We start from the raw sequence: 144,179 nt of genomic DNA, 5'->3' as shown, positions 1-144,179 counted from the left end.
TGGAATACCGGCGGAACTATATAAAGAACAACAAAGTGCACTCAGTCAATACCTACTAGAAGTTTTCAACGCTGTATTAACCAATGCTAAAATACTTAACTCCTGGTCAGAGGCAAATATAATATTGATTCCAAAAGAAGAAGCGGAAAAAACACGGATACAAAATTATAGACCTATATCATTATTGAATTCTGACTATAAAATTTTTGCCTCAATAATGGCGGAGAGATTCAAAAAGTACCTAATTGATTTCATACATTTGGATCAAAATGGGTTTTTACTAAACAGACAGACTAAGCGGAATATAAGAACAATCTTAGACATTCTCGAATTTTATGAATCGCATAGTGATCATCAAGTGGCACTTCTGTTCCTTGATGCACAGAAGGCTTTTGACAATGTCAATTGGCAATTTATGATCCAACAACTAAAACTAATGGATGTTGGGGAAAAAAATTTTAAACATGATAACCGCAATATATTCCCAACAAAAGACCCAGATCATAATAAACGGTGAGGCCACTGATAAATTCAACATACAGAAAGGAATAAGACAAGGATGTCCTCTCTCGCCATTGTTATTTATATATACATTAGAAATTCTTGCTAGAGTAGTAAGACAAGAAGAGCAGATTAAAGGATTTAAGATTAAGAAAGAAACATACAAACTTCAAGCTTATGCAGATGACTTAGCATTTATATTAGAAGACCCAGAACAATCAGGGCAGAAACTATTCAAAATATTGGAAGAGTATGGGGATCTGGCAGGTTTGAAAATAAATAGAAACAAAACAAAGATTATAACAAAAAACATGACTAACATACAAAAAGGAAACCTTGAGGCAAAATTAGGTATACAAGTAGTTTCCAAATTAAAATATCTAGGGATAGTTATTTCAGCACGCTGCTCATCAATTAAAGAAGACAATTATGGCAAATTGGTAAAGAATATAAAAGTAGATTTAAACCGTTGGAAAAATTTGCATCTTTCATTACTTGGGAGAATTGCTGCAGCGAAAATGAACATCTTATCTAAAATGATATTCCTGTTTCAGAATATCCCAATTCAATCAGACAAGAAATTTTTCAAGGAGCTGAATAAATTAACCTTAGAATTTGTGTGGTCCGGTAAGAAGGCAAGAATAAAATTAAAGGCATTACAGGATGCCAAAGAAAGGGGAGGTTTAGGTTTCTCAGATTGGGAGCTATATTACCAAGCAGCGGCCCTAACATGGATTAGAGACTGGATAACCTTAGAAAATAAAAGATATTTGCATTTAGAGGGTTATGACCTCCAGCAGGGTTGGCATGCTCACATATGGATGGAGCAAAGCAGAAACCACCAATATTTTTTAAGACATAAGGTTTGGCAAGAATTAATAAAAAGCTGGAATATAGTTAAACGTCAATATTACACAAAGATTCCAGCTTGGCTATCGCCATTGGAGGCAGTCACATATCCCAATCTGTATAGGAAAGACAAGGCTATTATATATAAAGACATCTTGACAGAAGAAGGTTATTTAAAACAAAAACAAGAGCTAAAACAACAAGGAATAGACATAGAGTGGTGGTCTTATCTCCAGATACAAGCAAGATACGTGAAGGATAAGCAAGAATGGGGTATTAACAGACAAGATACGGGGTTAGATAAAATATTGCTAGGCCCGGAGAAAAAACAAATAAAGAAGATTTATAAACACCTGTTGGAACATAAACTATATGAGGAGCAGGTTAAAGAAACAATGGTGACGTGGGCAATAGATCTAGGATATAATATAAATATGGATCAATGGCAGCAAGTATAGGAGTGAAATAACAAAATCACATTGGCAACATCATATAAAGAAAACCTGTATAAGATGATTTACAGATGGCATCTCCCTCCGGCCAGATTAGCCAAAATATATAACGGATATTAATCTATGTGTTGGAAATGTAAAAAAGAAAAGGGCACCTTTTTATGTATGGTGGACATGTAGAGAAGCACAAGTGTATTGGCGTATGGTCTGGGAATGGGCAATAGAAATGACTAGGCAAAACATTCTATACAAACCTGAGGCATTACTATTAGGAATATTAGAGAAAAAAATGTAAATAAAGAGGACACATATTTAATTATTCACGTGGTTGTGGCGGCAAGGATACTATTTGCTCAAAAGTGGAAAGCAATGGAAGTACCGAATGGGAAGTACTAATAAAGAAAATTATGTATTGCGCAGAACTAGATAGGATAACTAAAAGATTAAAAAATCAGGAAGAAACAGAACTTTATCGAATATGGAATAAATTTTATAGATGGAGGGAAAAAATGATCACAAATAAAGAGATAAGTTAAGATAGAGACCAGAAATGTATAGTTTGTATATAGATATATTATATGTAATTAATGTACAATATGGACTGAGATGTCAGTCAAAGACAATTTACCATGTTCAATGTTTTTAATCCTTTTTTTCTTTGTACTCAATAAAAACTTTTTTTTTAAAAAAGAAAAATTTGGAGAAGTGGCAGGTCTGAGAATAAATAGAGAAAAGACTAAAGCGTTGACAAAGAATTTAACAGAAAAACAGAAAAACCATCTTACAAAAAAAAACAAATCTTCAAATAGTCAAAAAAGTTAAGTACTTGGGAATCTACTTAACAGCAAGATGTGTAACAGTAAAAGAAGATAACTATACACAATTGTTATAACCAGTGCTATTTTTCTAAAAAAAAAAAAAAAAGGTGCCGGAACTCACACACATCATACAACCTACCTTGTCTACCCTACAAGGTTCCATCCAAAAATGGTGCTGGAACTCCGTTCTGGGCGTTCTATGAGAAAAAAAGCCCTGGTTATAACAAATAAAATTGGATTTAGAAAAGTGGAAAAATCTTCAATAGTCAATGTTGGGGAGAATAGCTACAATGAAAATAAATATTTTACTGAAAATACTCTTCTTATTTCAAACAATTCCTGTAAGACTGGGAAAAGCCTTTTTTGACGAATTGATTCCAATAATATTGAAATTTATCTGGCAAGGAAAAAAAGCATGAATTAAATTGAAAATGCTACAAGAAGCTAAAGATAGTGGAGGATTTGAACTCCCAGACTGGAGGTTGTACTATCAAGCAACTATTTTAACATGGCTCAAAGAATGGATATTGTTTAATAATAAAAGACTACTGTACTTGGAAGGGCACGACCCACAGATCAGTTGGCATGCTTTTCTGTGGTAGAGAAAAAATAAAATACATAGATACTTTCAAAACCATTTTATAAGGAATGCACTTCTCTTAGAATGGGAAAAAATAAAAGAAAAAATATGGCTCTCAACAATGGAAGCTTTTGCCTATCCAAATTTAATTAATTGTGATAAAGTTGTAACTTATAAAGATATTCTGGATAATGAAGGGAAACTGAAACATAGACAAGATCTCAGCAACAAGGTATTGATTTAGCATGGTGGCCATACTTGCAAATCCAAACAAAATATGAAAAAGACGTGAAAACAATGGGACTTTATAAAGAGCTGACGGAATTTGATCAAATATTGTTAAAGACAGATGATAAGTTGATTAAGAAACTTTATAGATTTCTGCTAAACCTAAGGATGGAAAAAGAACAAGTAAAAGAAACCATAATAATATGGGCAAAGAACTTTGTATACACTATAGAGTTAGAAGACTGGCAAAAACTATGGGATAGAAATATCAGACTAACTAAAGCTGTGCCATATAAAGAAAACTTGTATAAAATGTTTTACAGATAGCATATGACACCAGTGAGATTAGTGAAAATGTTTAAAAATACCTCAAATAATTGTTGGAAATGTAAACAAAGGTCAGGTACTTATTACCATATCTGGTGGACATGTCCCAAAGCAAAAAGGGTTTGGGTCAAAATACATTCATGGTTGGAGCAGATGTCTAAAAAACAAATAGACTTGAAACCAGAACTGTTTTTGTTAGGAATAATAGGAGCTAATTACAAGAAGGAGAATGGATATCTAATATTATATGTATTAACAGTAGCAACAATTGTGTTTGCCCAATATTGTAAAAATGAAAACTTACCAACTGAAGAAATATTAATTAAATTTTTTTTAGAGTGTGCAGAAATGGATAGATTGACTTTAGAGATTAAAGAGAAAGAAAATTCAGATTATTTTAGAACATGGGATAATTTTTATCAATGGCTAGAAAAACGACTCAGAGACAAAGGAGTGTGATATGTAACTTCGAATACATACTAGTAAGGATGACATGGAGTGATTAACTAATATTGTTTAAGATAATTAACTATACTTATTGTTATCATCTAGTATTATATCTATTATTGCTGTTTAAATATATGTAACCAGACAATATGCTGTTTGCTAAATATTGAAAATGTTACCAGGGGAAACCCCAGTCCTAACCCCAACCCTGACCCCAACCCTAATCCAGACTCCAACCCCAACCCTGACCCCATTTTATCCTTAACCTCATAAAAAGTAATAAAACTTTTCAAAAAAAAAAAACCCAGATCATACCAAATGAATCTTATTTCATTCTTTGATAAAGTGACTAAATTAGTAGACTGGCGAAACGCTGTGGGCATAGTATACTTAGACTTCAGTAAGGCATTTGAAAAAGTAGACCACAACCTGCTTCTTAGTAAGCTAGAAAAAGGTGGGATAGAAAACAATATCATCAGATGGATCTGTAGCTGGCTGAGAGTGGTCCTCAATGGTACTGCATCTACATGGAGAGAAGAAAGCAGTGGGGTGCCAAAAGGCTTCATCTTAGGCCCAGTACTCTTCAATATCTTAATTAATGACTTAGATGAGGGACTAGAAGGGGAACTCATCAAATTTGCAGATCACACTAAACTGGCAGGAATAGCCAACACCCCAGAAGACAAGCTCAGGATCCAAAAAGATCTTGACAAATTTGAACAATGGGCCCTATCCAACAAAATGACTTTTAATGTGGAGAAAAGCAAGAAAAGATGGGCAGGAAAAACCAAACATACAAACAAAACGTGGCTCAAAAACAGTAACTGTGAGAGGGACTTTGGAGTCCTAGTGGATGATCACTTAAACATGAGCCAGATTATGCTTAAGGATGAACAGACTGTAATTATAGCACAGGTGACTAGATTCTGCATAGCAGGACTGGGGCTTCATTGGAAACATGTGATTAATCCACCATGGCTATTTTACACAACTAATTCAGCAAACCCTTTTGCATCACTACTCTTACATTTTAGTATTTAATGACTATGGGCCTCACAGTTTAAAGATTGATATTATAGTATAGTTAGGCCATGCTGTGTTTTGCTCATGTATAACTGACAGACTGGTGATTTTATTATAGATTTTATCTGTTACTTATTATTTTATTCTAGAATTTTTAATGGGAAATTCCTTGAATGTTTTTAATTTGTTCTGGTCCTTGATCTTTGACTGTAATAAATTTATTTGACTTAAATATGAGCCTGCAGTGTGCAGGAGTAGCCAAAAAAGCTAATACAATCCTTGGTTGCACAAACCGAAGCATAGAATCAAAATCATGTGAAGTATTAGTACCGCTTTATAAATCCTTAGTAAGACCATCCCTAGAATACTGCATTCAGTTTTGGTCCCCACATTACAAGAAAGATGTTGAGACTTTGGAAAAAGTGTAAAGAAGAGCAACTAAGATGATTAAGGGTCTGAGATAAAAACATATGAGGGAATTTGGTATGGTCAATCTAGAGAAAAGAAGGTAAAAAAGTAAGGTTCTACATTTAGGTAAGAAAAACCAAATGCACAGGTATAGTATAGGTGGTACCTTGCTCAATAGTAGCAACTGTGAGAGGGATCTTGGAGTCTAGTGGACAATCACTCAAATATGAGCCAGCAGTGTGCTGCAACTGCTAAAAAAGTCAACACAATGCTAGGCTGCATTAAGAGAGGGGTAGAATCAAGATCATGTGAAGTATTAATACCACTTTACAATGCTTTGGTAAGGCCACACTTGGAATACTGCATCCAGTTTTGGTCACCATAATGTAAAAAAGATGTTGAGACTCTAGAAAGAGTACAGAGAAGCACAAAAAGGATGATTAGGGGGCTGGAGGATAAAACATATAAGGAACGGTTGCTGGAATTGGGTATGTCTAGTTTAACAAAGAGAAGGACGAGGGGGGACATAATAGCAGTGTTCCAATATCTCAGGGGCTGCCACAAAGAAGAGGGAGTGAAGCTATTCTGCAAAGCACCTGAAGGCAGGACAAGAAGCAATGGATAGAAACTAACCAAAGAGAGAAGCAATCTAGAACTAAGGAGAAATTTCCTGACAGTTAGAACAATTAATCAGTTGACAAAACTACCTTCTGAAGCTGTGAATGCTCCAACGCTGGAAGTTTTTAAGAAGAGACGGGACAGTCGCTTATGGGTTAAAGTTCAAAAAGATTTAAATGATTGGCAAAAGCTACAATTATCGTTATTGGGGAGAATTTCAGTAGTGAAGATGAATGTTCTACCAAAGTTTCTTTTTTTGTTTCAGATGATATCCATTTTAAAGAAGGATGCTAGTTTGGATGAGTGACAGAAGGGTATTAATAAATTTATTTGGGGCGGGAAGAAATCAAGGGTAAAGTTTAAGATTTTACAAGATGCTCGAGAAAGAGGTGGACTTAAAGCACCAAATTTGAAATTATATTATGATGTGGCCACTTTAACTTTAGTAAGTGACTGGCTCAATTTAACAAATAGAGATATTCTTGTTCTTGAAGGGTGGGATTTATTATATGGTTGGCATGCATATTTAATTTTTGATAAGAAAGTAGATTTGGTCTTTAAGTCACCTATTTTAAGATATGCTTTACTTCGAGTTTGGAAAAAATATTATTATAAGTTAAATTATAAAATACCTATTTGGGGAATCCCTGGACAAGCAATCCAGGGGGTTTCCAAGGGGGTGAATTTTGACAACATTTCGTATAAAGAGTTACTTACTTGGTCAGATACTGATTGGCAATTAAAGTCTTCTGATGTATTAAGGCAAGAAAACATTTTACAATCGTGGTTTCAATATTTGCAAATTGTGCAGAGATGGACTTTGGATAAGAAAGTGGGAATTACTTTAGTAGATGAAAATTTGGTAATTCAGATCAAGGATCAGAAATGTGCTCATATTAAAAGAATTTATAATGAGTTAATAAAATTGGATTCAGAAATAGAGTTAGTTAAAGATTGCATGATTAAATGGGCCCAGAATATTCAAGAACCGATCTCGTTGGACTTATGGGAGGTAATTTGGACTAGAAATGTTAAATTTACGCAGGCCCAGAATTTGAGGGAAAATTTTTACAAAATGTTTTATAGATGGCATCTGGATCCTAAAAAGCTGTCCTGTATGTACCCGAACCTGCAACCTAAATGTTGGAGATGTGGTTGCTTGGATGCAACCTATTTTCATGTTTGGTGGACTTGTAAAGTTATTAAAGCCTTCTGGATTATGATTTGGTGGAACATTCAAAAGATTTTTAAAAGGGAGATTAAGTTTACTCCCCAACTGTTTCTTTTGGGAATTTTTGTGGACTTTAATGTTAAAGAAACTATTTTAATGTTGAATTTAATAACAGCAGCAAGATTACTGGTGGGTCAATATTGGAAGAAGGATACTCTGCCTTCTTTAGAAGAATGGGTATTTAAGGTTTCTAATTTAGCAGAAATGGCTAAAATTTCTGCTTATTTAAAGGACCATTCACAAGAGAGATATTTTAACGTATGGAGAAGATGGATAGAATATGTTCAGAAGAAATATGGAACTACAAAGTTTCACTTATTCTATGAGTAATGATTTTGTTTATAAACTTATGATGTCAAAGTTTGAAGAGAGTTAAGGGTTTTTATGATTTTGTTCATTGTATAATTAGTAAACTTAAATAGATTATGTTTAATATGTTTGCATAATCCTGTATTTTGCTCTGGGAAGTTGGGGGGAGGGGGGTGGGGGGAGGGGGGTGGGGGTGGATGGGTTGAAGTTTAAGTAGTTCAGATAAAATAGAAATAGTCTTATTGTATATAATATTAATGTTTTAATTTTGAGGGAGGAACTGCTCGGGCATTTCCCCTGGACCGCATCAAGAGGGAGGAGAAGAAGGTGAGAAGTAAGTAGGAAAGTTGAGATGGAGGAGGAGAGGGGGTGAGTGAAGAAAAAGAGGGAAAGAAGTAAGTTGGTTTGAGGTGGGATGCGGTTTGGGGGGAAATGGGTGGGCAAGACCGAATGTGGTGTGTATCAATTTGTTTTATTTTTTATCTGAAGTATTTGTAAGATTGTTATGTATTGTAAAGTTGAAAATAAAAATTTTTACAAAAAAAAAAGAAGAAGAAGAGACGGGACAGTCATTTGTTTGAAATGGTATAGGGTTTCCTGCCTGAGCAGGGGGTTGGACTAGATGACCTCCAAGATCCCTTCCAACTTGATGATGATGACGACGACTATTACTAGGGATGATATGATAGCAGTATTAGAGGGGCTGCCACAAAGAAGAGGGGATCAACTTATTTTCCAAAGCATCAGAAAGCAAGACAAGAAACAATGGATGGAAACTAATGAAGGAGAGAAGCAAGTTGGAATTAAGGAGAAACTTCCTATCAGTGAGGACAATGAACCAATGGAACAGCTTGGCTTCAGAGGTTGTAGGTGCTTTATTATTGGAGATTTTTAAGAAAAGACTGGACAGCCACCTGTCTAAAATGGTATAGAGTCTGCTCAGTGGTGGGATTCAAATATGCGAACAACTGGTTCTCTGTGTGGATGACATTTCTGGAAGTCCATTCTGGGCCTGGGCAACAAAAAATTAGCTACCAGTTCTGCCGAAGGGTCTGCTGCTTGAACAAGGGTTTGGACTAGAAGATCTCGAAAGTCCCTTCCACTATTCTGTTTGAAATCACCTTTTCATTGCTGTTGTAACTTTGAACAGTCACTAAATGAATTGTTATAAGTATAGAATTAGCTGTAAACAATAACATACGTTCAACATATACAACATAGGTTTATTTGTGGTTATAGTGAAACATTTTCAGAGATACTCAGGGTGTTGCAGAGTTCTGCACATAGCTATGCGACTCCCGGATTCAAACCCTTAATCCATGGCTTTTCAACTAGTGGTACACGTACCACCTGTGGTACTTTGGCATCTGGCAGGTGATACGCGACCATCCTAGCGGGGGAGGGAAATGAGCTGAACCGGCGGCAGCACTGCACAAGCCTGAGTGAGAGACGGCTGGAGCTGCAGGGCTGTCAGGGCTCAACAGAAGTGCCAGGATCAGCACCGGGCTCCAGCTGATCGGTACTTTTTCTGATTGGTGCTTCTTCAGGGCTCAGCAGAAGCACCAGGATCAGTGCCAGATTCCAGCCTTTTCCTTCACAGGGAAGGGGACGAGAGGGGGAATGAGGCTTCCACATTTCTCAAATCTGGGGCAAAGCAAAGCAACAGGACCCGGAAGTTGCCAATCATCTGGATGAAAGGGGCAGGCTCAGCTGTGCTGTGTTGGAAACACAAGGCAGAGTTATCCTGAAAACGGACCGAAGGGAAAGTAGAGCAGAAGAGAAATCTGAACCTCCCCCCAAAAAACCTCACCTCCAGACAACCTTTTCCCCTCATTTCTGAATGCCCTGATGGTCCCCTGTGATGGGCGAGGGGGGCAGCGAAAGGAGGAGGGCACTGCCTGCTACGGGGGCTTCGACCTGTATTTCATTTTGGACAAGTAAGTGGGGGGGGGGTGTCGCAGCAGCTGTGCAGTATGAGACTGGGCTGTGTGGGGTGCTTTCTTTTGGGAAGGGGCGCAACGGCCCTGGCAGTTTTTCAAAACTCTGCAGCAGTTTTTTTTTTCCTTTGCTTTGGGTGCCCAATTTGGAAAAAAAATGCCTGGCGGATGCCATGTTTCTCTTTCTTCCAGAAAAGGTTGAAGGAAAAAGTTTGGCTCCTTCAATGGTTTCTCTTTTTGCAATGTTGCTATGGGGGGGGAGTTTAGCAAAGGGCAGTTGTCAACTTTAGCTTGTTTGGTTAGACTTACAAACGCTCCCTGGGCTTCCCTCATGGGGTGCAATTCCTGCGGAGCAGCCATTTAAGACATGGGCAGGGAACCTTGGCTCTTTTGTGACTTGTGGACTTCAACTCCCAGAATTCCTGAGCCAGCCATGCTCAGGGGAAAGGGAGAGGTTTCCAAGCTGAGCCATGCTGAGTCAGGAATTCTGAGAGTTGAAGTCCACAAGTCATAAAAGAGCCAAGGTTCCCCACCCCTGGTTTAAGATCTCTGAACTCTGGAGTCAATTTGAAACTTGCTCCGTGGCTGTGATGGATTATTGATTCAATCAATAATTAGAAGTTAGCATCCACATACCCATGAAAAAGAAATATGTTTGGGAAATATCAAATAGGCAGGAACAATAGGAAAAGAGGTAGAAAACCTAGCCCCAGAAACCAACTATTACAAATACGAAAGGCTGCTCCAAAAGAAACATCCATTTCCCTTCTCTTAGAAAAGTCAAGCTGAAGAGGGTTTTTTTTTCTGTCTCTCTCTCCTCTCTCTTCCTCCTCCACCCAGCTCAGTTAATAGCCTCTGACAGACAGCCAAGAAACACGGAGTAAAAGAAACAATGTAATGATAAGCACAAGCCTTGAACAAATTAAAAGAAAGCTGTTGGTCAAGTTTTTTACACCTTGCTAGGCGACTGGTGGTATTCGGATATTGCCATATTCTAAAAGTGGTACAAAGGGTAGAAAGATTGAAAAGCCCTGCCTTAATCAATGCTAAGATGCAGTCTGATGTCTGACTTCACATCATTCTTGTTCAGCCCAACTTTCTTTTCTGGGATGGATCTAGAGCAGTGGTGTCAAACTGCCGACCCATGGACTGGATGTACCATGGGAAAACTGTGCCCACCCCATTGCCGGCAATGGAAAAAAGTCGCAATATGTTGCAACACGTCATGTGACATTGTGAGTTTGACACCCCTGATCTAGAGTAAAACAGTAGCTCTGATATTCCTCCCAGATTTTATATCAATTTAAACTGATACTTTACCATATGAAAACCAAATATCATTGCTTCTATATTTTACAGTTCATTCAAATTTTAAAATACCAAAACCCAGATGAAAAGCTTTCTATTGTTCCAGTCTCAAGTAATATTTGTAAATACCTTTAAATAATATTTTTTACACATTGTCTACTGATTACTTGGTGTCATCTATTTTTCCCAAAATGCATTTTTGCATTACAAACTAATGATCGCTTTCTTTGTTTTTGCAGAGGATTAGTCCAATTGATTGGAGATAACGGGTAAGAGCTAGCTACTTCAAACAGGTATTCATCCCTCACATATACCTGGCATGAGTTCCAGTTGGTATTGATAGGAGCTGACAGATCTAATCCAAGGACTCTTTTCTGGGGTATCCTTCAGTTCTGCTTTCTCCTGCTCCTGTTTAATATCCACACATCTTCTAGAATGGGTTGTGTTGATGACTACTGTACATTTCTACTTCAGACTAACAAAATGATGCTATCTAAACTCTTTCTTGGTGTCGGGAGCTGTGCGAGTCTGGTTGGGAAATAATAGCTTTAGGTTTTAAGGTACCCAGAATTTGGAGATCTTTCATCTTTAGTTCTTAAGGGATTGCACTACCTCAGAGATACCTGGTGCCTAGTTTTGGGTAATGGTGGTGGTGGTGGTGATTCTAGATTTGATGCTTTTGTTAAAAAAATGGATGACAGCCATTGCAAGGAGAGCCTTTGCATAGATTCTTCTTGTATGTCAATTGTGCCTTTTCTTGGACCAGGAGGCATTATTAATTGTCATTCATGCATTATTTACCTCACAAAAAGACTATAATGCATTCTACACATGGCTACCCTTGAAGATACACTTGGAAACTGTATCTGGTCTAGAATGTGGTAGCATTTATTTATTTATTGCCACCCATCTTATATAATAGAAGCCTGGGCGCCTCACAGACAGTGATAAAAGAATAAAAACAATAAAATGCATAAAACAAACAAAACACAATCTTCTTGGTACTTTAGTACACACAGTACACATTCAATTATGTATAAGAAAGTGTAGAGCAGACATGTCAAACACAAGGGCCGGGGACTGGATGCAGCCAGTGAAGTGGTTTCATGTGGCCCAAGAAGCCATCCTGGAAACCGTGAGGGAACGGCCCCTGCTGCCTTGGCCCAGGCCCAGGCTGGCCGGGAGCCAATGTACAATTTTGTGGTGGCAATCTATGCTGAAACACATTCAGTCTTAGCTCCACAAGGTTGTCTGGAAACTGTGAGGAACCAGCCCCTGCCACGTCAGCCCCACCCCTGGGTACATGCTGGGGAGGTGTCACCCTTTGTGAGGAATGAAGAAATGCACCATCACTTGGAAGTGGCCAGTAAATGGCCCTCTCCTACTTCACATATCTGGCTTGATGGGCTCTGGGGGAGGGGTTTCGGCAGGCAGTGGGGCGCTTTCCTCACAGAGCTGAGAGGCTGAGCCCGGCAGCGCAAATCCAAAAAGAAACGGGAGGCCGCCCAGCTCCCAGCCTGCCTGGTTTCAGCCGGCAGCGGAGTGCTCTCTTCACAGCGCCAAGAGCTGAGCTGGGTGGTATGAATCTGATAAGAAGTGCAATGCTGCCTAGCCCCCAGCCTGCCCAATTTCAGCAGGCAGCAAGGTGCAAAGTTGACGAGCTTTGCACCGCCCAGCTCAACCTCTCGGTGCTGTGAGGAAAGTGCCTCACTGCCTGCCGAAACCATGCCCACCCAATAGGCCACACCCACCCGGTAGGCCACACCCACCCTGACCACACCCATCCGGCCTCCCGAGGGCAACCGCAATGCTGATGTGGCCCTCAATGAAATTGAGTTTGACACCCCTGGTGTAGAGTATCCAAGGCCTCCTGACTCACATCACGCCAAAGCTTCTGGAAAAGCTATATCTCTACAGCTTTTTGGAAGGCAAAGAGCATGGGGAAGCAGCTGGACCTTAGGGAGAATGGTGTTGCAATGGACAGGGGCTGCTGCCAAGAAGACCACGCTACCAAGAAGGTACATTACCTACTGTAGGTCTTGCTAAGTGGCAACATTTGAGGAAAAGGAGTGTATCCGGACTGTCAGGTCTAAAGGAGTGGATGGATATTCTTGGCGACAGATGGTCCCACAATGTTCCTGGTCATGTACTATTTAGGGCTTTAAAGATGGAAACCAGGTAAGCAGCACCTTGAACTGCAATCAGAGAGAGATAGAAAACCATTGCAGCCCCCACAGCAGCAATAACTTGAGAAAATCATGTGACCCCAAAATGGTGTGTTGCTGTAATCTAGACCAGTAGTAATATCTGGATGGTCTTCTTGGCATCCTTGTAGCAATCCACCTGGATAGTGATGAAGGTATGAGTGACCACACAAACACAATACAGAATACAGAATAATACAGTTTGAAGGGACCTTGGAGGTCTTCTAGTCCAATCTCCTCCCCAAGCAGGAGACCTTATGCCATTTCAGACAAATGACTATTCAATCTCTTTTTGAAAATCTCCACTGATGGAGCACCCACAACTTATGAAGGTAAGCAATTCTACTGATCAATTGTTCTCACTGTTAGGAAATTGCTCTTTAGCTCTAGGTTGGACCTGTCTTTGATAAGTTACTTTTTGTCTTGCCCTCAGGTGCTCTGAAGTCTATTCTTTGTGACAACCTCTCAATATTGGAAGATTGTTATCATGTCACTCTAGTCTTTCTCTTTGTTAGACTAGACATACCCAATCACTGCAACCATTCATCATATGTTTTAGCCTCCAGACCCATAATCATTTTGTTGCTGTTCTCTGTAGTCTTTCTAGAATCTCAACATCTTTTTTGTACTGTGGCAACTTCCTGGAATTTAAGCAAGAGCCATGAATCCAAGAGGATCCTGAAACTGTACTCCAGCTCCATTTGGGGGACTATGTCAAAGATGGGATCTTGTCCAGCTGGAGAGTTCAAAAAGCAAGAGCCATTCCATCATGCTAAGGTTGAGTAGAAGCCAATTTTTCTCCATCCTTACAGCCTCCCAGCACTGGCCAGCACCAGGACAACATTGCTTGGTTGATAAGGTGTGAAGATGTAGAACTAAGTATCTGTCTGCTGCCACCTTATGCTTACACTTGTGTTTTACTACTATGTAATGACAAACTACCATGAACTATGAGGAGGGGAAAATGAAGAGGAGAATGCTTCGGAAAATGAAAGTAAATGCTGTATCTCCTTGAGACATTGCCTCAAGGTCACCTAGTTGGAAGGAGGGGGCCGCATACCAAACTACACTTGGACTATCCATTAGGAAAACATCTTGCCTGAATCAAATTGATTACACTGGGGAAATAATGAGAGACAGTTAAGGGAGGGAAAAGTAGAACTTAGTGATTTTGATACACAATTTTCAGTTCTACCTTTGTTTTACTGCAATACACTTGACCTCTAATAAATTATATCTTTCTCAATAAATGAGGTGAAGGATCATTTCTAATTAGGGGTTTAAGCTGTGGCAGATCTGATATTGAGCCAGAACTATTTAATCCACCCAGAGGAATAACCTACCATGGGGATTTTGCAACCTTTAGAAAATATAGCTAGCTCCAGTGAAGACCAAGCAAAGCTGGAAGGTGGCGAAAAGTTCACAATAGGACAAGGAAAGCAACTACGAAAGTCCTGACTTGGGAGGGAAGCTGGAGGCTCCTCCAACCCAGAGGAGAAACCAGTGAATTGTGGCTGAACCCAGTGTTCTGTTTCTTGCGTTGGTAGACATTGAAAAGGCAGGACTCACAAACAGGTACTTCTTTATTTGCAGCTAAAGAGAACTCAGAACAAAATGGCTCTCCCCTTTTTATACACTCACCCTAGGACATTGTCAGCCAATGAATGCAACATATTTCCCCACTCAAATGCATTCTAGTCAGCCCTTGCAGACAGAAAGTCTGGCCCAGCACACCACATGGTCTGCTGACTGTTCCAGGGCAGCTCCCTGCACCTGTTCCCAATTAAGCTCCATTCATAACACCCAGCACCTGCCCTAAGACAGCACCTGCCTCGATCCCCTGAGAAACAGAGAGAGTCTCCAATGGTGAGGAACTGGCCCTGATGGTTGCTTGGCATTGGAAAATCAAAGGACCATCAGGAGAGATGACCATCACCAGAGGATCTGGAGGCACCCAGGATAGTGGCACAAGCTATGGCAAGTCCAGAGAGGAGCTCCCAACATGACTATCAACTAGAGGGATGAAGAAGAAATGAAGAAATGCTTGGGGAGCTCTTGGCCCATTCCCCCATGAAGCAGCCTGCTCCTGTGCCTGGACTGGCACTAGCAGCTCAGCACATCACCTCAGCAATCCTTGATCCTTGTGGAGTCAAGCGAGGCAAGATGAGTGTCAGATCCCAGAACTGAAAGTAAAATTCAATAGACAGACAGGACAGCTGGGGTACTTCCTTGCTCAGGTTTGGAACTTCATGGCACTCCATGGACTGGTCTTCCTGGACAACAAAACTAAAGTGAACTTCATCACCAAGGCTCTGGAGGGGGAGGCAGCCAACTGGGTATTTTGCTTCATGATGCTGATGCCAAACACCTGTATGATTTTGACTACTTCATGACTGCTCTGAAATGACAGTTTGTGGACTCTTTAGCATACCAGGAAGTGAAGAGAAGGGTCAAGACCATCTGGTAAGGCAGACAATTGATTGAGGCCTACATCTAAGAATTCCAAGGTTTGGTTAGCTAACTCCTGGACTGGCCACAAGACATACTACTGAAATACTTCCAACAAGGCCTCAACCGGAGGTCCTGTCTGTCCCAGGGGTCATCCAGAATCCTGGGGGGAGTGGTACATTCTGGCCAGTGAGATAGAAATTGATCTTGCCATTATCAATGAGACTTTAGAGTGAGGACCGTGAGTGGCTAGAGCATTAGAGAAGAGGGTCCCCCTGAAGTTGAGCAAGGGAGAGTCTAATCCAAAGCAGTGCCCAAGGGTCTGCTCCTGTTGTGGCAGAGAAGGTCATTGGGCAGCCAATTTCTCAAGCCCACATCTGGGGCCTGTGAACAAACATTCCCCAGCAAAAAGAGGGAAAGATATGGCCAAACCCAAAACCACTGCCAGAAAAGGCGATCAAGTTAAAGCTCTCTTTATCCTCCAGTGAGGAGGAGGAAGACACCCTGGTAAAAAGCAGTAAAAAAACTGGTTGGAGAGGACGGCAGCAGTGATGACGATACATTGGTGAGTTGGGACTCAAAACCAATGGTGGCAAGGGTGCAACTAAGAGTAACCTCTTCAGGCAGAAAGTGGAATTAGTGGCTTTACTAGATTCTGGGTGTACCCAATGTCTTCCAGGGCCAGCTGTATTGGAGACGCTGGGAATGTAACTCCATAAACTAAAAGTGCTGGTGGCATTTCAACAGTTGAATAGCTCCTTAGCAGGAGGGTGTTAGATTTGTGACAGAATCCACTAGCATAATACTGATGGAACATTTTTCATGTATTTGCATTATCTGTTATTGCAGAATCTATTTCTTGTATCTTTAATATCTCTTCCCCCCCCTTTTTTTTGCAACTTGTATGCTATCTATTGTTGAAAGGAAAATCTTCAGGTCCAATCCAAGCTGGGTATAAACAAAATGGAGACTGCTTTAGAAAGAAGGTTCTTATTTATTTAGTTGCCAGAAACTTCAGTGACAGCAGCATGTTTCTGGGGTAGCTGACAAAATGGAGCTGGGATTGGTGGGTTTTTATACCTTCTTGGGTTTTGTCTTTGGAATTGTTCCTGTTCCTGTGGGATTGTATTTAAGGCTCTTCCTGTTCCTATGCAATGAACTTTAAGCTAAGGTCCAGTGTGTCATTTTGGTGGGTTAATGGTGGTGGGTTAATCCTATTGTGTTGTAAAGGTCATGTCTTTAGATTTTGGGTGGGAGAGGTAGATTTTAGGGATCTTTGTCTTTCTAATCCCATCAGCTCCAAGGTTCCTGGTCCCAGTCTCCCTGAATGAATCACCAAATCTGCATTTCTAAAAGCTGGTTTCTGCTTGGAGTTATTATGAAAAACTGGGCCTGCTTTTCTGCCTTTGAGATCTTTTCGGGAAATATAATATTCTGCTTTTTTAATATCCCCCCCAAATATTTCCTTTTGGGGGGGGCAGGGGGAGATGACTTCCCACAATCCCCCCTTTGTGCCATATAAGTGTGGGTGACACACTTTTACTGGCACAAGATTAAGAATTGAAGTGATCAGGGAGACTTGAGTGCTTCTATAGGGAATTCCAGGATGTGGGGATGATGACTTCTGGTGGTGCTGGCCGCGCCAATGGCGGCTCTCCTCTAGCTGTCCATCTGAGAAGGTGTCAAAATTGCGGAGGCAGCAGACAACAGCTGATCCGCGGTTCGGAACTTCTCTCCCCGGGCGTAGGGGAGGAGGTGAGCTTTCCTTGGATAGTGGTAGAGCTCCCCAAGACCCTCAAAAATTCTTTTTGGGGGGTCAGAGGGTGAGCTCCCACGGAATCCGAGGCTTCTCCACATCTCAGATGTCTTTGTTCTATTTTTTTGGACAAAGCAAGACACTGCTTCCACATCTGCGTTTAAAGTGAACGTTTAAAGTAAATTTCAAAGCAGACAGAGCTGACCAGGAGAATTTATAATTGTGATTATTTTGGAACTTTAACTCTGGAAAAGAATTAATCTTCTCCTTTGAACTATAAAAGAAGTTAAAATGGCGATGGGATGTTTCTTTTTTTGTGAGCGAAAGGGAAGAAAGAACTTTCACTTGGCTTCATTTGGATACAAAGTTTGAATAATGTAACAGATTTTGGTTACTGAGTTAAAAGATAATTTCTACCTTTAGATTTCTCTTTTTTGTATATTGAGGGCTTTTTTCTCCCCCCTTTGTTTTTGAGATACTAAGAAGTAATTTTTTTAAAAAATTAAAATGGCTTTGAAGCGTCTCGCAACTTCTGCTGTGCCTAAAGCTTTGATCTCTTCTCTGGTTATACAGACTGTTCAACAAGCTAAGCCCAGGTCACCACCACCTTCTCCACCACCACCAGCACTCATGGTAAAAGATTTACCAGATGCTTTGGAAAAAGCAGTTTGTCAGATTAGAGATGAAATTGTCGAACTATTAGAGGACAGAAATAGAGTAATGAGGGAGGATATAGTACTTGCTTTGCAAGGACTTGCCTCCCATGTTGAGAGGCTGGATGACCGTATTGATGATGCTGTGGAGAAAGTTGAAGAGTTGGAAGATCGGGTTGGTTAAGTGGAAAATAAGGTGGAAATGTCACAGGATGAAATTATTATGTCTCAATATAAAGAAATGGAATTTGCTTTAAGAATTAGAGGCTTGAAGGAAAATATGCAAGAATATTTGAGAGAGTTGGTGGCAAAGGATATAGCTTTGATTTTGGGGTGTGAACCTGAAGAAATACTGAAAGATATAGAAAAAATATTTAGACTTAATTCATGGATTGCAAAACAGAGAAATTTACCAAGAGACATGGTGATTTATTTTGCAAGGAGATCTCTACGTAATGAAATAATACAAGCATTTTATAAGCAGAGGTTTCAGATTGCTTCTCAAGATGTTATAATTTTAAAAGAAATTCTTCCAAAAATTTTAAGAAGAAGAAAGGATTTTGCCTTCTTGGCTGATGAGCTTAAAAAATGACAGCTTCCGTTTAGATGGGAAATCCTGATCGGAATAGTGGTGAGCTATTCGAGGACACGTTACAGACTCAATACAATCTCAAAGGCGAAAGAGTTTTATATCTCTGTCCTGGGAGCAAGCTCACCACCACATCCACGATCTAAAATTGCAGAGATGAAGTCGGGAGAACAGCCAATTGAAGGTGCCATTTCACTGGGGGTTGGAGAAATACAGGCTGAATTTTTACAGCAGCCTTTTGAGATAAGAGAAACTTCAAATGAACAGAGAGTGACTCGAGCAGCCCATAGACGCAAGGAGAAGGAGCAACGGAAGATGGAGGCAAAAGTATCAACACAAGAATCCACTACTTCTGAGCCTGTGGGAGGAGCAAGACCGAAGAGATCTTCAACAGCAGATCTTCATGCAGTCTTTTCCAGGCTTCGGACCGGTAGGGATGGCAAAGTTCCTGACTTGGAATGTTAATGGCTTGAATTCTCCACAGAAAAGAAGGAAAGTATTTCACTATTTGAAGCAATACAATAATGATGTTGTATGCTTGCAGGAAACTCATATTGCTTTAAAGGATCTGAAGTATTTGATTAACTCCCGGCTGGGTTCACATTTCATATCCTCTGCTCCAGGAAAAAAAAGGGGGTGTTGTTATTTATGTTAAGAAAAACCTGTCATCTAAATTAATAGACTCTGACTCTCAAGGAAGATATGTTTTTATTGAATTGGAGTTGTATAGTAAGAAACTTCTTATAGTGGGCTTGTATGCTCCTAATCAACAACAAAAACAGTTTTATGAATCATTACATCAAAAATTAATATCATTGGATTATAAATCTGTTATTTTGATGGGAGATTGGAATGGTGTTTTAGGAACAAATAAGGACAAGAACGGACTCTCCATGCTCTCCAATCAAGCTAAATTACCTAAGGCTTTTTTTTTATTTGAAAGATGATTTGGAATTGAGAGACATTTGGCAGGAAAGAAATATGGAAGAGAGGGACTTCACTTTTTTTCTGACAGGCATCAATCATTTTCAAGAATTGATTTCTTCTTAATTACTACTGATTTATATTTTAGTGTTAAGAATGTTAAAATTTTTCCCAGGACATTGACGGATCATAGTCCTGTATGGTTGGAATTATTTGCTGAGAATGGGAATAGAAGATCTTGGAGGCTGAATGAGAATTTATTTAGATATGAGGTGAATTCACAGAAGTGTAGAGAACACTTGAAAGAATTCTTTACTTTAAATATGTATAAGGGTACTTCAATGGTGATGGTGTGGGATGCTAGCAAAGCTTATATGCGAGGAGTTTTGATTCAAATGAATAACGCCCATAGGCGTAAACAATTGCAGAAATGCAAAGAGTTGGAAGAGGAGATTAAATTGAAAGAGAGAGCATTAATTTTGAATCCTCTGGATAATAATTTAAAGGCCTATATAAATATGCTTAAAGAACAATTTAATATGTTAATGGCCGATCAGGTTGCAACCAACCTCCGTTATATGAAACATAATATTTTTTGTAATGCAAATAAGCCCGGTAGGTGGTTGGCTTATCAATTACGGAAGAAACAGAGGTTTAGGATTATAGATAGAATAAATTACAAAGGTAAAGTGGTTTCTCAGCAAGGGTTGATTAAGAAATCTTTTTTAGATTTTTATACAAAATTATACACTGGTGAAAAGGTACAGAGTTTGGACATAGATAAGTATTTACAAGAAGCTCATTTTCCTAAGCTTACAAATGATCAATGAGATGAGATTAATGGTTTAATTACTTCAGAGGAAATTATTATGGTTATTAAACAATTAAAGGTTGGTAAAGCACCTGGTACAGATGGATTGACAGCAATTTATTATAAAACGTTATCTGAAGAGATGATAGAACCATTACACGAACTTTTTAATAGTATATTATTGGGTGCAGAGATACCTCCATCTTGGAAAAGGGCATTTATATCGCTGATTCCAAAAGAAGATCAAGATCTTACTCAGCCTAAAAATTATAGACCTATATCTCTTTTGAATATAGATTCTAAATTTTTTTCTAAAATATTGGCGAATAGATTAATGTTTGTTCTGAAACAAGTGATTCATACTGATCAATCTGGTTTTATAACTGGAAGATATATGAAAAATAATGTTAGACAAATTGTTAACTTAATTGAGTACTTGGATAAAAATAACCAGATTCCTGCTGCCTTGATTTTTTTAGATGCTGAAAAACCTTTTGATCAGTTAAATTGGCAATTTTTCTTAAGAGTAGTAGAGGAGATGAATTTTGGAGATAAATTTTTGCAAACCCTTAGGGGCATTTATCAACAACAATCAGCTCAAATTATAATTAATGGAGGATTAACAGAGGTTTTTCAAATCGGAAAAGGTACAAGACAGGGATGTCCGTTATCTCCTTTATTGTTTGTTTTAACACTAGAAATTTTGTTAATAAAAATTCATGAGTCAACTACAATAAAGGGAATAATGGTAAATAAGAAGGATTATAGGTTAAGAGCTTTTGCTGATGATTTGGTAATTACTTTATCTCAACTGACTCATTCGGTTTTAGACTTGTTACAAATTATAACTCAGTATGGGCAAGTTTCTGGTTTTAAGGTTAATAATAATAAGACTAAAATATTATCTAAAAATATAACTACTAAGGATAAGGAAATGTTAGTTAATTTGACAGGTTTTGAAATTGTAAAAAAGGTTAACTATTTGGGGGTGTATGTAACTGTTTCTAATGCAAAATTGTATAAAAATAATTATGAAACATTATGGATTAAAGAGCAGAAGGATTTAAATGATTGGAAAAAATTACAATTATCTTTGTTAGGGAGAATTTCTGCTGTTAAAATGAATGTTCTACCAAAATTTCTTTTTTTATTCCAAATGATACCTATTTTGAAGAAAGATGTTAATTTAGATGAGTAGCAGAAGGGTATTAATAAATTTATTTGGGCAGGGAAAAAACCAAGAGTTAAGCTCAAGATTATACAGGATGTACGTGAAAGAGGAGGACTTAAGATGCCTAATTTGAAATTGTATTATGATGCTGCGGCTTTAACACTGATTAGTGATTGGATTAATTTAACAAATCAAAATATACTTTCTTTGGAGGGTTGGGATTTATTATATGGATGGCATGCTTATTTAATTTATAACAAGAAAGTAGATAGGGCTTTTAAGTCTCATATTTTAAGAACTGCTCTATTGCGTGTCTGGAAGAAATATTATTATAGATTAAATTAAAAAACGCCAATTTGAGGGATTCCTGGACACGCAGTAGAGGGGATATTGAGAGGTGTGAGGTTGGATAGGATTTCTTATAATCAACTGCTTAAATTTGAAGGGAAGGATTGGCAATTAAAATCATTAGATGAATTAAGGCAAGAAAATATTGTTTACTCTTGGTTTCAGCATAGGCAATTGCTAGACAGATGGAGTTTAGACCAAAAGGTTGGTTTTACTTTAGAAGATGAGAATTTGATAAAACAAATTAGAGATCAAAATCGAGCTCATATAAAGAGAGTTTATAATGTTTTAGTGGAATTGGATTCAGAGACGGAATTAGTCAAAGATTGTATGATAAAATGGGCTCAAAATTTTCAAGAGCCGATTTTATTAGATACATGGGAGGCAATTTGGGTTGGGAATGTGAAGTTTATTCAGGCTTAAAATTTACGAGAAAATTTTTATAAAATGTTTTATAGGTGGCATTTGGATCCACAAAAGTTGTCTCGCATGTATCCCAATTTACAGCCTAAGTGTTGGAGATATGGATGCTTGGATGCAACTTATTATCATATTTGGTGGACGTGTAGAAATATAAAAGCCTTTTGGATTAAGTTTGGTGGAACATTCAGAAAATTTTTAATAGAAAGATAAAATTTTCATCACAATTATTTTTGTTAGGTATTATTGTAGATTGTGATGTTAAAGAAACTATTTTAATGTTGAATCTTATTACGGCGGCAAGGTTATTGGTTGGGCAATATTGGAAGAAAGACTCCTTGCCTACTATAGAAGATTGGTTGCTTAAAGTTTCTAATTTAACAGAAATGGCTAAAATTTCTGCTTATTTGAAGGATCATTCACAAGAAAGATACATCTTGGTGTGGAGAAGATGGATAAATTTTGTACAGAACAAATATGGGATTAGAAAGTATCATTTAGTTTTTGAATAATTTAAAGTTTAAAGTTAAAATTATTTATATTGTTATTTATGTTTCTGCTTGGAATTTTTTTTCTTTTTGTATTAGAGTTAAAGTATTTTAGGGATTTTATTATTTGTATAGTTGGATAAGTTTAGTTAGAATTTGTTTGTTTATTTTTTTAACCCTGTAATCAGCTCTGGGAAGTGAAGAGGGGAGGGTTGGGGTGGGGGTGGGTGGGATGGGGGGGATATTGTATTAAAAAACTTGTATAAAACCTTTCAATAAAAAAAAGAATTGATGTGATCAGGGAGACTTGAGTGCGTCTATGGGGGATTCCAGGATGTGGGGAAACAAGCGTTTAAACTGTTAATGCAAAGGGGAAGATATTGATAGAGGCAGTAGAAAATGATCCCTGCAGTGGCTCACAAAAGGGGAGCTTTCAATTCATAAAGATCTAAAAGTCAGAGCAGAAGTTCTGTTATGTGGAAAAGAAATTTATAATGCCCAATATTCTGTGCCAATTCCTTTCAGATGTTTAATGTCACTTCCTGTGAGCTCTCAGTCAGGTCTGCACATGCCCCAAAATTACTCATGGTCAAGTTTTGCCTTACTTCATAACCACTGGCTACCCATTTTCAAGGATTGCTTATTGAACCTGCCTTAGCTCTTACTTTAGTGCATCCAGGGTTTGTGATGTCCCATTGAGGCTAGCCAATGTGCAAGCCAGGCTATTAATATTTGTTATATTGCACACAATGAGCCCTAGGACTCCTACTAATCAGTCCATCAGTGCAACATGTTCAGGACTTCAGTTTGGATATCTGTTTCCTGCTACTTCCTCCATGAGGGCATATGAATTATAAATCCCCTGACAGGGCATGGTTCCCTCCCCCCATGGAATTTGCAGGAAGGGATGCATGCAAAGGTTTTAGTGCCACAGAGCAAGAACTAACCTGGGGAGCTTTACATGGATGTGGGAGGAGGGGATAACCTTAGTGTGATTCTGAATGGTGTGTGTGTGTGTGTGTGTGTGTGTGTGTGTGTGTGTGTAGCTACTTCTACAGGCAATACAAACATCTTAGACAAATTTCCCTCCCACCAGACAGAGGTCCAAGATGTTCAGGACTTGCTGTACCAACCATTCTCAAATGCCATTCCTCCATGAATCCATTCAACTGGCTTATTACAAAATAAATGAGGCAAGAAAGAAAACCTTACAATGAGTTTCTGCCCTCCCCCCATAGTCTTTCTAGTAGTCTTCTGAGGCTTCACATGGGGGCCAATGGATCCAGGAATTCTTCCTTTCTCTGCAGCTTTCACAGGTGTCTGGTTGATGTAAGACCTGGGAAGATCTGTTCCACTCTGGTTGTAAGGTAGAATAATATAGAATAATGTGAAATAATAATAATGATGATGAAAAATCATTATAACAATGATGTGTCTGCATAATTCTGGAATAAAGCTGTGTTAGCAGTCTGTGACTAACCAAATGCGCATTGCACTTGGAAACAATATATGTAGCATAATCGACTATTGTATGCCTGTGAGAAACTAACCTAAAGAAATACAATGTGTATCACTAATGTGTGTCTCTTGGTTCCTGAGAAAAGAAATGTATAAAACTGTAGTTTGAACCCTCCCTCAGTGTTCAGAATTGCTTGTCTTCACTGCTTCTGAACCTTATGCGATAAATCTCTCTGCTAAACCCACTGGAATTCGTAAAAGTCTCTTTCATTTTCCACAAGAATTCTGGCATTCCAGACGGGACTTTTAGGAAGAAGCCATTGACGTTCCAGACGGACTCCCCTGGTGGACAGCCCCTCCCCTAATGACGATGACTCCAAGCCAGCTCCATGGCCTTTGTCTACAGGGAGACCTCGACGGGAAGGGAGGGGAACTCACCTACCAGTGAAACATTTTCTTTTGTAAAAATTTTTATTTTCAATTTTACAATACATAACAATCTTACAAATACTTCAGATAAAAAATAAAACAAATTGATACACACCACATTCGGTCTTGCCCGCCCATTTCCCCCCAAACCGCATCCCATCTCAAACCAACTTACTTTTTTCCCTCTTTTGCTTCACTCACCCCCTCTCCTCCTTCACCTCCATCTTCCTACTTACTTCTCACCTTCTTCTTCTCCCTCTTGATGCGGTCCAGGGGAAATGCCTGAGAAGTTCCTCTCTCAAAATTAAAACATTAATATTATATACAATAAGACTATTTCTACTTTATCTGAACTACTTAAACTTCAACCCATCCACCCCACCCCCCTCACCCTGACTTCCCAGAGCAAAATACAGGATTATGCAAACATATTAAACATAATCTATTTAAGTTTATTAATTATACAATGAACAAAATCACAAAAACCCTTAACTCTCTTCAAACTTTAACATCATAAGTTTATAAACAAAATCATAGAATAAGTGAAACTTTGTAGTTCCATATTTCTTCTGAACATATTATATCCATTTTCTCCATACGTTAAAATATCTCTCTTGTGAATGGTTCTTTAAATAAGCAGAAATTTTTAGCCATTTCTGCTAAATTAGAACCCTTAAATACCCATTCTTCTAAAGAAGGCAGAGTATCCTTCTTCCAATATTGACCCACCAGTAATCTTGCTGCTGTTATTAAATTCAACATTAAAATAGTTTCTTTAACATTAAAGTCCACAAAAATTCCCAGTTGGGGAGTAAACTTAATCTTCCTTTTAAAAACCTTTTGAATGTTCCACCAAATTATAATCCAGAAGGCTTTAATAACTTTACAAGTCCACCAACCATGAAAATAGGTTGCATCCAAGCAACCACATCTCCAACATTTAGGTTGCAGGTTTGGGTACATACAGGACAGCTTTTTAGGATCCAGATGCCATCTATAAAATATTTTATAAAAATTTTCCCTCAAATTCTGGGCCTGTGTAAATTTAACATTTCTAGTCCAAATTACCTCCCATAAGTCCAACGAGATCGGTTCTTGAATATTCTGGACCCATTTAATCTACAATCTTTAACTAACTCTATTTCTGAATCCAATTTTATTAACTCATTATAAATTCTTTTAATATGGGCACATTTCTGATCCTTGATCTGAATTACTAAATTTTCATCTACTAAAGTAATTCCCACTTTCTTATCCAAAGTCCATCTCTGCACAATTTGCAAATATTGAAACCACGATTGTAAAATGTTTTCTTGCCTTAACACATCAGGAGACTTTAATTGCCAATCAGTATCCGACCAAATAAGTAACTCTTTATACGAAATGTTGTCAAAATTCACCCTCTTGGAAACCCCCTGGATTGCTTGTCCAGGGATCCTCCAAATAGGTATTTTATAATTTAACTTATAATAATATTTTTTTCCAAACTCAAAGTAAAGCATATCTTAAAATATGTGACTTAAAGACCGAATATACTTTCTTATCAAAAATTAAATATGCATGCCAACCATATAATAAATCCCACCCTTCAAGAACAAGAATATCTCTATTTGTTAAATTGAGCTAGTCACTTACTAAAGTTAAAGTGGCCGCATCATAATATAATTTCAAATTTGGTGCTTTAAGTCCACGTCTTTCTCAAGCATCTTGTAAAATCTTAAACTTTACCCTTGATTTCTTCCCACCCCAAATAAATTTATTAATACCCTTCTGCCACTCATCCAAATTAGCATCCTTCTTTAAAATGGGTATCATCTGAAACAAAAAAAGAAACTTTGGTAGAACGTTCATCTTCACTACTGAAATTCTCCCCAATAACGATAGTTGTAGCTTTTGCCAATCATTTAAATCTTTTTGAACTTTAACCCATAAGCATTCATAATTATTCTTATACAATTTTCCATTAGATGTTGTAATATAAACTCCTAAATACTTAACCTTATTAACTATTTCATAACCGGTTGTTTCAGCTATAAAATCTTTTCCCTTCCTAGACATATTTTTTAATAATATTTTAGTTTTATTTTTGTTTTTCTTAAAACCAGAGACCTGTCCATACTGTGCTAAAATTTCAACTAAATCTTTGACCGAATCTCTTGGATGGGATAATGTCACAACCAAATCATCAGCAAAAGCTCTCAGCCTATAATCAATCTTACTTGTTTTTATTCCTTTTAATCTAGATGAGTCTCGAATTCTAATAAGTAAAATCTCCATTGTTATTACAAATAGCAAGGGGGATAAAGGACAACCCTGTATTGTACCTTTTTCTATTTTAAATACGTCTGTTAATCCCCCATTAACTATAATTTGTGCCGATTGTTGTTGATAAATGGCCTTGAGAACAGACAAGAATTTATCTCCAAAATTCATTTCCTCTACAACTTTCAATAGAAAATTCCAATCTAATTGATCAAAAGCTTTCTCAGCACCAGTGAAACATTTCAGTCAAGGATCCACCGAGGGTAGCAGATGGGTCTTTAATCCTGGGAAGGGTAAAAGGGGATACCTGATCCCTTTTGGATCAGAAGAGGGGAGTGACCACCCCTAGAAGACCAGGCGGCATCCTTAAGTATTCAAAAGGTAGGATTGTGTGGGTGGTTAAACCATCACATTTCCTGCAGAGTGACTGTTGGAACGTCCGACACTTCAGGTCAGTGGTGGTGAGTTAGGGAGAAATGGGGGGAAACCAGACAAAGAACGGCGTTGGTCAGACGCCGCTTCAGTGCATGTTAGGAAATTTTCAAAAGGGTTTTTCTAGGGATTATGGGGACCCAAGACCAAATCCAGCCATGTTAAAAAGATTCTGTGAATCTGAATGGACCACCTTTGGCCTAGGGTGGCCCAAAGAGGGATCGACGAATCCCAAACTCATGGCACGGGTTCATCAAATTGTGACTGGAAGTGGTCATTGGGACCAATATCCCTATATAGACCAATGGCAGATTAATATTGCAGAAAAGCCTCGGTGGTTAGCAAAGTGTCAGATAGAATGTTGTAAAATATATTTGGCAAGCCAAAAAGCCAAGCCTCAGACAAAAGCTAAGATTTTGAGCCAGGAAGACAGGGAGGAAATTGCCAGACCCCCTCCCTATGTTCCTAGAAGAGAAGAAGGGAGAATACATCAGCAAATTCCACCCCCTTCGGTTGAAATTAGAACCGCCCAGTCGCTTATCTGTCAAAACAACTAGATATGGCCTCGCAGGGTTGGCCACAATGTTTAAAAATTCTAGCATCAGTTATACTGTTACTACAGGAGACAAATAAGTTAACCTTTTCAGCTCCAGTGGCTGTTTGTACTAGTCATGCCCTGCAAACAATTATTGACAATAAGGGACATTTATGGATCAGCAATCAGAGGATGCATAAGATACAGGCCCTTTTATTAAAAAATCCACAAGTTACACTGCAACAGTGCTCAACTCTCAATCCAGCCACTCTCATGCCAATACCAGATTCAACTATGCCCGTGCATAACTGCATGCAAACAATAGAACTACAATATTCTTGCAGACCTGACCTTAGGGACCAACCCTTGCATAATCCAGACTATCAGTGGTTTACTGATGGACCTAGCTTTATGGATCAAAGAATTAGATACTCTGGTTATGCGATTGTTTCTCAAACTGCAGCTCTAGAGTCAGCACAGTTACCTAGCCAAGCAAGTGCACAATTTGCAGAATTATATGCCCTGACCTGAGCATTAGAAATAGCTGCAGGAATGACTTTAAATGTATATACAGACAGTAAATATGCATTTTTGACAACTCACGCACATGCTGCAATCTACAAAGAGAGAAGATATTTGGACTCCACAGGCAAGATCATCCAATAGACAACTTTGATTAAAAGACTTATTAAGGCAGCACAGTTACCGTCTAAAGTTGCAATCATCCATTTTCCTGGACATCAAAAAGACTCAAGCCTTATTACCCAAGGCAACAGGAAGGCAGACAAAGAAGCTGAAAGATCTGCATTGGAAGCCCCCCCCCACTCCAGTCGGATGTCACCATGTTCATGTATCTAGACACTTACTTAAAACAATTTGGTCCTACATATACGAAAGAGGAAAGCCAAAAGTTGAAGCAGGATGTACAAGCTGAACTAGTTAAAGCAGCAGTTCTCAACCTGTGGGTCGCGACCCCATTGGGGGTCGAACGACCATTTCACGGGAGTCGCCAAACAATGCAGTCCGCCATTTTTTCCCTTTTCCTTAGCTGTGCTACTCCCTCTTATTCTATTGGCTTTTGAAAGCCAGTATTCTATTCAAGAGACTCTATTCTATTGGCGTTTGAAAGCCAATAGAATCTATTGACTTTTGAAAGCCAATAGAATAGACTCTCTTGAATAGAGTCTAATTCTATTGGCTTTCAAAAGCCAATAGGAATTGTCCAGGCTGTCTCTGCCCTGCTGAGCCCGCCAAAAGTCCCAGTCTGCAAATGGTGCTGCAAGTTGTCTGCAGCTAAGGCAAGCTTTCTGGACATTTCCACCCCTCCCTGCTGAGCAACTACTAAATGTAAGTAAAAGAGGGCCAGGGATGGGAGGTGGGAGGCCAGCGGGCGCAGGGAGGGTTGCTGGTGTGCGTGGGACTCGGTGGGTGCCTTATCTTCCTTGGGCTGGGCAGCTGGTGGCCCAGCTGTTGGTTGCCCTGCACCTTTGCTGCCGCATGCCTGGGCCACCCAGGAGCGTCTGGGCCTGCCTGCTGCCATAACGAACTAGTGGTGGCCAAGGTAAGGCTAATGTGGCAGAAGCAGGTGCAGGGAGGGTAGCTGGCACGCGTGGGGCCCGGCAGGTGCCTTACCTCCCTTGGGCTGGTCTAGCTGGTGGCCCAGCTGGTGGTCACCCTGTGCTCTCGCTGCCATGTGCCATGCCCGCCCAGGAGCACCTGGGCCTGCCTGCCACCGCACTGAACCTGCGATGGCCAAGGTAAGGCTAGCAGGGCAGCGCCGGGTGCAGGGAGGGTTGCTGGCACATGTGGGGCCCAGTGGTGCCTTACCTCCCTTGGGCTCGGCCAGCTGGTGGCCCAGCCGGTGGTTGGCCTGTGCCGTCGCTGCCTCTTTCCAGCTATGCCTCGGCCAGCGCAGGGGGTGGCACCACGCATGTGCGGTGCTCCTGGGTCGAGACGGTTACTGGGCAATGGCCTGTGTGCACCCTCGTCCTGCCCAACGTGCGCTCCAGCCGCAGGAGAAGAGGCGGAGCATGCAGGCCTCCTCCTACCCCACCTGCAGGGAAATACAGGTAGTCCTCAACTTACGACCACATGGTTGGGGGTTGCAGCATTAGGAAGGTTGAGAACCACTGAGTTAAAGGCTGGTACACCCTTCCCGATGGACGCATTGTTGTTCCTCTGGCGCTTGCCCGCCTTATTTTTCAAGCCCATAAGCAACATCATCTGGGAAAAATTGCATTATTACAACAGCTTGAACGATTTTTCTATCTTCCCTTTGCTTCTTTGCTAACAGCTCAAGTATGTTTTCAATATTCCATTTGTGCCCAAACCAATGCACGCCAAGGACCGATAGTACCACCTGGTCGACAACCAATCATTTATTTTTCAATGGACTATATCGTTGTTGATTTTACTGATATGCCTAAGAGTAAGAAATATGTAGCCCTGTTAGTTATAATCAATACCTATTCAGGGTGGATTGAGGCCTTTCCAACTGTAAATAAGAAAGCTATACAGGTTGCCAGAATATTTCTAAAAGAAATTATTCCTAGATTTGACTGCCCTTCTAGGATTTCATCAGATAATGGCCTTAAGTTTGTACAACAAATTAACAAGGCTTTAGCCCAGGCATTAGGAATTAAGTGGAGATTTCACTGTAGCTTTCACCCCCAATTGGCTGGAAGGGTGGAACGTGCTAATCGCACAATTAAAACCCTCATCTCCATTGGCCAGATGTTTTGCCTATGGTTTTGTATGCAATCAGACTGGCCCCCGCACTAAATTACAACTTAGTCCTTATGAGCTCATGTTTAGCCGTTCCCCTTGTCTATTTAAACCTGACAGTCAGGGCTGGCCAGACTTGGCTCATAAGGGGGGAATAGACCAACAGAAATTGTTACATCAGTTACAGTTTCATAATTTAGCTGTTTCAAATTTGTGCCATTATATGATGGAACAACAACCCCCTCCAGTGGTCATGGCAACACATGGGTTCAAACCAGAAAATCACTGGAAATCAGAACCCTTGAGCCCAAGATGGAAAGGACCATGTACTGTTGTTATGTGTTCTCCTTTGGCAGTGAAAACCTTGGAGGGAGAGTCCTGGATCCACTGGAGTAGATTGAAAGCAGCTGCACCTGTCGATCCAGTAACTTACAAGGTGGATAAAACTGACAAACCTTTGATGTTGAAATTTACAAGAAATATACCCTGTCGAACCCTACCGGCAATGGGTTCTCAATATACAGTGTGAACAACGAACCCTGCTGAGGCACCCCGGAAGCTGTCTCTCTATGCACGGTGGAAGATATGAGGATTCTACAGCTCGTAATATCTGTTAGTTATTTAATATGGGGAACATACACACAAAGAAAGAACAAAAAAACAGGGGAACCAGGGTTGTCAAAACTGCATCAAGATTACAAAACAAGGAAACCAGATAACTAAAATTTTGATTTATTATACAATGAAACCAGAAGGGTGCCAAGACAGTTCCCCTAGCTCCTGTACATACAATAGAACTACATAAAAAGTTTGTAGAAAAGGGGTCCAAGATCAATATTATAACCCAAAGTCTGATCCTGACAGCTGCGCCTTGCAGATCCGAACACATAGAACAAGAAGTAGCTCTCGGGACCAGGCACTATTAGGGATCTCCCAATGGAAATCCAACCCACACTCCAGTTTTAGTGTCACCTTTGATATTTGTAAAGCAGCTAATTATTGGGCTGCAATATATGATTGCGGAGGGATCAATTATATCCACAGCGATATCCCAAACCATAAGTACTTGTGCCCACCGGATGGATGTGCAGTCTCCATGGTCAAATGTAAGTGGTGATCATGGATTAAGTGGCATACCCAAGACCCGAAGGAGATGGAACACATCTTGTTTGAAAAGAATAATACAAAAGCAGACTCCTGTGGAAGGGACAACTGTAATTTGGTGACTCTCACAGTCAAGAATGGCAGTTGGTTCCTGGAATAAAATAAATGGGAAAATAAAAACTGGATGTTTGGGGTAGGAATAGATGCCAACAGCTATGACCCAATATCAGAGGTAGAAATCAAAATTATAACTGCAACCAAAAGATCAGAACAAAAATCATTATTCTGGTCATAATATGAGGAAATTGAGAAAATAAATATTCCTGAAATACCTAGACATGTAGTCAATACCTTTGTTAAGTTAGCTGAAGATATTGCCCATACTTTAGACGTGTCTAACTGTTTTGTGTGTGGTGGAACAAATATGGGAGAAAAATGGCCATGGGAGGCATAAGAGTTTAATTATACCAAGGTACAAGAAATGTCTGAGAATAATAGTTTAATCTATACAAGCGGGAAAGATGGTGATTGGACTCACACTTTCAACTTGGTAGGACATGTATGTTACTCAAGGAACAAAACAAAATCTTGCGTAGCAGTAGGTGACCTCCTATGCACAGGGACTTGGGAAAACAATAAGTGGTGGTCTGGAACCAACAAAACCACTACTATGGATTGTTATGTCCTTACTAACGTAACTGGGATGCCATATCTAAAAGACCCCACAAATACCAGTCTCCTTTGGCTAGCCCCAGATGGAATGTACTGGATTTGCGGAAAAATGGCATACGGACAACTACCTAAGGACTGGTGTGGATCTTGTGTATTGGGAATAATCTGACCAGGATTTTTCTTGTTACCATTAAAAGCTAAGCAAATTCTTGGAGTTCCCATCTATGATGAAGTTGGTAATATAAGACAAAGAAGGGAACCAAATACATACACCCAATGTGCAGGAGTCACTTGGCAAGAATATGAATGGCCACCTTACTGCATTCTCCTAGTTTAATGCCCAGCTACTTGGGCTGAGGATGGAATGTATGGATACCGTACCCCTATTTATATGCTCAACAGACTCATTAGGTTACAAGCGGTGGTAGAGTTAATCACTAATGAGACTGTGAAGGGATTAACTGAATTGGCCAAAGAAAATGTGAAATCAAGGACATATATTATGCAAAATAGGTTAGCCTTGGACTATCTGTTGGCCAAAGAAGGAGGGATATGTGGGAAATTCAACCTAACAAACTGTTGCATCGAAGTAGATGAAAGTGGAAAAGTGTTGAAGGACATAACAGGCAGAATGGTCAAACTAGCTCATGTTCCGGTGCAAACCTGGAAAGGATTTAATCTGGAAGACATATTTTCAGGATGGTGGCCAAAGTTACCAGGCCTACAAACCATCATAGTTATAGCAGTATTGCTAATTCTAGGATGTATTTTGATTCCCTGCTTACTCCCTTGTGTTATAACGATGATTCGAAGAATCTCAGAAAGTACAGCCCAATTAACTGCAAAACATGAAACAATGTTAGCTTTTGGGAATACAAAATGGTGCCCACTAAAGATCCTGAATCAGAGGTAGGATGATGAAGTTTAAGCAAGAAAACTTCCAAAGGGGGGAATAAGGTAGAATAATATAGAATAATGTGAAATAATAATAATAATAATGAAAAATCATTATAACAATGATGTGTCTGCATAATTACTGGAATAAAGCTGTATTAGCAATCTGTGACTAACCAAATGCACATTGCACTTGGAAACAATGTATGTAGCATAACCAACCACTGTATGCCTGTGAGAAACTAACCTAAAGAAATACAATGTGTATCACTAATGTGTGTCCTTTTGTTCCTGAGAAAAGAAATGTATAAAACTGTAGTTTGAACCCTCCCTCAGTGTTCAGAATTGCTTGTCTTCACTGCTTCTGAACCTTGCACAATAAATCTCTCTGCTAAACCCTTTAGAATTCGTAAAAGTCTCTTTCGTTTTCCACAAGAGTTGCATGGTGACTTTCTAGTGGATGGTTGGATTCAAACCCGATTCCCTGGCTCAAATAAATGGAGGCAGTATCTGGGTCAGCATGCTCTGATTCCAAAGGTTGTGGGGGTCATCTGTGCAGGGCTAAATGATATGAGAATAGAGTCCCCTCTTCCCTTTTTGAGTGATTTTCCCAGGAGAGGCATTGCTGGTTAGACATAGGCACGGAGAACAGAGGATTAAAAAATTTAGAAGTGGAATGGGGGGGATAGCTTGCAGGTAGGGTTTGAAAGGACCTTAAGGGTAAATTTGCAGATATTCAAAACTCATTTGAACACATACAGTAAACTTTAGGCTATTCTAAAAGTACAGAGGAAGAGAGAGAGAGAAAGAGGAGAGAAGAAAATAGAACACAGTTCTCTTCATCATGTTTTGCTGGCCAGACAAACTAGGGTGAAGATATTTTCTTTTGGTGTCTTATTTTAACAGAATTTATAGAAGAATTTTAAAATTCTTGTCTCTAGGGCAACGATGGTGAATCTTTTAGAGACTGAGTGCCCAAACTACAACCCAAACCCCACTTATTTATCAGTGGGTGCCGGGTGAGCGTGGACCACTGGGTGGATGTGGTCACTGGTGAGCGTGGCCACTGGGTGGGCGTGGATGCAGTTGTCATGGCAGACTGGGTGGGCATGGCCACCTCAATGTTGTTCATGGGGAGAGATGCCTGTGGGGGCTGGGCAGGGTTGGGGGAGATCTAGGGGATCTCTGGTGGGTGGGACTGTGGGCAGGAGGCTCATCCTGCAGGGTGAGGTGAGGCAGGGGGCAGAGCAGGTTTGCCATTGCCAACCCCATGCCACTTCTCCTTTGCGATCCACCGCCGCCACGTGCAAGGTAACAAAGGACGTTTTTTGGGGGGGGGGGAAAGGTCAATCAATTATTTCCAACTTTGCGATCTTTCACAAGAAGTTGGAGTTGATTGATTGACCTTCCCCCCCCCCAAAAAAAACTTCGTTTGTTTCCTTGCATGTGGTGGTGGCAGTGGATTGCAAAGGAGAAACAGCACAGGGCTGGGAGTCAGGTAAGGAAAGAAAGGAAATTTCTGGGGGGAGTGGGGATTTCTTTCCTTACCTGCCCTGCTTGTCCTGAGTCTGCTTTCCATTCAACCGCATTGCTCTTGCCAATGGCCCGACCACCCACTTCAGCACCCTCCCTTCCTGAGCCTCCGGCGCTCCATCTGCTGCTTTGGTTGGCCTGCCAGCCCCCACCTCAACGTCCTTCCCACCACCGCCTAGCACAGCTGCCCTGGGGCTGCAGGGGCTGGCCTGATATGGGAAGAGCATGTGCCCCAACCTCCTGCCACCATGCAGGGGAAGGTTGCCATGCCCGCCCCTGCCCAGATGCCCCCACCTCCCCCAATCTCCCACTATCTCTCCCTTTCAGCTGCATTCACTTCTCAGCCTTCGCTGCATGTTTGTGGGATTATCAGTAAAAAAAAGTTCCATCAGACTTCCTAACTTCTTGAGATCATGTGAGAAGTTAGAAAGTCTAATGAAACTCTTTTTTTTACTGATAGTCCCACAAATACATGGCAAAGGCTGAGAAGCGAACGGAGAAATGGAATGCAACTGAAAGGCAGGTTAGTAAAAAAAAATACTTGGGAGAGGTGAGGGCATCTTGGTGGGGATAGGTGCGGCAACCTTACCCTGCGTGGCTTCGGTAGGTGTCTGGCGGGGAGGGAAGCAACTGGTCTACAACTATGCTAGCGCCACGCATTGCTTCTCTACCCCATGCACAGGCCCTGCCTCACCCCTTGCATGGAGCGCTCTGCTCCCACCACTCTCCCCACCCCTATGCGGCACCTTCTTTACAGCTCCAACGCATCACTTCCTCCGCCGCTGTGTGGAACTAAAAATAAAGTTCAATCAATTCCAACTTGTGAGATTTTTTTTTCCCGCAAGAAGTTGAAATTGATTGATTGAACTTTTTTTTTTTTTGCACATGGTGACAGAGGCCTAAAGCAAAAAGGTTTTATAAAACCCAGCTTAAAAAGCCACTTGCCCGGGGAGATTTTGATGCCGGTTGCTCATAGATGGGACTGAAGGCCTAGGACTGGGGCAAAAGCACGCATGCCCATAAAGGCGGCTCTGTGTGCCACCTCTGGCATGTGTGCCATAGGTTCGCCACCATGGCTCTAGGGATTAGAGACATTTAAGAGTTACATTTAGCTAACACACAAAGAATTTGATACACATGCACACACAAAGACAAGGAAAAAAGGAAAGGAAAGGGAAACAGAACTCTTAGTTTTACATATCCTGGTCATTCCTATCATAAATCTCAGTTAACTCAAATTAGGAAAGGCACAAATCTTAACAAACATATCATGTGGTTGCACAGAAAGAGAGATAGAAATCACTATTCCTATATATTTCCTTTTTTTTAAAATACCTTTATTTAGCCAAATTGATTTTTCCTGCTTCATCCCTGAGCAAAGTCCACTCTTGCATAACTTGCACATGCACTTCTTACTCATTCCAATCTGGACAGTCAATTTGTCCCTGCCCCAGGCTTTCATCCATCCCTAGAGAAGACTCCAGTGGGATCCTAGATCCTTCAGCTTCCCATGCTCTTTCCCATCATGAGACTCCAAGTTTTCTCCATGGTCCCTTGCAATTTGCAGAATACACCGCCTGCAGAACTACACCACTCCCAACAGGTGGAGGTAGCTGAGCCTTGAGCTGCAAGCCATGAACCTCTCATCAGTGCTAGGTGAGCTGCAAGCTGTGAGTCTCTTGCTGGAACTAATTGAGCCGTGAGCTGCAAGCCATGAACCTCTCATCAGTGCTAGCTGAGCCACAAGATGTGAGCCTCTCTCTGGCACTAGGTGAGCAGCGAGCTGCAAGCCTCTCGATGGTGCTAGGTGAGCCATGAGCCTCACACAGGAGCTAGGTGAGCCGTGAGCCTCGCACTGGGGCTAGGTGAGCTGTGAGCCTTGCACTGGGGCTAGGTGAGCTGTGAGCCTCGCGCTGGTGCTTGGCAAGCTGCACACTGCATGCTGGTGCTACCAGCCCCATTTGCAGAGTGCGCATGCTCATGGTCTTGTTCACGGGCATGCCCACACAGCCACATTTGCGTGAGTGTGCATGTGCGTATAAAGGTGCCTGTCCCTCCCTTTCCCACCAGACCGCCAACCCAGAAAGGTTGGCAACTCCTGGTTTAGAGAATTCACTATCTGCCCAACATCAAATCCCCTTCAGTGAGTTGAATCTGTTGTAACATTTGTTTTGTCTTATCTTATCGCTATTATCATTATGATATTGTCATTTCCATTTGTATTTCCTCTAGTTTTTTTTTTCTAAAAAATATCTTGCTTTCTGCATAGGTTCATTTTGATTCTCTAGTGTTTAAAGGTAAAAAGTATTCTGTCCAACCTATCCCATCTAAATGGAATTTTCTTCTCTTTAAGTTTGTCAGGAAAAAAATACTCATTTCTTTTGTGTAGTATTCTAATTCAGAGTTCCCTAACCTTTCTGGGTTGGCAGCCCAGATGAAGGGAGGGGGAAAAGAGGGGATAGTTTTGTGGGAGGGGCAGGCATGCATACATGCACCAGCATCCATGGCTCATGTGAATGAAGCTGAGAACAACCATGACATTCGCATGAGTGGGGGCACAACCTTTCCCACAAGTGAGGCTGTGAGCACTCACGCAAGTGTGGCCCAAAAAGTCCGCAATGCTCTTGGCAATGCTCATGTGAGTGGGGCTGCAAATGCCCATGATGCTTGCAGCAATGCTTGTGTAAGAGGGACTATGAACACCTGCAACATTCATGGTGATGCTTGCATGAGTGGGGCCACAAACACCAATAATGCTCATGGTGACACCTTTGTGAGTGGGGCTGTGTGCGTGTGTGCACATGTGTGCACCTGCCAGCCACTCATGTGGTCCAGTGGCCAATAGGTTGTGGCCTGGTAGTGGGCTGCAGCCTATAGGTTGGAGACTTCTGTTCTAATAGGAATATCTTTAAATATAATTATATCTGTATTATCAAACTTCAATCTATGGTTAAAATACTGCTATAAAACTTGGTCTCTTCTTCCTGACAAAATGCACAAGAAAGTTCCATACATTTCTTATTTACCGGTCAAATGTGAATTAAGAATAGCATTGGAATGGGAAGTTTGACTTTGTAATGTTAACTCTTTGGAAGGTATTTCACTTTTGGTTTTACTTTTGACCGTGCTGATATTTTGTATCCAATAAACATGTTCTTTGAAGAAGCTTCTAGCCTTGGAATTCTAATTTATTTGGTTCTATCTATTGAAACTATGACATTAAACCAAGTCTCCTAAAGACTTCATTTTCCTTGGGGTGCTGAGCTCTGGCCACCTATCCACCACCTTTGGGAGGATGGCAAAGACTCAGCAAAAATTTTGAGATGGAGAAGAAAGATGAATCTGCCACTGGTCACAATGGGGTTTCAGCAGTCAGAGCACAGGTGGCTGCTCCGGCTACTGAAGAAGCGCTACTGGCCTGGGCTTGGCCAAAGAACCGAGTAATACAAACCTCGAAAGTTGGTACCACTGGAGGGGCCTACACTCTTGGCAGATCTCTGTCAGGCAGAGGCAGCCCTTCAGCACCAAAGCATCCCTAACACTGCTGAAGAGGAGTTCTTGTTTATTCCAGTTGATGGTCCTTCATCCGCAGTACAAAAGAAGGGGAAGGGGTTGACTGAATGGAACGACTCCATGAAGTGGAAGTTCCAGATGGCAGTTCACAACCCCTTTGACTGGAAGTCAAAGAAGTTGGGGGTGCCAAACTCCCAAAGCCCAAGATGTATTCTATGACACCCAAGGAAATGAAGGAACTGAGAGAATGCATTGACAAGAACCTGGTCAGAAGGTTTATTCAGCCCACTAAATCATGCCCCAGTGTTATTCAAAGAGAAGAAAGATGGGTCTTTGAGATTGTGCATGAACTTTAAAGGGTTAAATGCTGTCAGTGTGGAAAATATGTACCCCTGGATTAAGGAGGGAGATGAATGGAAGACAGTCTTCAATTGCCCCTTGAAAAGTTTCCAGTTCAAAGTGATGCCTTTGGACCTCCAAGTGGCTACTGCTGTGTTTATGCAGTTGATTAATCAGGCGCTACATGATCACCTATACAAGGAATTTTAGTTTACCTTGACAATATCTTCATGTACCCTGAGACCATGCGAAATATCTTTACTGAAACTATTATTGGTGTAAGGACCCACCCCACTTTGCATCTTAAGAAGACAGAACTCTTGGAATATTTCTTCCAACAGGCATCCTTTATTAAGAGAAAATGGTTGCAGGTGTTCTAGACAGGATCTGGAGCCCAAGCCCTACGGTTCAAGGTTTTAAGGGGTCCCCAGCAGCCCCACCCCACCCCACCATTTTTCCAGCGACAATCCCAGGCATTACATTTCCACCCCCTTTTTCCTCACTGCTGGTGGAAAGGAGACTTCAGAGAGGAATAGTTGAAAGCTGATGGCCCCATTGTTACGATTAGTCCCTTTGGTGGTATCCACATTCAGTCCATTTGAAGTTATACCAAAGGAAGTGAGGGCCATAAAACCCCTTTATTCACCCCCCTTTCCTTCATTGTATGACAGAATCCAAAGAAAGCAGAAATGGGGTTTTCCATAGTCGATAACTAGAGATGAAATATAATTGGATTCTGATATCCTGCCCCCTTAAAAATAAGATAGATCCACCTGAAAGAAAACAAGACAGGTATAAAAGTTAGTCAAGCTTGTTAGGATACTCTGTGTGAAACTTCTTTAATAGCTTCGGGGCTCTGACATGACGCAGGGAGGTGTTTCCAGGCAACTAGGTACTGAGTCGCTCCATGATATCTCCTAGAGTCTAGGATTTCCTTTATTTCAAAGTGTTGTTCACCCTCCACCATGATAGGAGGTGGGGGGGGATTTTGGGCTGTAATGATGACTGATGCTCTCTTTTCAGCAAGCTGCAATGAAAAATTGGGTGTATTTGCCTGAGATTTTTGGGTAATTCTAATTCTACTGTCACTGGGTTTATGATTCTTTTAATTGGAAAAGGCCCTATATATTTTGGTCCAAGTTTTTTACAGGGTTGTAGGGATTTTAGGTATTTTGTAGATAAGTACACCATTTCTCCTATAATGAATGATGTAGGCTCAACCCTTTTTTTATCGGCTTGCGCTTTGTATGCCTGCCTAGCTTCATCTAGTGCTTTTCTAACTGTTGGCCAGGTGTTTTGTAATTGTTCCATCCATTCTTTCAGTGATGGGATCACCGGTTCATTTGGGGTTAATTCTGGCATGCGGTTGAAACTTTGGCCGGTGGCTATTTGAAAAGGAGTGTGGCCTGTGCTGGAGTGGACTGCATTATTGTAGGCAACTTCTGCGAAAGGGAGTAGGTCCGTCCAATTGGACTACTGGAAACTAAGGAAGCATCTTAAATATTGCTCAAGTACTGAGTTCAATTTTTTCAATTGACCATTCGACTGAGTGTGATGGCTAGATGTCAGTCCCTGAGTGGTCCCTAAGAGGGATAAAAATTCCTTCCAAAATGCAGGTGTAAATTGCACTCCCCTATCAGAGATGATGTGTTGGGGTGCCCCGTGCAATCTGTAAATATGCTGGACGAAAAGTTTCGCTAAGGCTTTTGCAGTGGGAATCTTTTGGCAAGGGATAAAGTGCATCTGTTTGGAAAACAAGTCTGTGACAAGCCATACAATAGTATTCCCATTGCTTTCTGGTAATTCCACTATAAAATCCATGGCTATTTCCCTCCAGGGGGCTGAGGGATTTGCCACTGTTTGTAACAGTCCAGGCAATTTCCCTTGCAACCTCTTTGCAGTTGCACACTTTGGGCAGCTGGCCATGTAACTTTCTATGTCCTTTTTAATGGATGGCCACCAAAATTGCCATTTAATTAAGTGTAATGTTTTTACAAATCCAAAATGCCCTGCTGATTTTGTGTCGTGGCAAAGCTGCATGAAAGTGACTCTTTGGGTTGTTGGTATATATAACTTTTCCCCCACCCAAGGCAGCCCGTCTTTTATTGTGCACATATTTTTATTTTTCTGGAACCATTCATCTGTTTCCAAACTTTTCCAGAATTCAATTCCAGCTGTGCTTTTAATTTAGCTTGGGCTCTGGTGGTTACTGGCACTGCCAGTTGTGATTCTACCATCATCGGTTTAGAGTCGGTGGCTCGCATGCTGTTATATTGGGGCATGCGAGATAGTGCATCTGCCAGGAAGTTCTTTCCCCCCGGCAAATGCTTGAGCATAAAGTGGAATTGGTGAAAATGCTGGGACCAGCCGGCTTGCTTGGGGTTGAGCTTCCTGGGTGTTTTCAAGGCTTCCAAATTTTTGTGGTCTGTCCACACCTGGAAAGGGATTTTGTTGCCTTCAAGGAACTGGTGCCATGTGAGTAATGACCAACGTATCCCGTATGCCTCTTTCTCCCACATGGGCCAGCACTGTTCGTTTCCATGAGTTTCTTGGATGTATACGCACAGGTTGCAATACCCCTTCATCGTTTTCTTGTAATAGTACAGCCCCCACTGCCACATCACTTGCATCCGCCTGTATTACGAAGGGCTTATCCATGTCTGGGTGCCTCAGTACTGGTTCAGCAGAGAAAAGTCTCTTTAATCTCTCAAACGCTGCTTGGCACTCCATTGTCCATGTTAGTGGCTGGCTAGGTTTTACTGAGGATGCTCCCTTCATTTTTAGTAAGTTCGTGAGGGGCAGGGCTATCTGGGCAAATGAGGGGATGAATTGCGGTAAAAGTTTGCAAAGCCAGGAAACTTTGCAGTTGCTTTCTTGTGCGGGGTGGTGCCCAATCTAATACTGCTCTGACCTTCTCTGGGTCCATTTCAATGCCCTGGGGGGATATGCGATAACCTAGGTAGTCTATCCTTTCCTGGTGGAATTCGCATTTCGAGAGTTTGGCATATAGGTGGGCGGCTCGCAGTTTCTTTAAAACCGCTCTGACTAGGTTGACATGTTCCTCTTTTGTTTCGGTGAAGATAAGAATGTCGTCTAAGTAAACAAGGACCCCCTTAAATAGGTGCTCCCTTAGAACGTCATTGATTAATTGCATAAATACTGCAGGGCCCCCTTGTAATCCAAATGGCAAGACTTTGAATTGTAGCACCCATGGGGCAGTTAAATGCGGTCTTCCATTCATCCCCTTCCTTAATTCTCATGCGATAGTAAGCTTCCCTTAGGTCTAGTTTAGAAAAAAATTTCCCTTTCGAGAGGTGTGACAACATGTCCTTCATGAGGGGCAGAGGGTATAGGTTGCTTTCACTGATTGTATTCAGGGCCCTATAATCCATGCATAAGCGTAAAGAGCCATCCTTCTTCTCTCTAAAGAGGACCGGGCAGCCACTTTAGGCTTGGCTGGCTCAATGAACCCCTTCTAGGTTTTTCTTTATGAATCTTTCCATTTCCTCCTTCTCCTTTGGGCTCATGGAGTATAATCTGGGCTTCGGGAGTTTTGCCCCAGGCTTGAATTCAATGGCACAGTCTGTGGGTTGGGGGGGGAGCTCATCCGCCCTCTCCTCACTGAAAACTTCAGCAAGGTCTCTGTATTTCACTGGTATTTCTGGTAGTCCCTTTTCCTCTCCCATGGATGCTTTTTCTGTTCTTGATTCTGGTAGCCCCCCTTGGGATTTTAAGTCCATAGGGTCCCCCTTCGGGAATTTGATTTCTGCTGTCCTCCAATTCACCCAGCGGTTCCATTTTTTTAACCATTCAATCCCTAGGATCATCGGGCATTCCATGCCTGGGTTCACTACAAACATTATGTCTTCCTCATGTTTCCCCGGGAAAGATGTACTGGTAAAGTGGCTAGGGTAGCTGCCCCCCCTGCTATGGACCCATCTAACTGGCCAAATGAGATTGGTTGTTCCAGTCTCCTCGATGGAATGCCCAGATTCCCCACTAGCATCGGGCTAATGAGGCAGCGGGTGCAGCCAGAGTCTATTAAGGCTTTCACCTTCACGGCTTCGGACATGGGGGGAATTAATATAGTCACTGTCTTGAGGATGGGTGCGATGCATCCACTTACCAGGGGTTCGCCCTCCGAGCTGTCGTCTGAGGCATCCACCAGCCCTGCAGTGTAGGCTGGAGTTCTTTCCCCCTGGCAGGTTCTTTTGGCTTAGCTGGAGACTTTCTAGATTTGCTGGCCGGTGATCTGTCTGAGTTGTGCTGGGGGGCTCTTGAGTGGCATTCTATATCCTGATGCCCTTCTCTCCTGCACTTGAAACACCCCATTTGCTTCTTGGCTGTAGCCGATGGTTTCACTGATTCACGTGTCAACTCAAGCGGTGAGCGGCTCCATTGTTTTCCTCGGCAATGCCTCTTTAGTAGGCTGATCTCTGCTTCCTCTGCCAGGAAGTACCATTCATCAAGTTGGTGTGGGTCCCCTCGGGGCAGACAAGTGTCAGATAGGTCATAATTTAGTCCGTCTTTGAAATGGTTAAGGAGGATGTCTTCCGGCCAGTTCAGTTTGCTGGCAATGGCCCGGAATTCTTGCGTATATTCGGCTACCGGGCGTTTGCCTTGCCTCATTGTTTTTATCCTTTTGTGGGTTTTGCGATCGGCCTCAAATCACCTTCTTAGAGAGGACATGAAATGGTTGAAGTCGTTGAGCTCTGGCGCATTGGAGTCGTACAAGTTCACCACCCAATCTGCAGCCGGCCCGTCCAGGGCAGATTGCACGATCCGGATGCGGACTTTGTCGCTGGGGATGTCCCGCCCATATTCCTCCATGTAGTTGAGGACTTGGGTTAGGAAAAACCCCAAGCATGTTGGCTCCCCCTTGAATCTCACGTCCAGTGGCAGGAGTCTTTGAATGGATCAGTGCCTTTGTTGTCGGTGGTAGTGTCTTCCATCCAGATCGCCATCTGCGGATCGGCAGGGAGTGGAGACTACTAGATCAGCAGATGTCCCCAGGGCTGCAGGTTCCACTTCCCCCTCAGTGTCTCTCCCTTTGCGGCTCCAGGAGCTGGGGCGGCCGTAGGGCTCAGAATTCTCCTTTCCTAGGGAGCTGAGAGTTCTCTTATTCAGGTCGATAGCTTTCTCTAGGATCCAGCCCGATGCAGTACAGTACCCAGCCCGATGCAGTACAGTGCCCAGCTCCTCTTCACTTACATGCAAGGATTTCTCCATCTCCTGCTTCCATTCTGGTTGGTTGGCCCCCTGTCTCGGGGTCACCTTTCTTGATTTCTTTTCCCACTCGCCTTTCTTTCCAACGCCCATTGACCACCAAGGTTTGTGGTCCCGTGTCTCCACCACATCTTCTCCTGAGGAATCTGACCTCTCAGATCTCGACATCTGGCAGGGTTTCAGTCGGGGCAGCGGCTCCCTTTCCGGGGAGTTTTCTCCCCTCCTTGCTCCATTGTCTGACATGGTAATTTTTGCAAAGTCCCCCGGCAAGGTTCTCCATTCCAGGTGGACTGATTCTACAGGTCCTGTAAGGACCCACCCCACTTTGCATCTTAAGAAGACAGAACCCTTGGAATATTTCTTCCAACAAGCATCCTTTATTAAGAGAAAATGGTTGCAGGCATTCTAGACAGGACCTGGGGCCCAAGCCCTATGGTTCAAGGTTTTAAGGGGTCCCCAGCAGCCCCACCCCACCCCACCATCTTTCCAGCGACAATCCCAGGCATTACATTTCCACCCCCTTTTTTCTCACTGCCGGTGGAAAGGAGACTTCAGAGAGGAGTAGATGAAAGCTGATGGCCCCATTGTTATGATTATTCCTTTTGGTGGTATCCACATTCAGTCCCTTTGAAGTTGTATCGAAGGAAATGAGGGCCATAAAACCCCTTTGTTCACCCCCCCTTCCCTTCAGCATACGACAGAATCCAGAGAGGGTAGAAATGGGGTTTTCCATAGTAGATAACTAGAGATGAAATATAATTGGATTCTGACAATTGGACTGTGTCCAAAGTCAATTTATCTATTTACTTTCTTGTTGAGAAACAGGCAGGTTTTAGAGGGAACCATTCAACCTCATAAACTGTTATCTAGTCTTGAACCATTTAGCTGAAATATATATCTTGCCACCCAAAGATATCTGTTTTGCAATATTTATGGATTTCAGATCAGCTTTTGATTTGATTTCAAGGCAAAAATTGCAAGGATGGTCAATGCGTAATTGATAGCATCTTCTTATGCATATGCTTATTCTAACATCTCATTGAGAGACTGATGTTTCCCTGCAGCATCTTTTGGGAACTATTTTTGCCAAAAGAAGTGCAAGGCTAAGATATATTCTATCTTCCTTATTTTCAGTCTATACATTAATTTAATAATTTGAGCCCTTTCATCTTCTAATCATCACTTTCTAATGTTGGCAAATTGTGTGGTTCCAGCCTTGTTGTAAGCAGATAATGTAGTAATTTTCTCTATCTCCCAGGTCAGAATAAATAGGACATTCAGGGTATTGTATTTTTTTTTTTTTTGCTTAAAAAATTTGTAGTAAATTACCAAGAAAGGAGGAGGAAGCAGGTCACCGCATTTCTACCCCAAGACTTGTTGAAAAAGCTATATTCTGATTGCATTCTAAGTTATTTATATATCTCTGTTATATAAATCTCTGTATATTGTATATTAACTTTATTTAAAAAATAAGGGTTTGGCAGCACAAGGAAACAATAGCCAATTGCCAGCCATCAACACACCAAGTAACCAATAGGAAGGCACCATATAAATACGGCTCACAGAATAATCTAAAGCACATATTCCAGTAGGGAGAAGTTCTCTGAGGATGGGCTCCAGAATGAGTCTGAAAGCTCAGAAAAATAAACCTCTGGTCCCGGTTACTGGCCCAGATTCAAGCTTGTAAAACTATCCTGGGACACGTATATTTGCCTTTATTCATGAGAAAAGTAAGATTTAGGCAAGAAAAATAAAATGTACAGGTACAAATTTGGTGAAGCCTGACTCAATAGCAGTAATTGATGGACAATCACTTAAATATGAGCCAGCAATGTGCAGCAGCAACCAAAAAAGCCAATGCAATCCTAGGTTGCACTAATAAAGGGATAGAATCAATATAATGTGAATTATTAGTACTGCTTTATAAAGCCTTAGTAAGACCATACTTAGAATACTGCAACCAGTTTTGGTCACCACATTACAAAAAGATCTTGAGAGTATAGAAAGATTGCTGAGAATAGCAATAAAAATGATTAGGATCCTGGAGACTGAAATTGCTTAATATGCAGAATGGTTGCAGGAATTGAGTTTGTCTAGTCTAGTGAAAAGAAGGATTAAGGATGACAAGATAGCAGTGTTCCAGTATTTGAGGGACTGCCACAAAGAAAAGGGGATCAACCTATTTTACAAAGTACCAGAAGGCAAAACAAGAAACAATAGATGGAAACTAATCAAGGAGAGAAGCAATCTAAAATAAAGGAGAAATTTTCTGATAGTGAGAATAATTAATCTGTAAAACTGTTAGCCTTCAAACATTGTGGGTGATCCATCACTGGAGGCTTTTATGAAGAAACAGGACAGCCACTTGTCTAGAATGGTATAGGGTCTCCTGCTTGAGCAGGGGGCTGGACTAGAAAACCTCCAAGGTCCCTTCAAATTCTGACATCTCTGTTCTGTTCTGTTTTGTTCTGATGAGATAACCTTGGTTTAGTACGTGATATTTTGGTACATGTTTGTATTCTGGGTGGGACCTTGCACATTGTCTCCCCATATTTCACACCTTGCTCAGAATTTTAATTCCTAGATCCTTTTGTTTCTACCATGAGCTGAATTGTGCCACTAGGCGCCCTGCCCAGTTTTAGACAGGCTGAAACAGCAATACTACCCCACCTTGAGAGAGCTCAGTCAGGAATTCTGCTGTAGGGTGTTCCTCCTTAGGCTATTTGACAAAAGAAACCTACTTCTACCTGGACCTAATATACTCCCAATTGGAGAGCAGAGCTATAGCTAGGAAAGTGACAAATTGGGAGAGACCTTTTTTGAGCTACAGACAATGTCAGTGTCTGTTCCATCCCATAGAGAAGATATCTGAGACTCAACTTATAATGCTACCTAAGCTTACTCAAAGGTGCTTTTTTCTTCAAAAGGCAACTGGACCTTGAAGAAGAAGAAGAATACATTTCGCTTCTCATCCAATAGTCTGTCCCCACCACCATCAGAATTGATGAAGCTTTTTGGATGAGAAGCAAAACATTTTCTTCTTCCTCAAGAAAAAAAACTAGTCCAGTTATCTTTTGAAGAAAAAAGCACATTTGAGACAACTATGACCTGGACAACTGAATTTTTCTCCATAGGAACCTGGAATGTAAGATCCATGAATAAAGGCAAGCTAGACATAGTCAAAAAAGAGATGACAAGACTGAACATCGACATCTTAGGAATCAGCGAACTAAAATGGACAGGAATTGGTGAATTTAACTCAGATGACCATCAGGTATACTACTGTGGGCAAGAATCCCTCAGAAGAAATGGAGTAGCCTTCATAATCAATAAAAGAATAGGAAAAGCAATACTGGGATACAATCCCCAAAATGACAGAATGATCTCAATTCGAATCCAAGGCAAACCATTCAATATCACAGTAGTCCAAATCTATGCCCCAACCACTAGTGCTGAAGAGGATGAAATTGACCGGTTCTATGAAGCCCTACAGCACCTTATAGAATTAACACCAAAAAATGATGTCCTTATCATCATGGGGGATTGGAATGCTAAGGTAGGAAGCCAAAAGATAACCGGAATAACAGGCAAGTTTGGCCTTGGAGTACAAAATGAAGCAGGGCACAGGCTGATAGAATTTTGTCAAGAGAATACGATGGTCATAACAAACACTCTTTTCCAACAACCCAAGAGACGGCTCTACACATGGACATCACCAGACAGTCAACATAGAAATCAGATTGACTATGTGCTCTGCAGCCAAAGATGGAGAAGCTCTATACAGTCAGTAAAAACAAGACCAGGAGCTGACTGTGGCTCAGATCATGAGCTTCTCGTTGCAAAATTTAGGCTTAAATTGAAAAAAGTAGGGAAAAGCACTAGGCCACTCAGGTATGAACTAAATCATATTCCTGATGAATATACAGTAGAGGTGACAAATAGATTTAAGGAATTAGATCTGATAGACAGAGTGCCTGAAGAACTATGGATGGAAGTTCGCAACATTGTACAAGAGGTAGCAACTAAAACCATCCCAAAGAAAAAGAAATGCAAGAAAGCAAAATGGCTGTCTGAGGAAGCTTTGCAAATAGCTGAGGAAAGAAGGGAAGTGAAAGGCAAAGGAGAAAGGAGAAAGATACACCCAATTGAATGCAGAATTCCAGAGAATAGCTAGAAGAGATAAGAATGCCTTCTTAAATGAACAGTGCAAAGAAATAGAAGAAAACAACAGAATAGGGAGGACCAGAGATCTCTTCAAGAAAATTGGAGATATGAAGGGAACGTTTCATGCAAAGATGGGCATGATAAAGGACCAAAATGGCAGAGACCTAACAGAGGCAGAAGAGATTAAGAAGAGATGGCAAAACTACACAGAAGAACTATACAAGAATGAGCTTAACATCCCAGATAACCACAATGAGATGGTCACTGACCTCGAACCAGACATCCTAGAATGTGAAGTGAAATGGGCCTTAGAAAATCTGAGCAACAACAAAGCTAGTGGAGGTGACAGTATTCCAGCTGAGCTATTCAAAATCTTAAAAGACGATGCAGTAAAAGTGCTACACTCAATTTGCCAGCAAATTTGGAAAACTCAACAGTGGCCACAGGATTGGAAAAGGTCAGTTTACATTCCAATTCCAAAGAAAGGCAATGCCAAAGAATGTTCAAACTATCGCACCATTGCACTCATTTCACATGCTAGTAAAGTTATGCTTAAAATCCTACAAGCTAGACTCCAGCAGTATGTGGATCGAGAACTACCAGAAGTACAGGCAGGATTTCGAAGAGGCAGAGGAACTAGAGATCAAATTGCCAACATACGCTGGATCATGGAGAAAGCTAGGGAGTTCCAGAAAAACATCTACTTCTGCTTCATTGACTATGCTAAAGCCTTTGATTGTGTGGATCACAACAAATTGTGGCAAGTTCTTAAAGAGATGGGAATACCAGACCATCTCATTTGTCTCTTGAGAAACCTATATGCGGGTCAAGAAGCAACAGTGAGAACTGGACACGGAACCACTGATTGGTTCAAAATTGGAAAAGGAGTCCGGCAAGGCTGTATACTGTCGCCCTGCCTATTTAACTTATATGCAGAGCACATCATGAGAAAGGCAGGGCTAGATGAATCAAAAGTTGGAATTAAGATTGCCGGGAAAAATATCAACAACCTAAGATATGCAGATGATACCACTCTAATGGCAGAAAGTGAAGAGGAACTAAAGAGCCTCTTGATGCGGGTGAAGAAGGAGAGTGCAAAAGTTGGCTTGAAACTCAACATTAAGAAAACCAAAATCATGGCATCCGGCCCTCTCAATTCCTGGCAAATAGATGGGGAAGAAATGGAGGTAGTGACAGATTTTATTTTTCTGGGCTCAAAGATCACCTCAGATGGGGACTGCAGCCAAGAAATTAAAAGACGCTTGCTCCTGGGGAGGAAAGCTATGGCAAATCTAGACAGCATTCTAAAAAGCAGAGACATCACCCTGCCAACAAAAGTGCGTATAGTCCAGGCCATGGTTTTCCCAGTTGCAATGTATGGCTGTGAAAGTTGGACCATAAGAAAGGCTGAGCGCCAAAGAATTGAGGCCTTTGAACTATGGTGCTGGAGAAGACTCCTGCGAGTCCCTTGGACTGCAAGGCGTTCAAACCGGTCAGTCCTAGAAGAGATCAACCCCGACTGCTCTTTAGAAGGCCAGATCCTGAAGTTGAAACTCAAATACTTTGGCCACCTAATGAGAAGGAAGGACTCACTGGAGAAGGGCCTAATGCTGGGAAAGATTGAGGGCAATAGAAGAAGGGGACGACAGAGAATGAGATGGCTGGATGGAGTCACTGAAGTAGTAGGTGTGAACTTAAATGGTCTCCAGAAGATGGTAGAGGACAGGAAGAACTGGAGGAACGTTGTCTCTGGGGTTGCGATGGGTCGGACATGACTTCGCAATTAACAACATAAATGAAAGGAGGAATATTTCAAATGTTGCTAAATAACAAATCACAAATTCCTTCACCTTTGGCCAGTCTGGTTATGAATTAAATGTTTAAACATACATTCTGGGGCAATTCTAAAGGATCCTCTGTTGTATGTCAATATACATGTATTTACAAGATTTATATGACTATCTATTTCATACAATGATTCTAGGTACCTCACAAAAATCCATAAAATATATTAAAAACACACCCTTCCACCCAAATATCCTCCTACTAAACCCTGCTTGGGGGAAAGAATCAGGTCTTTGCAGCCTCAAGGAAGGCTAAAAGGGTAGGGATCCTTCTGATCTCTGTTCTGAAGGAGTGGGGTGGCCATTGAGAAGGCATACCTCTGAGATCCTGTCAGTTGGCCACATTTAAGGGAGGGGACCTGGAGTACACCCATCCTATATCACCTAGTAGAGCAGGCAAATACCTTCAGACAGAGGTGGACCTACAAATAACCTAACTTTGCATCATGTAGGGCTTGAAAGGTGATAATGAGCACCTGAATTGCATCCAGAGAATGAGAATGAGAATAAACCTTTATTATCAAAGTATAACATGTATACAATGAAATTGGCTGAGCCTCTCTCCGTTCCCCCCCCCCCCACAACTCACAGTGACTACAAACCCCCAACTTATTACATCACGTGAGCTAATTGCACAGCACACCAGTCTCAAAATTCTGTCATGCATAAAGTTATGTCCCATTCATAAGCCTGACAGCCCATGGATAAAAGCTGTTCTTCAGCCTGTTGGTATGGCTGGCTATATTTCTGTATCTCCTACCCAATGGTAGGAGAGTAAAGACGTACCAACCAGGGTGTGAGTCATCCCTGAGAATTTTCCTCACTCTGCCAAGACAACGGGCCCTGGCGATGTCATCCAGTGGTGTCAGGAAACAGCCCACAATGTCTTGTGCCGTGCTCACCACCCTCTGTAATACCTTCCTATCTGCGGCTGTCAAGCCAGCATACCAAATCGCAATACAGTATGTGAGAACGCTTTAAATAGTAGACCGGTAGAAAAAGGTCATGAGTCATTGTTCTACCCTGTTCTTCCACAAGACCCTGAGGAAGTGGAATCTTTGTTGGGCCAACTGGGCTGTATTAATTTTCCAGGTAAGATCTTCACAGAGGTAGACTCCCAGGAATTTAAAGGAGGAAATTCTCTCAACACGGCCCCCTTCGATGTAAAGTGGGGCAGGTTCCTCTATTTTCCTCCGGAAGTCTAACACCATCTCCTTTGTCTTGCTGATGTTCAGGTACAAATTGTTCTCTAGACACCATGAGAATAGTTTTTGTACCTCCTCCCTGTACGCTGTCTCATCTCCACCTGTAATAAGACCCACTACAGTGGTGTCATCCGCGAACCAGTACAAAGCTTCAGGGAGGTGGATAAAGTAGCTGAAAGCCATTGCAGCTCATACAACGATGGTGTTACTTGGATGAACAATGGGAAACCCAAAATAGCATATGCCATTGCATTTTGGACCGGTTGCAACTTCCAGATGGTCTTCAAAGGAAACCCAATGTAGAATGTAATGTACTAACCCAAACTGGAGGTGACTAAGACATGGGTGAGTGTGAGCAAGACCCCTCAGTCTAGAAATAATGGTTGATGCTCAAGATGGATTTGTACAAAGGACCCCATGGGAACAATTGCCACCTACTCTTGTGTACTAGGTCTGTATGAAAAAGTGCTACTTTGTACAGGGTCAAAGATGTCAATTCATTTGACCTGGGGGAGTTTACTCACAACCACTAATCTTGCTATAGTTGTTATAGTTATTATTTCCCCATCCAGGCCTTTATGAACTCCATGTGCTGAGCTAGCACCTGAACAGCATCATTTGCCTGGCATGAAGTAGAGATATCGTCAGTGTACTGATGATACTGAACTCCATTCTGCAAAATAACCTCCCCCAGAAGCTTCATGTAGATTTAAATAGGAGGCAAGAAAGATTTGAGCCTTGAGGCTCCTTACATAATGGCTTAGGACCTCTCTTCCCCCATCAACATTGTCTGGAACTAGCCAGAGAGAAAGGAGAATCACCACAAAACAGTGTCCTCTATTCCCAGTCCTTGAAGCTGGTCCACAAGATAACATGATTGATGATATCAGAAACCACTGAGAGATCTAGAATAGCCCTATCCTTAGTCCCCCCTCCAAAAGTTATTTACAAGTGAGACTAATGTTATTTTAGTAATTATAGCCTGACCTGAATCCTGGCTGTAAGGATCCAGGCAATCTGCGTTGTTGAGTCCCTCGCGAAATGGCAAGACACGAGAAGCAGTTGTAGTTCTCAGATTGCTTTATTCTTCATTTAGCTTACAGATTGAACGCTCCGGCAATGCCCAAAACTCCCGGCCTCTTATATAGGCCTTTCCCGGGTCAATGTGTTACTTTTCGCGCGCCAGCACCCGCGCATGCGCACAGGCGCTGACGACAGCCTGTCTGGTCCCGGGCAGCTTGCACTTGCCCGGGACTGCCTGCAAACGCCCCGAGCCCGTTTGCAAAGCTCAGGACATAACACCCCTTTCCCCCAGGCTAAAACTACTACCAACATACAACCCATTTTCTTGATGCAGTTTTCTACTCCCCAGTGTTCCTACCCTTCTACTGGCTCTGTTTAGACAGCAATGTTATGTAATCCTCTAAGTATTTAGGTGATTTCCTTGCTCTCTGTGACCTCCTAGGCTCTGGGTCTCTGGCAGGTGTCCCCGGACTGAGGGGTGACGTGTGCCTGTTCCCCTTATCATGCCTTGGTGCCTTCCAAGGACTGTGCCCCAATGCCTGGCCTGCTTGCTTGCCCACTGGGCTCGTCAGGCCAGGGCTTCTGTCACTTTGTGACCTGGTTGTCCTGCCTAGCTGTAGGCTCTCTGGCCCTTCTAAATGATAGCCACTGTTGGGCGTCTCTGTAGAACCTCCTAGGTCCGTCCAAGACCTGTCAGGAGGCTGTCCATCCCCTGATTCCCGTTCTGTGTCTGGGCTTGTGTGGGTTTCTGTGCCTTCCCAAAACTCAGTTACTCCCTGATTTGGGCTGGAGGTGTTGTAGTCGGGACTTGGTTCCTCGACCACCTCCCTGTATGTTTGTCCCCTTGTAGGACTTGGGGTAAGGTCAGGCCAACTCTGGGAATTATGTGCCAGCTCTCTTGCGGGGTATGATTTATTTGGATGCTCCCGGGTATCCTCCCTGACTGGAGTACTGTGTTGTGCAGGTGAATAGTGATTGTGCCCCCGGAGCGACTCTCTAGCTGGAGTAGGCGTGAATGCCTGGTGGTTGGATAAACCCCTAGAATTCCTGTTTGGGGCACTCGCGGAATCTTGGAATGTGCCGTTTGTGGCTCCATCATTGGTGATGGGCAGCAGCTCGTGCCCTTCCCTTTGCTCAAAGGGGTCCCCCTCCCCCCCTGGAAAGGACCCAGGAGACTCAGCAGGAAGGTCCCGCCTAGGGCGGAGTTGGTCAATGTGCCGATGCAGGACACGACCGTCGTCCAGGGAGACCTCGTAGGACAAAGGACCTGTGACCCTGGAAATAGAAGCGGGGACCCATGTATGACCAGGCCCATAATTACGAGTCCACACCGGGGCACCCACAAGTAGTTGTCTAGGTGTCCTAGGGTGTGAGGTAGATAAAGGCAGTCTGTCCGGATGCAACCGGTCAAGCTTCGTAGTCAGTTTGCGCCCCCAGCGAAGTTCAGCTGGGCTTCTCCCTGTAGAAGTGGATGGTGTGGTGCGATAAGAAAGGAGAAAGTCAGCCAACCTGTGATGCCAGTCCCCATAGGTGAGTTTCTTCAAGGCGTCCTTGGTGATGCGAACCATGAGTTCAGCCATACCGTTGGTGGACGGGTGGAAGGGTGCAGAAGTGGCATGACGAATCATGTTGGCCTGCAAGAAAGCTTGGAATTCGGAGGAAGTAAATTGAGGGCCGTTGTCAGACACAATGACATCTGGGAGCCCGTGTGCAGCAAAAATCCCCCTCAGTACCTGAATAGTCTTTGCAGTGGTGGTGGATGAGACAGGTACAACCTCAAGCCATTTTGAATGGCTGTCAACGAGGACCAAGAAGAATTGGCCCTGAAAGGGCCCAGCGTAGTCAATGTGCACCCTAGACCATGGGGACTGTGTTTCCTCCCATCTATGCACAGGAGCTTGGGGCATCTCTGGGCGAGAGCGTTGGCACAGGTGGCATGCATGCACCTTAGCCTCAATGTCCTTGTCTAGGCCAGGCCACCACAAGTGGCTGCGCGCAAGGGCCTTCATTCCAACAATGCCAGGATGACCCTCGTGGAGGGACCCTAAGACCCTAGTCCTCATTGAGGTGGGGATGACAACTCTGCTTCCCCACAGCAGACAACCCTGAGAGGTGGAGAACTCGTTCCTTTTAGACCAGAAACTCTGAAACTCAGGACTAGGACAGTGCTCAGGCCATCCAGACAAAAACCAAGAAAGGACACGTGAAAGTGTGTGATCTGTGCCCGATTCAGCGGCTACATCCCTGGCGTTCAGAGGGGACTCTGGCAAGGCTTGGATGGATAGAATGTTAACAGCTGGCGCAGGGTCAGCTTCTATTACTGGCAGGGGCAATCTACTGAGGCCATCAGCATGGCCCATCTCTTTCCCAGGCTTGTGAAGTAAGGAAAAATCATATGCAGACAAAAAAAATAGACCACCTGAGCATTCTAGGTGAAATGATTTGGGGAGTTTGCTTACGTGTGGTAAACAGTCCCAGCAGAGGCTTATGGTCAGTGAAGACTGTGAAATGCCTGCCATATAAAAAATCATGGAATTTTTTAATTCCAGCAACAACAGCTAAGGCTTCCCTGTCTATTTGAGCGTAGTTGCGCTCAGCAGAAGACAATGTTCTAGAGTAATATGCAATAGGAACCTGAGTTCCATCAGACCTGAGGTGGCTCAGGACAGCTCCAACCCCGTAAGGGGAAGCATCACAAGCGATGCACACAGGAAGGGACTCATTGAAGTGTGCAAGTACGCTGTTAGAAGTGAGCAAGGCCTTGACCTCATTGAAACTAGTCTCATGTGTTTGTGACCACTGCCATACTGCTTGTTTATCTAATAGCCTGTGAAGAAGCTCAGCTACACTAGCTTTATATGGAAGAAAAGAATTGTAAAAATTCAGGAGGCCCAGGAAGGCCTGAAGTTCGGCCTTAGACTTTGGCCTAGGTGCTTCTAAAATGGCAGTTAGTTTGGATTCAGCAGGGTGAATCCCAGCAGCATCAATTTTGAACCCCAAAAATTCAGTAGAAGGCACCCCTATTTTGCATTTGTCCTTCTTAAGCTTGAGGCCTGTCTTCCTGAATCTTAACAGAACAGCCCTTAGCCTTTCAGCTAGAATGTGTGTGGAGTCTCCTGCAATTAAGACATCATCAAAATAGGGGCAAACCCCCGGTATACCCCGTAGTGTGTTTTCCATTACGCTTTGGAAAATCCCAGGAGCGACATTCACTCCGAACTGTAGCCTTTTTACCTTAAAGGCCCCTCTGTGGGTCACAATAGTCTGAGCTATAGTAGCATCATCATCAACAGGCAGCTGTTGATACGCTTGAGTTAGGTCAAGCTTTGCAAAAACATGCCCCCCCTTGAGAGAGGCCAGGATATGACTGACCACAGGAACAGGATAGGCATGTTGCTGCAATGCCTTATTCAGAGTGCATTTGTAATCGGCACAAATGCGAATGTCCCCATTTGCCTTTAGAGGCGTGACAATGGGGGTCTCCCAAGGACTGGAGTCAACAGATTCTAGAATTCCCTGTTGGATCAGTTTGTCCAACTCAGTGTCAATTTTACTCTTTAAAGCAAAAGGGACCCTTCTTGCTTTAATTCTAATGGGAGTGACAGTGGGGTCTAGTTTTAAGGACACAGGGGGTCCTTTGAATGTGCCCAGCTGGGGGCTGAAAACATCTGCGAATTCTTTGCAGACTTCCTGCAGGTCGAGTGTTTGTAAGCTGTTGAGCCCCGTGACGTGTATCCCCAAGGCCTCAAACCAATCGAGTCCTATGAGACTCGTTCGTTCACCCCCTACTACTAATATGTCTAGTGGACCTTCAAAATTCTTATACTGTATGTTAAGGGTGGCCTCCCCCTTAACACACACTTTCGAATTCTGAAAGTCTGTTAGCACAATGTCAGAAGGCCTTAACTTGGCCTGAGTTCCACTGCCGGAACAAATCTTCCTAAATGTATGTAAGGAGATGATTGAAAGTGCAGACCCCGTGTCTAGTTCCATAGTTAATGGAACCCCTTGTAGCTTCACCTTGAGTGACAGCTTTTTCTTAATGGGCTTGTGTGTGCCTGTCCTAAAGATGCTCCTTCGCGAAGCGCAAAACCCCACCCTATTCTGGCTGGGGACCCTGGTACCTTTCAGGCGCAATTCTTCCTGAGGTTGTACCTTTCGTCGGCCCAGACACACAGCTGCAATATGTCTTTGTTTTCCGCACGCCCAGCAGATAGTGGAGCGGAACTTGCAGTCGGTTCTCCTGTGGCGACCTCCACAGCCGATGCACTTGAGGGGAGCTGAAGAGCTTCCTTTCTGGTTCCCTTCCTTCGTGGGATGGAGACGGTCGACTTCCTCATCCGGATCCTCCTCGGAGTTCCCTTGGACTTCTTCTTGGTGCACGGATGCAACATCTGGACTGTTCTTGATCGGCCGCATGTTCTTGATGGCGCCGCCTGCTGCTTCTTCTGCGGTGACCTCTCTCAAGGCATCTTGGAAGGACAAGTCCTCTTTGGCGAAAAGCCTCTGTTGTAACTCTCGATGCCTTAGCCCGCACACGAATCGGTCCCTCAGTCGTTCTTCGAGGTCCTTGAATTCGCAGTGCTTGGTGGCCTTTCTCAATGCGGCGATGTATTTTTTGGCCGATTCTCCGGATGGTTGATCCCTCTGCTCGAAGGTGTGGCGCCATGTGATGACGGACATCTTAGGCTGGAAGTGCTCCTTCAGTAGCTTCTTTAGATCTGCGTAGCTGACAGACTCTAATGGGACAGGTGCTGCAAGGTTCTCCGCGATTTCGAAGGCGTCTTGACCGCAGACACACAGCAGGGTGGCAGCCTTCAAGCTCTCTTCCCTCACTTGGTTCACCTTGAGGTAGTTTTCCACCCTGGCTATGTAGGACTCCCACCTCTCTGGATGTGAGACGTCGAACTCCGAAAGCCTTCCAATTTTTGCCATCTTCAGGAGACGGGTCTATCAGCCAGCCTACCCCCGAATGTGCACTGGATTGGCGGGTAGCTGCCGAGTCAACGCCGTTCCGCCGCTCAGGACTCACTTGGGTAAGCTTACACCTTTTCCTTTTCAGTCGATGCAAGGCAATCCCATCCTCGTCGCCAGTGTTGAGTCCCTCGTGAAATGGCAAGACACGAGAAGCAGTTGTAGTTCTCAGATTGCTTTATTCTTCATTTAGCTTACAGATTGAATGCTCCGGCAACGCCCAAAACTCCCGGCCTCTTATATAGGCCTTTCCCGGGTCAATGTGTTACTTTTCGCGCGCCAGCACCCGCGCATGCGCACAGGCGCTGGCGACAGCCTGTCTGGTCCCGGGCAGCTTGCACCTGCCTGGGACCGCCTGCAAATGCCCCAAGCCCGTTTGCAAAGCTCGGGACATAACATGCGTCATCAAGGCTCTCTGTTGCTGGGAGCTCATCCCCTCTCAACAACTTCCCTATGAAGGGAAGGTTGGACACTGGACAGAAGTTATCCAAAACCATAGGGTTCAAGGATGGCCTCTTTAAGAGCAGATGAACCATTATTTCTTTTAGGGCTGAATGAGCCACCCCCGTCTCACACTGGGACCCACTGCTTGGACCCAAATGTATGCCACCTCACAGGAGGCCTTAACCACCCAGGAGGGGTATGAGTTCAGACTAAAGGTAGAAGAGCAGAAAACAGTATGGATCCTGTCTACATCCTTAGCATTAGCCAGTTCAAACTCTTCCCAAATATTCAGGTTAGAATAAGCCTCAAGCGTATCTTGGACTCTACTCAGCAGAGTCCATCTCCATACAAAATTGAATACCAGATGCCTAGAATAGTCTCACAGTGACCCTATATGATAAACTTCCTGCCCCCCCCCCGCAAAACAGCTGCTGGCTAGCTATCAGTGGATGCAATAAGAATGGAGAAGCAAGTATGCTTTGCCACTCTTACTGCCACAAGATATGTCCTAACAAAGGTTTGTACCAGCGTTCAGTTGGCTTCATCCCACATCTTCCTCCAGCTGGGCTCTAGGCATCTCTTGAGTCATTTCATTTCCCTGAACATGTCCACAAACCAAAGGACCCCATGGCATCTGGGTTTGCAAAGCCCAAGGCCTTTGTTTCAGTTTTGCTAGGGCAGGGCCACAGTTTACTAGAAGAACTGTTCATGCCTTTCCACAGAAAATTCCATTTAAGTCTTTGGCATCCCTGGAAAAATTCATAGAATTTAGAGGAGGTTTTTTTTAAGATCACCCTAAAAGCTAAAGCCAATCAGACAAAACAATACTGAGCTAGATGGACCAATACTATGACTCAGTAGATTATTATATTTTTATAGAGAACCTCACCTGTTCAGAAATGTGACTTTACCACATACCAAGTTGTTGGGGCCATTGTTGCCTGGAAAATGCTATTTCCTTTATGATATCACATAATTTTACCTTTGAATTGCTGTGTATATGGTATACAGTCCTATGGATATTTCTGGATTTCTCTCATCAAAATCCTTATTGTATGTTGTCCCACTTTTTCCTAACGTCATTTTGCAAATGGGTTGAAAGTTTCATTTTTAATTTATGTTTGAACTGTTTAGATATTTTGAATACAATGCAAAAGCCAACAATCATTGGATAGAATCTGATACCTAAAAAAATAAACAGCAATTGAAAAAGAGGTGAATACCAGATAAAGGAGTTAGATACTATTGCTAATGACATAAGCACATATTTACATGAGCTTGAAGAAACAGTTACTGATATATAAACCTGGTAAAATTATGTACTGTACATTGTGACACAAGAATCAAAAGAAACTGAATAACCACAAAAAGCTAATGTTTATGTAAAATGAGCTTCTATTCAATAGAGTGCTTTATTGTTTTTATTATTACTATTTTATCCTTTAAAAATAGATCTAATACTCTAATATTTCCTGCCCCATTTGTCTGAAGACAAAACCACAATAGGCTGGCATATTTACATACCTATATTTTCGTTATACTATTACCATTTGGGATAAGCAATGTTATGTAAAGTTTAGAAAGGGTAAACTGAAGAAAATTAAAGGCCAAGTTAAGAAGGGAAAGCAAATAGAGCTAAATCTAATTTACATCAATACAATTCACTGTGACTCTGTATATCTTTTTATTGCTCCAAACCAATCTTGCTTTCATCCATATATCAATTCATAAATTGCTTTTGTCAGTGCTTTTTTCGTTAAAAAAAAAGGTGCTGGAACTCACACACGTCATACAATCCACCTTGCCTATCCTACAAAGTTTACCTTTGTAGTTGGAAAAAAAACCCTTCAATTTTTAATGTATTTAAAAGACTAGGATTTTGTTCAAGGTAAGTTAATTCTATTAGTGTTACCATGCACTGTGTGGCTTTAAATTACAAGCAGGCATTTTATTCATCTTTTGGAACATTTACCACTGGCATACCTATTTAGTTTAATTAGAAATGTCAGTTTTCTATATGGAATGAAATTGGCCCAATAAAACAAAATTTGGTTGCTTGTAAAAGATTGAATTATTTTTAAGAAGTTGTCAAACAAGTGGAAAAAGTTACATTTGGAGTTTAATATGGATATTGACTTGAAACAAATTAAAGTTGAACCTTTGTCATGAACAATTACTTTTAATTTACCTTTAAGTTAAACCCAATTTAATAAATAGATCTGATTAAACATCATACTATAGGTCTACCTTTACATCTGATCAATACATAATTAATATATATTATTAATGATAATAATACATCCAAATCATAAGACATTGGCTTTATTCTTATTCTTCCCCTCTGCAGTTTGAATATAAAGTATAAAAGACTAAAAAGAGATTTTTGTAGACATCCTAACTTTTGAACTACCCAAAGTTTCGCTGTCAGGCAAGCTTCCATGCCAGATGCCTTTCTTTCCTCTCACTTTGCCTCTTTTCAACCTCACCCCCCCCATCTTCTGTAAGGGAAGGCAAAAGGCTTGCTCACCCTCTCGTAAAAGATGGCCTCCATGTTTATGTGTCTCCCACTGCCACCATCGGCTTCCACACCACATAGTTCAACCCAGCTAATCAAGCCACACTCTGGCTGTGGTGCTCCAGTGCCTCATGGCTCCTCCTAGAGGAGGCAGACAGCACCAGAGGGGACCCCTCTTGCACCGTACCGCCAGTGGGACATTTTCAAAAACAAACGAGGATAGAAAGAGAAACCAAAGGAAAAGAACATAACTCTGGGAAATCCATCTAAAGAAGGTGCCAGAACAAAAGCCCTGGCTTTTGTTGCTTACATTTTTTACCTTTTTCTTTTGAAAGATCTCCATCAACCCCTCTTTAACTCCTTTTTCTCAGTCTTCTCTTTCCTCCTGACTTTTTTTTTGTTTCATTAGCAATTTGATACTCATTTATTCTTTCTATTTGAGTAATGTCATCTTTCATATTCAACTCCAGCTCTAGGCTAAGGCTGAGTAATAATGACCTAGAATTGCCAAATTTTAGGGTACTGCAAATTGAAAGTACTGCTGAAAAATAAAAAAGTGAAAAGTACTAATGGTGCATTCCCTGTGTTAGCTTGCCCACAGGAGGGTTAAATATAATTTGGCAGAATTGACCCCTATGACAACAATGGTTGCTGATGTAATTAAAATTATTTACTTTGAAAACAGGGTGAAAACGCTCCACAGAGCTGAAAAGCAAGTGTAAATCTCACAGATTCAGAAAAAGAAGATAGGCAAACAGAAGGAAAAAAGGAAGAGGGTGCTTTTTTAAAATTCCTAACAAAATTGGAAGATGAGCTAAACCATATAGGACTATAACTTTGGTAGGGTGCCAAATGTTTAAATCTGGCCCTGTTCACACATACCTATTCATGCAACTTCTATTCATTCTAAACCAATTTCTGTTTGCTTTATTACATATAGTACTTCTTAAATCACTCATTTCCATGCCATTTAACTTATTTTTATGTTTTCCCTGACATATCTTATAAATAAATGAATTAAGGAACACTCTTCTACAGCCATTTATACAATTTTCAACATTCCTCATCATTAAGTTGCATAATGGCTGGATGGGCAGTCAGACATACAAATTGAAATAAACAACAAAAATGGAGCATATACTTCCCATGGCCCTTATGTTTGCACTTGCATATTTTAAAATTGTTTGATAAAGTTCTCCATATTTAGTAAACATTCTACCAAGATATACACATTCTTATCTTATTTTATCAATACTTATGCATAACTGCAATTGTTTGCTCAATTTAAAAACTTATGTCAAGCAGAAGTACTTTGATACATCTATCCTCCTTGTTGTATTATAAAAAATTTTAACATTTGCCATAGATCATTTGAATTGTCATCTGGCAAGATATTATTTGCCTATAAAAGAAGACATATATTCATAGTTCCAAACAATATACATCTTCCAAACAACACTACAAATACATCAAACAATCAAGGGTATACCAACCATCCTTGTCTTACTTCATACTCACCGCTGAATCATTCACTAAGCACTCAGTTTATTATCACATATCCTTTTCTTCCATCATAAACTGTTCTTATTGCATTCAGCAATCAGATATTATTCATGTAAAAACATTTCATAATTGAAGTCTATTCATTCAACATATATTTTCTCCAAAACAACAAATGCATAACCATGTTCTTCCTTGTGTTAATGTAGTTCTCTCTTACTTCTGAAAGGCAAAAATCTGACTCACACCCCATGTCTTATATAAGCCTACACTGCTTCTCCTTGATTGTACTTATTATTTCTTGTACCCTTTTCAGTCAGATATATGCCAAACAACTTCCCAGAGACACCCAACAAGTTAGTCCCCCTCTAGGTTTGCATTTACTCTTGCTACTTTTCCCTTCTGAAGGGGGGTTGTAATAGCATTCTTTCAATTATTGAGTACAGAGTCAGTTTTAGCATATGCTTTAAGTAAACTGGACAATCCTCATGTACAAATGCAACCATATTTGACCTTTTCTCCATTAACAGTTGCAGTATTGTTATTTTTCATCATTCTGATAACACCCATGACTCCTTTTTCATCATTTTTTTTCTTGGACATGAATATTTACAGTACTTGCTTCAGTCTTACTCTTTAATATATTGTTATCATTTCCATAACTAGCTTTAAAATATCCTTTCCAACATTTCCTCACTCCAGTTCTGTGCCACCTTCAATTCCTTACTTTTATTCTTAATCCTGTTAACTCCTTTGGAAGGTCCTTTAGCTCTCCTTACTGATTTCCAAAACAAAATTTTATTTCTGTCAAAATTTCCTCTTTCAGTTGTAATTGTTTCTTATTCTCTTTGATTACATTCCTTGCAAATATTCTTCTTCTTTAGATACATTATACAGTATTTTTTCATAGTTATTTTTCTTTGCATTCAACTTGTCTCACTCACAGATTCTTTCACCTTATTATTCCACCTAGTATCCTTTTTATAATTTAATTAACATAATTTTACAGTGTTCTGCAATATATTGTAATTCTTTTCAATTTACTCCAGGAAATTTCTGTATCCCTTTTAATTTATGTCCATTTTCCATTCATTTCATTAAGATTAATCTGTCTTCTGATACCTTTTAATAGAGATTTCTTAAATTTTTTTGTGGTTGCTCTATCTTTATTTTAGATTCTTTCTCTTTTTTCAGTGCCCTCTTTCCCCAATCTTTTTTAAATTTATTCTTTTATTGCTTTTAAAATAATGATTTTATTTTAAAAAAGTGGAAAAAGTACAGCAAAGGGGAAAAGGAGTATGATATATCATTCTAGCAGTAAATAATTATAATTCTATATATAGTTATCTAGTGTAATTATTATTCAAATACATATATGTTTCTAATACTGTAAAACAATCTTTTTAACCTACTGTATTTTCTAAAAATTGGTCCTGTATTTCATTATATTTGTCTATACAAAATTTATATCTACAGCAGCGTTTCTCAGCTTTAGCAATTTTCAGATGTGTGGACTTGAACTAGCAAAATTCCCCAGACAGCATGGTTGGATAAACAGCTGGTTGCGGAATAGCTTATTGGCTTTAAAGGGCTGGCAGGTGCATGCTGAAAGTAGCTGAGGCTGAGAAACATTGGTCTATAGGTAAATCCATTCATAGGTAGTGGCAAGTATAATTAGGTCTTTGGTCAATTTGAGTGAAGGGGGCCACAATATCTCTCCATTGCTGCAATATTAGTATTTTGACCATGATAAGGCACATAGAATCCATTTACGTTATCCAGTTGTCAAATTCCAAATTCAAGAGAATATTATCATTTGAAAAAAAATGCTTTTGTTACACAATTATATTTATATAAAGGTAGTCCTCAACTGACAATCACAATCAGCCCAAAATTTCTATAGCTAAGTATTAAATGAATGTTACCCCATCTTACAACATAACAGAGTCCAATAAATTGTAAATAATATTTTTTGCTTATGTTATAATTTGAAGTCCATTGACACTCTTGGTAGAGAAGTTAAAACATTCTCCCATCTTGACTTCCGGTGGTTAAGGCGGTGGAGATGGCGGCTACTTTGTAGCCGTCCTCCTGAGATGGTGTTAGATCCGCGGAGCACAGCGTTCATCAGCTGGCCCGCGGCTCGCAATCCTCTTCCCGGGCGAAGGGAAGGGGTAGAGATCGCATGAATAGAGGTAGAACCTCTTAACCTTCCCTGGATTTTTATTTTAGGGGGGTAGAAAGAGTGCTCCCTCGGAGTTCATTGCCTTCTCCGCCTCTCAGCTGTCTTTGTTTCTTCGGAAACAAAGCGAAACGCCGCTACCATCTCCGTATTTAAAGTAACCGTGAGTAATTTTAAACCGGACAGAACTGTTTAAAGGACTTTATTTATAGTTTAGCTTCATTTTATTTTTTTTTTAGTTTACTTAGTTTATTTAGTATGTGCTGATTTTTTTTTATTTTTTGAGCTTTCTTTTCTTTTCTCGCGGGCGGAAAAGTGAGAGTGAAAGTAAAATGGCGTTTTGAAAGTTTTTCTTTTGAATTATTGTTTAATACTGTTTTCTTTTTTAAGTTTTTTTTTTTATCTTCTGGGAGTTTTCTAAATTGATTCTATTTTATTCTATTTTATTTTATTTTTAATCTTTTGCATTTTTTATTTTTTACTGGTATTTTTATGAAGAAAGGAAGATAAATTAAAATGGCTTCAAAACGACAACCAGCCACTACAGCTCCTAAGGTAATCTCTTCTCCTGTTACTTCTACTGGGCAACAACAACTTAAAATAATACCCTCAGTGCAGCAACCTAAAACTACTCCACCTTCACCTCCCCCATCTGGTACATCAGCACAAGACATTAAAGAAATAATGGTAAATGCTGTGTCACAGTTTAGGGAGGAAATGAAGCAATTGTTGGAACAGAATAAATCTGAAAGTAAGGAAGAAATGAAGCAAGAGATGAAGGAACTTTTAGAACAGAATAATACTATTTTGAGGGATGATATACTTTTAGCTTTATCTGGAGTGGCCTCAGTGGTCGTGAAGCTGGACTCTAGAGTGGAGGAAATTGAAGAAACAGTAGAACTTTTGGATTATAAATTCCAAGATATGGAGAAAAAAGTGGAAGCTTCACAAGATGATATTCTTATGTTCCAGTATAGACAGATGGAATATGCTTTGAGAATAAGAGGCCTGAAAGAAGATAAAACCCAAGACTTGATGGAAATGGTGATTAATGACTTGGCTGTTATTTTGAACATAGATAAAGATGAGTTACGTGGGGAAGTGGAAAGAATTTATAGAGTTAATTCTTGGATTGCAAAACAGAAGAATCTGCCTAGAGATGTGGTGATATATTTTGCTAAGAAGTCTTTGCGAAACCAGATTTTGCAAATTTTCTACAACAAAAGATTCCAGATTGCTGCCCAAGATATTATTATATTAAAGGAAATTCCACCTAAAATTTTAAGAAGCAGAAAAGATTTTGCTTTTTTAGCAAATGAACTTAAAGCAAGACTGATGCCATTTAGATGGGAGATTCCGATGGGTATTGTCCTGAGCCATGCGGGGACACGTTACAGACTTAATACAGTTGCTAAAGCTAAGGATTTTTACAAAACGGTCCTGGGTGCAGGCTCACCTCCGCCCATGATGCACAAAGTCTTGAGTGATAAAGAGATGGAACAGAAACCTGAAGGCACAGGTGTGATGACTGCTGGACAGGTGGTATGGATGTCCCAAGCAGAGGTTAAAGAACAGAGAATGACCCATGCAGCACATAAACGCAAAGAAAAAGAACAACAGAAAAAAGAAAAAGAAATTAAAGAATCTACTCAGCAAATTGTCTCAATGCCGGTGGGAGGAGCAAGACCCAAAAGCTCTGCAACATACTCTTCAGTAGCAGAATTTGAGGGGATCTTCTCCAGGCTCAAGGCCAAGGGAGATGGCAAAGCTCCTGACCTGGAATGTTAATGGATTAAATATTCCTCAAAAGAGAAAAAAAATCTACCATTATTTAAAGCAACACAACAATGATATTATCTGTTTGCAAGAAACTCATATTACATCTAAAGACCAAAAATATTTAAACAATCCTCGTTTGGGATCTCATTTTGTATCTCCCGCCCCTGGGAAAAAAGGGGGTGTGGTAATCTATGTTAAGAAGAATTTATCTGCTATCCTGTTAGAATCAGATCCTCATGGAAGATATGTTATGCTTGAACTTGGTTTATATGGCAAGAAAATTCTTATCGTGGGGCTGTATGCACCAAACCAGCAACAGGAGCAATTCTACAGGTTGCTACATCAGAAAATAACCTTGTTGGACTATAGATCTGTGATTTTAATGGGAGACTGGAATGGTGTCTTAGATATACAAAAGGATAAAAAAGGCTCTTCTACTTTTTTTAAACAGGCTAAGCTACCTAAAGCCTTCTTTGACATGAAAGAAGATTGGGAATTGAGAGACTATTGGCGTGAACGTAACCAGGAAGAAAGGGACTTTACCTTCTTCTCAGATAGACACCAATCTTTCTCAAGAATTGATTTTTTTTTTATTACAACAGATTTATACAACAGGGTGAAGAATGTAAAAATTTTTCCTAGGACATTGTCTGATCATAGTCCAGTTTGGATGGAACTGTTTGCCGAGAAAGAAGACAGGAGATCCTGGAGGGTGAATGAGAATTTATTTAAACAAGAAAAAAATGTCCATAAACTAAAGGAATGTTTAAAGGAATATTTTGCTTTAAATATGAATAAGGGAACATCAATGTCAATGGTGTGGGATGCAAGTAAAGCTTTTATGCGTGGTATTTTGATAAAAATGAATAACTTGCATAGACAGAAACAGATTCAGAAACGTAAAGATTTAGAAGAGGAGATTAAATTAAAAGAGAAACTCCTAATTTCAAATCCTTTAGATGAAAAGGTGAAAGGAGCTATAAAACTGTTAAAAACACAATTTAACATGTTGATGGCTGATCAAGCTGCAACCAATTTACTATTTATGAAACAAAATACATTTTGTAATGCTAATAAACCAGGGAGATGGTTGGCTTATCAGTTAAGAAAGAAACAGAAACAGAGGAATATAGATAAAATAAATTATAATGGTAAATTGGTTTATCAGAAAGAATTGATTAAGAAATCTTTTTTAGAATACTACCAAAAATTATACAAGAGTACTAATATTCAAACTACAGATATAAACAATTATTTAGGTAAAGTTAATTTTCCTAAATTAACAGAAGATCAGGAAAAAGAGATTAATGGTTTAATTACTAAGGAAGAAATTGTTACAGCTATTAAACAATTGAAATTGGGCAAAGCGCCGGGTACGGATGGGTTGACATCTATTTATTATAAAACTCTAGTAGAAGAGATGACTCAACCGTTGTGTGAATTGTTTAATAACTTATTACAGGGGTTAGAGATCCCTCCATCTTGGCGTAATGCATTTATATCACTGATTCCAAAAGACAATCAAGATCTTACATTGCCTAAAAATTATAGGCCTATATCTCTTTTAAATGTGGATTATAAAATTTTTGCAAAAATTTTAGCTAATAGGTTTATGGGGATTTTGCAGCAGATTATACATAAGGATCAATCGGGTTTTATAACTGGAAGGTATATGAAAAATAATGTTAGACAAATTATTAACTTATTAGAGTATTTAGAAAAGAATAACCAAGTCTCTGCAGGCTTGATATTTTTGGATGCTGAAAAAGCCTTTGACCAAGTGAACTGGCAGTTTATGTTATGTTTAATTAAGGAGATGAATTTTGGACAAAATATATTACAAGTACTATCTAATATATATCAAAAACAGACTGCTCAACTTATTGTAAATGGGGGTTTGTCAGAGGCTTTTGTAATAGAAAAAGGTACAAGACAGGGATGCCCGTTATCCCCGTTATTGTTTGTTTTAACATTGGAAATATTGTTGATTAAAATTCGGGAGTCTCAAGAAATAAAAGGAATAGAAATTAATAAAAAAGAATATAAATTAAGAGCCTTTGCAGATGACTTGGTTGTTACTTTGTCTCAACCTATTTGTTCGGTGGTAAAATTATTACAATTGATCCAACAATATGGACGTGTTTCTGGTTTTAAAATTAATAATAATAAGACCAAAATATTAGCTAAAAATATGACTAATGGTGATAAACAGGTTTTAGTTAAGTTAACAGACTTTGAAATTGTTGATAAGGTAAAATATTTGGGGGTTACATTATCTGCTTCCAATGCAAAACTGTATAAAAATAATTATGAAAAGTTGTGGACGGAGATACAGAAGGATTTAAAAAATTGGAACAATTTACAGTTATCCCTTATGGGTAGAATTGCAGTTATTAAAATGAATGTCCTGCCAAAGTTTATTTTTCTGTTTCAAATGTTACCTATTTTAAAGAGTGATCGTAATTTAGATGAATGGCAAAAAGGTATTAATAAATTTGTTTGGGCAGGGAAAAAACCAAGGGTGAAACTTAAAATAATGCAAGATTTTCGTGAGAGAGGTGGACTCAAGGTACCAAATATGAAATTGTATTATGATGCTGTAGTACTAACATTGATCAGCGATTGGGTGAATTTAACAAATATAGAAATACTTCATTTGGAAGGTTGGGATTTACTTTTTGGATGGCATGCCTATTTAATATTTAATAAAAAAGTGGATTGGGTTTTTAAGTCTCATATTATAAGAATCTCTTTGCTTAGAGTGTGGAGGAAGTATTATAAATTTGATTTTAAAATACCATTATGGGCTATACCTCGGCATGCCATAGAAGGTATAAGGAAAGGGGTTAATATGGATATGGTTTCTTATGCACAGTTACTTAGATGGGATGGCCAAGACTGGCAGTTAAAATCTTTGGAAGAACTAATACATGAAAATCTAACTTATTCATGGTTTCAATATAGACAAATAGTGGACAGATGGAAGATGGATTGTAAAATGGGCTGGCTTAGAGAAGATGAAACTCTTCTAAAACAAGTAAGAGATCAAAGGCCAACCCATATTAAGAGAGTTTATGGGGTTTTAGTGGAATTGGACTCAGAATCTGAATTAGTTAAAGATTGTATGATTAAATGGGCACAGAATATTGGTGAATCGATTTCAATGGATACTTGGGAACTTATTTGGACAAGAAATGTTAAATTCACACAAGCGCAAAATTTAAGAGAGAATTTTTATAAGATGTTTTATAGATGGCACCTTGATCCAAAGAAAATGTCCATTATGTACTCTAATTTACAGCCGAAATGCTGGAGATGTGGACACTTGGATGCTACTTATTATCATATCTGGTGGACGTGTAAGCATATAAAAGCTTTTTGGATTAAGATATGGTGGAATATTCAGAGAATTTTTAGAAGGAGGGTAAAATTTACTCCGCAATTATTTTTATTAGGTATTGTTACTGATTGTGATGCTAGGGAGGTTATATTGATGCTAAATTTGATTACAGCCGCTAGGCTGTTAATAGGACAATATTGGAAGAAGGAATCCTTGCCTATTTTACAAGAGTGGTTTTATAAAGTTTCGTATTTGGCAGAAATGGCAAAGATTTCGGCTTTTTTAAAGGAGCAATCTCAAGAGAAATTTTTTGCGGTATGGGAAAAATGGATAAATTTTATACAACATAATTTAGATATGGAAAAATATTATTTAGCTTTTTTATAACTTGTAATGATTGTTTTTTTCTTTCTTTCTTTCTTCTTCTGTATTATTATTTATATACTTTTCTATATATGTTTTATTTTTCGCCTACCTCTTTCTTTTTTCTTTCTCTCTCTCTTTTCTTTTTCCCTTTTTTCTTCTTCCTTTTTTTTACGTATATTATTATTATATATATTATTATTATGATTTTTATTATTATTATTAATTATCTTATAAATTGTATACGTTATTTTTTAAAATTTGTTAAATAATCCTATATTCAGTTCTGGGAAGTCGGGGGGGGAGGGTGGGGTGGTTTGGGGGGGGGGGTGGTGGATGTTTATTTGTAAAATTTTTGAAAAAAATTCAATAAAAAAAAAAAAACATTCTCCCATCTTCTTAGCAATATAGGGACCTCTAATTCTTTATTCCACTTGTTTCTTAGAATCTGCATGTCAAATCAATTTATTTATAACAGATACCTATAAAAACTAATACAGCTAGTCCTGTAAGGATCCACCTCAGCTAACCACCCAAGAAAGCAGAACTCTTGAAATAGGCATTGTCTCAAAAGGAAACTTTTATTAGGGATTAGTGACAATAGGGAAGTCAAGGTGAGATCTGGGTAAAATCCCGCTTAAACGGTATACTTAAACCAGCAATATTCCTCCTCCTACTAAAGTCATAATGTCCATTTGAAATCCAGCCAATCCACAGGTGGCACAATTGGCATGCATCTCAAGGTCTTCTCCAGCTTTTGTTTCTCTGTAACTGTCTTCCTGATAAGGGAGACACATTCCTTTCTCAAGTGGATAGAGGCGAAAGAAGGAAAGCAGAAAGCGAAAATTATGCCAAGGGAAAGCAAATATCCCCACTCCCCCCAGCAGAATGGCAGGCCCCAAAACAAAAACACAAGAGTGTATATACAAGGAAGACAATAAAGATTTTGGGACCTGACAAGTCCTCAACTTACAATACTTCAATTAGTGACTGTTCAAAGTTACATCAGTACTGAAAAAATTACTTATGACTGTTTTTCACACTTATGACCATTGTAGCATTCCCATGGTCACGTGATCAAAATTCAGACGCTTGGCAAATGACTCCTATTTATGAAGGTTGCAGTGTCCCGGGATTACGTGATCACCTTTTGCAAACTTCTGGCAAGCAAAGTCAATGGGTAGCCAGATTCACTTAACAACCGTGTCATTAGCTCAATGACTACAATGATTCACTTAACAACTACAGCAAGAAAGATTGTAAAATGGGGCAAAACTCAACAAATGTTTCACTTAACAACAGGAATTTTGGGCTTAATTGTGGTTGTAAGTTGAGAAGTACCTGTAGTAAGGTTTTTGGGTTTTTTTAGGTTTAAGGAATTTAATAAGTTGTTCTAGAATCTCAGGTCTCTTAGAAGCTGGAAATGTTTCTGGTTCATTTGTTAATAAATTTTGTAGCTGTAAATATTATCATTACATTTGATAGAAGATATTTATCTTTCTTAACATAACATATGTTAAAAAATCATCTGTTCAAATAATCTCATCCCTCCAGATGGTTTGTCCTGCATTCATATGCTCTCATTACCTTTGCATTCTTATTTATTTCATTTTTCTCAATATTAAACAGTCAAATGAGCCGCACCTTTAGAATTATATTCATTACTAAGCAAATGAATGTACTTATGTTTATATAATGTACACTATTCTAAAGGAAAGACTTTTTTTTAAAGTAAATCGTCTACCATCACCATTCCCTTTTTCAAGGGGGTTGGGAGGGTATCTCTAAATAGTCTCTTGTCTTGCTCCTACTCCCTCATTCTACTGAACGGAATCATATTTGTGTTCATTTAAAATGTTGCACAATTTCTCAGGTTCTTCTTTACTGGAGTGTGATATGCAAGCATTAACAATGCATAGACTCTATGCAGACAAAAGAATCTGTATGCTACCACTCCATAAATTCCATCACACACTTTAGTTCTTTCAATTCATAATTAAACCTAAACCTTCATTCTTTACATGCATTTATCAATTCTACAAGAATCAGACTACTTTTGTTCACATCTTAGTTTTAGAGAAAGAAAACACATTTTTTTCTTTCTCTCATTTAATTTCTTCTTTATTACTCTTTACCAATACTTTTCTTGCATTCCAAGTTGTAATTTTCCCTATGGAAAATGTGAACATTACCAGCCCTTAGATATTGAACAGTGCTGCCCATTGTGGCTTTGGTCAATAGAGACTTTCCAATAATTTTTGTAGTGAGATAGAGAAGGTGTAGACTAGGTGCTCAACCTTAATTACACCTGTACTGCATGCAACATTTCCTGCTAATGGTAATTGTAGTATTGCTAGGTTGGATACATTCTTGCCAATATGTCGCAGTGCAAGCAAGAGCCAGTTTCATTTCATGTATGACCATGCTATTCAATGCAAGCAAAGATATCAAATGTAGAAATCATCTTTAAGTCAAAATACCAAGACACTATGGTATATGCACTATTGTAGATTGACAGACACTCAGGGGGAAGGACGGATGATTTTCTATTACTATTTCAAGAGTGGGAGGGAGATTTTTTTTCCCCATGACTTGTTTCTTGATTTCATTTTGGATAGAACAGAGCAGAACAAAATAGAATAGAGCTGGAAAGGACGTTGGCGGTCTTCTAGTCCAGCCTCCAGCTCAAAGAGGAGAACCTATACCATTTCAGACAAGTGACTGTCCAGTCTCTTCTTTACAATCTCCAGTGATGGAGTGCCCACAATTTCTGAGGGCAAGCTGTTCCACTGGTTATTGTCCTCATTGTCAGGAAGTTTCTCCTTAATTCTAGGTTGCTTCTCTCTTTGGTCAGTTTCCAACCATTGTTTCTTGTCCTGCCCTCTCTGCTTTGGGTAAGGATGTGGCTTACATTCATGTGGCTTTAGTCATTTTTTCCAAGGAGGTTATGGATTTTAAATGTGAAATGTCTATTTAATTTCCATGTATTTCTCACCTCAAAATGGCAGACAACTGTGATGTTTTGATAATCATGGTCAAAGAGGGCTCTAAGGTTTGTAAAAAAAAGGAACTGCTGCAGAATTCCATACTGTTGGATTAATTGCTAATAGAACATTCAAAGTAATTATGAAAGCTAAAAGGGGAAGTTACTTATTTATGTATTGTCTCAACTATGTATTTTTCTCTAATACAAAATTCTTTTTAGATCCTTATGCTTTCTACTAAGGAAAGGGGTGGTTATGTTAATGTAAACAGAGATTTAAGACTTCAGAAACCTCCTCATTAAACTCTGCCAGTGTCAACAATTAAACAAGGAATGAAATAGGTATTGTAAATTTAAAGCTTTTCAGTTAAGTGCCAATTATACAGTCAACTACTACTCATCAAGGGTTACATATATAATATATTTAATACATATTATAATCTTAACTGGGCATATAAGACTTACATCATTTTTTTTCTTCTCATATAATTGCAAATTTATTCAATGGAACTGGAGAATTAATGTAATCTGATTTTGGAAGGCTGTCACATATGCTTATATAGCAATGAGTTTTTAAAACAATGGTCGATCAAAGAAACTGTAATGGACTGATGGGGGTATAGTAGTAAATTGTTTTCACACATCCTTCTGAACTAAATATCAATAATATCTTTTTCATTGTTGTTAATCTTTAATACATTTCTACATACTGTTGAAGCAACTCCAGATAAATTTTCAATAGACACCATATATGACTTGTTCCTCTGAAGGACAACTCACAAATATATTAATTTACATAATGTCTGTCATTTTTAATACCAACCTCATATCAAGTTCCTTGTCTTGTTCTGCCAAATACTTTTTCACTTGATTATAAACATAAGCTTTGTTCTTCCTTTTTACTGTTCTTTTGATTTATATTTACTTACCTTGCTGAAATTGTGTTGCAAGGACCAATTAATTATTGCTTGTAAAGTCACAGAGATTCTTGGATGAATGTATTATGAATTAAGAGTATAAGGCACTGTTATGGTTATGATTCCTCCCTGGAAATCATACTACATAATGAAACTTTTGTCACCAAGACTCGTCCAACTTGTTTTTATTTATCTCATTGGTAGCTTCTTTTTTTAACCTAATACAGCTCATAAAGAATCTAGTCCTTGCAGTGATGCCACACTACCTACTGTGGACGCAGACCAGCACAGAAGGAGCTGCTCGGCTACAGCTGGCACCAACAGGTAAGCATTCTTCTCCTTTTTCAAAAGGCAAGACAAAAAGCTGCCACAGTAACAAAGGGCATTGTATTATTTAACTTCCATGCCATACTTCTTAGATGTGGCAGACTACCTTTCCCAGCTGGCTATGGCTTTCTGGTCAGAATTTTGACCAAAAGTCTGTTTTTCCTCCTAGAACTACTTTTCCACGTTGATTATGGGAGGCAGCTGAAAGGACAAGAAGCACTATTGCCCCAAGCAGCTTAAACAATCACCCCAGAGAGATATCCAGGGAACATTATTACTGATTTCTCTCAGGCTGCACTTGAACAGAAGTATGGAAAAGTTACCACAAAATGAGAATTTAATGCCTTATCTTCTCTCCATAGATTTTCAGATAGGTATAGAGCAAGAGAAAAAACAAGAGAGTTCAAACTCTTATTCCACTTGGAAATCAGTTTCATTGAATTTAATGTGAAAATTTAGTAGGAAAATTTTGCCTTTTATTAAATAAAAAAACATATAATCCTCTGCAGAATTTTTTTTTGTTTAAGTCAGTTTTATCCCCTTCTCCCTTCCTCTCTCTATTTTAATAGTGCAGACGTTGTACAGGGTGACTGTATTTGGATCTGAACACTCTCATCATTTTTCATTTGTAAACTTGTTGCATTTTCCACTTCATTCTTTTTCTTATAACTGAAAATTAATTAAGGAGTTAATTAATTAACTATTAATTAATTGTTACCATTATGGTTTTTTTTACTTCTAAGATCTGTTCTTTTCTTTTCTCTGAAAAGATGAAATTATTGTTTATGACAATTTACTTCTTGAGACAAAACTATGAAGGGGTTATTTATTTCAGAGATTTATAAGTGGTTTTCAGTAAAATGTCCTGGGAAATTTGCAAAAAAGTAGGCTACTTATCTATAAACTTTGAAAACTTTTTGGGTTACATGATATCCTGAAAATGTTCCACGCCTGCTGCTATTGTGCTGACACTATTGAACAATGATTGTATTGTATTTGTTTGTATTACGTTGTGAAGTCTGAAGATGAGTTTCTGTAAACTCTGAAAAGAGGAGTTTTCAATGTTTTATGCCAAGAAATCTGGATGATGGGTGTTGAAAACGGCATAGTAAACTAGATACAGACTTTGGGTTCATGCAAGGAAAGCAGTTAGTTAACAATTGCTGTTTTGTCCAGAGGTCTTCTGTCAAGGAAATTGTTTACTATAGGAATAACACATTCCAAAGCTTAAATATTTTGTTTTGCAGGGGAAAAAACACATTTCTCTTCCTTTTTCCAAAAAGTATCCCTATGAGTTTATTTTTTTCTGAATTGGGCACTTGCCCTTTGAACAGCCTATTCTGAAGGAATACTGGTCTTGGAGATAGAGAAGGAATGAGTGAATGGGGGGAGGGGGCTTCCAGAAAAGGTTACATAATCCTAGAAAGAGGCAAGATAAGGGAGGGAAATCCCCCCCCCAATAATCTGCCCTTATTTTCTTTAGTATAAGAAAACCCTGACTGTTTTTCAAATTATGTTTCTGTACCTAACTTGAAGATTTTGTTGCTCTACTTACCTAAAGAACTGACACCTAGAAGGGGAGACACATTCCCCAAAAGTATAGATTGGGCTAAGACATAAAGTAAACCTGATATCAATTCATCTGCATTTCATTCTTCTTCTTCTTGTTGTGCCATATCCATTATCGGATGTTGGCAATCATGTTGGTGATCCTGCATTTCATTAATTAATTATAATTTAAAATTTTATAATTCCATCCTTTCCTGGATGGTGCTGGATAGCAGAGCATCCCTCATTTAAGCCATAATCTTTTATCTGGGTAAGGCAATGAGAACAGAACACTGTTCTGGATACCTGAACTTTTTACTTAGAATTTCTCTCCTTTGGAAAAAAACAACATTTTTCATCAAACTGCAAATGTTAAAAAAGCAGAAAGAAATTTCAGCAGTTCTGTTTGCTTTAGTGTTCATCATCTAAAAGAATCTCCTTACAGTACATAGCCTTCTTTTATGAACGAATAACTTGACCAGGATTGTTTTCTTTTCCAGTCTTGATGCCCTACCTGATTTACAAGTAAACTGCTCAAGATTAGGGTTGTAGAGTCCCACAAAAAAAGAGAACACATTTGCCATTTGTCAAAATGTCTTACCCTTTCTTCCAGCAATTCATACATTTTGAAAGAGAGCACCTACCCTTCTTGATGGTAGCCTGTTGATTGGCTTTAATCCCTGTTTGCCACTTGAATGGTAAAATGAACAGAGACTACTTCCTCCACCTCTGCAACAGCCACTCTGAGTCAATTCCTCCTAGAAAATAACCCAGGCTGAGTTACTGCCAGAGAATTCTTACTTTCAAAATAGTGCTGAAATAGGATTAGCAAACTTATTGGACAATGTGTGCCCAAGAGATGTTCTTAAAATCATTTTTTAAATGATTTTTGTATTGCTTCTTCTTTTTAAAATTGATATTAACATTAAGGAATTTTAAAAAGCTATTAGAAATAAATACACTGCAATGAACTGAACAAATATTTTTAGGAAGAGTTTGGGTTTCCTTTAATGAAGATTAGTAAATCATAGAGAACTAATTATCAAGATCTCTCTACTTTCTGTTCTGGCATTTGTGTTTCCTCTTTATTCAGTTGCATTCTTGCTTTTCTATTTCTGTGAATTAAAAAGTAGTAGAAAGGAATTTAGAAACAGTGCAGATGAATTAAAAGAGAGAATGAACAGATATAATATTTATGTGAATTGTACTACTTTAGAAAACAGTGTCTGTGTACAAAAGTAGTTTCATGTTACTTTGTAGTGTCAGATTTATAAGTGGATAAAATTAAGGCTCCATATATTGTCTATTGTCCCCTCCCATTTCTTTATTTTTAAATTTTAATTTATTTATGAAAATCTTTGTATGTCATATATCTCATTATATTTCAGTGGAGACTTTTACTACCACAATTTTAGTCTGACTATGTGTAATGAATGGGGGAGGTAGTGTGGTGGACTATAGCAAGCGGCAATTTCACAGGAAGAAGGGAGTACATTTCAGTTGGGGGGGGGGAGAGGAGGTGAGACAAGAAGCAACATAGCCTGTGCTGGATCAAGAGTGGAGAAAGAGTTAGGAAAGCCACTCCCTAGAATCTCCCAGGAAATATCCTTTAGGGAGAGAATAGTACTGGTTTAGTCTGGCAAGATTCTTTCTTTCTTTCTTTCTTTCTTTCTTTCTTTCTTTCTTTCTTTCTTTCTTTCCTTCTTTCTTTCTTTCTTTCTTTCTTTCTTTCTCTCTCTCTCTCTCTCTCTCTCTTTCTCTCTCTTTCTTTCTTTTTATCATCCATCCATCTATCTATCTATCTATCTATCTATCTATCTATCTATCTATCTATCTATCTATCTATCTATCTATCTATCTCAGCAAATAAAGAGCTAAATTTTGGCTGGATTGTTCTAGGTAATTTTTCAGCTGGGCCTGACACTCTGCTGGCTGGCAATTACTGGAATTTCTCCAGCTGTTTGGATGGTATCAGTTAAGGAAAACTGATACAACACAAAACAGAAATAAAATGCTAAGGACTCCCCAAATTTACTTCTTCAGATGTCCTAAATGAATGTATAGAAATTGGAGAAGTACAGGAGAGGCCAGCATATGTGGTGAGCCGAGGTGGCGCAGCAGTTAGAGTGCAGTACTGCAGGCCACTTTAGCTGACTGTGTTCAGCACGTCAGCAGTTCAAATCTTACCGGCTCAAGGTTGACTCAGCCTTCCATCCTTCCGGGGTAGGTAAAATGAGGACCCAGATTGTTGGGGGCAATGTAAATATATATATACATTGCTTACTGGTGTACACCGCTTAGAGAGTGCTTGCACTTAAAGCGGTATATAAGTCTCATAAATAAATAAATAAATAAATAAATGTGACCTACTTTCTTCTGATTTTCAAACTCTTGTATTTTCAGGCAAATGAGGGGGTTATTCTTTAAATTCTTAAAGAGTTATGCTTGAAGTGGATTTGGATCAAAATATGATTTCCATTCCTGGCCTAAATAATTTTGAAAAAAGAAACAATATACTACCTGAGGAGTTAAATAATTTTAATATGGCCAAAGGCAAGCAAGGTAGCAGTGCCTATTAACCTTGGCTGAATTGGAAAAAAAAAGAGTCAAATCTGATTATATTTGGATGGGAGATCACCATGAAATGTCAATCCCGTACATATATTGGGAAACTGAAAAAATATCTAAAGGCATAACTTCCATATTTTTGCTTAGCAAACTAAAAGGACACATAGCCATCCAAAAACAGAGTTAGAAGCAGGGAAAAGTGATAAAATGCACAGTGTGGATTTGCAGGACAAACTCTGCCTCTTACATTATTGTAAGAGCAGGGACAAAAATGAGGCAGTCAAGAAGAACATTTTGAGACTTTGATCTGTTGGCTAACATCAAATGTAGTATTGCACCTATTATAATTGCAACCATAGTGGAAAGAGTAAATGTAGACAATAAATTGTGTAGCTGCTTGCTAAATTCTATTAAGGCCACATTTCTGATTAAACTTAAATAGAGGAGCAAGAACTTTTTCACGGTTTTTACATTAAGAAAAGTCTGTCCAGAAAGCTATTAAAACTCCAGTTGTTTCCTACCATTATCCTAAAGTGCATAGCTAAATGTCTCTAGAGATTCTCAGTCATCCAGATCATGGTTGTCCCAAAGGTGCTTTTTAAAGAGAAAACTGAACTTTCTTGTTGTTGTTTTTTTGAAGATGTTTTGTTTCTCATTCAAGAAGCTTCCAAGAAGACTCCCATTTGCATTACTCAGGTGACATTGACGACACAGATTAAACCTCCAAGTTGCCTCAACAATTCTATAAAAGAATGCAAATGACCAGCTGTCTGCAATGAATATAAATCCTTCCATTCCCCACCATCCAGTCAGAGCTGAAGAAGCTTCTTGGATAAGAAGCGAAATTTCTTCAAAGAAAACAAAGTCCAGTTGCCACTTGAAAAAACACCTTTGAGTTTCCTACCATTACTTTTCTTACTTGCTGACTTAATCAATTATGTGCTAATCTATTTAACCATTTCCCCTTAGGAAGAGCTAAAATGGTATGAGCAAAATGATCTTGCTATCAGCAACAATAGTGAAAGAAGAATGGAATTCCAACCCCAAAATATGTGGATGTCCCCATAAAAAGAATATATATCCTGATGAATCTTGAAAGAACAGAAGAGTATAAAAAAAAATAGAGAATATTCCTATGCCCTAATCAATATGGTTCTTTCAATATAGTCATCAGGAGCTGATATGCTTTTATAGGTAACTGCGCCTCCCTTTTATCACCAATGTTGGATTAGCTTTGGAGGGATCAATTACTTCCTTAGATAATAAGATATAGTAGTAGTATTCACCCAAGAAGCCAATCTACTGTAAAAAACACTACTGTGTTTATGTAGCAAACATATGGAACCAATACGTTCTGAGTTAGACATTTTATACAAATAATACATTCTGTTACAGTACAATTTGGGTTTCTACAGCACACCAGTGTTTGCTATCACTTCCCAATTCTGACTTATCTAGGTTAGAATTCAAGATTTTATAACATTGTCAGCAAACTATGCAAGGGTGTCCAGATTCCTTAGCTGTACTTGATGTCGAGAAAAGCTAATGAAGCAGATGCAATATTTCTATTGAGTCCAACTCTACTGATTCAGTAAAGTTACAGATTCAAGTAAAAACTCTTAACTTACTGGGTTGTACTAAACTAGGTCATTTCTGATCTACACCATCACATATAAAGATATTCCTAAGAACAAGTAGCAAACCAGATAGGACTGGAGTTGTTTTGTATGGGAAACAAGGTCCTTGGTGTAATAGGAGAGCTGAGAATTCTGCCTTATTTCTATAAAAAGTTGAAATAAAAGAGGTTGGCTTGAATTCGTTTTACATTTCACCCTTACTGTGCTTTTCACATAGATATCATATTTTTTTTTTCAAAATCTTCAAGGGAAGATCTCTTTCTTTGTATCATTGTAGCAAACTTTGTGAAGTTGGCTGGCAGGTAAAAACTTGCCTAGAGCCACTCTCTTAGACACACAAATGAGCAATTCTAAATCCACATCTTGTTCTTCTGAATCTCACATAAAATTACTCTGTGCTATTTGGCTTGGCACTGTGGCATTAAGGATTGGTGGGAGGGGAAAAATAAATTTCTCTTTCCCCCTATAGGTGAATACGCTTTAGCCTGTTGATAAATAAACAGTCCTAGTTTTTCTTCTCTTTTGCCACATCTAGGTTCTCTGCAAATTGAACTCCTGTATCTTAAATTATGTTAAAGATCTGCTGTCATTTTAAACTGTGAAATATTGTACATCTTTACACTGAGAATGAAAATGAATAATGGTTGAAGCTTTTTTATTTTTAATTGCATCTGAATTGACTTGGATTCAAGGATGGAACTTGAAAAATTCTTTCTCTTTCTTATAATGAACCATTATGACAGGTTTTGACAAAGGAAACAGAATTCCATTGAATACACAAAACTTAAATTGTACAAAAAAAACTATATTCTGAGTAGAAAAGTAACAAAAATATCTTTTTCATCTACAATTTCCCTTTTAGCCTCCAAAAATGACTATAAAACTGAATGTAATATATAGTTTACAAGTTGTTTGAAAGAAATCTCACTAGATTTTAGTTTTATTCAACCTGAAATTTCAGATACGTTATTTGGAGGTATAAAATTGCCCAAAAATGAAATTGGAATCTGGCTAACCAGAATGTGGAAATTATTAAGGTTGATTAAAAGGCAGGATTTCTATGCATATCAGAGAATGGATCTGGTTCACTCCTGGTTCTGTGTATTTCAGGAGTACAATTTAGGGCAGTAAGAAAAGTAGTTTGTTCCTGCTTTTTGTTTGACAGTTGGAAGATTGAATGATTGCTAATCTACAGTATTGCATATCTCTCAGAAATTACCCATAGAGCGAAACATATATTCTGTGAATTTAGAAAAATGTAGAGAAAGGATATAGCAACATTCCCTGAATTCAGCAATAGGGGGCCTTCCTAATAATTAAAATCGTGCTTTTATGATATAGTACAGATATTCCCGTATTCCTACCTCATGGCTAAGGTTGGCTAACTTGGGGTATTTCTGATCTAGTGTGAAAATAGTGTTTCCATCTTCTGTCTATCCATAACTTGCTCTATGTTCCATATATAGTCTTTCTGAGTGAGCTGGTGATGAGTTGGAAGGACTGTGATCTACCCTGTTCCTCTTGTCACTTTAGGCAGGATAGCAATTAGGGTGGTGCAGGAAGTCTCTATTTCCCTAAAGAATTGTTGTTGTTTTTTTTGCTTTCATTTTAATCTCAGTTACTAATATATGACTAACTTGAACCAACTGATGTTGGTATACTTCATGGCATTCAGGGAGGAAAGGAAAGCAAGTTAAACCAACTTTCTGGATGTGCTTAAAGACTGACCCATCCTCAGAGGAGCCATTGTCAAAATGTCTGGAAGAACTGTTCTTCTGGATATATCACTTGATTCTGGAGGGAGTTGAATCCATTTCAGAGCAGTCATTAATGAAGATAGTTTGCAAATTCTTATAAGGAAGCTGAAAAATTCTAAACAGATGTATATAGGTCAATTATTGATATGAATAGCAACTTGCCAATCTTTATAGCTAAATAAATTGGTAAGTCATGTCTTTCTCTCCATAGAGATGAACTATAATTCATGTATGATTTATGGTATTCAGAAGATGAAGCGCATAAAACCATATGGTACAAAATGTTTCCAGTGCACATATGGAAATTTAGTAATTACCATAATTTATTTAGTGTTTATAAAAAAATAACTTCAGAAAAGTAATGTTCCAGCCAAATCATACCAAACTTTTGTAAAATAATTTCCACTCCATTTTAGATTTCCCAAATTGATAATTTCTTTTTTATTAAAAATATTTTTAACAAAATCCAAAAAAGAAGTCATTTATGAAAGAGGATTTGTAAGAAACCCAAGTTGCACAATTTTGATAAAAGAATAAATACAAGAGCAACATAAAAAGATTAAATTAGAGATAGAGTCCTGCAAGGAGACAGTATTTTCGAAGATCTCCTTTGGCTCTTTCAGCTAAAACCAGTCAGACATATAGATAGATGTAGTTCCATTAAGAGTAGAACTCAAATTAGGAATTAATTAATTAAGGACTAGAACCCAAATTAGGAAGAACCCAAGACACAGTGTTGAAATGGGTAAACGTGTGATATAAATCATATATTTTTAATAGCCTTATTCACAATGAAGAAAATGAGCATCTATGTTGGAATAGCTTTAGGCATAAGCAACTTTGCTTTGATTTTGCTCATTAGTTTACCCATTAATTTGTGGTTTGCCTTTGCAATCTTTTGAATTTCATAGATTATTTGAAGCAGCACAAAGGGACAAAGTGTCTGTTTTATGACATTTGAATAACAGTTTACGGCAGTATAGATTCTCTTTTTTAGCAGGTAAGTGGAAGGAATATGCAGATTATAGATAATACAGTGATTTAAACCTATTTATTTGCTGTCATCTAATCAAATTCATAATTGAGGATTTGAAGTTGGTTATTTTTGGTTTTTAAGTGGTCCCTATGGCTCAGCTGTTAAAGATGCTGAGCTGGTCAGCTGGAAAGGTGGAAAGCCTGGGTTTGAGATATGAGTGCTGTGTGACAGGGTGAGCTATCATTACTTGCCCCTGCTCCTGCCCACCTAGCAGTTCAAAAGCATACAAACGTGAATAGATAAATAGGTTCCACCTCGGGGGGGGGGGAAGTAACAACATTCCATGCACCTCGGCATACAGTCAGGCTGGCCAATGGATATGTCTTCAGACAACACTGACTTCCTTGGCTAAGAAATGGAGATGAGCACTGTCTTCTAGAGTTTATTGATTTATAAAATTTATTGATCGCCCATTTTACCATAGGATAGCTCTGGGCAGCTTACATTTACATCTAAGTTAAAACATAAAAAAGTTAAAATAAAACTTTAAAACAAAAGACACACAGAGAGGGTTGGGGATGGAGTGGGGGGAGGTTGGATCTGCTGTTACTTGATCAACCATCTCCATTGTGCTGTTCCCCACTGGGGTCCCAAGCCAACTGGAAGAATCACATCTTTAGGCCCTTACAAAAAGATACGAGGGTTGGGGCCAACCTCACATGGGGGAAGCAAGATGTTCCAGAGAGCAGGAGCAACAGCAGAGAAGGCCCTCCTCCTGGATCTGACCACCCAGAATAATCGAGCTGATAGGACCCACAGCATGCCTCCTTTGCTGGTATGAGTGGCACGGGCCCATCCCAGTGGGGTGAGATATTAATGAACCTTTATAATCAAAGTACAGCATGTATATAATGAGATTGGCTGAGGCTCCCTCCATGCCCCCCCAACTCACAGTGACTACAAACCCACCAACTTATTACATCATGTGAGCTAATTGCACAGTGCGCCGGCCTCACAAGTCTATCATGCATAAAGTTATGTCCCGTTCAAGAGCCTGACAGCCAATGGATAGAAGTTGTTCTTCAACCTGTTAGTATGGCTGGTAGGAGAGTAAAGAGGTACCAACCAGGGTGTGAGTCATCCCTGAGAATTTTCCTCATTCTTCCAAGGCAACAGGCCATGGTGATGTCATCCATGGTGTCAGGGAACAGCCCACGATGTTTTGTGCCATGCTCACCACCCTCTGTAATACCTTCCTATCTGTGGCTGTCAAGCCAGCATACCAAATCACGATACAGTATGTAAGGACGCTTTCAATAGTAGACCGGTAGAAGAAGGTCATGAGTCATTGTTCTACCCTGTTCTTCCACAAGACCCTGAGGAAGTGGAATCTCTATTGGGCCTTTCTGGCCAACTGGGCTGTATTAATTTTCCAGGTAAGATCTTCACCGAGGTAGATTCCCAGGAATTTAAAGGAGGAAATTCTCTCCACACGGCCCCCTTCGATGTAAAGTGGGGCAGGTTCCTCTATTTTCCTCCGGAAGTCTAACACCATCTCCTTTGTCTTGCTGATGTTCAGATACAAATTGTTCTCTAGACACCATGAGGATAGCTTTTGTACCTCCCCCCTGTATGCTGTCTCATCTCCACCTGTAATAAGACCCACCATGGTGGTATCATCTGCGAACTTGATGATCTCAGTGAACGGTTCATATGATACACAATCATATGTGTACAATGAATACAGATAGGGGCTAAGCACGCAGCCCTGAGGTGAGCCAATGCAAAGCTTCAGGGAGGTGGATAAAACAGACCCAACCCTCACTGTTTGTAGTTAGTCCCTCAGAAAGTCTTTAATCCAATCACAGGTGGAGGGGGGAAAATTCAGCTTTTCAATAAGGATACTTGGCAGAATAGTGTTGAAAGCCAAGCTATAGTCAATGAAAAGCATCCTGACATAGCTTCCAGGTTTCTCCAGATGGCTTGCTACAGAATGTAAAGCAGTAGCTATGGCATCGTCTGTCGACCTATTTCCCCTGTAGGCAAACTAATGTTTATCAAAGTCCAGTGGGAGGCATGTCCTAAAATGTTGGAGGACCAGTCTTTCAAAGCATTTCACCACTACAGATGTTAATGCAATGAGTCTGTAGTCGTTTAGGCAACTGATTGCTGTTTTCTTTGGAACTGGGACAGTGGTATCTGCTTTCAAGCATGATGGTACACAGGCCGTTTATAAGGAGATGTTAAAAATCCTTGTCAGGAACCCTGCTAATTGATCGGCGCTGCACAATTGATGGTCCCTCAAATAGCCTGGCCCCATGCCATGAAGGACTTTAAGGTGATCACCAACACCTTGAATTGCACCCAGAAGCAGATTAGCAACCAATGCAGATCACAAAGTAGCGGTGCTACAGGGACCGTTCTTGGGGCCCCCAGAATTACCTGTGCTGCCATGTTGTGCATTAGCTGCAACTTCTGAATGCTCTTCAAGGGTAGCCCCGTGTAAAGCACATTTCAATAGTCCAGCCATGGACTGAATGACTGAGTTGGAAATGATTGGAGACCTTTACTTTTATTTTTGGTTTTATTCCAAAATCACATTGATTATGTGCCATTGCAACCACACAGACAAATTTTCTCTATGATAATCTGTCCCTAACCTTAACGTCTTCCAATAGTGCACTCATCACTACTGCATTTAAATCCACCCACCTTGATTCCAACTGCCCTCTTCTTTGCTTTCCTCCCACTATTCCCAGTACTATAGCCTCCTCCAGATTTCTGAGTCTTTGCATAATAGACCCAAAGTGGAATAATTTGAGTCTGGGCATTTGTGCCTCAAGTGAGAATTCTGGGTTGAACTCTACAGTACTCTTAAGCACCTGATGAATTATTGCCAATTTTTTAAATTTGGAAATATGAGCCACTAGAATCAATAATGGAAACAGTTTTGCGAAACTGCTGTTTCTTCATGACTTACACTTGGTGGTGTAAAGAGTCGTGATTTTTGCCCATCCTAATATATAATTTTATAATGCATTAAAGCTGCCAGTTGGTGACGTTCTGGTCTTAAATTTACTGCTGTGCAACCAAGGCTAAAAGATAAAAGAAATTCTGTGTATGATTTTGAGGATATATTTGAATTACAGTTTTATTGTTTTGCCTTTAAAAATGCAGTATGATGTTTCGGTGGAGACATATATAGCCTATATTTATGTTCTTGGTCAAGAAAATATATTATGTGACTTATAAATATTTTGCAAAGCAAACCATTTTGCTTAGTTTATCACTTTTTCATCTCTGCATAATTTATTTTGTTTCTAATTATCAAGAGGAGAAGCAATAAATTTTGCAGCCATGGGGAGGGGATGAGATGGGGACAAAGAAATATGCTTTTGAATTCCCTTCCCTCCCCCCTTCTTTTTCCATCTAGCATCTCAAAACCACTCCTGAAAGTTCTCCTGCAGTCAGCAAAATGGAACTCTTTTTTTCTAGTGACAACTGCCCTGGAAAGTTCCTCATCTCTCTCTCCCCCCAACCCCCACTCTTAGTCCTATCCAATTTGCTCAAGTGTATTTCAATGGATGAACAGAGCATTTATCTCTCACGGATTGAAAAAGTAGGAATTATAAAATGCTTGGGAAGGGTTGTGCTGGAGAAGGAAGGATTAATTTCTAATGTATACTGCAGCCCTGTCCACCAGGCTGCCATGAGGCATTTTGTTTAAAACTTGTTTGTTCTATAGAATGTGGCTGGTTACAAAATGGCTGTTTACAAAATGCACTGGAAATTAAGTTCTATAGAGCAAACAATCCTCTCACAAAGTGTGGATTTACCAGAAAGCACATTGGCAAGATGGTTCCCTGTGATCCTTAGACATCCATAAAGCTTTCTACTTGGGGGCTATTAGAGCTGAAGTGGAACAATCCCAATCAACAGATAGCAGCAAAGAGCTAGAGATTACTGTATCTCTTTGCTGAAATCTAGGGGTGATCTGGATTTTTGCAGGCCAGATCTGCTAGCTCATATAGTCTGGAGCAACCCATCAGGTCAATATATTTCCTATTTACTTTACATAAAAATCAATCCCGGTGCAGTTTATGAAATAATTTTTTTAAAAAGTAATCAAGAGAACAACCAAATATTTTAGTCTTTTGAAAAGCTAACAAGGATGGAGCTCAGCAAACTAGAGAGGAATGTGGTTCCAGAGGGCAGGTGTCACTAGTGAAAAAGGCTTATCTTCTAAGTCTTGCTAGATGATTGTTTCACAGAAGGATTTCAAGCATGCCCATTCGTTGGATCTGGTAAGATGAGCAGAAATAATCAGAGGGAAGCAATCCTACAGATAACCAAGTCTTGTTTTGCCATGTAGGACTTTATAAATAATAACCAGCATCTTGAATTGTACCTAGAAGTAGTGCAAGTTAGGAAGCAATAATATTATGTGGGCACACCTGCTGTCATATTCTGAACCAATTACAGTTTCCAAATTCTTTTCAAGGGCACAATTGCAGTGGTCCAAGTAAGGAGTGTATAAAGCATCAGTGACTGTGAATGTGGCCTCTTTATCTCAGAATAGGTTGATATGGCACACAAGATTGGTTCTTCTATTCACCACTGCCACCTGTTCCATGAGTAAGAGCTGTGTTTCTAAGAAGACTGCCAAATTGTACACGAAATATTTTTAAGAGAGTATGTTATCTTTCAGAGTTAAATACAGAGCCTCTCCATACCAGGAGGCCCTAAGACCCACACCCTTTCAATCTTGGTAGGATTGAAATGAAATCTTCTTTTTCCCATCCAGACCCCAACAGACTCCAAACACTGGAAAAGAACCTTGCTATCATCACTTGATTGATCCAAGATGGAAATATATAATTGTGTATAATCAGCTTACTGCTGATATTTCATCCCATGTTGACAAATAACCCAACACAGCAGTTTATTGTAGATGTTAAATGGGAGTGGGAGACATAGGAGTAGTCTCCCCTCCCCCATCACAACTCTGTATGGAAGCAGCCTTGAACAAAGGAGAAAAATTAGTATAGAACAATGTCCACATTCCAAACTCTCTAAGCCAATCCAGAAGGATATCATGACAAATGATACTGAAGATTGCTGAGATCAGCACAGAAGTACCATCCCTATCCTGTGCCCACCAGAGATTATGAAGAAGTTTGATTGATCAGTGTTGTCTCACTGCTATAGTTATGTCTCAAACCTGAAGGGAATAATTTGTTGCCTCCAATACCTTCTGATCCTGCAAGCTAAACTGCATATCTGAATTAAAGCCTTTCTTCCCTTGTTATTCATCCTCATGCTTGTGAAAATGTGCACAATGTGAGCAATCAAGCTAGGACTAATAGTGGACATAATTAACCCAGTACATAAAAGAAAAATCAATTTCTTTTCTATTGAGCCAAAAAGGCATTAAAGAATTTCATTCCTTACTTAGATTACTGTTAGAATATGAAGAAGGGGGAAACACAAGAAAGCTTATTTTAAAGGTGAAAATTAGTATTAAAATTAATAATTAATAACAAGAGAAAAGTAGTTTTAGCTGAATAACATGTATGCAGACTTACATACCTAATACATACCTAATCTCGTCAGAGCCCAAGTAGAGTATACAAGGCAACAGGAAAGATTGACATATTGTAGTTGATTCCAATGTACATTCAGGATATGTGCTCAGGATATGTAATCTGACCACAAGAATAAGAACAGTTGAGTCTTGATCATGAGGCCAATGGACCATAGCTGTTAACATTTGGGATTCCAAATCATATTGAAAAACATAATGGAAAACAAAACTCTTTGGATTCTTAAATTGCTCCCCCCCCCCCCCGCCCCAAGAATAGAAACTTTGACATTGCCAAATCTCAAGCAAGCAAAGCAAAGGAAGGAGACAACAAATGGATAGTCCTGGGGGAATCAAGGCAGAGATGAAGGCCTCAAGGCAGAAAGAAGATTTAGAGGGTAGTACCTACTCAGTCTGCACCAGGATTGCCTGAAGTTTGAGTAGAAACTATTTTGCAAAATGAGTTTAGCTCTGAGGCAAACTAACAAATATATCCCCATGCATCAGCAAGTGAACCATAATGAAGATTTAAAGCCAGGAATTCCTACAATGGTCTATGTACTCTGAATATTTAGTTCTTTTTTAGTTCTGTGGTAGATTGCTTCTATCAGGAGTTAACAAAGGAGCGAATAAAAGGAAAGTGAAGAAAGATGATACTGCACTTGATATTGGGCTTGGAACAACAATAAATAATTTATAGGTTTGTTTCTTAATTAACACCACATTTATAACATTGAATGAGCTGATTTCTCACAAAAAATACTACACTTTAGGTTTAAAATCTGAGAAATATTATATGTTGCACTAGCTTCATAGTTTTTAGTTAACAGGCAATTTTCTCTGGAAGTCTAATGTTAAACATATGCCATTATTATTTTCAAAAATTGATTTAAAGTGATATGTGCAGGCCCTTCATACCAATAAGTATAAATTGGAGGGAGTTAATCGGGAGATTATGTAACTTAACTAAGGCCACGTATCTTGAATTAATTTTTAAAAATACGATAAGCAGAGCATTGTTTGCTTTGTGCCCAGTAGAATACAATCTTCTAATTAAGCAAAGGAAAAAAGGTAATGAACAGAGAGGAAGAAAGGGGAAAAGTCAAAAAATGGAAGGAATGTGAGAGAAGTGATGGAAAAGAAAGAAAATTGGAGACATTCCTTTCAACATGTTGTTAGATTTAAATATTAATTGAAAATGATTGTTTATAGTTAACATAGTTGTGTATGCTTAATTATGAAAACACAACACAAGTCATTTCAGAAAGAAAGAACTAATCAGGAATGAATTTAGCCATTGCAACCTGAACAGTGTGGTGACTTGTATAGATGATGCAATCATGAGAATTATTCACCTCATTGCTACACTGTCCTGCCTCTGAATTTGTGCATGGCTGTCAGTTCTGCCATCTTTGGTTTGCACCTTGCTGAGATCCTGCCATCAAAAGCTAGAGGGGAGGAGGACATGGGGAACAAATGGGCAGTAAAGATGTATGGGGATGTGATGGGAAATAGGAAGGGGGGAACATCAGCTTGACAAAGGACTTAAGGGGCATCCTAAAAGCAGCACTGGAGAAGGACAAATAGTTCCAAGCCCATAAGGATGAATGCACGATGCAGGATGGCTTAACATGGGTGGGAACCAAATTATATGTTCCCGAAAGTCAATGACTAATGGCCCTACAGAACAATTATGATTCAAAAGTAGCAGGGCATTTTGGCTTTGTCAAAACCTTGCACTTGCTTAAATGCCAGTTCTGGTGGCTGTCACTAAAGAAAGAGATAGAAAGATTTGTACCATGTTTCTCCAAAAATAAGACCCAACCAGAAAATAAACCCTAGCATGACTTTTCAGGATGCTCATAATATAAGCCCTACCCCCAAAATAAGCCCCAGCATTGTGGTTTCCCAGGGGGGTGAGGCCAGCTCAACATTTTTCACGTTGAGGGGTGCCTGTGGGGGCCTGGGTGGAACTGAGGGGGATTCAGGAGTCTCTGGCGGAAGGGGACAGAACCAGGGTGGGCGCCAGGGCGTGATCCACCAGAGGAGCCTCGCCAACCCTCTCAGGCCCCTTGAGGCAGTTTCAGTGCTGGACTCTGGTAGGGAGGGGAGTCCTGGCTGCCTCTTGGGGACAGGGGCTCCCCGCTCTTCCCATTCACCGGGGCCATCATGGGTGGGGTAGCAGGTGGCAGGCTTGTTGGAGGATGAGGTTGGACAGTGGAGGCTGAGTGCATAGGGGCCACGGCACCACTCCTGCCCTATCACCTGCCTTGTCTCAACTGTTCAGGAGTGGTTTCTCCTACTTTCTCCTTCCTCCTCCTCTTTGAACAGCCCTTCACTCCCGTTGCTGCTTTTTCAGTCTTGGATCTCAGTTAGCCTGGAGCCTGTGCTGAGGGTCTTTGGAAAAGAAGCCCTGCAGCAACCAAGTGGGGTGGGAACCATTCCCTTCACTTTTGGACCAGCTCCAAAATGGACTGGAAGGTGCATCCCGAAGACTCCAATCTGGTTTTGCAGCAAGCAAGGGGATTGATGGCTAGTTTGTTGGGTGAATCCTAGCTGGGATGATCAGTTTAGTAGTAAGGTTTAACAGGCCGAGCACATAGGGGCCACAACAAGTGGATGAGGCACATGAATGCACACTAGTCTGGCATCTCAAAGAAAAGGGATGTGAAAAGGTGCCTTTTTTGAGGGAGGCTCTAGAAAAGGTTCCAGGTTAATTCAATCAGCTCAATCATGGTTTATCAGAGAGCAGGCCTACAAGGTCGTTTGAGGTGCTTCAAATCCCATGCTTGCTTAGGGGAGGGAAGGGCACGAAAGGAGGAATGTGGATGTGCAGTCACTGCTGCTGGTGATCAGCCTTCCTAGCCGGCTCGCCATATCGATCCACTTTTCCCCAGTGTGGAATCAATCTCAACCCCAAAGGGATGGATCCACATTCTGCTCAGCCTGCTAAATCTCAGTTACCTAAATCGATCAGCCTGGCTAGAATTCACCCAGCTAGTTAGCCATCAATCCATTTGCTCCGGACAAATTGAGATCCAGGACTGAAAAAGCAACAACAGGAATGAAGGGCTGTTCAAAGGAGGAGGAAGAAGAAGGAAAAAGTGGGAGAAGCCATTCCCAAACAGGCAAGGCAGATGGCGGGGAGGAGTGGTGCTATGCTGTGGCCCCAGAACACTTGGCCCCACTTTCCACCCTCATCTTCCAGTTCCACTGCACACACAGGATGAGCCTCCTGCCTGCTGCCCCACCTGCAACAGCCCTGGCCTGGCCTTCCCCCTCCCTCTGCCTCTGCCTGCTGCTTGGAGGCAAAAAAATAAGACACCATCTGAAAATAAACGATAATGGATCTTTTGGAGCAAAAATTAATATAAGACCCAATTTATTTTCAGGTGAACATGGAAGCTAGTTGCCTTACCCTTGTCTCTGCCAAAAGGCAGCAAGGGAAAACACCAGGGTTCCTCCAGCCAGTACTGGAACCTAAGCCGCATGGAAAGAGATCTCAATGGGCTTTATAGTAGAACTACCCAAGAGTTCAGGGAAATACTGTGATCTGGATGATAACTGATTTATTTTCCAAACAAGTGCATTTTGTGCCTATCAAAAAATTATTTCTGCCTGCATGTTGGCCAAAGTGTTCATGCAGCACATATATAGATTGCACAGGGTCCCAGAAAGAATGATCTCAGATTGTGGGATTCAATTCACTTCACAGTTTTGGCAAGAGTTCTAAAATCTTTTGGGGACCATCAAAGGGCTTAGCTCCTCACATCATCTGGAAACAAATGTGGCCTATGAATGTAGGAATGGGCTCCTGGAACAGTATCTCAGATGTTACATTAACTACCAGTATTAACAGGATAGCTGGATAGACCTTCTCCCCTTTGCTGAGATTGTTTATAATAAATCAATTGACAGTTAGAACAATTAACCAGTGGGACAACCTGCCTCCAGAAGCAGTGAATGCTCCAAAACTGGAAGTTTTTAAGAAGAGATAGGACAGCCATTTGCCTGAAATGGTATAGGGTTTCCTGCCTGAGTAGAGGGTTGGACTAAATGGCCTCCAAGGTAACTTCCATCATCATCATCATCGTCGTTGTCATCGTCATCGTCATTATTATTATACACAATAGCACTGGATTCATTCCTTTTAAGATAACCAAAGGGTAGGATTTTGTGTCTATCCCCAAGCTGCCCAAGGCTATGCCACTGACCACCTCCTTAAAAGAATGGATTACACAATTACAAAATACTTGGCCAATAGTTAGAAAAGTTCTGGAGGAAATGAGGGAAGCATATAAAAAATAAGTCAACAAAAGGTGAGTGAAACCAAAGACTTTAAAGTTGGGGACAGGATCTATCTATCCACCAAGTACCTGCAAACTAGATAACCTTCCAAAAAACTAGGTTCAAAATATGTTGGTCCTTTCCCCATAAAAAGAGTTATTAATCTGGTGACTGTTGAACTTGAATTATCAAAGACCCTTAGCACGTTCATCCAGTATTCCACTGCAGCTTCTTCAAACCAGAAATAACTTCAGCCCTAGGCCTGATGACAAAGCCACCTCCTGATCCCATTAACATCGAAGGGGAGCAGCATTTCAAGGTAAAGGACATATTGGATTCTCGCACTCATCAGAGGAAAATTCAGTATTTAGTGGCCTGGAAGGATTTGCCTCTCTCTGAAACCAAATGGGTGGATTCCAAATACATTAAAGCATCCAAGAGGTTTCATGAGAAGCACCTCAATAAACCTCAATGACCATCTAATTACTTATGCAATTGCATGTATCTCTTCCTCCCCCACTTTTTCTGTTTTCTCTACAGACTAATGTCTCTACCAAAGGGCCAATATGTCAGTTTGCCAACTTCGGTTTGGTGCCTTGCTGGCATCCTGCCATCAAAGACTAGGGGAGGACCAGCTTCCGGTATGGGGTGACGGCGATGGCGGCTACTTAGTAGCCGTCCAGCTGGGAAGGTGTCAGAACCGCGGAGCACAGCGCGTATCAGCTGGCCCGCAGCTCGGAATTCCCTTCCCGGGCAAAGGGAAGGGATAGAGAACGCAGGAGTAGAGGTAGAACCCCTGAACCCCCTCTGGATTTATTCCTAGAGGGGGTGGAAGGAGTGTTCCCTCGGAGCTCCTGCTGATCTCCGCCTCCCAGCTGTTTTTGCTTCTTTGGAAGCAAAAGAAACCGCCGCCTCTATCTCCGCGATTACAGTGTCTTGGTGAGTAACTTTTGAAGCGGACAGAGCGGTTTAAAGGATTCTTTTTTAGTCTAGTGTTTTATTTCTTTCTTTTAGTTAGTTTTGGCTACCTTTCCTTTGTTCTTTCTTGCTGGCATGGAGAGAGAAAATAAGATGGCGTTTTGAAAGTGTCGGAGTTTTTTTTTTTTTGTTTCTTTGTTCTTAAAGTACTGGACTTAAATGACTGTTTCTGATCTCTTTGTTCCTGGTTTTGGATTTCTCTTTTGATTTTTTTCCCTTTTCTTTTTCGGACTTTTAAGGATTACAGTATTTTTGCCTTTTTTAAAATTCTGTTTCCCTCCTCCCCCTTTTTTTGGGGGGGGGGGAGAAGGGAAGAGAGAACTGTGTTTCATAAAATGGCTTCAAAGAGACAGCCGCCTTCTATAACACCTAAGGTGGTTTCCTCTCCCACAACTCTAATTGCACAACAATCACAACAACAACTCAAACATGCACCACCGACCCAGCCACCACCCTCCCCTCCTTTGCCAGGTCTGTCAGCACAAGAGATTAAAGGTACAATGGGAGATGTTGTATCTCAAATTAGAGATGAAATGAAGCAACTTGTTACACAGATTAAATCTGAAATTAAAGAAGAGTTAAGTGGGATGAAGGTCTCATTAGAAGACAATAATACCATTTTGCGGGAAGATATAGTTGCAGCTGTATCAGGCTTGGCTACGGTGGTGGTGAAGCTGGACTCGAGAGTGGAGGAAGTGGCAGACAAAGTTGATTCTTTTGAGGATAAATTCCAAGATATGGAAAGGAAGATGGAGATTTCACAAGAAGATATCCTTATGTCTCAGTACAGAGAGATGAAGTATGCCCTGAGGATCAGGGGTCTTAAGGAAGATATGAATCAAGACCTGATGGAGATGGTGCTTACTGATTTAGCTGTTGCTATGAATATGGATAAAGGAGAATTACGCAGAGAAGTGGAAAAAATTTACAGAGTTAACTCCTGGATTGCGAAGCAGAAGAATTTGCCTAGAGATGTTGTGATTTATTTTACAAAGATTTATAGATGGCACCTTGATCCACAAAAAATGTCTTTCATGTACCCTGACTTACAGCCTAAATGTTGGAGATGTGGTTGTTTGGATGCTACCTATTATCATATTTGGTGGTCGTGCAGAGAGATAAAAGCCTTTTGGATTAAGATATGGTGAAATATTCAGAGAATTTTTAGAAGGAGGATAAAATTTACTTCACAATTATTTTTGTTAGGCATAGTTATTGATTGTGATACAAAGGAGGTTATATTGATGTTAAATTTGATTACAGCCGCAAGGCTGTTAGTAGGACAATACTGGAAGAAGGAATCTTTGCCTACAATGCAGGAATGGTTCCTTAAAGTGTCTTACCTGGCGGAAATGGCAAAGATTTCGGCTTTTTTAAAGGAACAAACGCAAGAGAAATTTCTTGCTGTTTGGGATAAATGGATAAAATTTATACAATTTAAATTGGATATAAAAAAATATCACATAGCTTTTTCATAACTTTTATTTTTATATATATATATATACATATATTTCAGTGTTATATTTTCTTTATATATATATATATATATATATATATATATATATATATATATATATATATATATATGTTTTCTGAGGTTTTCGCGGGTGTTTGTATGTAGGTCTTTGGTTGTTCGGGTTTTCTCCCGCGTAAAATTGGAAGTGTCTTGGCGACGTTTCGACGAAGTCCCATTCGTCATCTTCAGGCTGGTGTTTTCAGCTTCGTGCTTCGAGCAGCATTGCTGCTCGAAGCACGAAGCTGAAAACACCAGCCTGAAGATGACGAATGGGACTTCGTCGAAACGTCGCCAAGACACTTCCAATTTTACGCGGGAGAAAACCCGAACAACCAAAGACCTACATATATATATATATATATATATATATATATATATATATATATATATAACTTTTCTAATTCTTTTTTAATTAAGGCTATATTCTGCTCTGGGAAGCTCAGGGGGGAGGAAGGGGGTGGGCGTTTTGGGGGGGGTTGGGGAAGGGGAGTTTTGTTATGTCATGTTTAGTTTTTTTTGTATAGGTTGTTTTTCGTTTAGTTTTTTTTCTGTATAGGTTGTTTTTCGTTTCTGTATTGTTATTTTGTTTTTTTTGTAAAAATTTATAAAAATTTTCAATTAAAAAAAAAAAGACTAGGGGAGGGAAGACATGGGAGGACTGGAGACCAATGGGCAATAAACATGGAAATGGGATGGGAAGTTAGAAAGGGGGGATGACAGCTTGACAAAGACCAGAAAGCCACACAACCAGTTTGTGCCAGTACTCAAGGCCACACACCCTGAGAATGGAATGTTGGATTGCCCCAAATATCTCAGCAAGTCTCAAAACACCTATGCATCTCTCCATTGGCTGAAGGTGAACTGGTCATGGAGGGAGGGCTGGGATGAGAGGAAAAATGGGTTAATCTTTCACATGGGAAACTTAGTTCTAGCATGACTTTATGCAGCCAGCAACCTTCAGTAAAAGAGCCTATCACTTCACAAAAATGGAGTTGGGGGTCTTTCTTCCCTAAGGCAGGGGTGTCAAACTCAATTCCATTGAGGGCCGCATCAGCATTGTAGTTGTCCTTGGGGGGCCGGGTGGGTGTGGCCAGGGTGGGTGCAGCCTACTGGTTGGTTGTGGATGGAGTGGATGTGTCCTACTGATTGGGCATGGCCAGCTCTACATCGTTCGCATCAAGGGTGCCTGGGGGGGGCTGGATAGGAGTGGGACAGATTTGAGGCTCTCTGGCAGAAGGGGGTGGGACCAGGGCAAGTGCCAAGGCATGGTCCACTGAAGGAGCCTCATGGTTCCTCTCAGGCCATGCAGGGAAGGCTGGATGGTGGTACAGGCTGCCTGGAGCTCTGGGCAGCAGAGATCAAATGCCCAGCCTGGCCTTCGAGCACCTGCAGCACCAAGCCCAGCCCCACTTCCCCAAAGGGGCACTCAACTGCACTTACAGTACCTCCTCCTCAAGGCTGCTGCTGCTATGCTTACTCTCCTTAGCCAGGTTGCTCATGATGGGTACGAGGGCAAAGTCAGAGGGAGGCCCATTCCCTCTCCATGGGAGGAGACCTGGCTTTGTATCCAAAGTTTCCTTAGCAATAGGATGGGAGATCCCATGATAGGCCAGGAGGAGGGGGCAAAGGGATGGTGAAAGGGCAGCAGGGCAGGACTAAGGCAGGCTTTCCCTCAGACCCTCCCTCTCCTTCTTTTCTTCTTTCCTTCCTTCCTAAGTACAGAGTGGTGGGAAAATATTTGAGGTGAGGGAGGGAAAAAAACAGGCAAGAAACGCAGCCAGGGAGATATCACCTTTCGTGAGGAATGAAGAAATGCACCATCACCTGGAAGTGGCCAGCACATGGCCCTCACCTACTTCACATATCTGGCTTGGCGGGCTCTGGGGGAGGGAATGCCATTAGCAGTGTGAGAGTCAACGTTACCTGTGCAATGCCACCCAGTCCCAAGTCTGCCCGGTCTCGGCAGGCAGCGGTGCAGTGCCGAGAGGCTGAGCCGGGAGGTGCGAAGCTCGCCAGCTTTCCACCTTGCTCCATGCTGAAACTGGGCAGGCTGGGGACTGGGCAGCATTGCACTTTTCATCAGATTTGCACCACCCAGCGTGGCAGGGGCTGGTTCCTCGCTGTTTTCAGACAGCCTTGTGGAGCTAACACTGAATGTGTTTCAGCATAGATGGTCACCACAAAATTGTACATTGGCTCCCGGCTGGCCTGGTTGTTCCCTCACTGTTTCCAGGATGGCTTCGTGGGCCACATAAAACCACTTTGCAGGCCACATCTGGCCCCCGGGCCTTGTGTTTGATATGTCTGCCCTAAGGGATTTGACTGGGGCAAGTCTTTCAATTTAAATCATATAGAAAACAGATCAGCAAAGTGATGATTAGAGCAAGAATACAATTGCAGGAGATTTAATTGAACTTCTCAATAACAAAGAAAATAAAATTAATTTGAAGATTATTTCTTGAAAGATCCATTGAAGGACCTTAATACTGAGAATCTAGTACCTGCAGTAAATTTTGTTTCATTTAACTTAATAGCACAGAGAATTAATCTCACAAATCTTACTTGCTTCTATCAATAACCTCATCTCCAATTCTGATGCCTAAATCTCTCTGATTTATATCTTCAAGCATAAACCCTTCCCAAAGTGTTTGGTAGGATTAGCCATAATCCCCTGAGGTGATTGCCAGGTAGTTTTTGTTGTGTCCTGAGCCTGCAAATGCAGGCTCGGGACATTGCAAGGTTCCCGGGCAATTGCAAAAGCTGCCCGGGAGCAGATTGAGTGGCGCTGGCTGAGCACGCATGTGTAAGGAGCGAAAAGTGCCTAGTGATGTTGTCATCTTGTCCGGGGAATTGGGACGTTTAAAAGGAGGCCAGCGTGCCTTTGCTTGTTGTTGTTGGAGTTTGAAATAAGCACAATAAAGAGCTGTTCCAGAGATATGTGTAGTCTTCATTCGCCATCGCTCCCAGGACATAACACTGGCAACGAAGGTGGGATTCTTAACAAGGAAAGCTAGAAGGAAGCTTTAAGACAGTGGTTCTCAACCTGTGGGTTGGGACCCCATTTGGGGTCGAACGACCATTTCACGGGGGTCGCCAAACAATGCAGTCCACCATTTTTTCCCCTTTTCCGTAGCTGTGCTACTCCCTTTTATTCTATTGGCTTTTGAAAGCCAATAGAATAGACTCTCTTGAATAGAGTCTAATTCTATTGGCTTTCAAAAGCCAATAGGAATTGTCCAGGCTGTCTCTGCCCTGCTGAGCCCGCCAAAACTCCCATTCTGCAAACGGTGCTGCACCAGTTGAGTAGTCCTTGACTTACGACCGGTTGAGTTGTCCTCGACTTACGACTGGTTGGGGGTCGCAGCATTAAAAAGGTTGAGAACCACAGCTTTAAGACTTACCCAAAAGAAGTCCCAGAAGGGAAAATGGCGTTAAATTCAGCAGCTATCCTGCCAGTACAGCGTCGCTGGAGGGTAAGTTTGGCTGAGAGACCCTTTCCCTGTAGAAGCGAGTGGTGAAGCATGAACTACAATGATGAAAATTGGCCGCTTGTCAGAATTCGACGTCGTACACCCGGAACAATGGGAATCATATGTTGCAAGAGTAAAGAACTATTTTAGGGTTAACCAAGTTTGTGAAGATGGGCTGAAGGCTGCCACGTTGTTGTGTGTATGCGGCCAAGAGACTTTTGAAATTGCTGAAAACCTCGTGGCTCCTGCTTCTCTGGAAGGTGTAACGTACACAGACTTAAAGAAACTTCTAAAGGAACATTTTCAGCCCAAACTGTCTGTCATTGCATGGAGGCACACATTTGAACAAAGGGATCAGAGGGCAGGAGAATCTGCTAAGGACTTTATTGCAGCATTGAGGCGAGCAGCCAGACCGTGTAAATTTAAAGATTTAGAGGAAAGACTGTGTGATCGTTTTGTGTGTGGACTGAGAAATAGAGACTTACAGAAAAGGATCTTCGCGAAAGAAGACATTTCATTCCAAGATGCTCTGCAAGAAGTTACAGCAGAGGAAGCAGCAGGCGGAGCAGTAAAAAACATGCCGCCCACCAGAAGCTCTCCAGAGACTGTTGCTGTACATCAGGAGAACGTGCAAGAAGATTCAGAAGAGGTTCCTGAAGATGAGGTGAATAAACTCTACCAGACAGCCGGAAGGAGACAGAGGGATCGCATAGAAAAGGTTTCAATAACTCCACAATGCTTCAGATGCAGAGGACGCCACAGAAGAGCAGACTGCCGGTTCCGGTTCGCCATTTGCAGGGCCTGTGGAAGGCAAGGCCACATTGCAGCCATATGTCTGAGTCGTCAGAAAGTACAACCTAAAGAAGAATTGCATCTGAAAGGTACCAGGGTCCCCAGCAAAATAGGGTGGGTTTCTGCACAACACGCAGAAGTATTCTAAAGACAGGCACACATAAACCCCTAAAAAAGAAGTTGTCCCTTAAAGTAAAGTTGCAAGGGGTTCCCTTATCCATGGAATTGGACACTGGTTCCGCTCTCTCCATAATTTCCCTCAACACATTCAGGAAGATTTGCAGCAGCAGTGGCCTTCGAGTGAAACTCAGGCCATCCACTGTGATACTTACAGACTTTCAGAATTCTAAGGTGTGTGTTAAGGGGGAGGCCACCCTTAAGGTACAGTACAAGGATTTTGAGGGTCCTTTAGATGTGTTGGTTGTTGGGGGTGAACGTGTGAGTCTTATTGGACTCGATTGGTTTGAGGCTCTGGGAATTCAGGTCACAGGGCTGCACCATTTGCAAACGTCTAGTCTTGCAGAAGTCTGCAGGGAATTTGCAGATGTGTTTAGCTCTGAGCTTGGAACCTACAAGGGGCCTCCAGTTTCACTACGATTAGATCCATCCATAGCACCCATTAGGGTCAAGTCTAGGAGAGTTCCGTTTGCACTTAAAAACAAGATTGATGCTGAACTGGACAAATTGCTCCAGCAAGGCATTCTAGAGCCTGTAGATTCTAGTCCTTGGGAAACCCCCTTTAAAGGCTAATGGGGACATTTGTATTTGTGCGGACTACAAGTGCACACTAAACAAGGCACTACAGCAACACACTTATCCAGTACCTGTAATAAGTCACATTCTGGCTTCCCTAAAGAGGGGGCGGATTTTTGCAAAGCTTGACCTGGCACAGGCCTATCAACAGTTGCCTGTTGATGAGGCAGCTGCTGAGTCTCAGACAATTGTGACTCATAGAGGAGCTTTTAAAGTGAAGAGATTGCAATTTGGGGTAAATGTAGCCCCTAGCATTTTCCAGAGTATTATGGAGAACACACTGAGGGGTATTCCAGGAGTCTGTCCATATTTTGATGATGTCCTCACTGCAGGAGAATCACCTCAAAACGTGGCTGAGAGATTGAGGGCTGTCTTGCTTCATTTTAGGGTAGCAGGTCTCAAGTTAAAAAAGGACAAGTGTAAGATAGGAGTCAATTCTACTGACTTTTTGGGACTCAGGATAGATGCTCAAGGTATACACCCTTCTGAAGCTAAATTAAAGGCCATTCAGCAGGCCCCAAGCCCTAAGTCTAAAGGGGAATTACAAGCCTTTTTGGGGCTACTAAACTTTTACCATGCCTTTCTGCCAAACAAAGTTGCTATAGCTGAGCCATTGCACAGGCTCTTAGACAAACAAGCCTGTTGGTAGTGGACTAAGGTCCATGAAAGAAGTTTCAATGAGGTTAAGGCCTTGCTTACTTCTAATGCTGTACTGGCTCACTTCAATGAGCAGTTACCTGTTTGCATTGCCTGCGATGTGTCTCCATATGGAGTGGGGGCAGTTCTTAGCCATCTGTTGGCTGATGGGACACAGGTCCCTGTGGCTTATTATTCCAGAACCTTGTCTTCTGCTGAGCGGAACTACGCTCAGATTGACAGGGAGGTGCTGGCCATTGTGGCTGGCATTAAGAAGTTTCATGATTTCATATATGGCCACCATTTCATGGTCTACACTGACCATAAGCCACTGCTAGGGTTGTTCACTACGACCAAACAGACCCCACATATTCTTTCTCCTCGTATGCTGCGTTGGTCCATTTTCCTATCAGCATATGACTACTCTTTAATTCACAAGCCATGGGTCATGCTGATGCTCTGAGTAGATTACCCCTTCCAACCCTGGAGCCTGATCCTGCTCCAGCCATTAATATTCTGTCCATTCAAGAGCTGCCTGAGTCTCCCCTCAATGCAAGGGATGTGGCTGCAGAAACTATCACTGACCACACGTTCACACGCGTTCTGTCATGGGTGTTGTCAGGATGGCCTGACAAATGCCCCGATATTGAGTTTCTGGCAAAGAAGACATGAGTTGTCCACTTCCAAGGATTGTCTGCTATGGGGAAGTAGGGTAGTAATCCCTACCTCATTGATGACTAGAGTGCTGCATTCTTTACATGAGGGACACTCTGGCATAGTCAGGATGAAGGCGCTTGCACACAGCCATTTGTGGTGGCCTGGCCTCAATAAAGCCATTGAGGCTCAAGTGCATGGGTGCCAGCTGTGCCAACAGTCATGGCCTGAAATGCCCCAGGCCCCAGTTCATAGATGGGAGGAAACTCAAACCCCATGGTCCAAGGTACATATAGATTACACTGGGCCCTTTCAGGGGCAATTCTTCTTGGTTGTTGTTGATAGCCATTCTAAGTGGCTAGAGGCTGTTCCTGTGTCCTCCACTACTGCTGCCAAGACTATCCAGGTGCTGAAAAGTATTTTGCAACTCATGGCCTTCCAGATGTTCTAGTTTCAGACAATGGTCCTCAATTTACCTCTTCTGAGTTCCAGGTTTTCCTCCAGGCCAACATGATCCGCCATGCAACTTCTGCTCCTTTCCACCCATCTACCAACGGAATGGCTGAATGTATGGTGCGCACTACCAAGGATGCCCTTAAGAGACTGATTTACAGTGACTGGCATCACAGGTTAGCAGACTTTCTTCTTGCACATCGCACCACATCCTGCACAGCCACAGGAAGAGCCCTGCTGAACTTTGTTGGGGTCGCCGGCTTATTACTAAGCTGGACAGGTTGCATCCGGATATGGGGGCATCTCAGGTGCTGCATCCATGGGCACTAAGGAGCCTGCAAGTGGGTGCTCCGGTCTGGACTCAGAACTATGGGCCTGGTCATGTCTGGGTACCAGCTGTGGTCTGCAAGGTCTTGGGGCCCTTGTCCTATGAAGTGTCACTGGAAGACGGCCATGTTCTGCAGTGGCACATAGATCAGCTGCGTGCGAGGCTGGAGTCTCACCCTCTCCTGGCTCTGTTCTGTGGGAGGGGGAGGAAGGTTATAGAATGCATTCTGAGGATCAATGTCAGCAGCCAGTGCTGGCAGCTGAAGAGATCGTTGATCCTCCATCCCGAGATTCTGCAAGTGCTCCAAACAAGAATTCATGGGGCAAAGAACTACCCTACACACCAAGACGCACTCCAGACAGGGAGGATAACTGGGGGCATCCACATATTCCATATAGAAACAGTAACACTCCAGACAGGGAGGATAACTGGGGGTATCCACAGAATTCACAGAACACGCAAGAACTGGCAACCCAGCTAGGAAGCAGGTGCAATTCTGCAACTGCTTCCAAAAGGAGGTACTATGTAAGGGGGGCAAGCAGAGAGGCCTCTCCTGACTCTGGCACCTCAGGCATGACTTTGGGGTCCATCGAATACTGGGGCCCCTTACACACATCTGTTTCACAGGGCACGTCCGAGAACGGTCACGGGTTTGAGGACATATGTTCTCAGGAACCATCCAGAATAGTTTTGGAATCCTCAGCCAACTCAGAAGATTGAGAGAGTGCAGCTGCTCTCACAGAGCCTGGGGGAAACTCTGGCATTTCTGTCAGTATGCCCTATCAGGGGTCACCTGCAAAACCTGTGCATAAAAGTCCTGGTCTAGTGAGCCCATCAAATGGGCCAGTAGGCCAGGCACCCTTAAGGTCAAGTCCTGGTCTGTCCAATCGGGCAGGGGAGCTGTCAGGCCAGCCAAGCCCCCTAATCCTGCATAGGTCCCAACAGGTTAAGGCCTCTCCTAAACACCTAGATGAGTATGTAAGATTCTTGTCAGCATAAGAACAGTACAAGTCTAAGGTGAGGAGATGGAACCTATGTGGGTAGCAATAGAACCCACGAAGTACACATTAGAGAGTGGCAAACAAGTTGTAGTAGAATGGAGTGTCTGTAGGATGGAAAAAAATATTATTATTTTTAATATATTATTTTATATTCTTGTATGGATTGTAAGAACAAGTACCTTGTGTGTTCTAGCTAAGGGGGGAGGGGTGTTGTGTCCTGAGCCTGCAAATGCAGGCTCGGGACATTGCAAGGTTTCCGGGCAATTGCAAAAGCTGCCCGGGACCAAACTGAGTGGTGCCGGCTGAGCGCACATGCGCAAGGCGCAAAAAGTGCCTAGTGATGTTGCCATCTTGTCCGTGAAATTGGGATGTATAAAAGGAGGCCTGCGTCCCTTTGCTCGTTGTTGGAGTTTGAAATAAGCACAATAAAGAGCTGTTCCAGAGACATGTGTATTCTTCATTCACCTTTGCTCCCAGGACATAACAGTTTTATTTCACTGAGTCTTGCTTAAATGTTTTTGTCAGTATAATGTTGTCATGGTTAGATTAATAAACTATATATTTCTTTTGATGATTGATTCTTGTATTAAAACAGCAACAATCGGACTTCCAATGGATCTGCGCGGGCGATGGCGGCTACTTTGTAGCCGTCCTCCTGGGTAAGTAATGAATCGCTATGAACAGCGGACATCAGCTGTTCAGCGGTTCAAAATCCCCCTCCCGGGCAAAGGGGGGGAAGAGGGTTGTCTGAATAGTGGTAGAGCCACTTACGCACCCCCAATATTTTTTTGGGGGTGTGAAAGGAGTGCTCCCACGGAGTTCAGACTGTCTCCGCTTCCCAGCTGCTTTTGTCCCTAGGGACAAAACAAGCCATTGCAACCACCTCCGCGTTTAAAGAGATCTGGTGAGGTTTTTTTAGAAGCGGATAGAGTTGACTATAGGATTTAACTTTTGCTTTTTTTGACTTTATATGGATTTTTTAAAAGATTTATTTTTACGTTTTTTTAAAGATTTATTTTTACGTTTATATTCCCTCTTTTTATTTTTTACTTTTTGCTGAAAGGGAAAGTAAAATGGCGATCGTCAGACTTTCCGGCGTTTTTTCTATTTTTTTAAGCATTTTTGGTGTTTCTTTTTTTCCCTTTCCTTTTTTCTTTTTTGTTTTTTTTATGATAGGAATGGAGTGTTAGTATTATTATTTTTGTTTAATTTTTGTGTTTTATATTTTGTACTTTTTGGTACTTTTAAAAAATGGAATGGATTTTTTTTATTTAATTATTATTATTATTTTCTTCTCCTCCTTTTTCTTTTTCTTTTTTGAACTCCTTTTTTTTTATCTTATCATAATGATCCCCTCTTGAAGGATTTTTTTTTTAATTTATGGAGCTAATTTCTTATTTTTCTTGCTTAATTCTTGCAATTTTTAAGAAGGAGTAAAGTTTTTTTTTTAAGATGGCTCCAAAGCGTCCAGTAATCTCTACAGCTTCCAAGGTGACTTCTTCTTCGGTGTTATCATCAGGGCAACAATCTAAATTAATAGTTTCACCTTCTTCCTTGCCACAGTCAACAATGGTGAAAGACTTGCAAGATATGATGGGAGATGTTATACTTCAAATTAGGGGAGAAATGAAAGAGATTTTAGAGGAAAATAATAAGACTTTGAAGCAAGAGATAGTTTTGACTTTAAAAGGAGTTGCCTCTGTTCTTGAAAAGTTGAATTTTCGCGTAGAAGAGGTAGTAGAAAAATTGGAAGTGATGGAGGAAAAATTTGAAAGTATGGAAAAAGAGATGAAAAACTTTCAAGATGAGATTCTTATGCTTCAATATAAACAAATGGAATATGCCTTAAGAATCAGAGGTTTACATGAGTCTGTGCAAGGAGATTTGAGAGAGATGGTGGCAAAGGACTTTGCTGTGATTCTGAATAGAGAAGAAGAGAAAATACTTAGTGGAATTGATCAGACATTTAGAGTTAACTCTGTGGTGGCAGAGCAAAAGAATTTGCCAAGAGATATGGTAATTTACTTTGGGAAAAGATCCCTGCGCAATGAAATTATACAAGCTTTTTATAAGAAGAGGTTTCAAATTGCTTCACAAGATGTTATAATTTTAAAGGAGATCCCACCAAAAATGTTAAGAAGAAGAAAGGAGTTTGCTTTTTTAGAAGACGAACTTAAAAAGAGACAAATTTTGTTTAGATGGGATGTTCCGACTGGAATGGTGGTGAGCTACCTGGGGATACGTTATAGTCTTAATACTGTTTCTAAAGCAAAAGATTTTTATACTTCGGTCCTGGGGGTATGCTCATCGTCACCTACAATGCTTAAAGCTTTGGAAGAAAAAAAGGCAGAATTGCAGTTTGAGGGGCCCCAACAAGTAGAGATGGAGGAGCAGAAAACAATTTGTGCAACATATAATTGTAAAGAAAAGGATCAACAGAAGAAGTTTAAGGAAGTTCCACAAGTATTGGTTCCTGAATCTGAGGGAGAAGTAGGATTTATAAATTCTTTGGAGCAACCTTTAATGCCAGAATTGCAATCTGAAGAGTCTATATTAATTAAAAATGGGAGGCCTCAACAAGTAGAGATGGACGAGCAGAAGATAACCTATGCAATATATAACTGTAAAGAAAAGGATCAACAGAAGAAGCTCAAGGAAGTTCCACAAGAGATGAAAGACCAGAAGACAACTTGTCCAACATATAAATGTAAAGAAAAGGAGGTTGAGGAAGCTTCACAGGTATTGGTTCCTGAGACTTGTGTAACGTATAAATGTAAAGAAAAAGTAACATATAAACGTAAAGAGAAAGACCAACAGAAGAAGGAGGTTGAGGAAGCTTCACAGGTATTGGTTCCTGAGTTTGTGGGAGAAACAGGACTTACAAATTTTTTGGAGCGATCTTCAAGGGCAGATTTTAACGCATTTCTTTCGATGCTTATGGGCAAGAGAGACTGATAAGGATTGTGTTTATAGTGGACGTAACCGGTTATTGGACAGAAGATTATGGAGACTGAATGAAAATTTTAGATAAGAAGTTTAAGTAATAGGTTTGGAGTATATTATAATGTCTTCAACGTTTGGGGTTTTTTTTAATTATTATTATTATTATTATTATTTTTAAGATGCAATTTGTTATTGGTAAAGATGTATATTACAATGTGTTTAAGATAGTATTTGTTATTGGTAAAGATTTAAATGCGTATAAGGGGATCTTAATGTTTTAAGTTTTAAGTTTTAAGTACTGTTTAAATTTGTGTCTTGGAGGGAGTTTATAAAGAATGATGGAATATAAGTATGACATGAAAAGGTTTAGAGTATATTATAACGTGTTTAATGATTGGATTTTTTAAATTATTATTATTTTTAAGAGAAGATAATTTGTTTAAAGTTTAAGTTTAAGTATTTAGCTTAAGTATTCAAAGAGTGTTTTGTTTCAATGGTATAATGAAGGTTTATATGTTTATTTTTTTGTTTTATGATAAAGAAAGAGGGAGAGATTAGATTTATATTGTACGTATAGATGTTCAAAGAAAGTAATGTTTAAATTTGTGTCTTGGAGGGAGTTTATACAGAATGATGAATAATATTATAAGTATGATGTTAGAAAATGTTTAGAGTATATTATAATGTGTTTAAGGATTGTAATTATTATTTTTTAGAGAAGATAACCTATTTAATTTAAGGTATTTAGATTTGTTTAGGATTTATATGTGTTTTAAGTTTTTCTTTTCTTTTTTTTGAAAAATTTTAACTAAGCCTGTACTCAACTCTGGGAAGGTTGGGGGAGGGTTTGGGAGGTTTGGGGAGGGGGGGAGGGTATGGGAGGGTGGGGGGGTTTCGGGGAGGGGATTTGTTTTGTAAAATTTAAAAAAATTTCAATTAAAAAAACAGCAACAATCCAAACCAGCTGTATTATTGTCTCCAAGTACAGTGATACCTTGGTACTCAATTGCTTTAAAACTCACCAAATTTAGTCCCCAACGCATTTTGAAAATTTTGTCCTAATATTCATCATTTGTTTGATACTCAAAGCACAAGCTAGAACTTGTCGGTATCAGCTGCCTTGTCACTCACTACATTATTCCTTATGGGAACAATTTGTCTGGTATTCATCATTTTTTGTATTCATTGTGCCTCCCAGAACCAATTACTGATGAGTGCCAAGATACCACTGTATGTTTTAATACTTCTAAACATCTCTGAACCACTCAATCTTTAAAATACATTGAAATAGCATGTGAGTTTATTTGACTATATTGCACTTTAACCATATTACCCTTACTGCTGTACAGCAAGTAATTTTAAGCCATGACCCTTGCTAATAAATGGGGAATGATTTTATATTATAAAATTTGCCCTATTTTGATATTCATTCCTGAAATGCTTCTTGTGTTTCCCCAGATCTGGCAAAATCCCTGAACTAAGCATGAGATGCAGATCTTGAGTTGCAGGCTCTCTTGATTTGGCCACAGGGAGGAGTAAGACAGAGTGACAGCTCAGCATATTGCATCACATCGTTTGTATCAGGTATCATCAATGCCTTGAAGTGATGTCAGCTCTAAAAGTAATTTCTTACTGAAGACATGAATGCTACCAGTAGGTGTTTCTACACAGGGTAATTGTTTGGACTTGGTGAGTGGTTATATGGCAAAACTGGGCATAGCTAGAATGTCCTTTGGAATTTTGAAAATATCTATAGAACTTTTTCAAGGGGGAAATATGACAAGAGATAGCAATAGGTAAGAGATAGAAAAGCAAACTGTATTTGCTGCTGAAATCTGTTCTGCACTGCTGTTAAAGGGATGGGAGCTGACCATTTGCAAGTAATAGGACTGAGAACATCAGAGTTGGAAGGGACGTTGGAGATCTTCTAGTGCAACCCCCCAACACACAGACAAATGGCTTTCCAGTCTCTTCTTAAAAGCCTCCAATGATGGAGCACCTACAACTTCTGAAGGCAAGCTGTTCCAGTAGTTGATTGTTCTCACTGTCAGGCAATTTCTCCTTAGTTTTGGTTGCTTCTCTCCTTGGTCAGTTTTCATCCATTGCTTCCTGTTTTGCCTTCTACTTAACATTGTTGTAGAATTAGTCTAAATCAAGATTCTCCAATGTACTGTTTGTATTCTACCATAAGTAAGAGTGATATGTAATTGAAGTTAGAAGATAAGAAAACATATTACCAAAAGAAATTACTTATATAATTGTGTCATGTGGTATTTTCATAATTTGTGGTGATGCATGTCATCTTCAAAGATCTCTGCAGTGGAAGTCAAAAGGGTGCAAATGAGAAAATCAGTGTTGCATCAATGGCAGTTCATTTCCTTTTGTACATGTATCGTGCTGTGGCATGCCTGTATAAAATAGGTGGTGTTTGTGATGTGAAGGAACAGAGTTTTGTTGTGAAAGTGCAGTGCTATTTTTGCCATTTTGTTGAAAGCATGAGATTCTGTCAATGCCTCTAGGCATCTTCCTCTTTATTTTGAAAACAAATCTTAAAACTTTGCTGGAAGAGAAAAAGAAATAATTGAACATTCTAACTAAATTAAAGGGAGAAAATCTTTCATTGATTTTGTTTTCAGAATCAAATGCTTTCAAATCTTCTAGATATTTTTGGATATTTGGAATGAATATATCCATGGCAAATATGGACACCATTAAATAGGATGTTCAGTTATGTACATCTACTTGAAAAAGTGTGTATTTTATATTTCTCATGCATTTCAGTTGCATTATCATGGTGGTATACTACACATAGTGACATTATATTGAAGAATTAATTATCATTCCTCATTATCTGTGCTATAGAGCGCTAACAAAAAATAGCAGTGTTGATTTTAATTCACTACATATTTATGCTTAAAATATTCAGTGCAGCACAAATATTAACATTCTATTTTGAGCAGTAGCATTTGGGGTGTGATGGGTGGGCTTTCAGAAAAAGTCAAAATAATGGTTTTGATCCTGTCCCTTTTTTGTGTGCAATTATCTAAGCCAGTGTTTCCCAAACTTGACAATTTTAAGGCATGTGGACTTCAACTCCCAGAATTCCACAGCCAGTGTTGCTGGCTGTGGAATTCTGGGAGTTGAAGTCCTCATGCCTTAAAATTGTCAAGTTTGGGAAACACTGATCTAAGTGACAGTAAAGCAAGCCTCAATTTATAAATTGGCAACTGAACCATATCAAATATTTCAAAAATTCTGGCACCACAAATATAATTTGCTGATTAAAATCAAACAAATAACTTAATTTACCGTTATGACACATGCTGAATGGGGAGACAGCTCAGATTATTTAAATTAAATAACAGAATAACAGAATAATAGAGTTGGAAGGGACCTTGGAGGTTTTCTATTCCAACCCCTGCTCAAGCAGAAGAACCTGTACCATTTCAGACAAATGGTTGTCCAGTCTCTTTTTAAAAGCCTCCAGTGATGGAGCACCCACAATTTCTGGAGGCAAGCTGTTCCACTGGTTCATTGTTCTCACTGTCAGGAAATTTCTCCTTAGTTCTAGATTGTTTCTGATAGCCAAATTTGGCCGTAGGTTCTTCCTTGGTTTACCTTCCCAATAAGCAATCAATTTAGAAAATTATTTAAAAGCAATTTATTAGGGTGCCTTGATAATGTGGGATCTATCTATAAAAAGGAGAACCTCAAGACCCATCTTACATTCCCTTTTATAGTTAACACAACAAAAAAATGCAAAAGGAAAGTTGTTTGGACAGGATAAAAATAACCTCTCCTTTGCACAGTAAAGCAACTACAAAGGTTGTTTGAAGTTCAAGAAGAGACATACCAAATGCCAGTTTTGCATTAAAATAGTATCCATCCGTTCTTCTGTAGTTACATTTTCAGTTTAGGAATGTTAGAAGTTTTCTTATATTCTAATCTATAGTGGTTTGATAAATCCTCATAAAAGAGAGAAATAAGTTAAATTCAAATACAAAGTAATTATGTTAGTTAACAAGTTACATAATTCATGTCAAGTGCCCCTCACTTCTCTCCTTGATTAGTTTCCATCCATTGTTTCTTATCTTTCCTTCTGCTACTTTGGAAAATAGGTTGACCTCCTCTTCTTTGTGGCAGTCTGTCAAATATTGGAATACTGTTATCATGTTGCCCCTAGTCCTTCTTTTTGCTAGATATATCCAATTCCTGTAACAATTCTTCATGTGTTTTAGCCTCCAGCCCCCTAATTATCTTTGTTGCTCTATTCTGCACTCTTTCCAGAGTATCAGCATCTTTTTTATATTGTGATGGCCAAAACTGGATGCAGTATTCCAAGCACGGTCTTACCCAGGCCTTATAATGTAGTATTAACACTTTGCATTATTTTGATTCTATTCCTCTGTTAATTCAGCCTCGGATTGCATTGACTTTTTTGGCAGCTGCAGCACACTGCTGGCCCATACAAGTGACTGTCCACTAGGACTCCTCCTCATTTCTACCCACACTGACACCAGACAATACTATTTCGATTGGAGCAACACTAAAATCATCAGCCATGCTACCACCTGCCATACTTATGAGTTCATCGAAGCCTGGCACTCGCAAGCAATTCCATCAACAGACACATTGATCAACAACCAGCCTACGAACCCCTCAGAATCCATATCAACTGCACAGCCAACCAGAGACAGCACCGACCCTCAACCAACCCATGCAAGGTCCCCACACCAGCAGTTCACCTCCCAATGACCCTGACCTGATGTAACCTCCCCATCACAAGACCCATCACAAACCTCTCACTGATGACTCACACTTGACCCATCACAAGACCCTCACTTCACACACCCACATCTGAAGCCCTTATAAACAGAAAAATACTGAAACAGATATCCCCTAAAAGCCACTGAAGATGTTACCTAGCCTGGTAATGAAACATTCGGAAACCAACCCACAAGTTCCGAGAATGAACCTTCATCTTCATCTTATAATGGACTATCTAGTCCATTATCTCTAATCAAAACAGTTAATTTTGCCATCTCTGCCAACTCAGTCAATTTCAAAATCCATTCTTCAACAGTTGGTATCTCTTTTTCTTTCCAGTGTTTGGCAACTACAATCCTTGCAGCCATCACCATGTGAAGGAATAACACCCCGAATCATTTTTCAATTGATTTGCCCTAAAAGAAAAGCTTCAGGTTTAATTAATATTTGTATCTTAATTATTTTTGCATTGCCATTGTTATATTTATTCAGTATGTTTTCACATATTTGAAAGGCCACCAGATATGATAAAATGAAACTGGATTTTGACTACATTTCCAGCACTTATTAGAAATCCCTTTAAGCATTTTTGCTAGTCTATCTGGGGCCAAGCATCAACAATACAGCATTTTATAAAAGTTTTCTTTCAAACTATAATTTAATGTAAATTTTAGTCCCTTCATCCATACATTTTTCCATTTATCTAGTGTTAAATTATACCTATTTTTTGCCCATTTTACCATATACTAATATATTCATCTTCTAGATCAAGGGTGTCAAACTCAATTTCATTGAGGGCTGCATCAGCATTATGACTGCTATCAAAGGGCCAGTTGCATGTAAGACTTCTGGGGTATCAGGGGGCTGCATTCTTTGTGGCACTCTTAAGGTCCCAATAACCTGAGATGGGAGAGTCTGAGCAGTAGAGAGACCAAGCCACAGATCTCTTGCCCGGAGGGGCATCAAGCAGCTTTGAAGAAAGCAAGTGCACTTGAGCAGCATGTGGTTTCTCGACTAGCTTTGGTCCAGGCCCAGCCCGCGTGAGCCCTCTGCCTCACATTTCCTCATGTCTTTGGGGAAAAATCTGCGATGAGAGTGGCTACTTGGTGAAGGAAGAGAGCAGCACAGGTGAAGGAAGAGGAGGAAGGAAAGGCACCGAGGCAGGGAAGGGGAAGAACTAAAGAAACACATCACCCAAGTGCCTTCCATCCTTTCTCTTTCCTTTCCTCCCTTTCCTTTCCTTGCCAGCCACTTGCTTTCAGGCAGAGAGTGCTTTAGCCATGTCCACCCAGCCCTGTGGTTACTGCTGCAGCACAGCTCCATATGTTTGGAGAGGCTCCCGCTGCCCTTCCTCTGTAGTGCTGCTGCCACTGACAAGATTCCCGAAGAAATGACGAGGTAACTATTCAACCACTCCTCCTCCTGGTCTGCTTGCAAGCCAGATGTAAACACATCATGGGCCAGATCTAGTTGGCAGGCCTTGAGTTTAACATGTCTGTTCTAGATTCAGCTTGAATAACATTTTATATACTTGTCCAATTATCTTTAGAACATAAATTAACATCCAATTCAGTTTTAGTTCCTGTGAAAACAATTTTTTTATCGTTTAAATCTTTAAAAAATTCTGTAATAATTAAACCCATCTCAAATAAATCTTTCACTTATTAGTTGTTCTCATCTTTATCTTAAATCCCTCTTTTTCAAATATCAATTAGTCTTGATGTGTCATCCATTTACATCCCAAAATCATCTCTATTCTATTTAGTTCTTAATGAAGAGATAGCCAAAGTGGCACTTTATCAGATAATCTTCTTTTATACTTCTACCATACACATGCAATCAATTGCCTAATAGCATGAATCTTAAAACAGAGTTAACTTTTACTTTGTCATACCACAGATAGATATAGATAGATTTTGAGCCTATCTTCTGGGATGTTGGCTATTCCTGCCACCTTAATGTTGTCTACAAATTTGATGAATTCTCCTTCTATTCTCTTAACTAAATCCTTTATGAAAATATTGAAGAATACTGCACCTGAATATAATACTCTAGATGAGAGCACACAGGACATATCTAGAAAAGCATGAATTAAGATTGTCCATCCTATTTTATCATTCTGTTCTATTCTGCCTATTGCTTCATTCCTCATAAGGTAGAGCTAGCTCTGATCTTTATAGTGTATGAGCAGGATACTAACTTTTCAATAGTCTGGTTTGTTATATCTTTGGTTCTTTAGACATTGAACGAGGCAGAGTGTTGAAACAGCAAACAAGTTTATTACCAGAACAGAAGCAGCCCTAAAGGCTGCTGCACAGCTATTTATACAATTAGTAATAGTAGTAAAGTTGGAAGAGACCTTGGAGGTCATCTAGTCCAATCCCCTGCTCAGGCAGGAAACCCTACACCATTTTGGACAAATGGCTGTCCAGTCTCTTCTTAAAAACTTCCAATGTTGGAGCATTTACTTGTTCTGGAGGCAGGCTGTTCCATTGATTAATTGTTCTTACTGTCAGGAAGTTTCTCCTTAGTTCTAGGTTGCTTCTCTCCTTGATTAGTTTCCACCCGTTGCTTCTTGTCCTGCCTTCAGGTGCTTTGGAAAATAGCTTGATTCCCTCTTCTTTATGGCAGCCCCTGAGATATTGGAATACTGCTATCATGTCCCCCCTTGTCCTTCTCTTCGTTAAACTAGACATACCCAATTCTAGCAACCGTTCCTTATATGTTTTAGCCTCCAGTTTCCTAATCATCTTTGTTGCTCTTCTCTGTACTCTTTCTAGAGTCTGAACACCTTTTTTACATCGTGGTGACCAAAACTGGATGCAGTATTCCAAGTGTGGCCTTACCAAGGCATTGTAGAGTGGTAGAGTTAGCCTCTAGCTGGCAACCAATAGGTTTAAAGTAACAGTTTCCCACCCCAAACCTCATTATCAGCTTGGAGACATCCAGTCTGACTTTCAGTGACTTTCAGTAACAGCAACTGTTAAACAATACAGCAATCTAGGTCAGACATTAAGCAAGTTGTAGCCAATACATTACACCCCTTCCCCCTAGATGGCTCAAACTCTCAACTGCATAGTACATAGTACATAGTCCTGCAGATATTTAGACGGCCTTCTTGACCATTCTGAATGTCTAGAGGTTGTAGGGGTCTCCCGGTTTACCCGCTCACCTGCCCAGCTGGGTAGACCAGGACTCTGAGGTCCAGTGAAGTCAGGTTGACTTGGGATCTTTTGGCTGGCCAGTCCTGGTCAGCCCAAACCAAAGTCCAATCATGCAGCAATGTCTGCAGGGCTGTCCCTCAGTGCCAGTCCTGTTCAGCAGATACTGTCTGTCTGTCTGGGGGAAATTCTCCTATGGCCTTTTCCCCATCTCCTTGACTAAGAGTTCTGTTGGAGCGTGCAAGCTCCTCTGTTGGGACACTGTCACACAGCCCTTGTGTGTGGCCCTCTTGAGAGGCCTGAGCCAGAGACTGTTCGCTAGCCTCCAATACAGCTGGTCAATGTGCCAGCGAATGACTTGCCCATCTTCCAGGACCACCTCATAAGAGAGTGGTCCTGACACCTTAACAACCCACAAAGCCCCTTGCCCATAATTCCAGGTCCAAACCCAGTCACCCACTTGCAAATTTTGAGGTGCTTTGGTTGAGCAGAGTCTGAGGCAACCTGGTAGGGGTGCAACCTATCCACCTTGGTGATCAAACGGCCCCATCTGAGTTCGGCAGGGCTTCTGCCCATGGCGGTACAGGGAGTTGTGCATTGGCAGAGTAGAAAATCTGCCAATCTGTGGTGCCAATCCCCTGTGACAATCCCTTTTAGTGATTCCTTGGTTGTGCAGACCATGCATTCCGCTTGGCCATTCAAGGCCGGGTAAAAGGGAGACGATATGGCATGCAGTATTAGATTTGCCTTGAGGAAAGACTGAAATTCAGAAGCGGTAAACTGATCCCCATTGTCTGAGATTAACATGTCTGGAAGTCTGTGTGTTGCAAAGATCCTGCACAGTTCCTGGATGATCCTGGCAGTAGTCATAGTAGGAAGTGGTGTGACCTCTAACCATTTAGAATGGGTATCTACCACTATTAGAAACAGCTGTCCCTGAAAGGGCCTGGCAAAATTGATGTGGATTCTTGACCATGGTCTGTGTGTGTCCTCCCATTGGTGGACAGGGACTTGCGGCAACTTTGGTCTCGATTGCTGGCATGTGTAGTGACCATGTACTTGGGCCTCGATGGCTTTATCTAGCACTGGCCACCAAAGGTAGCTCCTCGCAAATGCCTTCCTCCAGACTATTCCCAGATGACCCTCGTGCAGAGACTCTAGGACCCTGGGCCTTAAAGAGCTCAGGATATGACCCTACTTCCACAAAGGATGCACCCCTTATGATCTGGAAGCTCATCCTTTCTCATGAAGAAACTCTGAAATTCTGGCCCTGGACATTTGTCCAGCCATCCTGTGTGTACCCAGTTTAGCACATGACTCAGCATTTTGTCAGCTGCTGTCTCAGCAGCTATGTCCCCAGTGTGAAGGGGAGATTCTGGATAACCAGGATGCGTGCAGCCGGAGCTGAATCCGGCTCCACATGTGGCAGGAGCAACCTGCTCAGGCCATCTGCATGACCCATTTCCTTGCCCGGTTTGTGAATCATCCTGTAGCTGTAGGCTAACAGGAAGATAGACCACCTCAGCATTCAAGGAGACCGAATCTGAGGTGTCTGTTTGTGGTGAACAACCCTAGGAGTGGCTTGTGGTCAGTGAAGACTGTGAACTGGCGGCCATACAAGTATTCATGGAACTTTTTAACTCCGGCCATAATGGCCAGAGGCTCCTTGTCAATTTGCACATAGTTGCGCTCTGCAGACAATAGGGTCCTGGAGTAATACATGATGGGCTTCTGCCTCCCATCAGCCATTAAATGGCTTAACACAGCCCCAACCCCATACGGAGATGCATCACACACAATGCAGGCAGGCAGCTGCTCATTGAAATGAATGAGAACTGAATTCAACGACAGCAGTGATTTTACTGCTTGGAAGCTACTCTCATGAACACTGGTCCCTGCCATTGAGCTTGTCTATCCAAGAGCCGGTGTAACAGATCTGCCACTGCGGTCTTGTTTGGGAGAAAGGCATGGTAAAAATTCAAAAGGCCTAGGAAAGCCTGAAGCTCTCCCTTTGACTTCAGCCTTGGGGCCTGCTTAATTTGTTTTTAATTTGGATTCCGCCAGATGAATGCCTTTGGCATTGATGGGGAAACCAAGAAACTTGGTTGATTCTATCCCAATCTTGCACTTTTCTTTTTTCAGTTTAAGTCCCGCGTCACGGAACCGCTAAAGGACGGCCTTAAGTCATTCATTCAGAATATCAACCGATTCCCCACCAATGAGGACATCATCAAAGTAGGGGCAAACCCCTGGAATTCCCTTGAGTGTGCACTCCATCACTCCCTGGAACAGCCCTGGGGTTACACTAACCCTGAAGTGTAGGCGCTTAACCTTAAAAGCCCCCCTATGGGTGACAATGGTCTGGGCTACCGCCGTGGCCTCATCCACAGGCAGTTGTTGATAGGCCTGTGCCAAATCTAATTTGGTGAACACGCGGCCTCCTTGCAATGATGCCAAAATATGGCTGACAACTGACACAGGGTACGCGTGCTGTTGAAGTGCCCTGTTGAGGGTGCACTTATAGTCAGCGCATATTCATGCTTCCCCATTGGTCTTTAATAGAGTTACTATGGGGGTCTCCCACACCCCACTGTCTATGGCCTGCAGTACCCCTTGTTCCACTAGCTTATTCAGCTCTGCATTGATTTTGGGTTTTAACGCAAAAGGCACTCTACAAGGCTTGATCTGTATTGGAGTTACGATAGGATCAAGCTTGAGGGCAATCGGAGGACCCTTGTACTCTCCTAGACTAGAACTGAAAACATCCGTGAATTGTTGGCAGACTACAGACAGATCTGCCGCTTGTATTCGATGAATGTCGGTTACTTGAATGCCCAATGCATCAAACCAATTGAGCCCTATGAGGCTTGTGCATTGGCCTTCCACCACTGCGACATTTAGTGGCCCCTTGAACCCCTTGAATTTCACCAGAAGTGTGACTTTGCCTTTGATTGCCACTCGGGAGTTTTGGAAGTCTGTGAGTAGTAGATTAGATGGCCAGAGCTTGGCCCATCTGTTGCTATGATGGCATAGGTGCCTGAATGTTCCTTGTGAAATGATGGACATGGCTGAACCCGTGTCCAGTTCCATCTAGCATGGAACTTCCTGAAGCTTGATCTGTAGTCTAAGCTTCTGTTTTAGGGGGCAATGGGCACCAGTGCAGAATACACTCCTTTGGCTGGAGCAGAACCCTACTCGGTGTTGACCCGAGCCCCTGGTACTGCTTCTGAATGTGTCTTCTTTCAGGCGGTCCCTCTGATGACTTCGGCAGATGGCGGCAATGTGGCCTGGTTTGCCACAGGCCCGGCACATTATAGTTCAGATTCGGCAATCCACATGTTGATAGCATCCTCTGCAGCCCATGCATCTAAGGAATGGAACTGCCTTCTCAGCTGGCTGCAGTCCCTTCTCCGGGTGCTTTCATAGCTGGTTGACTTCGTAGTCTGAGTTGGTATCTTCCATCAGCTCGGCGTCCTCATGGTGGACGGCTTCAGTGCTTGGTGCGCTTTTGGAGGGCCGCACTGCTTTAATGGCCCCTCCAGTGGCTTTGTCCACCATGATCTCCTTCAAGGCCTCCTGTAGCGAGAGAGTCTCCTTAGCAAATAGTTTTTGTTGGAGCTCTCAATTCTGGAGTCCGCAGACTCCAAATCTGTGAAATTGCAGAGTCAGGATGCTTGATGAAGAACAGCAATGAATTCTGTTGCAGACTCGCCAGGTTGTTGTTCCCACTGCTCAAAAGCGTGCCTCCATGCTATAATGAATAACTTGGGCTCGAAGTGGTCTCGGAACTTTTTTTTCAAATCCACATAGGTGACTGACTAAAGCGGAGCCGGGGCGACCAGGTTCTCTGCAATGTCAAAGGTGGCAGGGCCGCAGATGCAGAGCAGTGTCGTGGCCTTCAATCTATCTTTGGCAACCTGGTTGGCGCAGAGGTAATTTTTGACATGGGAGATGTAGGATGCCCATCTCTCCAGATGAGTTACATTGAATTCTTCGAGCTTCCCGATCTTCACCAAGGTGGTTTGTTTCTTCGTTCAATGCCTTGCACTGCTGGCTTCTGTGTAGGCCCTAGGATGGATCTTTAGGGTGTGGTGGTCTCCAGCATGGCTTGCTGGCAGACCGAGGGGGGGATGTAGTTCCTGTCAGGCTCTGTGCTGACCTCACCCCCTAGTGACTTCAAGCTCCCTCAATGAAGCAGCACATCCCATCCTCGTTGCCACTGTTATATCTTTGGTTCTTTAGGCATTGAACGAGGCAGAGTGTTGAAACAGCAAACAAGTTTATTAACTCAGAACAAAAAAATTCCCTCAAATTTTGAGCATGCGTAAATTTAACATTTCTAATCCAAATTAACTCCCATAAATCCAATAAAATCGGTTCCTGAATATTCTGAGCCCATTTAATCATACAATCTTTTACTAGCTCTGTTTCCAAATCCAATTTTATTAACTCATTGTAAATTCTTTTAATATGAGCATATTTCTGATCTTTAATCTGAATTACCAAATTTTCATCTGCTAAGGTGATTCCCACTTTCTTATCTAAAGTCCACCTCTCCACTATTTGCAAATATTGAAACCATGAATGTAAAATATTTTCTTGCCTTAACAAATCTGAAGACTTTAGTTGCCAATCAGTACCCGACCAAATAAGTAATTCTTTAGACAAAATAGAAACCCCCTGAATTGCTTGTCCAAGAATCCCCCAAATAGGTATTTTATAATTTAACTTATAATAATACTTCTTCCAAACTCGAAGTAAAGCATTTCTTAAAATGTGTGACTTAAAAACCAGATCTACTTTCTTGTCAAAAATTAAATATGCATGCCAACCATATAATAAATCCCAACCTTCAAGAGCAAGAATATTTTTATTTGTTAAATTAAGCCAATCACTTACTAAAGTTAAAGTGGCCACATCATAATATAATTTCAAATTAGGTGCTTTAAGTCCACCTCTTTCTCGAGTGTCTTGCAAAATCTTAAACTTTACCCTTGATTTCTTCCCACCCCAGATAAATTTATTGATACCTTTCTGCCACTCATCCAAATTAGCATCCTTTTTAAAGATAAGTATCATCTGAAACAAAAAAAGAAACTTTGGTAGAACATTCATCTTTACTACTGAGATTCTCCCCAGCAACGATAGTTGTAATTTTTGCCAATTATTTAAATCTTTTTCTACTTTTACCTATAAGTGTTCATAATTATTCTTATACAATTTTCCATTAGATATTGTGATACATACTCCTAAATACTTAACCTTATTAACTACTTCATAACCTGTTGCTTCAACTATAATATCTTTTCCCTTCATGGACATATTTTTCAATAATATTTTAGTTTTGTTCTTATTCACCTTAAAACCAGAGACCTATCCATACTGTGCTAAAATTTCAACCAAGTCTCTGACCGAATCTGTTGGGTGGGATAATGTCACAACCAAATCATCAGCAAAAGCTCTCAGCCTATAATCAATCTTACTTATTTTTATTCCCTTTAATCTAGATGAATCTCAAATTTTAATAAGTAAAATTTCCATTGTTAATACAAATAACAAGGGGGATAAGGGACAACCCTACCTTCTACCTTTTCCTATTTTAAATACATCTGTTAATCCCCCATTAATTATAATTTGTGCTGATTGTTGCTGATATATGGCCTTGAGAGCACACAAAAATTTGTCTCCAAAGTTCATTTCCTCTACAACTTTCAATAAAAATTTCCAATCTAATTGATCAAAAGCTTTCTCAGCATCTATAAATATTAAAGCAGCAGGGATTTGGTTGTTCTTATCCAAATACTCTAGTAAGTTAACAATTTGTCTTACATTATATTTCATATATCTTCCCATTATAAATCCAGATTGGTCAGTATGAATCAATTGTTTCAAAACCTGCATTAATCTATTTGCCAGTATCTTTGCAAAAATCTTATAATCTGTATTTAAAAGAGATATAGGCCTATAATTTCTAGGTTGGGACAGATCCTGGTCTTCCTTTGGAATCAATGATATAAAAGCCCTTCTCCAAGATGGAGGTAGCTCTGCTTCCAATAAAATATCATTGAAAAGTTCCTTTAATGGTTCTATCATTTCTTCAGATAGCATCTTATAATAAATTGCTGTTAGTCCATCAGTACCTGGAGTCTTGCCAACCTTCAATTGTTTAATTGCAGAAATAATCTCTTCAGAAGTAATTAAACCATTAATCCCATCACGTTGGTCTAGGAAAATGTGCTTCCTGTAAATATTTTTTTATGTCTGAAGTTTGTATAGTTTCACTAGCATATAACTTTGAATAAAAATCTTAAAAAATCTTTTTAATCAAATTTTGTTGATACACTTCTTTACCTTTATAAATTATTTTATCTATAGTCCTTGATTTCTGTTTCTTACATAATTGATAAGCCAACCATCTACCGGGTTTATTTGCATTACAAAATGAATTCATATACCTCAAATTAGTTGCCATCTGATCCGCTATTAACATATTAAATTGCTCCTTAAGCAGAGTTATAGAAACCTTTAAGTTATTATCCATTGGGTTTGATATTAAAATCTTTTCCTTACATTTAATCTCATCTTCCAAGTCTTTACGTTTCTGAGTCTGTTTACGTCTATGAGCATTATTCATAGAAATCAAAATCCCTCTCATATATGCTTTACTAGAATCCCATACCATTGGCATCGAGGTACCCTTATTCATGTTCCAAGCAAATAATTCCTTTAAATAACCTCTACATCTCTGTATATTCTCTTCATATCTAAATAAATTCTCGTTCAACCTCCAAGACCTTCTAGTCCCTTCTTCCAGCAAAATTTCAAACCATACAGGACTATGATCTGAAATTATTCTAGGAAATATCTTGGTATTCTTCACCCTAGAAAAGAAATCATTAGTAACTAAAAAAAAGTCAATTCTAGAATAAGATTGGTGCCTATCTGAAAAAAAGGTAAAATCTTTTTCCTGAATGTTCCATTCTCTCCAAATGTCTCTAAGTTCCAAATCATCCTTTAAATCAAAAAAAGCTTTAGGAAGTCTTGCATGATTTTATAGATGGCATCTGGATCCTAAAAAGTTGTCTTGTATGTACCTGAACCTGCAACCTAAATGTTGGAGATGTGGTAGCTTGGATGCAACTTATTTTCATGTTTGGTGGACTTGTAAAAATATTAAAGCCTTTTGGATTATGATTTGGTGGAACATTCAAAAGGTTTTTAAGATTAAGTTTACTCCCCAATTATTTCTTTTGGGTATTTTTGTGGATTTTGATGCTAAAGAAACTATTTTAATGTTGAATTTAATAACAGCAGCAAGATTATTGGTGGGTCAATATTGGAAGAAAGACTCTCTGTCTTCTTTAGAAGAATGGGTATTTAAGGTTTCTAATTTAGCAGAAATGGCTAAAATTTCTGCTTATTTAAAGGATCATTCACAAGAGAGATATGTTATTGTATGGAGAAAATGGATAGAATATGTTCAGAAGAAATATGGAACTATAAAATTTCATTTATTTTATGAATAATGGATTTGTTTATCAAATTATGATGTTAAAGTTTGAAGAGAGTTAAGGGTTAGTATGATTTTGGTTATTGTATAATTAGTAAACTTACGTAGATTATGTTTAATATGTTTGTGTAACCCTGTACTTGGCCCTGAGAAGTTGGGGGGGAGGGGCAGGGGGAGGGGGGGGAGGATGGGTTGCAGGTTAAATAGGTCAGATAAGTAGAAATAGTTGTTGTTTTTTTGTATATACTATTGATGTTTTAACTTGGAGAGAGGAATTGCTCAGGCATTTCCCCTGGATCGCATCCAGAGTGAGAAGATAGGAGAAAGGGGAGAAGCAAGTAGGAAGGTTGAGGAGAAGGAGGAGAGGGGGAGAGTGAGGAAGAAGAGGGAAAGAGGGAATGAGAGAAGAGGTTAGAGGGTGGATGTGGTTTGGGGGGAAATGGGTGAGCAATACCGAAAGTTGTGTGTATAAATTTACTTTATTCTTTATCTGAAGTACTTTTTATGAATGTAATGAAAAAATTGAAATAAAAAATGCCGCTATTAAAAAAAAAAGTTTATTAACTCAGAACAGAAGTAGCTGTACCACTATTTATACAGTTAGCCTCTAGGTGGCAACAGTCAAAGTTTTAAAACTGCAAATCCAGGATGTAGCGGAGAACTGCGGGTTTCCCACTTTATTTTAAGCATAAATGTTGATCTTATATAATGTTGATCTTATAGTTCAGAATGAATACACTAGACACTAAAAAACCAATGGCCACTGTATATGACAAAAAAAAATTTTTTTAAGCATGACTAGATTTCTTCACTTGTGCTGAGCCTGCCTACTTTATGTAGTTTGGAAAATATGGGAATTAAGTTAAATAGTTATAATTTACAAAGGAGATGGCAAAATGATTTCAAAGTAAATAATTATTTGTGAGATTGCTTTATTCTATTTGTTTCTTCCCAACCCACTAGGTCTAATAGGTAGGCTGTGCTCTGGTTTCATTTATTAAACGGGACCATAAGACTGGCCCAAAGAAGTATGGCTTTTCTGCTGCAGAACGTGCCTTCTAAAACACTATATCCTGAAATTCATGGAGCTCTAACCCTGCTAGCATTTCAGGAGTTGCTGAAGATTTGTATATTCCTTTGAGGTCTGGAGTTTAGATGAGCTCATCACTGTGAATTTGTCTTTTTTAGGATTAGAGCTGAGTTTATTTTCAACTGCCATTACTTTTCTTATTTTTCTTATCAAGCATTCTGTTCACTTTAAACCAACGTATGCCTACTACTATTAAATTGTAAGATGCAATTGCAATTGATATAATGAATGAATGAATGAATGAATGAAGATTAATGCAGTTAATTTATTACTAGTTCAGTAATATTTTTAATTTATTAATTTGTGAAACATTTAATGTTCATAAACATTAAACAACAACAACCCAGAAGCAGATTATAGCAGAAATTAACTGCACTACTTAAAGTTCACTGTGTCTTCTACAAAATCTTATGTTTGCCCATCTTCTCAGAATGGCTAGGTCAAGAACTAGACCTTGGGAGCCATGGATGATTGCTTTGATTGTGTTAGCGATATTGCTGATCTTAGCCACTGCCATTGGCTTGCTTGTGTACTTTTTGATATATGGTAAGTATATTTATTTTTCAGTCCATATGATTTGAATGGCTTAGTGCTTGAAAATCTTTCAACAATCAGAAGGAAAAAAAATTATGTAATGCAATTCTTTCCTGAAGGATTTATAGCTACTTTTATTCCAACTGGACCATTTCAAGGAAGGTCATCTGCCAAACAACATAACATATTCATTATGGATTGGCAATATTTTCCTATGTCTGATCTCTGTGTTGGTGTATCATCCAAGGCAAAGTATGATCCTGTTATATCCTGCCAGATATAGCATTAGGTAATGGGCGGAAAGAATAATCCTGAAGAATAGGATGAAGAACTACAACCAAGACAATAGTCAGATGAAAGACATCTGAGTCCAGGGCAGAAATGTAATTTGAGAAAGCATATCAGATATGACCCTCCCTAGTTCTCATGAAGAAAAAAGAGAGAAGGGAATACTTTCAGACTTGCAAAATTCTGTTACTATAACTTTAGGCAAGTAGTCTTTGACCTCCAGTTATCTATTTAGAGACTGAAATTATGAAATCATTGAAAGAAGTGACTAATAATTAGTCCATGCATTTATGACCATCCATACAGTCACGTAATTGTGATTTGGGTTGCTCAGTAACTGGCTCACACTTATGACAGTTGTGGTGCTATGCAGTCATATGATCACTATTTCTGACCTTCCCAACCAGTTTCCAAAAACAAAATCAATAGGGAAGCTGGTATAGAAGGTAACAAATTGTGGTCAGATGACGTCTCAGTTAATGCTACAGTGACTTGCTTAATAGCTGTAGTTTAAAAAAAAAGGTTGTAAAATTGGATGTAGTCATGTGATACCTTTCTTTTTTTTAATATTTTTATTCATAATACAATTAAAACAACAATGGACAAACATAACATTCCAGAATGAATTTTCCTATCAGTTCCTATCATGGTACAAAAGCTTAATACATCATTCTTAACCTCTATATAAGCCTCATCTTCTATACAATACAATTATATATACAATTATATGTACAGTTATATATATCTTTTAATTCTACCATTAACTTGAAGTCCGAGCAGTTCTCCTTAATTCATACCAACGGTAAAATTTGCCCCAGATTTCGAAGTATTCGTGTTCTGTCTTGTCTTTCATAATCATTGTAAGCCTGTCCATCTCAGCACATGATAAAATTTTATGCAGGATCTCTTCTTCCATTGGAGTTGTGATACCTTTCTTAATGTATCACTTAGTGACAAATTTTTTGGTTCCAATTGTGGTCATTAAGTCAAGAAGCACCTATAGTATGACCACAGTTGACCGCAAAATTTCCATTGCTAAGCAAGACAGTTATTGTTTTGCCCCATTTTATGACGTTTCTTGCCAAAATTGTTATGTAAATCACTGCAATTGTTAAATTAGTAACACTAGTAGTTGTTAAGTGAATCTGGCTTCTCCATCGGCTTTGCTTGTCAGAAAGTCACAAAAGGTGATGACATGACTTTGGGACATTGCAACCGCCATAATTTCATGCCAGTTGCCAAATGTCTGAATTTTGATCATGTGACCATGGGGGTGCTACAATGGTTGTAAGTGTGAAAAACAATCATAAGTCACTTTTTTCAGTGCTGTTGTAGCTTCAAACAGTCACTAAATGAATGGTTGTAAGGCAAGGACTCCCTGTATTAACTTCCCTATCTTTGGTTTCCAACTCTGGTCTATATTGGAGGGCTGAAACATTGTTAGAGCTGCTGCAAGTCTTAAAATTTGGATATAAGGTAATAGAATTAGTAAGCTGCTTGAAAACCACCCTTGGCAGATAAACCCCATTGCACTGATGAGATGGTGAATGTTGTCTGATAAATCAAAGGAAGAACCTGCTCATGTATTGTTTTACAGGACTGGAACCTGATTGAATAGGTTCTCTGTATATATCAGTGTGCATATACTGATATACATGTATATTGCATCATTTGCATCTTAGCAGAAAGTAGCCAACTCCTGATTCTGGACTTTCACCAAGAAATTTTAATCCTTTCACTGAAAATTCTAAAAAGAGGAAAGGAGGATCAATTATGAGACTTGCCAACCATCAAGCATGAGAAGACATAGTTAATTATTTCTTTGTGGATGAGTAATTGTTTGAACTAGCCTTGGCTTCTTTCACTTGACATACACTCTATCTGATAGCTCCAAAAATCAATAACTTAACTTATCTAGGACCAATTTTTGTGATACCATTCATAATCCAGGTCAACCTATTCTACATGGTCTTTTTTCTTCCCATAGAAAATACAGGAAATATATTAAAATCCTTTGCTTCAGAGTTAAAATATGTCTTTCATATGATAGTTACTCCTCTAAAACCTCTAAATTATTAGAAAATTCCCTCTAATGATGATTGCTCAATTGTGTTTCATTCTTGTAAGTTAATTGATATTATGATATAAATGCTTTCATTCTTTCCCTTCATATGCAGATCAGAAGTTATTCTTTTACGATGCTTCCTTTAGAATCAATAATGTGAAATATCAGCCTAACTTTGAAAAACAGACTTCAGCAGAATTTAGAGAACTGAGCAGAAGTATTGAGATTTTGGTAAGTGATTTGTTTTGTGTTTTTTAAAATGCATTTGATTCTATTATGAAGAAGGAAAAGAACACAGACAGACATAGAAACGTTAGGAGAGAACAATCTTTCCCCCTTTCTTTCTGTTTCTTTTATTTGAAACTTGATGCAGAGATTTTGCATATTGTAAGTCCCCTTTAGTGAACTGCACAAACCTCCTAGCAGTCTTTATGAATCTCTATCTCTTCTGTTCCTCGCTTCAAGCCAGCTAAAAAATATCCCATAGCAAACAATGGGTTCTCTTAATAATCACGGAGTTTGCTTTACCACCACCAAGTTCACTGCCAAAAGGATCATAAAATCAGACACGGTTATGTGTTGACCTGCTTTATGACTGTCACAATTTATGACTGAAATTACAGACTCAATTACAATCATAAGTTGAGGATTACTTTTATATATTGTGGGTTATGAAGCCTGTTAGAACTTGATGCAACAAACTGGCTGCAAAGAAGTGAAGTAAGCTGAATACATTATCCTTATTCATTCAAATAAATATATATGCTGAATATATATTGAATAAACATAGATTAGAAGAATATGAGCATGATTTTAAAATTAGAGAAAGAGACATTAATAACCTGAGTTAATGGATGGTACTATTCTGAAAGTCAAAATGCATATGAACTAGTATCTCTAGTAATACAAGGACTGCAGTCAAAGAGTAAGAGAGAGTAAGATTAAATATAAAGAAGTGCAAACTAACAGCAACAGATGTCCCAACCAGCCCTAGAATTGACAATGAATTAAAGTGGTGGATCAGTGCCTTTTAGAATCGGCTTTTTTAAGGGAGTAAGAAAGATTATCTTATTGGAGTGGGCAAAGGAGTTGAAGCATTTCTTAAATGTATAATAGATAACATTTGAAAGTGATTCAGGCAGATGCTTCCCTATTTCATGGAACTATAAAAAGGAGGGGGAAGTACAGCACAATCAGACTTGCAAGATTCTGTTATTATAGCAAATGTCAGTAAAAGTAGTTTTAGCTTATCTGTGAAGCTGATTCCTAGTCTGGTCTACCTAGTGGAATCATTGCAATCAACAGTAAAAGAACCAGCAGTCAAGAAATATACTGTATTTTAGCAAATTGTAGAGCACCAGTGAAGACCTTGAAAAAATATGCAGATTGCTGGAATATGCCAATATCTACAAAGATTGAAATGTTGCAGTTAATATTTTTCAATGTGACACTTTATGGACTATGAAAGTTGGATTTCCAAGAAACAGGAGAGAATAAGTATTGATACTTTTAAATTTTGATGATGGAGAAAACTCCTGAGAATACCATGGAAAACTAAAAAACAAATAAATGGTTCATAGAATAAATCAATTCAAGGCATACATGAACAGGCTCAAATCATCATGTTAAGGACATATCATACAAATATCCAGCTCTCTAAAAAAAAAGTCTATAATGCTGAAAAAGATGGAAAGAGAAAATGAGGATGCTCAGCAGCAAGGTGGATGGACTATTACAGTAGCAATGGGTGCACTGTTTGGAAGATCTGGATGACCAGGTTGGGGACACAGAGTTTTGGAGAAAAATTATCTATGTGGTCTTGGACAATTGAACCAACTTGATTGCAAATCTCAATTCAAAGACAGTATTATCATATCCCAACATGTGGAACTGTTAGCAGAATTAGCAAGCATGAAGATATTTTTCCAATTGGGTGCATTAGCACATGCCACACGCCACATGCCACAGGATGAAGGAAGCACATATCGATAAATGTTTAGAACATTATGCAGTTGACACACTTTAAATATATGTCCCTTGGGTTGTGTTCAAATATTTCATAACACCATGCAATAACAAAGTTCCAAGAACTTTGATATGCATGGATTATATACTTGCATTGGGTGCCATACATGAATACAAATAGTCTTCATCTTATAACGGTTCATTTAGTAACTGTTCAAAGTTACCACAGCACTAAAAATGATTTATAACCATGGTCATATGATCAAAATTCAGACACTTGGTAAATGACTCATATTTATGATGGTTGCAGTGTCCCAGGGTCATGTGATCACTTTTTGTGACCTGCTGACAAGCAAGGTGAATGGAGCAGCTAGATTCACTTAACAATCATGTTATTACCTTAACAACTGCAATGATTAACTTAATAACTCTGGCAAGAAAGAATGTAAAATGGGGCAAAATTCATTTTACAACTATCTCACTTAGCAACAGAAATGTTGGGCTCAATTGGTTGTAGGATTACCTGTACAATCAATGATTAAAACTGGACCTCAAAAAATTCAGATCCTCAAACATGAAACTGAAAAAAGCAAACAATATTTTAAAGTTCAAGAAATATAATATCAGGGAGAAATGGTAACAAAATATGGCATTAAACTAGATTGGCCCAAAGTTAACACAGCTTTAACAAGAAGGCATTCAATTAAAAGTTAACACTTAGAACAAGTCATAGAATTGGGTGAGATACTTAAATTAGCTCAACATGCCAATCCTTTGGTAAGACAACTGGGCAGAGATTGCACCAGGGCTTGTTATAAAATTGCACAGTTTTGTCACATCTATTTCAAATATAACCTGGTGGCTAGCTTAGAAGAAATTCCCATTCAAATGGTCAATAAAGACTAATTTATTAAATAGATGTGCAACTTTTTTTACAGCTCTATTTCATTCTGGTTAGACCATCTAATACTGCAATTTGTGGGAGGATCTTAAAGGACTTTCCAAGAAAGCTTATCTTTTGTGTGCATGTTTGATTTATTTTAATTTTTATTTCTTTATTGCAGATCCAGATATATATATTTTTAGAAAGAAATTCTCTTAGGGGAATGGTAAATTTGTGAGGTTTCCTCCCCTATTATCCAACCAACCATAACTAGAATAATAAAATAGTAGAATGGAAAGAATGGAAGAGACCTTGGAGATCAAGTTATCCCTGCTTAGTGTAGGAATTCTCCACTACAGTATTGTTGACAGATGGCCATCAAGTGAAAAAGTTGACCACTTTCTAAGGCAATCTATTCCAATGCTAAATCACCCTTTCTCCAAATATCTCCAAATTCTCTGTGTTCTTTTTAAAATGTGTTGCCTAGAACTGGGTGTAATATTCTAGTTGTGGTCTGCCAAATTCTGCATAGAATGAAATAAGACTACTCTTGACACTATATTTTTGTTGAAGCACCCTGATTGTTCTTTTTTTGTTTGTTTGTTTGTTTGTTTGTTTGTTTGTTGCTTTTTTTGCCATCTGCTTTACAGTACTGGCTCCTATTCAGTTTGTGAACTATCAAGGCACTTAGATTTTTTTCAGCTATATTGCTCCCAGCATGCTTTTCCATCCTGTACTTGTTGGGCCTTTGATTTTTCTTATACAAATCTAAGACTTAAGCTGCTTAAAGTCACCTCCACGTGACTCTAGACAGCATGTAAGTTGAATAAATAAACAAAATATTCCAGTTAAGCTACATTTGCTGGTTTTTATCCATTGTCCCAGTTTGTTCCTGAATCCTGATACCATCTTCTAAAATGTTTGTTATTCCTCCTAACTTTGTATCAGTGGCATTTTTATCATCAAATTTCAAACCTCTCATCCAAGTTATTTATAAATATCAACTCAGATGATAAACAAAGAATGGCCAAGTTTCTTCTTTAAAGCCTTGCCAGATTGTTTTAATTGATTCATACTGTATTGTTTTTTTAATTGCTACATGAATGTCCATGAAAAAGAGTGGTCAAAATCTGCAAAGATGATGGACTATGTTATTTTAAAAGCCCACCCCTTTCCCAATGTATGTGATTCTTAGCCAGTGATGGGATTCAGCCAGTTTGCACCCCTTTGGCAGAACCGGTAGCTAATTTTTTGTAGTCCAGCCCAAAATGACTTCCGGAAGTGGCATCCACACAGAGAACCGGTTGTTCGGATATTTGAATCCCACCAGTGTTCTTAGCATGTACAAAACAAGTATGGCTATGATTGGGATATTGTGTTCATCATCTTGCAGACTTTGAGACATAGACCTAGTGGCACTGCTGCATTCCTACTCTATTTAAAAAAATTTCTATATCAAACATAACTTTTTGTTCCTTTCAACAGATTAAACAAGCATTTCAAGCTAGTCCCTTAGAAAAAAGGCTCATTAATTCACGTGTTGTCAGGCTAAGGTATGTAGATGAACATTCCACTCAGGAACAGATGAATTAATTGCTAACAATGACATGAGAATGAATTTATAAATCAAATGGCCAAGATAGCATTAAAAAATAGATCTGGGTTACTTCCGCCAAATGGTGTTTCTCAGTTCTCACTCTCATTAATCAGCATTCAAAACTAGTATAATTATGCCAGTTGTAGGCTAACACCTAGGAGCTAGAGGCATGTTAGAATACACTAATCTTTGGGGGGGGGGCACAATTTAGAATGGAAGCTGAAAATAACCCAACTAACTGACATGTCCTTTGATGTAGCTACTGCCAGATACCTTTTGTATTCTTGTCTTTTGATAAACTTTTATTCATGGAATCAATATCATCTGGCTCACAACCATAAAACTAGCAGATGAATATTTCAAAAATGTTTGGGACAATTTTAACATAATTAAACCTCCATAACTATTATATTTGAATTACGTTAATTGAATTCGTCTCTCAGTTTTTTGGAAACTGATGAATTGGGAAGGTCAGGACTAAATTCTACCTTCTTATCCTGAAACACCTAAACACATATAAACATTTGGGGGAAATTTCAAGGCAAGACCAGCAAGTGGACAAATACCAGGACTCAGATAACTATTGTACAGTCCACAGTTTTTGCTGAAGAATCCATGGACTGAAAATGTTCCATAATAATAAAGTGATGGACGTAATTAGGCTCAATTCTCTAACTGCTATAGATTGGAGAACATTTTAGGAAGGTTCTTGAAGTTCTTTCCACAGAAGTCCTATGTATGTTAAACTACAGATTTGCAATTCCTATCCTCAAAACAGGAGCCCTTTCTTACTATGCAATGACCATATAAAATCTTTTTTTTAGTACACCTTCTTTTAATAGTTGAATAGATCCTGAATTAGGACAAATACATCCCTCCAGATATATTTGTTGAGTCTAAAATCACATTAAAAATTCACTATATTCCAGTAAGTGAGTGGCAAGAGTAGGCTTCTGTGCAATGTAGTGTGATATTATCTGGCCCAACTGGATCTAACTAATGAACACAGTATGTTCAAACACATATAAACATGTGATTAGGTTTATTAAAGTGAAACTGAAGCAAGCAAACAAAAAAGATTCCCATAGTGTGAAATCTAATTTCCAAAACAAGAAATAGATACTGAAATTTGATTTATTATTTGAACCATTTGTACAAAGAATGGGACAACTTGCCATGGCTGACTCGCTCCAGCCAACTCTCCCCAAATATCTTGCCATGGTCAACTTGCTGCAGGACAACTCATTGTGGCCAACTTGCCTTGGGCTAACTTGTCCTGGGATAACTCAGCATGGTCAACTCACCGGGACAATTCAACATGGGATAACTCAAGAGAGGGACAAGTGAACTACATTCAGTCTCAAGGACTTCTAAATTGAGAAGTTCCAAATCTAAAGCAAGACATGAGTTGCTGCAAATTTACTTGTTCCTCTCTTGAGTTATCCTCTGTTGAATTGTCTCACAGCAAGGGCCACAGCGAGTTGTCCTGCAGCGTGCTGTTGTGCAGTGAATTGGCAGTGGCAACTTGTTCCACAGCTAGATGGCTACGGTGAGTCAACCAGGATAAGAGAGCCAGGGTGTGTCGGCTGGAGTGAATCAGCCAGTGAATAAAACTTAATTGCAAGATGGGCACATGAAAAGAAAAGGGGGAAAAGAGCTAAAACAGGGGGAAAGTTTGTGACACTAGAAGATCCCTATATTTTCTAGTCCCAAATCTTAGCTATTTTTGATGATATCATCCAAATTTATGTCAAAACATTTCTAGTGCCTGCCCAATCCCATCCATTTCTAAGACGCAATGAGTTGAGCAGCAAATCTTCCGGTGCTTGTACTTGGTGTTCCTTTATGGACCGATGCAGTATTTTAATTTTTCTGTCTTACTTGCCCCAAAGCCTTGAGTGAATATATATGAAAAAAAATAATAACCCTGCAGGGTATAGAAAATATTCTGGCTTGTTTGGTCAACTGCCTGTATTATTCTTTTGCAGCCCAGGGAATGAAGGTGTCCTGGTAGATGTGGTGCTGATATTTAAGTTCATTGCCACAGATAATAAAGAGATACTCTGGACAAATATTTATCATATTTTGCTGAAAAAACTGAAAGCATCAACATGGCCCTTAAGTATTGATCTTTCTTCTTATAAGCTCTCAGGCAAGTGTTACAGATGTCCTTTGTAATGATGATCAATTTTTTTTAAACTGTTTACTTTGCCTTCACTGTCACCTGATCAAAACTGTGTTACCCATTTCCTATTCTTGCTCAAGATATTTGTGTAGTATTTGCACTTTTTTTTCCTGTGGGGAAAAAGCTTTCATATTTCCAGCCAATTTCTATTAATAATTGTTCCCTGGCTTTCAATTTGTTTATTTGTTTAATATTTAAAGAATAATTATTAGGAATTAACAGAGCATTTTGCCCAAAAAATATTGAGAAAATTTCATTGAGCCAAAGCCAGTAATCTTTATGTTATTTGATTATTTTTATATGAACTAGTCACCCTTATATAGTACAATAAATAGAAACGTTGGCTGATTGGTTAATTCATGATGATAACACACTAAATGGGTTATAAGGGATTTTCTGACAGCTTTTGTAAGAACTATATAGAGAACAAATAGATATCTTATTTTCTTTCTGGTGATTGTAATAGTAGAAAGATGCCAATTTAAATGCTTTAAGTTTCATAAAAGTAGTTCAGGAAAAAGACAATTAAATACATTTAATCAAGAGGAAGAGTTTAGAAATGTGGCCTTGCAGTCTTCAGATTTCCTAAGGCTAATATGGTTGTAAGACCGTTTGTATTGCATTTACAAAGGTATTTTGTTTTATTCTAAGCAAAAAAAAACTTAAGCAAAATTTTCACCTTCTCTTATTTAAAATGCTGGATATTCAGCCTTACTGGAAGGGAGATACTGGTTTGAAAAAATCCTTTGCCAATATTCCCAAATTACTAGTGATTATTAAATCATGTACTTTAGATGAAGGATGGATGAAGATATTGCTACTGCAAAATTAATATTTGTTTCTTTATCTTTCTTTTCAGAGATAAATGAAGAAAATGGTACAAATCTTCTTAACAGTTGTAAGTATCAGAACAACTATCTGTTTGAAAACAGATTTGTTAAAAATTGCTGTGTTTAGCCTCATTTTCCTCTGGATGCTGTTCTCCAGATGTTTTTAACTTTATAACTGGGGAAACTGGACACATCTACTGTATAAAATAAGACTGCCCTATTGAGGAATGCTGCCTTAGCACCATCATTCTCAAACTTTTTTTATCTACTAGTATGCTCAGTCATAACAGATCTGGTTTTTTTTTCAGTCTGATTATCACATTTGATAATCACTTCCACTAAATAACATTATGAAGACAAAGAAGATACCGGAATCTTTTTTTATAGCAATGAATCATGAAATTAAATTTTAAATTCACTTAATTGTAATATTGTAAGTCAGATCACCCATGAACTGTTTCTTAAGAATGGTATATTATTTGTACAAAATTGAACTGTTGCATAGCATTTTTCCCTAAGGGGGGGGGGGGAAATGATATTTCTGAGCTAACCTCAGCAACCAGAAAAACATATCTATTTTCTTTCTTGAACCCAGAAATGCAATTCTGTATTTATTTGGTGGTGAGTGAGGGTGTTCCAAGAAGACAGTTTCTAGCATTTTACAGTTGTAGCATTCTGTGGTCACATGAATACCATCTGAGACCTGCCCAGTTAGCTTCTGACAGGCAAAATCTATGGGGTGAACTGGATTCATTTAACAGCCATGTGAGTCATTTAACCACTGGAGTGATTCATTTAAGAAACAAGACTAAAAGATGATAAATTTGGGTGCAACTCACTTAATAACCAGCTGGCCTAGCAACAGACATTCTGTCCCAATTATAGTTATATTACCTGTATTCAAAAGGGATTGTGCAATTATTTTCTTGTTTTGCTGTGAATAAATAATTTAGGGCAAGAAAAAAGCAATATCAAGACAGCACATTAATGGAAACAATTATGTTTTGATACCCCCTTGCCTGTTCCCTTAATGTTCAGTGAATGAATGATGTATGGCTGTTTAATACATTCCACCATCTTTAGTGAGAATGTCTTCCAGGCAAACATGAACATAAAATTAACCCATTCTCTATATTTCTAAAAAAGAGTACTTTGTTTATTTTTTTAAAAAAGAAATTATGTTCTAATAAATTATGATTTTTATACTTCTAGCAAACCCTCAGACTGCCTTTAATAAAGTGTTCTGTTCTCTGGAAAGAAATGAAATAAACATTCTTTTGGGGGGGCTGGGAGTAGGTTGTGGGACACGACTGGACAGATCTGTGGAGAGAATCTATGGAGGAACTATTGCAGGGGAAGGGGAATGGCCCTGGCAAGCTAGTCTCCAGCTGAATGGCATTCACCGTTGTGGAGCAACGCTGATCAGCAATAACTGGCTTGTGACTGCTGCTCATTGTTTTAGAGGGTGAGTAAATCTTTCCCTATACCTCTAAGACAGGGGTGTCAAACTGCTGGCCCATGGGCTGGATACGTCATGGCGAAACTGTGCCCACCCCATTGCTGGCAATGGAAAAAAGTTGTGATACATCGTGACACATCACATGATGTTGCAAGTTTGACACCCCTGCTCTAAGATTACACCTGAATCAACATATTTAAGCAATAAAATTTTCCCAATTCATTTATGCACAGATGTTACCACTAATACAGTTTGTCTCGTATGTTTAAAACTAAAATTGTAGAAGGGAGAGTGGTGTTTAACTCTCTATCTCTGCTCACAGCTGCTGTTATTCCTAAACACTCCATTTTACAAACTGAATTTATTTCTAATCTTGAAGTCTGATGATAGTGAGCGCAGGAAAAACTGGAAAACAGTTAGCAAGGAACCATTGTGAAGTTTTGTTTACAATAAATGAAAATGCAAATAGAGTTCTTATTGTATAATCTGTACTCTCTAATGTCTTTCAGTGTCCGAGATGTTAGAAGTTGGACAAGTAGTTTTGGGGCTCGTCTAAGACCTCCAACAATGAGAAGGAATCTTCGCCAGATCATCGTTCATGATCATTATGCCAATAATGTCATGAATCATGAATTTGATATTGCTGTTGTACAGATTTCACCCCCAGTGGAATTTACAACTGCTGTACATCGTGTTTGTCTTCCAGAAACTTCATATATTTTTCCAGAGAATACAACTTGTGCTGTTACAGGATTTGGTGCTCTTAGAGATGACGGTTAGTAGCTCCCTCTTTGGAATTAGTTAACTTGTGTGAATAATCATTATTTGATCATTTGTTAACCACAGCAGATTATAGAGACACCAAATTACACTATTAAGAGGGCTTATCTCCTTTTCCAACCAGATATATTCATAATGATTTCAGAGAGAATAGAATAGAGCTGGAAGGGCCTTTGGAGGTCTTCTACTCCAGTCCCCGGCTCAAGCAGGAGAATTTATACCATCTCAGACAGATGATTGTCTAGTCTCTTCTTAAAAATCTCCAGTGATGGAGCGCCCACAATTTCTGGAGGCAGGCTGTCCCACTGGTTGATTGTCCTCACTGTCAGGAAGTTTCTCCTTAATTCCAGATTGCTATTCTCTTTGGTCAATTTCCAACCATTGTTTCTCGTCCTTCCCTTTGGTGCTTTGGTGAACAACATGACCCCTGCTCCTTGTGGTAGCCCCTCCGATACTGGAATACTGCTATCATGTCTCCCCTATTTCTTCTTTTCTTTAGACTAGCCAAACACAAATCCCGCAGCCATTCTTCGTATGTTTTAGTCTCCAGGCCTTTGACCATCTTAGTTGCTCTTCTCTGAATTTTTTCCAAACTCTCAACATCTTTTTTGTGATATGGTGACCAAAACTGGCTGCAGTTTTCCATGTGTGGTCTTACTAGGGTTATATAAAGCAGTAATAATACTTTGTGTGATCTTGATTTTATGCCTCTGTTTATAAAACCCAGGATTGTATTAGCTTTTTTGGTTGCTGCTGCACACTGCTGACTCAGAGTCAAATGATTGTCCACTAGGACTCCAAGGTCCCTCTCACAGTTGCTGCTTTTAAGCCAGGTCTCGCCCAATCTCTGTTTGTACCTTTGGTTTTTCCTACCTGGATGAAAGACTTTGCTTTTCTCCACACTGAACCTCATTTTGTTGAATAGGGCCCATTGTTCAACTTTGTCAAGATCTTTTTGGATCCTGAGTTTGTCTTCTGGGGTGTTGGCTACTCTTGTCAGTCTGCAGATTTAATGAGTTCCCCTTCAATTTCCTCATCTAAGCCATTTATGAAGATATTGAAGAGTACTGGGCCTTAGATGGAACCTTGTAGTAACCCACTGCTTACTTCTCTCCACGTGGATGTAGTGCCATTGAGGACTACTCGTTGAATACGGTTTCTCAGAGAAATACTCAACATCAAGGCAATTTGGCCTAGTGTTAAGGCAGACTAGAAAGCAGGACACCATGAGTTCAAGTCCTTCTTAGCAATGAAAGCCAGCTGGGTGATTTTGGACCAATTGTGCTCTCTCAGCCCAATTTACCTCACAGAGGTGTTGTAGAGAAAATAGGGTGAGGAAGGTGTATTGCATGTTTGCTACCTTGAGATGTTTGTAAAAAGTAGGCAAGATAAATAAATACATAAATGTTCAATTGTGGAATTTTATGTTTCAGTCTGATATTCTGGATCTGTTTGAGCTAAAACCACAGAATAACAGAGTTGGAACTTTTTGACAATATGCAATTAAGCCTTTTGACTGATGTATTGCCAACTAGATAGGCTGTTTGCCTTCTTTTAGGCAGAATATACTGTATGTATTCATATGCATGTTCACCTATAAGAAAACTAAATATAGAATTGCAAAAGCTGCAGAAATGCTTCAAATGTTGGGATAGATGGACAGATATATTGGAAAATCACAGGTTAAGGAATAGCCACCACAATTACTATATTCCTTTCAATTTAACTCATTCCAAAAATCTTCCTTATTCAGAGGTCACTAGAAATAACAATATTTCTTAACAATCATATTCAATTGCATTAGAAAGTTCTCAGAAATATGCAAAGAATTTATTTTTGTTTGTTCTAATCTGAACGAACAAATTTCCCATTTACCTAGCCTTAAAGCAGGATAGCTGTAAATCTGAAAGTTTACGGGAAAGTTCTAAGCTACTGAGGAGCCTTAGTCTAAGCAGGTGTTTCCAAAGGTTTCTATTTAGATTCTTTTTTGGAGGGAAATTTCCTGACAACTGCATTTAAATATATGTTCTGCAAACTATACACATTTCTTATGTGTTTCCTTTTCTTATGTAGTGTGAGGCAATTTTGTTATTCCATGAATTTTCATGGATAAAATACCCCATTATTATTTGAAAACCAGGTCCCAGTGTTGGTGAACTTCGTCAAACAGAAGTGAAAATTATAGGTAATGAAATTTGCAACAGAAGAGAAGTGTATAATGGAGCCATTTCACCTGGAATGCTCTGTGCTGGATACCTGGAAGGAGGAAGTGATGCTTGTCAGGTAGGTGTAATAATAACTTAGAAGTCAGCAAAAGGCTCCTGCATATATTGTGATTTGATAGTATTTTTGTACTGGAGCAAAACCCACGTATTTATACACCACCTCTATAACTAAGTAACAGAGATTTAGATGAAAAAGAACAAGTTTGGTGTAGTATTTAAGGGCTGACCAATAAACTAGGAAACTATGAGTTCTAGTCCTGCCTTAGGCATGAAAGCCATCTGGATAATTTGGGTAATCCTAGCCCAATCTACTTCACAGGAGAAAATAGAACAAGGAAGTATTATATATGTTAGCTACCTTGAGTTATTCATAAAAAAAGACAGAATTTTAAAAATCTTTTAAAAAAGAGGTGAACCAGGAGATGTAAAATGTGGAAGCTTATTTTTTCTGCAGTTCCAAGGTTATGATGATACATCTGGGGAGAGGAATGTGGAAGCTGTGGGTAAGGGTGAGAAATATGTGGTTTTTATTTTTATTGTTTTATTTATTCTATTCCATTTCTATATTAATTTGTTGGCTAGCAAGTCTAGCCATGAAGGCTTGTGAAGTGGGAGGGAGATGACCCCATTATATCTTCCTCTAAGAAGATTTTATGTCAAGGGAAATCATTTTAGATGGCATCATCTTTGATAAAACAGCTCTATCATATGATTACATAAGTTAGAGATTTTTCTCCTGGTCTTTCTAAAGCAATCTTCCTTCCCTTTTAGGGTGACTCTGGTGGACCATTGGTTACATCTGATTCAAGAGGAATATGGTATCTTGTTGGCATTGTAAGCTGGGGAGATGAATGTGCTAAGCCAAATAAACCTGGAGTCTATACACGAGTTACTTACTATCGAGATTGGATTGCTTTCCATACAGGAATCTGAAATAATGACGAGTAACTTTATATTAATGTATGAAATCCAAGGTATTTTTTCTTATAAACAGTCATACTGATCTGGTAAATTCTGTTGAGTAGGGATTTGTTTTTCTGTTGGAGGCATCAACACTATTCTTTCCATGTTATTTCATGTCCATGTCTCCTTATATTATATTATAAATACTGTTCATGTGTTATTCAAAAAGATGAAAAGATTGAAGCATTCACCTGCAACCAACAAAATAATTTTGTTTGTAGTTCTTTATGATTCCCATCCTTAAAATGCTGCATTGTTTGCACTGCTTGATTGCACTGAATGTTCAGCTCTCCCAAAAGCTTTGATAATTTGGCCAATCTTTTGTTTTGTTTTGAGTGTATGGTATTATTCAAGGAGAATTGCTGCATCACCCCTTCCAGGGATTGGAGTATTCAAATACATAATTCCTTTACAACTATATTGCAAAAATGGAGAGAATTCTTAGGCGAGGGATCCTCCATAGTCCTCCTTAATTTATGCAGTCTAGAAAGAGACATGCCATGCAGATTGAGAAAGTATTAAAGTAAGGATCAGTTAGTTTGTATCAGTCCTGCTATCATATTTATCCATGTTCTTGGGGGGAATTATGATGATAAAAGCTGCAAAATGCAACTGTTCATCTTAGAATAATTATATGGTTTCTAATGGTCTTTCAGCGGCTTTCTCCTAATCTGATACCTTCTGGAATGCTTTGAATTGCAATTCCCAACATGGACAATTTTGAGAAACAGAATTAGAATGATTTAATATTCAGTCAATTCAAACTAAAAACTATTTACTTGGACATGGAAGGGGAAATTTGCAGAAGAGAGTGACCACAGAAGAAAATGTTAGTGAGGTACCATGCTAAGTTGATTTTTATTATAAATAAAATTTCCAGTGTTTTATTTATCCTTCATTTCAGTTAGAAAAAATGCCTGAAAAGATGAAGTGAGGAAAGCCAATGCTCAAAATGAACTAAGGCTTGTGACCAAAGTCAAAAATAACAAAAAAGCTTCTTTCAACATGTAAAAAACAAGAAAAAAGTAAAGGAAATGATTGGTCCATTAGTGAGTGAAAGTGGTAAGAAGGTGACTAGCAATAGGGAGAAAGCAGAACTATTTAACTCGTTTTTTGCATCTGTCTTTACACAAAAGGAAAAAACAGACCAACCTATCAAAAATAGTGCCATAAAAAACAGAATAGAAACACAAGTTAAGATAGGCAAGAAAATGATAAGTGAGCACCTGTCCAGCCTAGACGAGTTCAAATCACCAGGATCAGACGGATTACATCCCAAGGTTCTCAAGGAACTGGCAGATGTAATCTCAGAACCACTGAACTATATTTTTCAAAGATCTTGGAGCACTGGGGAACTACCAGAGGACTGGAAAAGAGCTGATGTAGTTCCCATCTTCCAAAAAGGAAAAAAATGGATCCAGAAAATTAGAGACCTATCAGCCTGACCTCAATACCTGGAAGATTCTGGAAAAGATAATCAAACAATGAATCAGCGAACACCTAGAGGCAAACAAAGTTATTACTAAAAGCCAACATGGGTTTGTCAAAAACAGATCATGCCAGACAAACCTTACTGCATTCTTTGACCAAGTGACAAAATTAGTGGATCAGAGTAATGCTGTGGATATAATTTACTTGGACTTCAGTAAGGCATTTGATAAAGTAGATCACAACCTACTACTCGATAAGATAGAAAAATGTGGGTTAGACAGCATCACCACCAGATGGATTCGTAGCTGGCTGACCGGCTGTATTCAGCATGTGGTCCTCATTGGAAGTGCATCTACATGGAGGAAAGCGTGTAGTGAGGTGCCCCAGTGCTCTTCAACATCTTCATCAATGATTTGGACGAGGGGATAGATGGGGAACTCATCAAATTTGCGGTTGACACCAAGCTGGCAAGAATAGCCAACACTCCAGAAGACAGGAGTTTAAGATACAGGAGGACCTGGACAGACTTGAACACTGGGCACTATCTAACAAAATGAAATTCAGTGGTGAAAAAAATAAGGTTCTACATTTAGGCAAGAAAAACCAAATGTACAGGTATAGTATAGGGGGTACTAATAACTGTGAGAGGGATCTCGGAGTCCTAGTAGACAATCACTTAAATATGAGCCAGCAGTGTGCTGCAGCTGCCAAAAAAGCCAACACAGTGCTGGGCTGCATTAACAGAGGGATAGAATCAAGATCACGTGAAGTATTAATACCACTTTACAATGCCTTGGTAAGGCCACACTTGGAATACTGCATTTTGGTCACCACGATGTAAAAAAGATGCTGAGACTGTAGAAAGAGTACAGAGAAGAGCAACAAAGATGATTAGGGGACTGGAGCTAAAACATATAAGGAACGGTGGCTGGAATTGGGTATGTCTAGTTTAACGAAGAGAAAGACGAGGGGGACATGATAGCAGTGTTCCAATATCTCAGGGGCTACCACAAAGAAGAGGGAGTCAAGCTATTCTCCAAGGAGCCTGAAGGCAGGACGAGAAGCAACGGATGGAAACTGATCAAGGAGAGAACTAAGGAGAAACTTCCTGACAGTTAGAACAATTAACCAATGAAACAATCTGCCTCCAGAAGCGGTGAATGCTCCAACACTGGAAGTTTTTAAGAAGAGACTGGACAGCCATTTGTCTGAAATGGTGTAGGGTTCCTGCCTGAGCAGGGGGCTGGACTTGATGACCTCCAAGGTTCCTTCCACTTTGTTGTTGTTGTTGTTGTTGTTGTTGTTGTTATTAGTTTTCCATGTTTGTAATATCTTCCACCAACACTGTCCTTTCCTTTTTCTGTGTATTTCCTGTTGCTCAGAATACATCCCAAGATTATTTAAGAGTTAAAAACAGTTTTTAAAATACAGTTTCTTCCATTCCTTATTCTTATATGGCAAAATTTAAAGAAAAGTGTGAGACAAAAGAGAATCAATGTAGCAAAAACTATGTGTTTTAATTAAACACTCATAAGGCTCTATTTTGAAGCTATCTAGCATGATTAAGGATTATTATTATTTATAAGTTATAGGGTTTAAATTGCAGTAAAATTTTGAATTTAATGAGATTAACATTATTAAGACATTTCATATCAAGGAGTTTAACTGGTTCTTGCTTCAATTTAACAAAAATATTATTTTGCATTGCAATCCATCTGTTATCAATTAATGATCACAAATCCCATAAATAAGCACCATATGACCAGTGAAAATTTTATCATTCTGGTATGAACATATGTGTTACAAATCATTTATATCTCCAGTCTTTGGATGGATGGCTAAATCTGACATTTCAAACTGTATAAAAGTCTAAATCTGCCTTTCTCAACCTTTTGAGCCTGGCAGAACCCCTAAAATATTATTCAGGCTTCAGGAAACCCCTGAATATTTAGGTTCAAATATGTGCCAGAAGTTACAAAATTATTATGTGTAGTCCTGTATATATGTATTAATAGTGTTCTTAAACTAAAAATAAATAATTAAACTTTTCCTTTCCCCCATGTCTTTCTCCGCTCCCTGTGGATGGGTCTTGCTGCCACTGATATCTGGGTCAACCCAGCCCTAGATTTCCTGCATCCACCCTGAGATGGAGCCACTCACTCCCCAAGCTATTGCACCAGCAGAAAAGCAGACTGGCAAACTGGCATGCTGGCAAGGAGAGGGCCATCACAGAGGCCCAGATGTCACTCTCTCTTGAGCACACTCACATTTGCTACTCTTTTCTTCTCTCCTCCTCACTCCTTGCTCAGCTTGGATTCTGCTCACCTCCTCACTTGCATGCATGTGCACAATCCCGCCCCTCTGCTCGTTACGGTGACCCAACTTACGGTTGGAAGTTTGAAGGCTTTTGTTCACTTAAACGATGAACTCCCAGGTGACATCTCATGGAATCCTAGGGTTCCACAGAACCTCGGTTGAGAAACCTTGATCTAGATACAAGAGATGTGCTTGTATGCAAGAGAATGAAACTTAAATAACCGTCTAGGTCAGAGGTCCCCAACCTTTTTGGCACCAGGGACTGGTTATGTGGAGAGAGGTTTTCTGCAGACCAGAGGGGGCGTGGTTTTGTGTTCTGCCTGCATCTTGCGGATGGGGCTTTGCTTGTTTGTGCGGGTCGGTTGCTGGCATGCCACGGACCGGTACTAGTCCACGGACCGGAATTTGGGGATCCCTGATGTAGGTGGTTATTTAAACAGCAGTGGCTGTTTTCAAAAGTATCTCTGGAATCTTTATCAGCCTATAAAGTTATTGTTATAAATATTTTCTCAGCCTATTGCATAGATGAAATACATCTTGATTAACTAGATTTATAGTTACAATGTACTGCTCACATTCCACTAGACTAAAATTTCAAAGACTTTCATCCCTTATTTGGCTAAATCTAATGAAATCTATGTAACAGGTTTATTTGCTGAATAGTGATAAATAAAGTATAGTGGAAATATAAGTGCTGACAGTAATACATATTTACAGACTTCTGGATTATACCAGAAAAGCTACCATACCCTTTGCTCACATTTAAATGCTATGATTCAATTGTGTATATTCAAACTGTTCAAACTACTATGCCTACTGCAGGGAAAACAAACAAACCATTGAACGGGGGAGTCCAGTACTCAGGAATAATATCCTTTAGGGCAAGCTTAGAAAACAACAACAATAAATCCTTATTTTTCTAAGCTAAAATCATTCAGGTTAATAATATCTCTGTCCTGCCAATATTAAGCAGCTTAAAAGAATTCCTTTCTAACATGAAGGGACCATATCTAAGGATATGTAGATAGGGAAGAAGACTTATATGAATCTTCTTTATTCTTATATTTAAAATCCTCCATCTTTACATAGACCTTTTTTATTCCAAGCAACCAAGGACTGTCAGAAAATCATTCAACATCAACAGACTATAAGACCCAGACCAAGTCCAACTCTTTCAAGATGACCTGCCCCTTCTACTGATGAAATCAAGAAAGTGATCTCACAGAGGAACTCAAATAAAACAACAGAGCTGAGTGGCATTCCTGCACTAGATGCAAACACCTTGCAAGCATTCCAAGATGCTTTGGAAAACATTTGGTCCATGGAGGAGATGTCTGAAGACCTCAGTGATACCTTCATTGTGTCTTCTATAAAAACTAGGGAAGCAAATTAGATACTACAAAGATATCTTGTTGTTGTCCACTGCAGACAAAATCTTTGCCCACATTTTTCTGAACAGAATAATAAAACATCTCTTTTTTTCAGCTAAAGTAGGCTGCTTTAATAAAAAAAAATTGATATTCCACTTTTGTATTCACCTGATATTCAAGGCAGTTACCAATTAAAATATAGAACATAAAATACAATTTATTTATTTTTTAAAATGAAAATGATTAACAACTAAAAGTCTGAGGTAGCTGGAAATTCATTTTTGTATTAAAAAAATGAAGAAACATTGAAACATAATTCCTGAACTGAGAGAGATATCTTGCTCTGTAATTCTAGGTGTATTTATTATTTATTGTGTATTTATGGTTGGCTCTTGTTGGCTGAACTTGAGATTTTAGAGAACAAAGTGCATAAATTTAATCAACTTGAAGGTAGTCCAACCTTGTAGGAGCAACATTGCCTCCAGTACATATGAGCTTCCTAATGCAAAAAGATAGGAAAATGATATGAGAGAGAGAGAGAGAGAGAGGGAGGGAGGGAGGGAGGGAGGGAGGGAGGGAGGGAGAGAGAGAGAGAGAGAGAGAGAGAGAGAGAGAGAGAGAGAGAGAGAGAGAGAACAGGACCCCCTGAAATAAAACATGCAAACACAGATCCTGGAAAAGAATAAACTGTCACAGAGAAAGGGAGTCCTCTGGGTTCCCCAAAGAGAAAAAGGTATGATAGTGATTGGTAACTCACTTCTAGATGAACACTATCAGCAATTTGTAGACTGAGCAATTTAGTGAAGTATGTTGTCCCTCATGTGCAAAAATAAGAGATATTACAGAGAGGCTTACCCAAATAATCAAGCCAACTGATTACTATCCCTTTGTCCTCTTTCATGTTGGGACAAACAATACAACAAAAAAGACCCTGAAAAATATCAAAGAACTGTGAGCTGCTAGGCAGGAAGGCAAAAGACTTTAGGAGCATATTTTCATCCATATTTCCAATGGAAAGTCAACACCCAGTGAGGGAATGGATGGTTCTAGAGGCAAATTGCTTGCTCAACAGATGATGCCATTGAGACAACTTTGAATTTTGGGACCATGGTTTTCACTGTTAGAGGACTGGAAAAAAGCTGGTGTGGTTCCAATCTTCAAAAAGGGAGAAAAAAGAGGGTCCATGAAATTACAGACCAATCAACATCAACAACTGGGAAAATCCTGGAAAAGGTAATCAAGCAGTGGATTTGTGAGCAACTAAAAATGAACAAAGTGATTACTAGAATCAGCATGAGCTTGTTAAAAACAGTTATGCCAAACAAAACTTATTGCCTTCTTGGTTAAAGTGAC

The 144,179-nt window shown here is 39.8% G+C and overlaps 1 protein-coding gene across 6 annotated transcripts; it reads left to right on the top strand.

The window, feature by feature from the left end:
* The first annotated feature begins 73,439 nt into the window (after positions 1–73,439).
* LOC120317806 (transmembrane protease serine 11E-like) lies at positions 73,440–143,364 on the top strand. 6 transcript variants are annotated; one of them, XM_039364689.1, is made up of 12 exons: positions 73,440–73,526; positions 106,866–107,079; positions 122,366–122,481; positions 124,935–125,053; positions 129,156–129,223; positions 131,256–131,419; positions 132,312–132,350; positions 133,576–133,747; positions 134,251–134,516; positions 136,662–136,804; positions 137,518–137,720; positions 141,260–143,364. In XM_039364689.1, the coding sequence occupies exons 2-11, from the start codon at positions 107,048–107,050 to the stop codon at positions 137,677–137,679; spliced, it is 1,281 nt and encodes a 426-aa protein (XP_039220623.1). In that variant the 5' UTR covers positions 73,440–73,526; positions 106,866–107,047; the 3' UTR covers positions 137,680–137,720; positions 141,260–143,364. The 6 variants fall into 6 exon arrangements, with proteins under 6 accessions (XP_039220623.1, XP_039220624.1, XP_039220627.1 ...); XM_039364690.1 differs by having other exon boundaries at positions 142,563–143,358; XM_039364693.1 differs by lacking the exon at positions 141,260–143,364 and having other exon boundaries at positions 106,866–106,991; positions 137,518–137,915.
* Positions 143,365–144,179: the final 815 nt, after the last annotated feature.

Source organism: Crotalus tigris, unplaced genomic scaffold, assembly GCF_016545835.1.
Source record: "Crotalus tigris isolate CLP2741 ecotype Arizona unplaced genomic scaffold, ASM1654583v1 scf7180000019835.352304, whole genome shotgun sequence".
NCBI classification, from domain to species: Eukaryota; Metazoa; Chordata; class Lepidosauria; order Squamata; family Viperidae; genus Crotalus; species Crotalus tigris.
The sequence above is the reverse complement of the archived record's forward strand: the minus strand, read 5'-3'. Positions and strand labels throughout refer to the sequence as shown.

Coding starts and splice junctions, on each gene's coding strand:
- LOC120317806 (XM_039364689.1), top strand. CDS start 107,048: ATGAATGCTACCAGTAGGTGTTTCTACACAGG. Junction 125,054..129,155: donor GCAGAAGTATTGAGATTTTG/GTAAGTGATTTG, acceptor TCCTTTCAACAG/ATTAAACAAGCATTTCAAGC. Junction 134,517..136,661: donor TGGTGCTCTTAGAGATGACG/GTTAGTAGCTCC, acceptor TTTGAAAACCAG/GTCCCAGTGTTGGTGAACTT.